The following is a 144,179-nucleotide window of genomic DNA, read 5'->3' as shown; positions in this document are numbered from 1 at the left end:
ACCCTGGGACTGTACATGGGGATTCTAACCCTGGTGTTGTACATGGGGATTCTAACCCTGGGACTGTACATGGGGATTCTAACCCTGGGACTGTACATGGGGATTCTAACCCTGGGACTGTACATGGGGATTCTAACCCTGGGACTAAACATGGGGATTCTAACCCTGGAGCTGTACATGGGGATTCTCACCCCATGACTGTACATGGGGATCCTACCCCTGGGACTGTACATGGGGTTTCTAACCCTGGGACTGCACATGTGGACTCTAAACCTTGGACTGGACATGGGGATTCTAACCCTGGGACTGTACTTGGGGATTCTAACTCTGGGATTGTACATGGGGATTCTAACCCTGGGACTGTACATGGGGATTCTAACCCTGGGACTGTACATGGGGATTCTAACCCTGGGACTGTACATGGGGATTCTAACCCTGGGACTGTACATGGGGATTCTAAACTTGGAAATGTACATGGGGATTCTAACCCTGGGACTGTACATGGAGAATCTAACCCTAGGACTGTACATGAGGATTCTAACCCTGGGACTGTACATGTGGATTCTAACACAGGGACTGTACACGGGGATTCTAACCCTGGGACTCTACATGGGGATTCTAACCTGGGACTGTACATGGGGATTCTAACCCTGGGACTGTACATGGGGATTCTAACCCTGGGACTGTACATGGGGATTCTAACCCTGGGACTGTACATGGGGATTCTAACCCTGGGACTGCTCATCGGGATTCAAACCCTGGGACTTTACATGGGGATTCGAACCCTGGGACTGCACATGGGGATTCTAACCCTGGGGCTCTACATGAGGTTTCTAACCCTGGGACTGTACTTGGGGATTCTAACCCTGGGACTGTACATGGGGATTCTAACCCTGGGACCGTACATGGGCATTCTAACCCTGGGACTGTAAATTGGGATTCTAACCCTGGGACTGTACATGTGGATTCTAACCCTGGGACTGTACATGGGTATTCTAACCCTGGGACTGTACATGGGGATTCTAACCCTGGGACTGTAAACGGGGATTCTAACCCTGGGACTGCACACGGGGATTCCAACCCTGGGACTGTACATGGGGATTCTAACCCTGGGACTATACATGGGGATTCTAACCCTGGGGCTGCACTTGGGGATTCTAACCCTGGGACTGTACATGGGGGTTCTAACCCTGGGACTGTACATGGGGATTCCAACCCTGGGACTGTACATGGGTTTTCGAACCCTGGGACTGTACATTGGGAGTATAACCCTGGGACTGTAGATGGAATTCTAATCCTGTGACTGTACATGGGGATTCTAACCCTGGGAATGCACATGGGGATTCTATCCCTGGGAATTTACATGGGGATTCTAACCCTGGGACTGCACATGAGGATTCTCACCCTGGGACTGTACATGTGTATTCCAACCCTGGGATTGTACATGGGGATTCTTACCCTGGGACTCTGCATGGGGATTCTAACCCTGGGACTGTACATGGGGGTTCTAACCCTGGGATTGTAGAAGGGGATTCTAACCCTGGGACTGTACATGGGGATTCTAACCCTGAGGTTGGACATGGGTATTCTAACCCTGGGACTGTACATGGGGATTCTAACCCTGGGACTGTAAATGGGGATTCTAACCCTTGGACTCTACATGGGGACTCTAAGCCTGGGACTGTACATGGGGATTCTAACCCTGGGACTGTACTTGGGGATTCTAACCCTGGGAGCGTACATGGGGATGCTAACCCTGGGACTGTACATGGGGATTCTAATCCTGGGACTGTACATGGGGATTCTAACCCTGGCACTGTACAGGGGGATTCGAACCCTGGGACTGTACACGGCGATTCTAACCCTGGGACTGTACATGGGGATTCTGATCCTGGGACTGTACATGGGGATTCTAACCCTGGGACTGTACATGGGGATACTAACCTTGCGACTGTACATGAGGATTCTAACCCTGTGACTGTACATGGGCTTCTAACCCTGGGACTGTACATGGGGATTCTAACCCTGTGACTGTACATGGGGATTCTAACCCTGGGACTCTCCATGGGGATTTTAACACTGGGCCTGTAAATGTGGATTTTAACTCTGGGACTGTGCTTGGGGATTCTAACCCTGGGACTGTACATGGGGATTCTAACCCTGGCACTGTACATGGGGATTCTAACCCTCTGACTATACATGGGGATTCTAAGTCTGGGACTGTACCTGGGTATTCTTACCCTGGGACTGTACATGAGGTTTCTAACACTGGGCCTGTACATGGGGATTCTAACCCCGGGACTGCACATGGGTATTCAAGCCCCGAGACTGTACATGGCGATTGTAACCCCGGGATAGTGCATGGGGATTCTAACCCTGGGACTGTGCATGGGGAATCTAACCCAGTGACTGTACATGGTGATTCTAACCCTGGGAGTGTACATGGAGATTCTAACCCTGGGACTGTACATGGGGATTCTAACCCTGGGACTGTACATGGGGATTCTAACCCTGGGACTGTACATGGGGATTCTAACACTGGGACTCTACATGGGGATTCTAACCCTGGGAGTGTACATGGGCATTCTAACCCTTGGACTGTACATGGGGACTCTAACCCTGGGACTGTACATGGGGATTCTAACCCTGGGACTGTACTTGGGGATTCTAACCCTGGGACCGTACATGGGGATTCTAACCCTGGGACTGTACATGGGGATTATAATCCTGGGACTGTACATGGGGATTCTAAGCCTGGCACTGTACAGGGGGATTCGAACCCTGGGACTGTACATGGCGATTCTATCCCTGGGACTGTACTTGGTGATTCTAACCCTGGGACTGCACATGGGGATTCTCACCCTGGGAGTGTACATGGAGATTCTAACCCTGGGACTGTACATGTGGATTCCAACCCAGGGACTGCACATGGAGATTCTAACCCTCAGACTGTACATGGGGATTCTAACCCTGGGACTGTACATGGGGATTCTAACCCTGGGACTGTACATGGCCATTCTAACCCTGTGACTGTACATGGGAATTCTAACCCTGGGACTGTACATGGGGATCCTAACCCTGGGACTGTACATGGGGATTCTAACCCTGGGACTGCACAGGGGGATTCTAACCCTGGGACTGTACACGGGGATTCTAACCCTGGGACTGTACATGGTGATTCTAAACCTGGGACTGCACATGGGGATTCTCACCCTGGGAGTGTACATGGAGATTCTAACCCTGGGACTGTACATGTGGATTCCAACCCAGGGACTGTACATGGAGATTCTAACCCTGGGACTGTACATGGGGATTCTAACCCTGGGACTGTACATGGGGATTCTAACCCTGGGACTGTACATGGCCATTCTAACCCTGGGACTGTACATGGGATTTCTAACCCTGGGACTGTACATGGGGATCCTAACCCTGGGACTGTACATGGGGATTCTAACCCTGGGACTGTACAGGGGGATTCTAACCCTGGGACTGTACACGGGGATTCTAACCCTGGGACTGTACATGGTGATTCTAAACCTGGGACTGTACATGGGGTTTCAACCCTGGGACTGTACATGAGGATTCTAACCCTGGGACTGTACATGGGGATTCTAACCTTGGGACTGTACAAGGGGATTCTAACCCTGGGTCTCTACAGGGGATTCGAAACCTGGGACTGTACATGGGGATTCTAACCCTGGGACTGTACATGGGGATTCTAACCCTGGGACGGTACATTTGGATTCTAACACTGTGAATGTACATGGAGATTCTAACCCTGGGACTGTACATGTGGATTCCAACCCAGGGACTGCACATGGAGATTCTAACCCTCAGACTGTACATGGGGATTCTAACCCTGGGACTGTACATGGGGATTCTAACCCTGGGACTGTACATGGCCATTCTAACCCTGTGACTGTACATGGGAATTCTAACCCTGGGACTGTACATGGGGATCCTAACCCTGGGACTGTACATGGGGATTCTAACCCTGGGACTGTACAGGGGGATTCTAACCCTGGGACTGTACACGGGGATTCTAACCCTGGGACTGTACATGGTGATTCTAAACCTGGGACTGCACATGGGGATTCTCACCCTGGGAGTGTACATGGAGATTCTAACCCTGGGACTGTACATGTGGATTCCAACCCAGGGACTGTACATGGAGATTCTAACCCTGGGACTGTACATGGGGATTCTAACCCTGGGACTGTACATGGGGATTCTAACCCTGGGACTGTACATGGCCATTCTAACCCTGGGACTGTACATGGGATTTCTAACCCTGGGACTGTACATGGGGATCCTAACCCTGGGACTGTACATGGGGATTCTAACCCTGGGACTGTACAGGGGGATTCTAACCCTGGGACTGTACACGGGGATTCTAACCCTGGGACTGTACATGGTGATTCTAAACCTGGGACTGTACATGGGGTTTCAACCCTGGGACTGTACATGAGGATTCTAACCCTGTGACTGTACATGGGGATTCTAACCTTGGGACTGTACAAGGGGATTCTAACCCTGGGTCTCTACAGGGGATTCGAAACCTGGGACTGTACATGGGGATTCTAACCCTGGGACTGTACATGGGGATTCTAACCCTGGGACGGTACATTTGGATTCTAACACTGTGAATGTACACGGGGATTCTAACCCTGGGACTGTACATGGGGATTCTAACCCTGGGACTGTACATGGGGATTCTAACCCAGGGACTGTACATGGGCATTCAAACCCTGGGACTCTACGTGGGTATTCTAAACCTGCGACTGTACATGGGTATTCTAACCCTGGGACTGTACATGGGGATTATAATCCTGGGACTGTACATGGGGATTCTAAGCCTGGCACTGTACAGGGGGATTCGAAACCTGGGACTGTACATGGCGATTCTATCCCTGGGACTGTACATGGTGATTCTAACCCTGGGACTGCACATGGAGATTCTAACCCTCAGACTGTACATGGGGATTCTAACCCTGGGACTGTACATGGTGATTCTAACCCTGGGACTGTACAGGGGGATTCTAACCCTGGGACTGTACACGGGGATTCTAACCCTGGGACTGTACATGGTGATTCTAAACCTGGGACTGCACATGGGGATTCTCACCCTGGGAGTGTACATGGAGATTCTAACCCTGGGACTGTACATGTGGATTCCAACCCAGGGACTGTACATGGAGATTCTAACCCTGGGACTGTACATGGGGATTCTAACCCTGGGACTGTACATGGGGATTCTAACCCTGGGACTGTACATGGCCATTCTAACCCTGGGACTGTACATGGGATTTCTAACCCTGGGACTGTACATGGGGATTCTAACCCTGGGACTGTACAGGGGGATTCTAACCCTGGGACTGTACACGGGGATTCTAACCCTGGGACTGTACATGGTGATTCTAAACCTGGGACTGTAAATGGGGTTTCAACCCTGGGACTGTACATGAGGATTCTAACCCTGGGACTGTACATGGGGATTCTAACCTTGGGACTGTACAAGGGGATTCTAACCCTGGGTCTCTACAGGGGATTCGAAACCTGGGACTGTACATGGGGATTCTAACCCTGGGACTGTACATGGGGATTCTAACCCTGGGACGGTACATTTGGATTCTAACACTGTGAATGTACATGGAGATTCTAACCCTGGGACTGTACATGTGGATTCCAACCCAGGGACTGCACATGGAGATTCTAACCCTAAGACTGTACATGGGGATTCTAACCCTGGGACTGTACATGGGGATTCTAACCCTGGGACTGTACATGGCCATTCTAACCCTGTGACTGTACATGGGAATTCTAACCCTGGGACTGTACATGGGGATCCTAACCCTGGGACTGTACATGGGGATTCTAACCCTGGGACTGTACAGGGGGATTCTAACCCTGGGACTGTACACGGGGATTCTAACCCTGGGACTGTACATGGTGATTCTAAACCTGGGACTGCACATGGGGATTCTCACCCTGGGAGTGTACATGGAGATTCTAACCCTGGGACTGTACATGTGGATTCCAACCCAGGGACTGTACATGGAGATTCTAACCCTGGGACTGTACATGGGGATTCTAACCCTGGGACTGTACATGGGGATTCTAACCCTGGGACTGTACATGGCCATTCTAACCCTGGGACTGTACATGGGATTTCTAACCCTGGGACTGTACATGGGGATCCTAACCCTGGGACTGTACATGGGGATTCTAACCCTGGGACTGTACAGGGGGATTCTAACACTGGGACTGTACACGGGGATTCTAACCCTGGGACTGTACATGGTGATTCTAAACCTGGGACTGTACATGGGGTTTCAACCCTGGGACTGTACATGAGGATTCTAACCCTGGGACTGTACATGGGGATTCTAACCTTGGGACTGTACAAGGGGATTCTAACCCTGTGTCTCTACAGGGGATTCGAAACCTGGGACTGTACATGGGGATTCTAACCCTGGGACTGTACATGGGGATTCTAACCCTGGGACGGTACATTTGGATTCTAACACTGTGAATGTACATGGGGATTCTAACCCTGGGACTGTACATGGGGATTCTAACCCTGGGACTGTACATGGGGATTCTAACTCAGGGACTGTACATGGGCATTCAAACCCTGGGACTCTACGTGGGTATTCTGAACCTGCGACTGTACATGGGTATTCTAACCCTGGGCCTGTACATGGGGATTCTAACCCTGGGGCTGTACATGGGGATTCTAACCCAGGGACTGGAGATGGTGATTCTAACCCTGGGACTGTACATGGGGATTCTAACCATGGGACTGTCCATGGGGATTCTAACCCTGGGACAGCACATGGGGATTCTAACACTGGGACAGTACATGGGGATTCTAGCCCTGGGACTGTACATGGGGATTCTAACCCTGGGACTGTACATGGGGATTCTATCCCTGGGACTGCACATGGGGATACTAACCCTGGGACTGTACATGTGGATTCTAACCCTTTGATTATACATGGGGATTCTAACCCTGGGACTGTACATGGGAATTCTAACCATGGGACTGTACATGGGGATTCTAACCCTGGGACTGTACATGGGGATTCTAACCTTGGGACTGTACATGTGGATTCTAACCCTGGGGCTGCACTTGGGGATTCTAATCCTGGGACTGTACATGGGGGTTCTAACCCTGGGAATGTACATGGAGATTCCAACCCTGGGTCTGTACATGGGTTTTCTAACCCTGGGACTGTACATGGGGATTCTAACCCCATGACTGTACATGGGGATCCTAACCCTGGGACTGTACATGGGGATTCTAACCCTGGGACTGTACATGTGGATTCTAAACCTCGGACTGGACATGGGGATTCTATCCCTGGGAATGTACATGGGGATTCTAACCCTGGGACTGTACATGAGGATTCTAACCCTGGGACTGTACATGTGGATTCTAACCCTGTGATTGTATATGGGGATTCTAACCCTGGGACTGTACATGGGGATTCTAACCCTGGGACTGTACAGGGGATTCTAACCCTGAGATTGTAGAAGGGGATTCTAACCCTGGGACTGTACATGGGGATTCTAACCCTGGGGTTGTACATGGGGATTCTAACCCTGGGACTGTACATGGGGATTCTAACCCTGGGACTGTACATGGGGATTCTAACCCTGGGACTGTACACGGGGATTCTAACCCTGGGACTATACATGGGGATTCTAACCCTGGAACTGTACATGGGGATTCTAACCCCATGACTGTACATGGGGATCCTACCCCTGGGACTGTACATGGGGATTCTAACCCTGGGACTGCACATGTGGACTCTAAACCTCGGACTGGACATGGGGATTCTAACCCTGGGACTGTACTTGGGGATTCTAACCCTGGGATTGTACATGGGGATTCTAACCCTGGGACTGTACATGGGGATTCTAACCCTGGGACTGTACATGGGGATTCTAACCCTGGGACTGTACATGGGGATTCTAACCCTGGGACTGTACATGGGGATTCTAAACTTGGAAATGTACATGGGGATTCTAACCCTGGGACTGTACATGGAGAATCTAACCCTAGGACTGTACATGAGGATTCTAACCCTGGGACTGTACATGTGGATTCTAACACTGGGACTGTACACGGGGATTCTAACCCTGGGACTGTACATGGGGATTCTAACCTGGGACTGTACATGGAGATTCTAACCCTGGGACTGTACATGGGGATTCTAACCCTGGGACTGTACATGGGGATTCTAACCCTGGGACTGTACATGAGGATTCTAACCCTGGGACTGTACATGGCCATTCTAACCCTGTGACTGTACATGGGAATTCTAACCCTGGGACTGTACATGGGGATCCTAACCCTGGGACTGTACATGGGGATTCTAACCCTGGGACTGTACAGGGGGATTCTAACCCTGGGACTGTACACGGGGATTCTAACCCTGGGACTGTACATGGTGATTCTAAACCTGGGACTGCACATGGGGATTCTCACCCTGGGAGTGTACATGGAGATTCTAACCCTGGGACTGTACATGTGGATTCCAACCCAGGGACTGTACATGGAGATTCTAACCCTGGGACTGTACATGGGGATTCTAACCCTGGGACTGTACATGGGGATTCTAACCCTGGGACTGTACATGGCCATTCTAACCCTGGGACTGTACATGGGATTTCTAACCCTGGGACTGTACATGGGGATCCTAACCCTGGGACTGTACATGGGGATTCTAACCCTGGGACTGTACAGGGGGATTCTAACCCTGGGACTGTACACGGGGATTCTAACCCTGGGACTGTACATGGTGATTCTAAACCTGGGACTGTACATGGGGTTTCAACCCTGGGACTGTACATGAGGATTCTAACCCTGGGACTGTACATGGGGATTCTAACCTTGGGACTGTACAAGGGGATTCTAACCCTGGGTCTCTACAGGGGATTCGAAACCTGGGACTGTACATGGGGATTCTAACCCTGGGACTGTACATGGGGATTCTAACCCTGGGACGGTACATTTGGATTCTAACACTGTGAATGTACATGGAGATTCTAACCCTGGGACTGTACATGTGGATTCCAACCCAGGGACTGCACATGGAGATTCTAACCCTCAGACTGTACATGGGGATTCTAACCCTGGGACTGTACATGGGGATTCTAACCCTGGGACTGTACATGGCCATTCTAACCCTGTGACTGTACATGGGAATTCTAACCCTGGGACTGTACATGGGGATCCTAACCCTGGGACTGTACATGGGGATTCTAACCCTGGGACTGTACAGGGGGATTCTAACCCTGGGACTGTACACGGGGATTCTAACCCTGGGACTGTACATGGTGATTCTAAACCTGGGACTGCACATGGGGATTCTCACCCTGGGAGTGTACATGGAGATTCTAACCCTGGGACTGTACATGTGGATTCCAACCCAGGGACTGTACATGGAGATTCTAACCCTGGGACTGTACATGGGGATTCTAACCCTGGGACTGTACATGGGGATTCTAACCCTGGGACTGTACATGGCCATTCTAACCCTGGGACTGTACATGGGATTTCTAACCCTGGGACTGTATATGGGGATCCTAACCCTGGGACTGTACATGGGGATTCTAACCCTGGGACTGTACAGGGGGATTCTAACCCTGGGACTGTACATGGGGATTCTAAACCTGGGACTGTACATGGTGATTCTAAACCTGGGACTGTACATGGGGTTTCAACCCTGGGACTGTACATGAGGATTCTAACCCTGGGACTGTACATGGGGATTCTAACCTTGGGACTGTACAAGGGGATTCTAACCCTGGGTCTCTACAGGGGATTCGAAACCTGGGACTGTACATGTGGATTCTAACCCTGGGACTGTACATGGGGATTCTAACCCTGGGACGGTACATTTGGATTCTAACACTGTGAATGTACACGGGGATTCTAACCCTGGGACTGTACATGGGGATTCTAACCCTGGGACTGTACATGGGGATTCTAACCCAGGGACTGTACATGGGCATTCAAACCCTGGGACTCTACGTGGGTATTCTAAACCTGCGACTGTACATGGGTATTCTAACCCTGGGCCTGTACATGGGGATTCTAACCCTGGGGCTGTACATGGGGATTCTAACCCAGGGACTGGAGATGGTGATTCTAACCCTGGGACTGTACATGGGGATTCTAACCATGGGACTGTCCATGGGGATTCTAACCCTGGGACAGCACATGGGGATTCTAACACTGGGACAGTACATGGGGATTCTAACCCTGGGACTGTACATGGGGATTCTAACCCTGTGACTGTACATGGGGATTCTAACCCTGGGACTCTCCATGGGGATTTTAACACTGGGCCTGTAAATGTGGATTTTAACTCTGGGACTGTGCTTGGGGATTCTAACCCTGGGACTGTACATGGGGATTCTAACCCTGGCACTGTACATGGGGATTCTAACCCTCTGACTATACATGGGGATTCTAAGTCTGGGACTGTACCTGGGTATTCTTACCCTGGGACTGTACATGAGGTTTCTAACACTGGGCCTGTACATGGGGATTCTAACCCCGGGACTGCACATGGGTATTCAAGCCCCGAGACTGTACATGGCGATTGTAACCCCGGGATAGTGCATGGGGATTCTAACCCTGGGACTGTGCATGGGGAATCTAACCCAGTGACTGTACATGGTGATTCTAACCCTGGGAGTGTACATGGAGATTCTAACCCTGGGACTGTACATGGGGATTCTAACCCTGGGACTGTACATGGGGATTCTAACCCTGGGACTGTACATGGGGATTCTAACACTGGGACTCTACATGGGGATTCTAACCCTGGGAGTGTACATGGGCATTCTAACCCTTGGACTGTACATGGGGACTCTAACCCTGGGACTGTACATGGGGATTCTAACCCTGGGACTGTACTTGGGGATTCTAACCCTGGGACCGTACATGGGGATTCTAACCCTGGGACTGTACATGGGGATTATAATCCTGGGACTGTACATGGGGATTCTAAGCCTGGCACTGTACAGGGGGATTCGAACCCTGGGACTGTACATGGCGATTCTATCCCTGGGACTGTACTTGGTGATTCTAACCCTGGGACTGCACATGGGGATTCTCACCCTGGGAGTGTACATGGAGATTCTAACCCTGGGACTGTACATGTGGATTCCAACCCAGGGACTGCACATGGAGATTCTAACCCTCAGACTGTACATGGGGATTCTAACCCTGGGACTGTACATGGGGATTCTAACCCTGGGACTGTACATGGCCATTCTAACCCTGTGACTGTACATGGGAATTCTAACCCTGGGACTGTACATGGGGATCCTAACCCTGGGACTGTACATGGGGATTCTAACCCTGGGACTGCACAGGGGGATTCTAACCCTGGGACTGTACACGGGGATTCTAACCCTGGGACTGTACATGGTGATTCTAAACCTGGGACTGCACATGGGGATTCTCACCCTGGGAGTGTACATGGAGATTCTAACCCTGGGACTGTACATGTGGATTCCAACCCAGGGACTGTACATGGAGATTCTAACCCTGGGACTGTACATGGGGATTCTAACCCTGGGACTGTACATGGGGATTCTAACCCTGGGACTGTACATGGCCATTCTAACCCTGGGACTGTACATGGGATTTCTAACCCTGGGACTGTACATGGGGATCCTAACCCTGGGACTGTACATGGGGATTCTAACCCTGGGACTGTACAGGGGGATTCTAACCCTGGGACTGTACACGGGGATTCTAACCCTGGGACTGTACATGGTGATTCTAAACCTGGGACTGTACATGGGGTTTCAACCCTGGGACTGTACATGAGGATTCTAACCCTGGGACTGTACATGGGGATTCTAACCTTGGGACTGTACAAGGGGATTCTAACCCTGGGTCTCTACAGGGGATTCGAAACCTGGGACTGTACATGGGGATTCTAACCCTGGGACTGTACATGGGGATTCTAACCCTGGGACGGTACATTTGGATTCTAACACTGTGAATGTACATGGAGATTCTAACCCTGGGACTGTACATGTGGATTCCAACCCAGGGACTGCACATGGAGATTCTAACCCTCAGACTGTACATGGGGATTCTAACCCTGGGACTGTACATGGGGATTCTAACCCTGGGACTGTACATGGCCATTCTAACCCTGTGACTGTACATGGGAATTCTAACCCTGGGACTGTACATGGGGATCCTAACCCTGGGACTGTACATGGGGATTCTAACCCTGGGACTGTACAGGGGGATTCTAACCCTGGGACTGTACACGGGGATTCTAACCCTGGGACTGTACATGGTGATTCTAAACCTGGGACTGCACATGGGGATTCTCACCCTGGGAGTGTACATGGAGATTCTAACCCTGGGACTGTACATGTGGATTCCAACCCAGGGACTGTACATGGAGATTCTAACCCTGGGACTGTACATGGGGATTCTAACCCTGGGACTGTACATGGGGATTCTAACCCTGGGACTGTACATGGCCATTCTAACCCTGGGACTGTACATGGGATTTCTAACCCTGGGACTGTACATGGGGATCCTAACCCTGGGACTGTACATGGGGATTCTAACCCTGGGACTGTACAGGGGGATTCTAACCCTGGGACTGTACACGGGGATTCTAACCCTGGGACTGTACATGGTGATTCTAAACCTGGGACTGTACATGGGGTTTCAACCCTGGGACTGTACATGAGGATTCTAACCCTGTGACTGTACATGGGGATTCTAACCTTGGGACTGTACAAGGGGATTCTAACCCTGGGTCTCTACAGGGGATTCGAAACCTGGGACTGTACATGGGGATTCTAACCCTGGGACTGTACATGGGGATTCTAACCCTGGGACGGTACATTTGGATTCTAACACTGTGAATGTACACGGGGATTCTAACCCTGGGACTGTACATGGGGATTCTAACCCTGGGACTGTACATGGGGATTCTAACCCAGGGACTGTACATGGGCATTCAAACCCTGGGACTCTACGTGGGTATTCTAAACCTGCGACTGTACATGGGTATTCTAACCCTGGGACTGTACATGGGGATTATAATCCTGGGACTGTACATGGGGATTCTAAGCCTGGCACTGTACAGGGGGATTCGAAACCTGGGACTGTACATGGCGATTCTATCCCTGGGACTGTACATGGTGATTCTAACCCTGGGACTGCACATGGGGAATCTCACACTGGGAGTGTACATGGAGATTCTAACCCTGGGACTGTACATGTGGATTCCAACCCAGGGACTGCACATGGAGATTCTAACCCTCAGACTGTACATGGGGATTCTAACCCTGGGACTGTACATGGTGATTCTAACCCTGGGACTGTACAGGGGGATTCTAACCCTGGGACTGTACACGGGGATTCTAACCCTGGGACTGTACATGGTGATTCTAACCCTCAGACTGTACATGGGGATTCTAACCCTGGGACTGTACATGGTGATTCTAACCCTGGGACTGTACAGGGGGATTCTAACCCTGGGACTGTACACGGGGATTCCAACCCAGGGACTGCACATGGAGATTCTAACCCTCAGACTGTACATGGGGATTCTAACCCTGGGACTGTACATGGTGATTCTAACCCTGGGACTGTACAGGGGGATTCTAACCCTGGGACTGTACACGGGGATTCTAACCCTGGGACTGTACATGGTGATTCTAAACCTGGGACTGCACATGGGGATTCTCACCCTGGGAGTGTACATGGAGATTCTAACCCTGGGACTGTATATGGGGATTCTAACCCTGGGACTGTACATGGGGATTCTAACCCTGGGACTGTACATGGCCATTCTAACCCTGGGACTGTACATGGGATTTCTAACCCTGGGACTGTACATGGGGATTCTAACCCTGGGACTGTACAGGGGGATTCTAACCCTGGGACTGTACACGGGGATTCTAACCCTGGGACTGTACATGGTGATTCTAAACCTGGGACTGTAAATGGGGTTTCAACCCTGGGACTGTACATGAGGATTCTAACCCTGGGACTGTACATGGGGATTCTAACCTTGGGACTGTACAAGGGGATTCTAACCCTGGGTCTCTACAGGGGATTCGAAACCTGGGACTGTACATGGGGATTCTAACCCTGGGACTGTACATGGGGATTCTAACCCTGGGACGGTACATTTGGATTCTAACACTGTGAATGTACATGGAGATTCTAACCCTGGGACTGTACATGTGGATTCCAACCCAGGGACTGCACATGGAGATTCTAACCCTAAGACTGTACATGGGGATTCTAACCCTGGGACTGTACATGGGGATTCTAACCCTGGGACTGTACATGGCCATTCTAACCCTGTGACTGTACATGGGAATTCTAACCCTGGGACTGTACATGGGGATCCTAACCCTGGGACTGTACATGGGGATTCTAACCCTGGGACTGTACAGGGGGATTCTAACCCTGGGACTGTACACGGGGATTCTAACCCTGGGACTGTACATGGTGATTCTAAACCTGGGACTGCACATGGGGATTCTCACCCTGGGAGTGTACATGGAGATTCTAACCCTGGGACTGTACATGTGGATTCCAACCCAGGGACTGTACATGGAGATTCTAACCCTGGGACTGTACATGGGGATTCTAACCCTGGGACTGTACATGGGGATTCTAACCCTGGGACTGTACATGGCCATTCTAACCCTGGGACTGTACATGGGATTTCTAACCCTGGGACTGTACATGGGGATCCTAACCCTGGGACTGTACATGGGGATTCTAACCCTGGGACTGTACAGGGGGATTCTAACACTGGGACTGTACACGGGGATTCTAACCCTGGGACTGTACATGGTGATTCTAAACCTGGGACTGTACATGGGGTTTCAACCCTGGGACTGTACATGAGGATTCTAACCCTGGGACTGTACATGGGGATTCTAACCTTGGGACTGTACAAGGGGATTCTAACCCTGTGTCTCTACAGGGGATTCGAAACCTGGGACTGTACATGGGGATTCTAACCCTGGGACTGTACATGGGGATTCTAACCCTGGGACGGTACATTTGGATTCTAACACTGTGAATGTACATGGGGATTCTAACCCTGGGACTGTACATGGGGATTCTAACCCTGGGACTGTACATGGGGATTCTAACTCAGGGACTGTACATGGGCATTCAAACCCTGGGACTCTACGTGGGTATTCTGAACCTGCGACTGTACATGGGTATTCTAACCCTGGGCCTGTACATGGGGATTCTAACCCTGGGGCTGTACATGGGGATTCTAACCCAGGGACTGGAGATGGTGATTCTAACCCTGGGACTGTACATGGGGATTCTAACCATGGGACTGTCCATGGGGATTCTAACCCTGGGACAGCACATGGGGATTCTAACACTGGGACAGTACATGGGGATTCTAGCCCTGGGACTGTACATGGGGATTCTAACCCTGGGACTGTACATGGGGATTCTATCCCTGGGACTGCACATGGGGATACTAACCCTGGGACTGTACATGTGGATTCTAACCCTTTGATTATACATGGGGATTCTAACCCTGGGACTGTACATGGGAATTCTAACCATGGGACTGTACATGGGGATTCTAACCCTGGGACTGTACATGGGGATTCTAACCTTGGGACTGTACATGTGGATTCTAACCCTGGGGCTGCACTTGGGGATTCTAATCCTGGGACTGTACATGGGGGTTCTAACCCTGGGAATGTACATGGAGATTCCAACCCTGGGTCTGTACATGGGTTTTCTAACCCTGGGACTGTACATGGGGATTCTAACCCCATGACTGTACATGGGGATCCTAACCCTGGGACTGTACATGGGGATTCTAACCCTGGGACTGTACATGTGGATTCTAAACCTCGGACTGGACATGGGGATTCTATCCCTGGGAATGTACATGGGGATTCTAACCCTGGGACTGTACATGAGGATTCTAACCCTGGGACTGTACATGTGGATTCTAACCCTGTGATTGTATATGGGGATTCTAACCCTGGGACTGTACATGGGGATTCTAACCCTGGGACTGTACAGGGGATTCTAACCCTGAGATTGTAGAAGGGGATTCTAACCCTGGGACTGTACATGGGGATTCTAACCCTGGGGTTGTACATGGGGATTCTAACCCTGGGACTGTACATGGGGATTCTAACCCTGGGACTGTACATGGGGATTCTAACCCTGGGACTGTACACGGGGATTCTAACCCTGGGACTATACATGGGGATTCTAACCCTGGAACTGTACATGGGGATTCTAACCCCATGACTGTACATGGGGATCCTACCCCTGGGACTGTACATGGGGATTCTAACCCTGGGACTGCACATGTGGACTCTAAACCTCGGACTGGACATGGGGATTCTAACCCTGGGACTGTACTTGGGGATTCTAACCCTGGGATTGTACATGGGGATTCTAACCCTGGGACTGTACATGGGGATTCTAACCCTGGGACTGTACATGGGGATTCTAACCCTGGGACTGTACATGGGGATTCTAACCCTGGGACTGTACATGGGGATTCTAAACTTGGAAATGTACATGGGGATTCTAACCCTGGGACTGTACATGGAGAATCTAACCCTAGGACTGTACATGAGGATTCTAACCCTGGGACTGTACATGTGGATTCTAACACTGGGACTGTACACGGGGATTCTAACCCTGGGACTGTACATGGGGATTCTAACCTGGGACTGTACATGGAGATTCTAACCCTGGGACTGTACATGGGGATTCTAACCCTGGGACTGTACATGGGGATTCTAACCCTGGGACTGTACATGAGGATTCTAACCCTGGGACTGTACATGGCCATTCTAACCCTGTGACTGTACATGGGAATTCTAACCCTGGGACTGTACATGGGGATCCTAACCCTGGGACTGTACATGGGGATTCTAACCCTGGGACTGTACAGGGGGATTCTAACCCTGGGACTGTACACGGGGATTCTAACCCTGGGACTGTACATGGTGATTCTAAACCTGGGACTGCACATGGGGATTCTCACCCTGGGAGTGTACATGGAGATTCTAACCCTGGGACTGTACATGTGGATTCCAACCCAGGGACTGTACATGGAGATTCTAACCCTGGGACTGTACATGGGGATTCTAACCCTGGGACTGTACATGGGGATTCTAACCCTGGGACTGTACATGGCCATTCTAACCCTGGGACTGTACATGGGATTTCTAACCCTGGGACTGTACATGGGGATCCTAACCCTGGGACTGTACATGGGGATTCTAACCCTGGGACTGTACAGGGGGATTCTAACCCTGGGACTGTACACGGGGATTCTAACCCTGGGACTGTACATGGTGATTCTAAACCTGGGACTGTACATGGGGTTTCAACCCTGGGACTGTACATGAGGATTCTAACCCTGGGACTGTACATGGGGATTCTAACCTTGGGACTGTACAAGGGGATTCTAACCCTGGGTCTCTACAGGGGATTCGAAACCTGGGACTGTACATGGGGATTCTAACCCTGGGACTGTACATGGGGATTCTAACCCTGGGACGGTACATTTGGATTCTAACACTGTGAATGTACATGGAGATTCTAACCCTGGGACTGTACATGTGGATTCCAACCCAGGGACTGCACATGGAGATTCTAACCCTCAGACTGTACATGGGGATTCTAACCCTGGGACTGTACATGGGGATTCTAACCCTGGGACTGTACATGGCCATTCTAACCCTGTGACTGTACATGGGAATTCTAACCCTGGGACTGTACATGGGGATCCTAACCCTGGGACTGTACATGGGGATTCTAACCCTGGGACTGTACAGGGGGATTCTAACCCTGGGACTGTACACGGGGATTCTAACCCTGGGACTGTACATGGTGATTCTAAACCTGGGACTGCACATGGGGATTCTCACCCTGGGAGTGTACATGGAGATTCTAACCCTGGGACTGTACATGTGGATTCCAACCCAGGGACTGTACATGGAGATTCTAACCCTGGGACTGTACATGGGGATTCTAACCCTGGGACTGTACATGGGGATTCTAACCCTGGGACTGTACATGGCCATTCTAACCCTGGGACTGTACATGGGATTTCTAACCCTGGGACTGTATATGGGGATCCTAACCCTGGGACTGTACATGGGGATTCTAACCCTGGGACTGTACAGGGGGATTCTAACCCTGGGACTGTACATGGGGATTCTAAACCTGGGACTGTACATGGTGATTCTAAACCTGGGACTGTACATGGGGTTTCAACCCTGGGACTGTACATGAGGATTCTAACCCTGGGACTGTACATGGGGATTCTAACCTTGGGACTGTACAAGGGGATTCTAACCCTGGGTCTCTACAGGGGATTCGAAACCTGGGACTGTACATGTGGATTCTAACCCTGGGACTGTACATGGGGATTCTAACCCTGGGACGGTACATTTGGATTCTAACACTGTGAATGTACACGGGGATTCTAACCCTGGGACTGTACATGGGGATTCTAACCCTGGGACTGTACATGGGGATTCTAACCCAGGGACTGTACATGGGCATTCAAACCCTGGGACTCTACGTGGGTATTCTAAACCTGCGACTGTACATGGGTATTCTAACCCTGGGCCTGTACATGGGGATTCTAACCCTGGGGCTGTACATGGGGATTCTAACCCAGGGACTGGAGATGGTGATTCTAACCCTGGGACTGTACATGGGGATTCTAACCATGGGACTGTCCATGGGGATTCTAACCCTGGGACAGCACATGGGGATTCTAACACTGGGACAGTACATGGGGATTCTAACCCTGGGACTGTACATGGGGATTCTAACCCTGGGACTGTACATGGGGATTCTATCCCTGGGACTGCACATGGGGATACTAACCCTGGGACTGTACATGTGGATTCTAACCCTGTGATTATACATGGGGATTCTAACCCTGGGACTGTACATGGGAATTCTAACCATGGGACTGTGCATGGGGCTTCTAACCCTGGGACTGTACATGGGGATTCTAACCTTGGGACTGTACATGTGGATTCTAACCCTGGGGCTGCACTTGGGGATTCTAATCCTGGGACTGTACATGGGGGTTCTAACCCTGGGAATGTACATGGAGATTCCAACCCTGGGTCTGTACATGGGTTTTCCAACCCTGGGACTGTACATGTGGATTCTAAACCTCGGACTGGACATGGGGATTCTATCCCTGGGAATGTACATGGGGATTCTAACCCTGGGACTGTACATGAGGATTCTAACCCTGGGACTGTACATGTGGATTCTAACCCTGGGATTGTATATGGGGATTCTAAACCTGGGACTGTACATGGGGATTCTAACCCTGGGACTGTACAGGGGATTCTAACCCTGAGATTGTAGAAGGGGATTCTAACCCTGGGACTGTACATGGGGATTCTAACCCTGGGGTTGTACATGGGGATTCTAACACTGGGACTGTACATGGGGATTCTAACCCTGGGACTGTACATGGGGATTCTAACCCTGGGACTGTACACGGGGATTCTAACCCTGGGACTATACATGGGGATTCTAACCCTGGAACTGTACATGGGGATTCTAACCCCATGACTGTACATGGGGATCCTACCCCTGGGACTGTACATGGGGATTCTAACCCTGGGACTGCACATGTGGACTCTAAACCTCGGACTGGACATGGGGATTCTAACCCTGGGACTGTACTTGGGGATTCTAACCCTGGGATTGTACATGGGGATTCTAACCCTGGGACTGTACATGGGGATTCTAACCCTGGGACTGTACATGGGGATTCTAATCCTGGGACTGTACATGGGGATTCTAACCCTGGGACTGTACATGGGGATTCTAAACTTGGAAATGTACATGGGGATTCTAACCCTGGGACTGTACATGGAGAATCTAACCCTATGACTGTACATGAGGATTCTAACCCTGGGACTGTACATGTGGATTCTAACACTGGGACTGTACACGGGGATTCTAACCCTGGGACTGTACATGGGGATTCTAACCTGGGACTGTACATGGAGATTCTAACCCTGGGACTGTACATGGGGATTCTAACCCTGGGACTGTACATGGGGATTCTAACCCTGGGACTGTACATGGGGATTCTAACCCTGGGACTGCTCATCGGGATTCGAACCCTGGGACTTTACATGGGGATTCGAACCCTGGGACTGCACATGGGGTGTCTAACCCTGGGGCTCTACATGAGGTTTCTAACCCTGGGACTGTACTTGGGGATTCTAACCCTGGGACTGTACATGGGGATTCTAACCCTGGGACCGTACATGGGCATTCTAACCCTGGGACTGTAAACGGGGATTCTAACCCTGGGACTGTACACGGGGATTCTAACCCTGGGACTGCACATGGGGATTCTAACCCTGGGACTGTACATGGGGATTCTAACCCTGGGGCTGCACTTGGGGATTCTAACCCTGGGACTGTACATGGGGTTTCTAACCCTGGGACTGTACATGGGGATTCCAACCCTGGGACTGTACATGGGTTTTCGAACCCTGGGACTGTACATTGGGAGTCTAACCCTGGGACTGTAGATGGAATTCTAATCCTGTGTCTGTACATGGGGATTCTAACCCTGGGACTGTACAGGGGGATACTAACCCTGGGAATGTACATGGGGATTCTATCCCTGGGAATTTACATGGGGATTCTAACCCTGGGACTGCACATGTGTATTCTAACCCTGGGATTGTACATGGGGATTCTTACCTTGGGACTCTGCATGGGGCTTCTAACCCTGGGACTGTACATGGGGGTTCTAACCCTGGGATTGTAGAAGGGGATTCTAACCCTGGGACTGTACATGGGGATTCTAACCCTGAGGTTGTACATGGGTATTCTAACCCTGGGACTGTACATGGGGATTCTAACCCTGGGACTCTAAATGGGGATTCTAACCCTTGGACTGTACATGGGGACTCTAAGCCTGGGACTGTACATGGGGAATCTAACCCTGGGACTGTACTTGGGGATTCTAACCCTGGGAGCGTACATGGGGATGCTAACCCTGGGACTGTACATGGGGATTCTAATCCTGAGACTGTACATGGGGATTCTAACCCTGGCACTGTACAGGGGGATTCGAACCCTGGGACTGTACACGGCGATTCTAACCCTGGGACTGTACATGGGGATTCTGATCCTGGGACTGTAGATGGGGATTCTAACCCTGGGACTGTACATGGGGATACTAACCTTGCGACTGTACATGGGGATTCTAACCCTGTGACTGTACATGGGCTTCTAACCCTGGGACTGTACATGGGGATTCTAACCCTGTGACTGTACATGGGGATTCTAACCCTGGGACTCTCCATGGGGATTTTAACACTGGGCCTGTAAATGTGGATTTTAACTCTGGGACTGTGCTTGGGGATTCTAACCCTGGGACTGTACATGGGGATTCTAACCCTGGCACTGTACATGGGGATTCTAACCATCTGACTATACATGGGGATTCTAACCCTGGGACTGTACATGGGGATTCTAACCCTGGGATTCTACATGGGGATTCTAACCCTGGGACTGTACATGGGGATTCTAACCCTGGGACTGTACGTGGGGATTCTAACCCTAGGACTGTATATGGGGATTCTAACCCTGGGCTGTACATGTGGATTCTAACCCTGGGACTGTACATGGGGATTCTAAGTCTGGGACTGTACCTGGGGATTCTTACCCTGGGACTGTACATGAGGTTTCTAACACTGGGCCTGTACATGGGGATTCTAACCCCGGGACTGCACATGGGTATTCAAACCCCGGGACTGTACATGGGGATTGTAACCCCGGGATAGTACATGGGGATTCTAACCCTGGGACTGTGCATGGGGAATCTAACCCAGGGACTGTACATGGTGATTCTAACCCTGGGAGTGTACATGGAGATTCTAACCCTGGGACTGTACATGGGGATTCTAACCCTGGGACTGTACATGGGGATTCTAACCCTGGGACTGTACATGGGAATTCTAACACTGGGACTCTACATGGGGATTCTAACCCTGGGAGTGTACATGGGCATTCTAACCCTGGGACTGTACATGGGGATTATAATCCTGGGACTGTACATGGGGATTCTAGCCCTGGCACTGTACAGGGGGATTCGAACCCTGGGACTGTACATGGCGATTCTAACCCTGGGACTGTACATGGCGATTCTAATCCTGGGACTGTACATGGGGATTCTAACCCTGGGACTGTACCTGGAGATTCTAACCCTGGGCCTGTACATGAGGTTTCTAACACTGGGCCTGTTCATGGGGATTCTAACCCCGGGACTGCACATGGGTATTCTAACCCCGGGACTGTACATGGGGATTCTAACCCTGGGACTGCACATGGGGATACTAACCTTGCGACTGTACATGGGGATTCTAACCCTGTGACTGTACATGGGCTTCTAACCCTGGGACTGTACATGGGGATTCTAACCCTGTGACTGTACATGGGGATTCTAACCCTGGCACTTTACAGGGGTATTCGAACCCTGGGACTGTACATGGCGATTCTAACCCTGGGACTGTACATGGCGCTTCTAATCCTGGGACTGTACATGGGGATTCTAACCCTGGGACTGTACCTGGAGATTCTAACCCTGGGCCTGTACATGAGGTTTCTAACACTGGGCCTGTACATGGGGATTCTAACCCCGGGACTGCACATGGGTATTCTAACCCCGGGACTGTACATGGGGATTCTAACCCCGGGATTGTACATGGGGATTCTAACCCTGGGACTGTACATGGGGATTCTAAACCTGGGACTGTACATGGGGATTCGAACCCTGGGATTGTACATAGTGATTCTAACCCTGGCACTGCACATCGGGATTCTAACCTTGGGACTGAACATGGGGATTCTAACCCTGGGACTGTACTTGTGGATTCAAACCCTGTGACTGTACATGTGGATTCTAACCCTGTGACTGTACATGGGGATTCTAACCCTGGGACTGTACATGGGGATTCTAACGCTGGGACTGTACATGGGGATTCTAACCCTGGGACTGGACATGGGGATTCTAACGCTGGGACTGTACATGGGGATTCTAACACTGGGCCTGTACATGGGGATTCTAACCCTGGGACTGTACATGGGGATTCTAAGCTTGGACTGTACATGGGGATTCTAACCCTGGCACTGTACATGGGGATTCTAATCCTGGGACTGTACATGGGGATTCTAACCCTGGGACTGTACATGGGGATTCTAACCTTGGGTCTGTACATGGGGATTCTAACCCTGGGTCTGTACATGGGATTCTAACCCTGGGACTATACATGGTGATTCTAACCCTGGGACTGTACATGGGGATTCTAACCCTGGCACTGTACACAGGGATTCTAACCCTGTGACTATACATGGGGATTCTAACCCTGGGACTGTACATGGGGATTCTAACCCTGGGACTGTACATGGGGATTCTAACCCTGGGACTGTATATGGGAATTCTAATCCTGGGACTGCACATGGGGATACTAACCCAGGGACTGTACATGGTGATTCTAACCCTGGGACTGTACATGGGGATTCTAACCCTGGGACTCTCCATGGGAATTTTAAAACTGGGCCTGTACATGTGGATTTTAACTCTGGGACTGTGCATGGGGATTCTAACCCTGGGACTGTACATGGGGATTCTTATCCTGGGACTGTATATGAGGATTCTAACACTGGGCCTGTACATGGGGATTCTATCCCCGGGACTGCACATGGGTATTCTAACCCCGGGACTGTACATGGGGATTCTAACCCCGGGATTGTACATGGGGATTCTAACCCTGGGACTGTACATGGGGATTCTAACCCTGTGACTGTACATGGGGATTCCAGCCCTGGGACTGTACATAGGGATTCTAACCCTGGGACTGTACATGGGGATTCTAACCCTGGGACTGAACATGGGGATTCTAACCCTGGGACTGTACATGTGGATTCTAACCGTGGGACTCAACATGGGGATTCTAACCCTGGGACTGTACATGGGTATTCTAACCCTGGGACTGTACATGGGGATTCTATCCCTGGGACTGTACATGGGGATTCTAATCCTGGGACTGGAAATGGGGATTCTAACCTTGGGACTGTACATGGGGATTATAACCCTGGTACTGTACACGGGGATTCTAACCCTGGGACTGAACATATGGATTCTAACCCTGGGACTGTACATGGGGATTCTAACCCTGGGACTGAACATGGGGATTCTAACCCTGGGACTGTACATGTGGATTCTAACCCTGGGACTCGACATGGGGATTCTAACCCTGGGACTGTACATGGGTATTCTAACCCTGGGACTGTACATGGGGATTCTATCCCTGGGACTGTACATGGGGATTCTAATCCTGGGACTGGAAATGGGGATTCTAACCTTGGGACTGTACATGGGGATTCTAACTCTGGGCCTGTACATGGGGATTCTAACCCTGGGACTTTCCATGGGGATTCTAACCCTGGGACTGTAGATGGGTATTCTAACCCTGGCACTGTACATGGGGCTTCTAACCCTGGGACTCTACATGCGGATTCTAACCCTCGGACTGAACATGGGGATTCTCACACTGGGACTGTACATGGGTATTCTAATCCTGGACTGTACATGGGGATTCTAACCCTGGGAATGTAGAAGGGGATTCAAACCTTGGGACTGTACATGGGGATTCTAAACCTGGGACTGTACATGGGGATTCTAACCCTGGGACTGTGCATGGGGAATCGAACCCAGGGACTGTACATGGTGATTCTAACCCTGGGAGTGTACATGGAGATTCTAACCCTGGGACTGCACATGGGGATTCTAACGCTGGGACTGTACTTGGGGATTCTAACCCTGGGACTGGACATGGGGATTCTAACCCTGGGACTCTACATGGGGATTCTAACCCTGGGACTGTACATGTGCATTCTAACGCTTGGACTGTACATGGGGACTCTAACCCTGGGACTGTACATGGGGATTCTAACCCTGGGACTGTACTTGGGGATTCTAACCCTGGGACCGTACATGGGGATTCTAACCCTGGGACTGTACATGGGGATTATAATCCTGGGACTGCACATGGGGATTCTAACCCTGGCACTGTACAGGGGGATTCGAACCCTGGGACTGTACATGGCGATTCTCACCCTGGGACTGTACATGGCGATTCTAATCCTGGGACTGTACATGGGGATTCTAACCCTGGGACTGTACCTGGAGATTCTAACCCTGGGCCTGTACATGAGGTTTCTAACACTGGGCCTGTACATGGGGATTCTAACCCCGGGACTGCACATGGGTATTCTAAACCCGGGACTGTACATGGGGATTCTAACCCCGGGATTGTACATGGGGATTCTAACCCTGGGACTGTACATGGGGATTCTAAACCTGGGACTGTACATGGGGATTTTAACCCTGGGATTGTACATTGTGATTCTAACCCTGGGACTGTACATGGGGATTCTAACCTTGGGACTGAACATGGGGATTCGAACCCTTGGACTGTACTTGTGGATTCAAACCCTGGGACTGTACATGTGGATTCTAACCCTGGGAATGTACATGGGGATTCTAACCCTGGGACTGTACATGGGGATTCTAACACTGGGACTGTACATGGGGATTCTAACCCTGGGACTGGACATGGGGATTCTAACGCTGGGTCTGTACATGGGGATTCTAACACTGGGCCTGTACATGGGGATTCTAACCCTGGGACTGTACATGGGGATTCTAACCCTGGGACTGTACATGGGGATTCTGACCCTGGCACTGTACATGGGGATTCTAATCCTGGGACTGTACATGGGGATTCTAACCGTGGGACTGTACATGGGGATTCTAACCTTGGGTCTGTACATGGGGATTCTAACCCTGGGTCTGACCATGGGATTCTAACCCTGGGACTATACATCGGGATTCTAACCCTGGGACTGTACATGGGGATTCTAACCCTGGGACTCTCCATGAGGGTTATAAAACTGGGCCTGTACATGTGAGTTTTAACCCTGGGACTGTGCATGGGGATTCTAACCCTGTGACTGTACATGGGGATTCTAAACCTGGCACTGTACACGGGGATTCTAACCCTGTGACTATACATGGGGATTCTAACCCTGGGACTGTACATGGGGATTCTAACCCTGGGACTGTACATGGGGATTCTAACCCTGGGACTGTATATGGGGATTCTAACCCTGGGACTGTACATGGGGATACTAACCCAGGGACTGTACATGGTGATTCTAAACCTGGGACTGCACATGGGGATACTAAGCCTGGGACTGTACGTGGGGATTCTAACCCTGGGACTGTACATGGGGATTCTAACCCTGGGACTGTATATGGGGATTCTAACCCTGGGACTCCACATGGGGATTCTAACCCTGGGACTGTACATGAGGATTCTAACCCTTGGACTGTACATGGGTCTCTAACCCTGGGACTGTACATGGGGAATCTAAACCTGGGACTGTACTTGGCGATTCTAACCCTGGGACCGTACATGGGGATTCTAACCCTGGGACTGTACATGGGGATTCTAATCCTGGGACTGTAAATGGGGATTCTAACCCTGGCACTGTACAGGGGGATTCGAACCCTGGGACTGTACACAGCGATTCTAACCCTGGGACTGTACATGGGGATTCTAATCCTGGGACTGTACATGGGGATTCTAACCCTCGGACTGTACATGGGGATACTAACCTTGCGACTGTACATGGGGATTCTAACCCTGGGACTGTTCCTGGGATTGTAACCCTGGGACTGTACATGGGGATTCTAACCCTGTGACTGTACATGGGGATTCTAACAATGCGACTCTCCATGGGGATTTTAAAACTGGGCCTGTACATGTGGATTTTAGCTCTGGGACTGTGCATGGGGATTCTAACCCTGGGAGTGTACATGGGGATTCTAACCCTGGGACTGTATATGAGGATTCTAACACTGGGCCTGTACATGGGGATTCTAACCCCGGGACTGCACATGGGTATTCTAACCCCGGGACTGTACATGGGGATTCTAACCCCGGGATTGTACATGGGGATTCTAACCCTGGGACTGTACATGGGGATTCTAACCCTGTGACTGTACATGGGGATTCCAGCCCTGGGACTGTACATAGTGATTCTAACCCTGGGACTGTACATGGGGATTCTAACCCTGGGACTGAACATGGGGATTCTAACCCTGGGACTGTACATGTGGATTCTAACCCTGGGACTCCACATGGGGATTCTACCCCTGGGACTGTACATGGGTATTCTAACCCTGGGACTGTACATGGGGATTCTGTCCCTGGGACTGTACATGGGGATTCTAATCCTGGGACTGGAAATGGGGATTCTATCCCTGGGACTGTACATGGGGATTCTAACACTGGGCCTGTACATGGGGATTCTAACCCTGGGACTGTACATGGGGATTCTAACCCTGGGACTGTAGATGGGTATTCTAACCCTGGCACTGTACATGGGGCTTCTAACCCTGGGACTCTACATGCGGATTCTAACCCTCGGACTGTACATGGGGATTCTCACCCTGGGACTGTACATGGGTATTCTAACCCTGGACTGTACATGGGGATTCTAACCCTGGGACTGTAGAAGAGTATTCAAACCTTGGGACTGTACATGGGGATTCTAATGCTGGGACTGTACATGGGGATTCTAACCCTGGCACTGTACATGGGGATTCTAACCCTGAGACTGTATATGGGGATTCTAACCCTGGGACTGTACATGGGGATTCTAACCCTGGGACAGTACATGGGTATTCTAACCCTGGGACTGTACATGGGGATTCAACCCTGGGACTGTACGTGGTGATTCTAACCCTGGGACTGTACATGGGGTTTCTAACCCTGGGACTGTATATGGGGATTCTAACCCTGGGACTGTACATGGGGATTCTAACCCTGGGACTGAACATAGGGATTCTAACCCTGGGACTGTACATGTGGATTCAAACCCTGGGACTGTACATGTGGATTCTAACCCTGGGACTGTACATGGGGATTCTAAACCTGGGACTGTTCATGGTGATTCTAACCCTGGGACTGTACATGGGGATTCTAACCCTGGGACAGTACATGGGTATTCTAACCCTGGGACTGTACATGGGGATTCTAACACTGGGCCTTTACATGGGGATTCTAACCCTGGGAATGTACATGGGGATTCTAACCCTGGGACTGTACATGGGGATTCTAACCCTGGCACTGTACATGGGGATTCTAATCCTGGGACTGTACATGGGGATTCTTACCCTGGGACTGTACATGGGGATTCTAATCCTGGGACTGTACATGGGGATTCTAACCCTGGGACTCTCCATGGGGATTTTAACACGGGGCCTGTACATGTGGATTTTAACTCTGGGTCTGTGCATGGGATTCTAACCCTGGGACTGTACATGGGGATTCTAACCCTGGCACTATACATGGGGATTCTAACCCTTGGACTGTACATGGGGACTCTAACCCTGGGACTGTACATGGGGAATCTAAACCTGGGACTGTACTTGGCGATTCTAACCCTGGGGCCGTACATGGGGATTCTAACCCTGGGACTGTACATGGGGATTCTAATCCTGGGACTGTAAATGGGGATTCTAACCCTGGCACTGTACAGGGGGATTCGAACCCTGGGACTGTACACAGCGATTCTAACCCTGGGACTGTACATGGGGATTCTAATCCTGGGACTGTACATGGGGATTCTAACCCTCGGACTGTACATGGGGATACTAACCTTGCGACTGTACATGGGGATTCTAACCCTGGGACTGTACCTGGGATTCTAACCCTGGGACTGTACATGGGGATTCTAAACCTGTGACTGTACATGGGGATTCTAACCCTGCGACTCTCCATGGGGATTTTAAAACTGGGCCTGTACATGTGGATTTTAACTCTGGGACTGTGCATGGGGATTCTAACCCTGGGACTGTACATGGGGATTCTAACCCTGGGACTGTACATGGGGATTCTAACCCCGGGACTGTAGATGGGTATTCTAACCCTGGCACTGTACATGGGGCTTCTAACCCTGGGACTCTACATGCGGATTCTAACCCTCGGACTGTACATGGGGATTCTCACCCTGGGACTGTACATGGGTATTCTAACCCTGGACTGTACATGGGGATTCTAACCCTGGGACTGTAGAAGAGTATTCAAACCTTGGGACTGTACATGGGGATTCTAATGCTGGGACTGTACATGGGGATTCTAACCCTGGCACTGTACATGGGGATTCTAACCCTGAGACTGTATATGGGGATTCTAACCCTGGGACTGTACATGGGGATTCTAACCCTGGGACAGTACATGGGTATTCTAACCCTGGGACTGTACATGGGGATTCAACCCTGGGACTGTACGTGGTGATTCTAACCCTGGGACTGTACATGGGGTTTCTAACCCTGGGACTGTATATGGGGATTCTAACCCTGGGACTGTACATGGGGATTCTAACCCTGGGACTGAACATAGGGATTCTAACCCTGGGACTGTACATGTGGATTCAAACCCTGGGACTGTACATGTGGATTCTAACCCTGGGACTGTACATGGGGATTCTAAACCTGGGACTGTTCATGGTGATTCTAACCCTGGGACTGTACATGGGGATTCTAACCCTGGGACAGTACATGGTTATTCTAACCCTGGGACTGTACATGGGGATTCTAACACTGGGCCTTTACATGGGGATTCTAACCCTGGGAATGTACATGGGGATTCTAACCCTGGGACTGTACATGGGGATTCTAACCCTGGCACTGTACATGGGGATTCTAATCCTGGGACTGTACATGGGGATTCTTACCCTGGGACTGTACATGGGGATTCTAATCCTGGGACTGTACATGGGGATTCTAACCCTGGGACTCTCCATGGGGATTTTAACACGGGGCCTGTACATGTGGATTTTAACTCTGGGTCTGTGCATGGGATTCTAACCCTGGGACTGTACATGGGGATTCTAACCCTGGCACTATACATGGGGATTCTAACCCTTGGACTGTACATGGGGACTCTAACCCTGGGACTGTACATGGGGAATCTAAACCTGGGACTGTACTTGGCGATTCTAACCCTGGGGCCGTACATGGGGATTCTAACCCTGGGACTGTACATGGGGATTCTAATCCTGGGACTGTAAATGGGGATTCTAACCCTGGCACTGTACAGGGGGATTCGAACCCTGGGACTGTACACAGCGATTCTAACCCTGGGACTGTACATGGGGATTCTAATCCTGGGACTGTACATGGGGATTCTAACCCTCGGACTGTACATGGGGATACTAACCTTGCGACTGTACATGGGGATTCTAACCCTGGGACTGTACCTGGGATTCTAACCCTGGGACTGTACATGGGGATTCTAAACCTGTGACTGTACATGGGGATTCTAACCCTGCGACTCTCCATGGGGATTTTAAAACTGGGCCTGTACATGTGGATTTTAACTCTGGGACTGTGCATGGGGATTCTAACCCTGGGACTGTACATGGGGATTCTAACCCTGGGACTGTATATGAGGATTCTAACACTGGGCCTGTACATGGGGATTCTAACCCCGGGACTGCACATGGGTATTCTAACCCCGGGACTGTACTTGGGGATTCCAGCCCTGGGACTGTACATAGTGATTCTAACCCTGGGACTGTACATGGGGATTCTAACCCTGGGACTGAACATGGGGATTCTAACCTCGGACTGTACATGTGGATTCTAACCCTGGGACTCTACATGGGGTTTCTAACCCTGGGACTGTACATGGGTATTCTAACCCTGGGACTGTACATGGGGATTCTATCCCTGGGACTGTACATGGGGATTCTAATCCTGGGACTGGAAATGGGGATTCTAACCCTGGGACTGTACATGGGGATTCTAACACTGGGCCTGTACATGGGGATTCTAACCCTGGGACTGTACATGGGGATTCTAACCCTGGGACTGTAGATGGGTATTCTAACCCTGGCACTGTACATGGGGCTTCTAACCCTGGGACTCTACATGCGGATTCTAATCCTCGGACTGTACATGGGGATTCTCACCCTGGGACTGTACATGGGTATTCTAACCCTGGACTGTACATGGGGATTCTAACCCTGGGACTGTAGAAGGGGATTCAAACCTTGGGACTGTACATGGGGATTCTTACCCTGGGACTGTACATGGGGATTCTAACCCTGGGACTGTACATGGGGATTCGAACCCTGAGACTGTACATGGGGATTCTAACCCTGGGACTGTACATGGGGATTCTAACCCTGGGACAGTACATGGGTATTCTAACCCTGGGACTGTACGTGGTGATTCTAACCCTGGGACTGTACATGGGGTTTCTAACCCTGGGACTGTATATGGGGATTCTAACCCTGGGACTGTACATGGGGATTCTAACCCTGGGACTGAACATAGGGATTCTAACCCTGGGACTGTACATGTGGATTCAAACCCTGGGACTGTACATGTGGATTCTAACCCTGGGACTGTACATGGGGATTCTAACCCTGGGACTGTTCATGGTGATTCTAACCCTGGGACTGTACATGGGGATTCTAACCCTGGGACAGTACATGGGTATTCTAACCCTGGGACTGTACATGGGGATTCTAACACTGGGCCTTTACATGGGGATTCTAACCCTGGGAATGTACATGTGGATTCTAACCCTGGGACTGTACATGGGGATTCTAACCCTGGCACTGTACATGGGGATTCTAATCCTGGGACTGTACATGGGGATTCTTACCCTGGGACTGTACATGGGGATTCTAATCCTGGGACTGTACATGGGGATTCTAACCCTGGGACTCTCCATGGGGATTTTAACACGGGGCCTGTACATGTGGATTTTAACTCTGGGACTGTGCATGGGATTCTAACCCTGGGACTGTACATGGGGATTCTAACCCTGGCACTGTACATGGGGATTCTAACCCTGTGACTATACATGGGGATTCTAAACCTGGGACTGTACATGGGGCTTCTAACCCTGGGACTGTACATGGGGATTCTAACCCTGGGTCTGTACATGGGGATTCTAACCCTGGGACTGTACATGTGGATTCTAACCCTCGGACTGTATATGCGGATTCTAACCCTGGGACAGTACATGTGGTTTCTAACCCTGGGACTGTACATGGGGATTCTAAGTCTGGGACTGTACCTGGGGATTCTAATCCTGGGACTGTACATGAGGATACTAACACTGGGCCTGTACATGGGGATCCTAACCCCGGGACGGCACATGGGTATTCTAACCCCGGGACTGTACATGGAGATTCTTACCCCGGGATTGTACATGGGGATTCTAACCCTGTGGCTGTACATGAGGATTCTAACCCTGGGACTGTACATGGGGATTCTAACCCTGGGACTGAACATGGGGATACTAACCCTGGGACTGTACATGTGGAGTCTAACCCTGGAACGGTATATTTGGATTTTAACCCTGGGACTGTACATGGGGATTCTAAACTTGGGACTGAACATGGGGATTCTAACGCTGGGTCTGTACATGGGGAATCTAACCCTGGGACTCTCCATGGGGATTTTAACACTGGGCCTGTACATGTGGATTTTAACTCTGGGACTGTGCATGGGGATTCTAACCCTGGGACTGTACATGAGGATTCTAAACCTGGCACTGTACATGGGGATTCTAACCCTGGGATTGTACATGGGGATTCTAACCCTGGGACTGTATATGGGGATTCTAACCCTGGGATTGTACATGGGGATACTAACCCAGGGACTGTACATGGTGATTCTAACCCTGGGACTGTACATGGGGATTCTAAGCCTGGGACTGTACGTGGGGATTCTAATCCTGGGACTGTACATGGGGATTCTAACCTTGGGACTGTACATGGGGATTCTAACTTTGGGACTCTACATGGGGATTCTAACCCTGGGACTGTACATGGGGATTCTAACCCTTGGACTGTACATGGGGACTCTAACCCTGGGACTGTACATGGGGAATCTAACCCTGGGACTGTACTTGGGGATTCAACCCTGGGACCGTACATGGGGTTTCTAACCCTGGGACTGTACATGGGGATTCTAATCCTGGGACTGTGCATGGGGATTCTAACCCTGGCACTGTACAGGGGGATTCGAACCCTGGGGCTGTACACAGCGATTCTAACTCTGGGACTGTACATGGGGATTCTAATCCTGGGACTGTACATGGGGATTCTAACCCTCGGACTGTACATGGGGATACTAAACTTGCGACTGTACATGGGGATTCTAACCCTGGGACTGTACATGGGATTCTAACCCTCGGACTGTACATGGGGATTCCAACCCTGTGACTGCACATGGGGATTCTAACCCTGGGACTCTCCTTTGGGATTTTAACACTGGGCCTGTACATGTGGATTTTAACTCTGGGACTGTGCATGGGGATTCTAACCCTGGGACTGTACATGGGGATTCTAACCCTGGCACTGTACATGGAGATTCTAACCCTGTGACTATACATGGGGTTTCTAACCCTGGGACTGTACATGGGGATTCTAACCCTGGGACTGTACATGAGGATTCTAACACTGGGCCAGTACATGGGGATTCTAAATCCGGGACTGAACATGGGGATTCTAACCCTGGGACTGTACATGTGGATTCTAACCCTGGGACTCTACATGGGGATTCTAACCCTGGGACTGTACATGGGTCTTCTAACCCTGTGACTGTACATGGGGATTCTAACCCTGGGACTGTACATAGTGATTCTAACCCTGGGACTGTACATGGGGATTCTAACCTTGGGACTGAACATGGGGATTCTAACCCTGGGACTCTACATGGGGATTCTAACCCTGGGACTTTACATGGGTATTCTAACCCTGGGACTGTACATGGGGACTCTATCCCTGGGTCTGTACATGGGGATTCTAATCCTGGGACTGGAAATGGGGATTCTAACCCTGGGACTGTACATGGGGATTCTAACACTGGGCCTGTACATGGGGATTCTAATCCTGTGACTGTACATGGTGATTCTAACCCTGGGACTGTAGATGGGTATTCTAACCCTGGCACTGTACATGGGGCTTCTAACCCTGGGACTCCACATGCGGATTCTAACCCTGGGACTGTACATGGGGATTCTCACCCTGGGACTGTACATGGGTATTCTAACCCTGGACTGTACATGGGGATTCTAACCCTGGGACTGTAGAAGGGGATTCAAACCTTGGGACTGTACATGGGGATTCTAACCCTGGGACTGTACATGGGGATTCTAAACCTGGGACTGTACATGGGGATTCTAACCCTGGGACAGTACATGGGTATTCTAACCCTGGGACTGTACATGGGGATTCTAACCCTGGGACTGTACATGGTGATTCTAACCCTCGGACTGTACATGGGGATTCTAACCCTGGGACTGTATATGGGGATTCTAACCCTGGGACTGTACATGGGGATTCTAACCCTTGGACTGAACATGGGGATTCTAACCCTGGGACTGTACATGTGGATTCAAACCCTGGGGCTGTACATGTGGATTCTAACCCTGGGACTGTACATGGGGATTCTAACCCTGAGACTGTTCATGGGGATTCTAACCCTGGGACTGTACATGGGTATTCTAACCCTGGGACTGGACATGGGGATTCTAACCCTGGGACTGTACATGGGGATTCTAACACTGGGCCTGTACATGGGGATTCTAACCCTGGGAATGTACATGGGGATTCTAACACTGGGACTGTACATGGGGATTCCAACCCTGGCACTGTACATGCGGATTCTAATCCTGGGACTGTACATGGGGATTCTTACCCTGGGACTGTACATGGGGATTCTAATCCTGGGACTGTGCATGAGGATTCAAACCCTGGGACTGTACATGAGATTCTAACCCTGGGACTGTACATGGGGATTCTAACCCTGGGACTGTACATGGGGATTCTAACCCTGGGACTCTCCATGGGGATTTTAACACTGGGCCTGTACATGTGGATTTTAACTCTGGGACTGTGCATGGGGATTCTAACCCTGGGTCTGTACATGGGGATTCTAACCCTGGCACTGTACATGGGGATTCTAACCCTGTGACTATACATGGGGATTCTAACCCTGGGACTGTACATGGGGATTTTAACCCTGGGACTGTACATGGGGATTCTAACCCTGGGTCTGTACATGGGGATTCTAACCCGGGGACTGCACATGTGGATTCTAACCCTGGGACTGTACATGGGGATTCTAACCCTGGGACTGTACATGGGGATTCTAACACTGGGCCTGTACATGGGTACTCTAACCCCGGAACTGCACATAGGTATTCTAACCCCGGGGCTGTACATGGGGATTCTAAGTCTGGGACTGTACCTGGGGATTCTAATCCTGGGACTGTACATGAGGATTCTAACACTGGGCCTGTACATGGGTACTCTAACCCCGGGACTGCACATAGGTATTCTAACCCCGGGGCTGTACATGGGGATTCTAACCCCGGGATTGTACATGGGGATTCTAACCCTGTGGCTGTACATGGGGATTCTAACCCTGTGACTGTAAATGGGGATTCTAACCCTGGGACTGTACATAGTGATTCTAACCCTGGGACTGTGCATGGGGATTCTAACCCTGGGACTGAACATGGGGATTCTAACCCTGGGACTGTACATGTGGAGTCTAACCCTGGGACTGTATATGGGGATTCTAACCCTGGGACTGTACATGGAGATTCTAACCCTGGGACTGTACATGGGGATTCTAACCCTGGGACTGTACATGGGGATTCTAACCCTGGGACTGGACATGGTAATTCTAACCCTGGGACTGTACATGGGGATTCTAACCTTGAGACTGCACATGGTGATTCTATCCCTGGGACTGTACATGTGGATTCAATCCCTGGGACTGTACATGTGGATTCTAACCCTGGGACTGTACATGGGGATTCTAACCCTGGGACTGTTCATGGGGATTCTAACCCTGGGACTGTACATGGGGATTCTAACCCTGGGACTGTACATGGGGATTCTAACCCTGGGACTGGACATGGGGATTCTAACCCTGGGACTGTACATGGGGATTCTAACACTGGGCCTGTACATGCGATTCTAACCCTGGGAATGTACATGGGGATTCTAACCCTGGGACTGAACATGGGGATTCTAACCCTGGCACTGTACATGGGGATTCTAATCCTTGGACTGTACATGGGGATTCTTACCCTGGGACTGTACATGGGGATTCTAATTCTGGGACTGTACATGGGGATTCTAACCCCGGGACTGTACATGAGATTCTAACCCTGGGACTATACATGGGGATTCTAACCCTGGGACTGTACATGGGGATTCTAACCCTGGGACTCTCCATGGGGATTTTAACACTGGGCCTGTACATGTGGATTTTATCTCTGGGACTGTGCATGGGGATTCTAACCCTGGGACTGTACATGGGGATTCTAACCCTGGCACTGTACATGGGGATTCTAACCCTGTGACTATACATGGGGATTCTAACCCTGGGACTGTACATGGGGATTCTAACCCTGGGACTGTACATGGGGATTCTAACCCTGGGTCTTTACATGGGGTTTCTAACCCGGGGACTGTACATGTGGATTCTAACCCTGGGACTGTATATGCGGATTCTAACCCTGGGACAGTACATGTGGATTCAAACCCTGGGACTGTACATGGGGATTCTAAGTCTGGGACTGTACCTGGGGATTCTAATCCTGGGACTGTACATGGGGATTCTAACACTGGGCCTGCACATGGGTATTCTAACCCCGGGACTGCACATGGGTATTCTAACCGCGGGACTGTATATGGGGATTCTAACCCCGGGATTGTACATGGGGATTCTAACCCTGGGACTGTACATGGGGATTCTAACCCTGCGACTGAACATGGGGATTCTAACCCTGGGACTGTACATGTGGAGTCTAACGCTGGGGCTGTATATGGGGATTCTAACCCTGGGACTGTACATGGGGATTCTAACCCTGGGACTGTACATGGGGATTCTAACCCTGGGCCTGTACATGGGGATTCTAACCCTGGGACTGTACATGGGGATTCTAAACCTGGGACTGTACATGGGGATTCTAACCCTGGCACTGTACTTGGGGATTCTAACCCAGGGATTCTACATGGAGATTCTAACCCTGGGACTGTACATGGGGATTCTAACTCTGGGAATGTACGTGGTGATTCTAACCCTGGGACTGTACATGGGGATTCTCACCCTGGGACTGTACATGGGGATTCTAACCCTGGACTGTTCATGGGGATTCTAACCTTGGGACTGTAGAGGGGGATTCTAACCTTGGGACTGTACATGGGGCTTCTAACCCTGGGACTGTACATGGGGATTCTAACCCTGGGACTGTACATGGGGATTCTAACCCTGAGACTGTACATGGGGATTCTAACCCTGGGACTGTGCGTGGGGATTCTAACCCTGGGACAGTACATGGGGATTCTAACCCTGGGACTATACATGGGGATTCTAACCCTGTGACTGTACATGGTGATTATAACCCTGGGACTGTACATGAGGATTCTAACCCTGGGACTGTATATGGGGATTGTAACCCTGGGACTGTACATGGGGATTCTAACCCTGGGACTGTACATGGGGATTCTAACCCTGGGATTGTACATGGGGATTCTAACCCTGGGACTGTACATTGGGATTCTAACCCTGGGACTGTACATGGGGATTCTAACCCTGGGCCTGCACATGGGGATTCTAACCCTTGCACAGTAAATGGGGCTTCTAACCCTGTGACTGTACGTGGGGATTCTAACCCTGGGACTGTACATGGGGATTCTAACCCTGGGACTCTACATGGGGATTCTTACCCTGGGACTGTACATGGGGATTCTCACCCTGGGACTGTACATGGGGATTCTAATCCTGGGACTCTACATAGGGATTCTAACCCTTTGACTGTACATGGGGATTCTAACCCTGGGAATGTACATGGGAATTCTATCCCTGAGAATGTACATGGGGATTCTAACCCTAGGACTGTACATGGGGATTCTAACCCTGGGACTGTACATGATGATTCCAACCCTGGGACTGTACATGGGGATTCTAACCCCAGGACTGTACATGGGGATTCTAACCCTGGGACATTACATGGGGATTCTAACCCTGGGAGTGTACATGGGGATTCTAACCCTGGGACTGTACATGGGGATTCTAACCCTGGGACTGTACATGGGGATTCTAACCCTGGGTGTAGATGGGGATTCTAACCCTGGGACTGTACATGGGGTTTCCAACCCTGGGACTGTACCTGGGGATTCTAACCCTGGGACTGTCCATGGGGATTCTAACCCTGGGACTGTTCATGGGGATTCTAACCCTGGGACTGTACATGGGGATTCTAACCCTGGCACTGTACATGGGGATTCTAACCCTGGGACTGTACATGGGGATTCTAACCCTGGGACTGTACATCGGGATTCTAACTATGGCCCTGAATTTAGTGTTGCAGTGCAAATAGTCCCTGAGTTTGTTGTCCCATCATAAATCAGCCCTGGATTTGGTGTCAGAGTCTAAGTGGTCACAGGATTTAAAATCTCAGTGTAAATGTTTCCTCAATTAGTTGTCATTGTATAATTGGTGTCTAGATTTGGTGTCCTAGTGTAAATGGTCCCTTGATTTGATGTCACACTGTAAGTGGTCCTTGGATGTTTTTGTCACAGTGTAAATGATCCCTGGATTTGGTGTCTCAATGCAAGTAGTCCCTGGATTTGGTGTCTCTCTGTAAGTGGTCCCTGGATTTGGTGCCACATTGTAAGTGCTGCCTAGATTTGATATCAGCAACAACTTACATTTATGTCGCATATTTAACATAGTAAAAGGTCACAGGGCGCTGAACAAGAGCAATATAAAAAAAACATGTTTGACACCGAGCCACAGAAGGGGATAGCTGGAAAATGACCAAAAGATTTATCAAAGTGGTAGGTTTTAAGCAGCATCTTAAAGGGGGAGAGAAAGGGGAGAGGTGGAGAGTTTTAGGGAGGGAATTCCAGAGCTTAAGGCCAAGTTCGCTTTCACCCCTACACTCCAACCCCCCTCACCCCAACTCCTCTTTCACCCCTACTCTCCAAACCCCCTCACCCCAACTCCTCTTTCACCCCTACTCTCCAACCCCCCTCACCCCAACTCCTCTTTCAACCCGACTCTCCAAACCCCCTCACCCCAACTCCTCTTTCACCCCTACTCTCCAACCCGCCTCACCCCAACTCCTTTCACCCCTACTCTCCAAACCCCTCACCCCAACTCCTCTTTCGCCCCTGCTCTCCATCCCCCCTCACCCCAACTCCTCTTTCACCCCTAATCTCCAACCCCCCTCACCCCAACTCCTCTTTCACCCCTACTCTCCAACCCCCCTCACCGCAACTCCTCTTTCACCCCTACTCTCCAACCACCCTCACCCCAATTCCTTTCACCCCTACTCTCCAACCCCCTCACCCCAACTCCTCTTTCACTCCTACTCTCCAACCCCCTCACCCCAACTCCTCTTTCACCCCTACTCTGCAACCCCCTCGCCCCAACTCCTCTTTCACCCCTACTCTCCACCCCCTCACCTCAACTCCTCCTTCATCCCTACTCTCCAAACACCCTCACCCCAATTCCTCTTTCACCCCTGCTCTTCACCCCCTCACCCCAACTCCACTTTCACCCCTTCTCTCCAACCCCCCTCACCCCAACTCCTCTTTCACCCCAACTCTCCAACCCCCCTCACCCCAACTCATTTCACCCCTACTCTCCAACCCCCCTCACCCCAACTCCTCTTTCACCCCAACTCTCCAACCCCCCTCACCCCAACTCCTCTTTCACCCCTACTCTCCAACCCCCCTCACCCCAACTCCTCTTTCACCCCTACTCTCCAACCCCCCTCACCCCAACTCCTCTTTCACCCCTACTCTCGAACCCCCCTCACCCCAACTCCTCTTTCACCCCTACTCTCCAACCCCCCTCACCCCAACTCCTCTTTCTCCCTTCCTCTCCAACCCCTCACCCAAGTCCTCTTTCACCCCTACTCTCCAACCCCCCTCACCCCAACTCCTCTTTCACCCCTACTCTCCAACCCCCTCACCCCAGCTCATCTTTCACCCCTACTCTCCAACCCCCCTCACCCCAACTCCTCTTTCACCCCTACTCTCCAACCCCCCTCACCCCAACTCCTCTTTCACACCTACTCTCCAACCCCCCTCACCCGAACTCCTCTTTCACCCCTACTCTCCAACCCCCCTCACTCCAACTCCTCTTTCACCCCTACTCTCAAACCCCCCTCACCCCAACTCCTCTTTCACCCCTACTCTCCAACCCCCCTCACCCCAACTCCTTTCACCCCTACTCTCCAACCCCCTCACCCCAACTCCTGTTTCACCCCAACCCCTCTTTCATCCCTACTCTCCAACCACCCTCACCCCAACTCCTTTTACCCCTACTCTCCGAACCCTCCAACCCATCTCCTCTTTCACCCCTACTCTCCAACCCCCCTCACCCCAGCTCCTCTTTCACACCAACTCTCCAACCCCCCTCACCCCAACTCCTCTTTCACCCCTACTCTCCAACCCCCTCACCCCAACTCCTCTTTCACCCCTACTCTCCAACCCCCCTCACCCCAACTCCTCTTTCACCCCTACTCTCCAACCCCCCTCACCCCAACTCCTCTTTCTCCCCTACTCTCCAACACCCCCTCACCCCAACTCCTCTTTCACCCCTACTCTCCAACCCCCTCACCCCAACTCCTCTTTCACCCCTACTCTCCAACCCCCTCACCCCAACTCCTCTTTCACCCCTACTCTCCAACCCCCCTCACCCCAACTCCTCTTTCACCCCTACTCTCCAACCCCCCTCACCCAAACTCCTCTTTCACCCCTACTCTCCAACCCCCTCACCCCAACTCCTCTTTCACCCCTACTCTCCAACCCCCCTCACCCCAACTCCTCTTTCACACCTACTCTCCAACCCCCCTCACCCGAACTCCTCTTTCACCCCTACTCTCCAACCCCCCTCACTCCAACTCCTCTTTCACCCCTACTCTCAAACCCCCCTCACCCCAACTCCTCTTTCACCCCTACTCTCCAACCCCCCTCACCCCAACTCCTTTCACCCCTACTCTCCAACCCCCTCACCCCAACTCCTGTTTCACCCCAACCCCTCTTTCATCCCTACTCTCCAACCACCCTCACCCCAACTCCTTTTACCCCTACTCTCCGAACCCTCCAACCCATCTCCTCTTTCACCCCTACTCTCCAACCCCCCTCACCCCAGCTCCTCTTTCACACCAACTCTCCAACCCCCCTCACCCCAACTCCTCTTTCACCCCTACTCTCCAACCCCCTCACCCCAACTCCTCTTTCACCCCTACTCTCCAACCCCCCTCACCCCAACTCCTCTTTCACCCCTACTCTCCAACCCCCCTCACCCCAACTCCTCTTTCTCCCCTACTCTCCAACACCCCCTCACCCCAACTCCTCTTTCACCCCTACTCTCCAACCCCCTCACCCCAACTCCTCTTTCACCCCTACTCTCCAACCCCCTCACCCCAACTCCTCTTTCACCCCTACTCTCCAACCCCCCTCACCCCAACTCCTCTTTCACCCCTACTCTCCAACCCCCCTCACCCAAACTCCTCTTTCACCCCTACTCTCCAACCCCCTCACCCCAACTCCTCTTTCACCCCTACTCTCCAACCCCCTCACCCCAACTCCTCTTTCACCCCTGTAATAATATAATTGCAAAATACTGCGGATGCTGGAAATCTGAAATAACAACAGAAAATGCTGGAAATACTCAGCAGGCCAGGCAACATCCGTGGAGAGAGAAACAGAGTTAACGTTTCAGGTCTGGGACCCTACATCAGAACTGGAAAAGCTGGAGATGTAACAGATATTAAGCAGCTGCAGAGACAGGGTGGGGTGGGGGTTTAGGAGGGGAGGAAGGAATAGAAAGAACACCCTGTACTTTTGTAAGAGGCAGGAAAGATAAAATGTTGCAAATGGGAATGGCAAAAATCATACTGCATGAAAAATGGGGGCAGGGATAATTACCTGAAATTGTTGAACTCAATGTTGAGTCCGGCAGACTGTAAAGTGCCCAATCGAAAGATGAGGTGCTGTTCCTCGAGCTTACGTTGAGCTTCATTGGAACAATGCAATAGTCCGAGGACAGAGAGATCAGAGTGGGAGTGAAGCGGTGAATTAAAGTGACAGGCGACCAGAAGCTCAGGGTCACCCTTATGGACTGAACGGAGGTGTTCCGCAAAGCAGTCGCCCAATCTACGTTTGGTCTCCCCAATGTAGAGGAGACCACATCGTGAGCAGTGAATACAGTATACTAGATTGCAAGAAGTACAAGTAAATCGCTGTTTCACCTGGAAGGGGTGTTTGGGGCCCTGGGCAGTGGGAAGGGAGGAGGTAAACGGGCATGTGTTGCATCTCCTGCGCTTGCACGGGAAGGTGCCAGGTGAAGGAGCAGGGCTGTTGGGGGTGATTGAGGAGTGGACCAGGGTGTTGCGGAGGGAGCGGTCCCTTCGGAATGCTGAAAGGGGAGGTGAGGGGAAGATGTGTATGGTGGTGGGATCACATTGGAGGTGACGGAAATGGCGGAGGATGATCCGTTGAATGTGGAGGCTGGTGGGGTGAAAGGTGAGGACAAGGGGAACCCTATTGTGGTTCTGGGAGGGAGGGGCAGGGGTGAGAGCAGAAGTGCGGGAAATAGAATGGACACGGTCGAGGGCCGTGTCAACCACGGTAGAGGGGAATCCTCGGTTGAGGAAAAAGGAAGACATGTCAGAAGCACTAGTATGGAAGGTGGCATCGTCAGAACAGACGCGGCGGAGACGGAGAAACTGGGAGAATGGAACAGAGTCCTTACAGGAAGCGGGGTGGGAGGAAGTGTAGTCCAGGTAGCTGTGGGAGTTGGTGGGCTTGTAGTGGATGTTTGTTGAAAGCCGATCGCCAGAAATGGAGACGGAGAAGTCAAGGAAGGGAAGGGAAGAGTCGGAGATGGACCATGTGAAGGTGAGGGCAGGGTGGAAAGTGGAAGTAAAGTGAATGAACTTATCCAGTTCAGGGCGAGAGCAGGAAACGGCACCAATACAGTCATCGATGTACCGGAAAAAGAGGTGAGGGAGGGGACCTGAGTAGGACTGGAACAAAGAATGTTCCACATATCCCATGAACAGGCAGGCATAGCTAGGGCCCATGCGGGTTACCATAGCAACACCTTTAATTTGGAGGAAGTGAGTGGAGTCAAAGGAGAAGTTGTTCAATGTGAGAACAAGTTCAGCCAGGCGGAGGAGGGTGGTGGTGGATGGGGACTGGTTGGGCCTCTGTTCAAGGAAGAAACAGAGGGCCCAAAGGCCGTCCTGGTGGGGGATGGAGGTGTAGAGGGATTGGACGTCCATGGTGAAAAGGAGACGGTTGGGGCCAGGAAACTGGAAACTGTTAAAGTGACGGAGGGCGTCGGAAGAGTCGCGAATGTAGGTGGGAAGAGACTGGACAAGGGGAGAAAAAATAGAGTTGAGATAGGAAGCGATAAGTTCCGTGGGGCAAGAACAGGCTGAAACAATGGGTCTACCAGGGCAGTCCTGTTTGTGGATCTTGGGAAGGAGGTAGAAGCGGACTGTGCGGGGTAGGGGGACTGTGAGGTTGGCGGCCATGGAGGGAAGATCTCCAGAGGAGATGAGGTCAGTGACACACTTGGAAACAATGGCTTGATGTTTGCTAGTGGGGTCATGGTCCAGGCGCCCCAACTCCTCTTTCACCCCTACTCTCCAACCCCCTTACCCCAACTCCTCTTTCACCCCTAACTCCAACCCCCTTACCCCAACTCCTCTTTCACCCCTACTCTCCAACCCCCCTCACCCCAACTCCTCTTTCACCCCTACTCTCCAACCCCCCTCACCCCAACTCCACTTTCACACCTACTCTCCAACCCCCCTCACTCAAACTCCTCTTTCACCCCTATTCTCCAACCCCTCACCCCAACTCCTCTTTCACCCCTACTCTCCAACCCCCCTCACCCCAACTCCTCTTTCACTCCTACGCTCCAACCCCCCTCACCCCAACTCCTCTTTCACACCTACTCTCCAACCCCCCTCACCCAAACTCCTCTTTCACCCCTACTCTCCAACCCACCTCACCCCAACTCCTCTTTCACCCCTACTCTCCAACCCCCCTCACCCCAACTCCTCTTTCACCCCAACTCCTCTTTCACCCCTACTCTCCAACCCCCTCACCCCAACTCCTCTTTCACCCCTACTCTCCAACCCACCTCACCCCAACTCCTCTCTCACCCCTACTCTCCAACCCCCCTCACTCGAACTCCTTTCACCCCTACTCTCCAACCCACCTCACCCCAACTCCTCTCACCCCTACTCTCCAATCCCCTTCACCCCTACTCGCCAATTCCCCCTCACCCCAATTCCTTTCACCCCTACTCTCCAACCCCCTCACCCCAACTCCTCTTTCACCCCAACTTTCCAACTCCTTCACCCAAACTCCCTTTTCAACCTTACTCTCCAACCCCCCTCACCCCAACTCCTCTTTCACCCCTAACTCCAACCCCCTCACCCCAACTCCTCTTTCACCCCTACTCTCCAACCCCCCTCACCCCAACTCCTCTTTCACCCCTACTCTCCAACCCCCCTCACCCCAACTCCACTTTCACACCTACTCTCCAACCACCCTCACTCAAACTCCTCTTTCACCCCTATTCTCCAACCCCTCACCCCAACTCCTCTTTCACCCCTACTCTCCAACCCCCCTCACCCCAACTCCTCTTTCACTCCTACGCTCCAACCCCCTCACCCCAACTCCTCTTTCACACCTACTCTCCAACCCCCCTCACCCAAACTCCTCTTTCACCCCTACTCTCCAACCCACCTCACCCCAACTCCTCTTTCACCCCTACTCTCCAACCCCCCTCACCCCAACTCCTCTTTCACCCCAACTCCTCTTTCACCCCTACTCTCCAACCCCCTCACCCCAACTCCTCTTTCACCCCTACTCTCCAACCCACCTCACCCCAACTCCTCTCTCACCCCTACTCTCCAACCCCCCTCACTCGAACTCCTTTCACCCCTACTCTCCAACCCACCTCACCCCAACTCCTCTCACCCCTACTCTCCAATCCCCTTCACCCCTACTCGCCAATTCCCCCTCACCCCAATTCCTTTCACCCCTACTCTCCAACCCCCTCACCCCAACTCCTCTTTCACCCCAACTTTCCAACTCCTTCACCCAAACTCCCTTTTCAACCTTACTCTCCAACCCCCCTCACCCCAACTCCTCTTTCAACCCTACTTTCCAACCCTCACCCCAACTCCACTTTCAACCCTACTCTCCAGCCCCTCTCTTGTCTTCCATGGAACATATACTGACATTTGATGTCAGTCAGGATTTGAAAGATATTTACAAATGATTCTAGAGGTTCTTAGAGTTGGGATCTTTTTTTATTCTGTCCACTCGAGGAGTGTGATAACAGACTTTCTCCTGTGAATATATAGCTGGAGAATTGGGTCATGATGGGTTTACTTGTTCATCTTGTTGAGTCTAAAAATTGAGTCTTGTGGTTTCTGACACCAGATAATCAAGCTCACAACAACAGATTGTCTTTTACTGACTTTATTAACAGCAGTGCAAAGCTACAGACAGAGTATAGTTACCCGATCTGGAGAACAGAGATAATACAGTAGATTCAGAGCTCTCTTCTCCCCAGGTCTGTTCTAACAAGCTGTGACTACACTGGCGATATTTATATATAACTTGTTTACTACATTATTGACCTGGCCCTGCCCAAACCATAACCACAAGGATATCTGTCATTATTCTGACTGTGACCACAAGGCTATGTCACTGTCTCACACACACACTGTTTCCTTGTTTCACATCTCCATACGCAGACCATCTCTTTACACATCCCCTTCCATCCTCAATCAACGTCATTGAAAAATAGATTATCTGGTCAATATCACATTGCTGTTTGTGGGAGCTTGCTGTGCACAAATTTCCTACATTAGAACAGTGACTACATTTCAAAAGTACTTCCTTGTCTGTAAAGCACTTTGGGACGTCCTGAGGTTGTGAAAGGTGCGATAAAAATACAAGTCTTTTTCCTTGGATAACAGCAATAGTTACACTGGGATAAATCTTCAGTCATTTTCTATTACAGGCTCTCTGGAAGGTGTGGAGAGCTGGGACTTGAGAGTAACTGAAGGTGTTAGAACTGAGATTATCTGGAGTTAGAAAGGAGAAAAGTCCCCAAAATGGAACAGTCGGTAACAGGGCATCAATTATTCTCCTCTTACCTTGGAGGAAAGAAATACTCGACGCTGTGTATTTGACATTTATCCAGAATATTAAACTCCAGCCCAGTTACAGGAGGTATTCTCATCAGCAGAAAGAAACCCCACCTGTCAGAATGAACACGGTTCAGTCCTGGATGTGATTAACAGCAGCAAAAACAGCAGAATCCAACCCCTGCAGTCACTTGTGAACTCGCTGGTGTTTCAGCAGGTGGGATGACTGAGTGAATCCCTTCCCACACACGGTGCAGGTGAACGGCCTCTCCCCGGTGTGAACTTGCTGGTGTCTCAGCAGGGTGGATGAATCAATGAATCCATTCCCACACTCAGAGCAGGTGAACGGCCTCTCCCCAGTGTGAGCTCGCTGGTGCGTCAACAGGTGGGATGAATTAGTGAATCCCTTCCCACACACGGAGCAGGTGAACGGCCTCTCCCCAGTATGAGAGTGTTGGTGTGTCAGCAGATCTCTTGTGCTTTTAAAGCTCTTCTCACACTCAGAACATTTGAAAGGTCTCTTTTCAGTGTGAACAAGTTTGTGTTTAGTGAGGTTGGTTAATCGAGCAAATACCTTCCCACACATGGAGCAGGTGAACGTCTTCTCTCCAGTGTGAAGTCGTTGGTGTTTCAGCAGGTTGGATGACTGAGTGAATCCCTTCCCACACACGGAGCAGGTGAACGGCCTCTCCTCAGTGTGAACTCGCTGGTGTGTCAGCAGGTGGGATGAATTAGTGAATCCATTCCCACACATGGAGCAGGTGAATGGCCTCTCCCCAGTGTGAGTGTGTTGGTGTGTCAGCAGATCTCTTGTGCTTTTAAAGCTCTTCCCACACGCAGAACATTTGAAAGGTCTCTTTTCAGTGTGAACAAGTTGGTGCTCAGTTAGGTTGGCTAATCGAGCAAATCCCTTCCCACACACAGTGCAGGTGAATGGCCTCTCCCCAGTGTGAACTCGCTGGTGTCTCACCAGGTGGGATGACTGTGTGAATCCCTTCCCACACTCAGAGCAGGTGAACGGCCTCTCCCCAGTGTGACTGCGCCAATGAGTTTCCACCTGGGATGGGGAGCTGAATCCCTCCCCACAGTCCCCACATTTCCATGGTTTCTCCCCAGGGCAGGTGTCCTTGTCTCTCTCCAGGTTGGATGATCAGTTGAAGCCTCGTCCACACGCACAACATGTGTACGGTTTCTCCCCACTGTGAACGGTGCGATGTTTTTTCAGGCTGTGTAACTGGTTAAAGCTCTTCCCACAGTCAGTGCATTGGAACACTCTCACTCGGGTGTGTGTGTCTCGGTGCTTTTCCAGTCATGCTGATGTTTGAAATCTTTTCTCACAGACAGAACAGACAAACATTTCTCCTTCCACACTCAGAGGCCGATGATATTCGGTTCCTGATGGATCGAGTGACTCTGTTAGATCTTGATGTGATGTTTGGTTTGAGTTTCCCATCTGTAAATCCTCCCCTTCTCACACCCTGTAAAAGGAGTTTACAAAAGTCCTCACTGAGTACAGGATAGAAATTCAGAACAGACAAGTCTAGTTTCTATGGAACATTCTTTCCTCTCTTGTTCCCCCAAACATGAGGTCCAATCAAACTAAAAGAAGCCAAAATGAGCAACAAAGTCCCTCCAACAGCAAAGGGAACCTTCCTAACTAAAGCAGTATGTTGTTGCCAGTGTCTGAGAGACACTCTGTACCCTGAGGTGCCCACCGGTCGAGGAAGGTATCAAGTGAACCGGTGGACACCGCCTGCTCCCTCTCCAGGGCCACCCGGGCAGGGACAAGACCATGGGAGAGAGGCAGGCAGCCAGAGTGACCCCCCATGGGCCCCGCCCATCCTGGACCTACAAAATGCTGTTTTCGCCAGGCTCAAGAGCAGGTCCAGGAGAAGATCGTCCGACTTACCCAGCCCCCTCCGCACCGGGTGAGCAAAGAATAGGAGCGTGGAGCTAAAGTGTAACCAAGAGTTGAGGAGCAACCCCTTCAGGTAACTATACAGGGGCTGCAACCTCTCACACTGAATATATACACGGCCCGTGGACTCCTCTATGCCGCAAACATCACATGTGGCCTGGGAGTGGGTGAAGGGAACAGAAAGCAGAGAGTCAGGATAAATGGGTCATTTTCCTGTTGGCAAATGGTGACTAGTGGCATGCCACAGGGATTGGTGCTGGGGCCTCAGCTATTTACAATCTACATTAATGACTTGGATGAAGGGACCGAGAGTAATGTAGCCAAGTTTGCTGATGATACTAAGGTGATCTCATTGAATGGCGGAGCAGGCTCAAGGGGCCGAATGGCCTACTCCTGCTCCTATCTTCTACGCTTCATTGCACCGCCTCCAAGGCAAGTATGTCATTCCTTAGATATGGTGTGGAGATGCCGGAGTTGGACTGGGGTGGACAAATGTAAGAAGTCACACAACACCAGGTTATAGTCCAACAGCTTTATTTGAAATCACAAGCTTTCGGAGCGCTGCTCCTTCGTCAGGTGAAGTGGAGAAATGCATAAAGACACAGCTTATATAGTCAGAGAATAATATCAGATGTTTACAGGTAATCTTGCCAACTGCCATTTGTCACACCTCGGCAGAGAGATAATCACAGCAATCAAAGGTGTGAATGGTGTCCAAGCAGGTCAGTCAGGAAAACATTACATCAAAGAACAATGAGGTGGGGTCACAAGGGGTCAAATATTGCAGATGCTGGGGTCTGTATGAAAAACAAAAAAACAGAAAAAAACATTTTTTTTTGCTGGAAATCACAGCAGGTCCGGCCGCATCTGTTTTTCTATTCTTCCTACCAAAGTGAATAACCTCACATTTCCCTCATTATACTCCATCTGCCACCTTACTGCCCACTCACTTAGTCTATCTATATCCCTTTGCAGACTCTTTGTGTTCTCCTCACAGCTTACTGTCCCACCTAGCTTTGTAACATCAGCAAACTTGGATACATTACACTCGGTCCCTTCATTTAGGTCATTAATATAGATTGTAAATAGCTGAGGCCCCAACACTGATCCTTGCGGCACCCCACTAGTTTCAGCCTGCCAACCTGAAAAAGATCCGTTTATCCCTACCCTCTGTTTTCTGTCCATTAATCAATCCTCTATCCATGCTACTATATTACCCCCAACCCCATGAGCCCTAATCTTGTGTAATAACCTTTTATGTGGCACCTTATCGAATGCCTTTTTGAAATCCAAATATACTACCTCCACTGATTCCCCTTTATCTACCCTGCTAGTTACGTCCTCAAAAAACTCTAATTTGTCAAACACGATTTCTCTTAAAACCATGTTGACTCTGCCTAATCATGTTATAATTTTCTAAGTGACTTGATATCACTTCCTTAACAATGGATTCTAGCATTTTCCCGACGACTGATGTCAGGCTAACTGGCCTGTAGTTCCCTGCTTTTTCTCTCCCTCCTTTCTTGAATAGTGGTGTTACATTTGCGACCTTCCAATCCGCTGGGACCATTCCAGAATCTAGGGAATTTTGGAAGATCAAAACCAATGCATCCACTATCTCTTCAGCCACCTCTTTTAGAACCCTAGGATGTAGGCCGTCAGGTCCAGGGGATTTGTCGTCTTTTAGTCCCATTAGTTTCTCTAGTACTTGTTCTCTACTTATATTAATTACGTTAAGTTCCTCACCCTATTAGACACTTGGTTGCCCACCATTTTTGGTATGCGCTTTGTGTTTTCTACTGTGAAGACAGAAACAAAATATTCGTTTAACGTTTCTGCCATTTCCTTATTCCCCATAATAATTTCTCCTGTCTCAGCCTCTAAGGGACCAACGTTTACTTTTGTTACTCTTTTCCTTTTTACATACTTGTAGAAGCTCTTACAATCTGCTTTTATATTTCTTGCCAGTTTTTTCTCATGTTCTATTTTTCCCTTTTAATCAATTTTTTGGTCAACCTTTGCTGGTTTCTGAAACTCTCCCAATCCTCAGGCTTATTATTATTCTTTGCAACATTATAAGCTTCTTCTTTCAATCTAATGCTATCCTTAACTTCTTTAGTTAGCCGTGGTTGCATTGCTTTTCCCGTGGAGTTTTTGTTTCTCAATGGAATGTATTTTTGTTGAGAATTATGAAATATTTATTTAAATGCTAGCCACTGCTTATCTACCACCATACCTTTTCATCTATTTTTCCAATCTACCTTAGCCAACCCTCATACCTATGTAATTGGCTTTATTTAAGTTTAAGACTCTAGTTTCGGACTTAGGCAAGTCACTCTCAAAATTAACGTGAAATTCTATCATATTATGATCACTCTGCCCCAGAGGATCCTTTACCATGAGATTGTTAATTAACCCTGTCTCATTACACAATACAATATCTAATATAGCCTGTTCCCTTGTTGGTTCCATGGCATATTGTTCTAGGAACCTGCCCAAATGCATTCCATGAACTCGTCCTCCAGACTACCTTTGCCAATTTGATTTGTCCAGTCTATATGAAGATTATAGTCCCCCAAGATTATTGCATTACCTTTTTTGCAAGCTCCAACTACTTCTTTATTAATATTCTGTCCAACGGTATAGCTACGGTTAGGGGGCCTATATACTACTCCTACCAGTGTGTTCTGCCCCTTGTTACTCCTTATCTCCACTCATACTGATTATACTTCCTGATCTTCTGAGCTGAGATCCTTTCTCGCTACTGTCCTTATGTCATCCTTTATTACCAGGGCTACTCCCCCCTCCTTTTCCATTCTGCCTGTCTTTTCAAAACGTCAAGTGCCCTGGAACATTTAGTTCCCAACCTTAGCCACCTTGCAACCATGTCTCTGTAATGATTATTAGAACAAACCCATTTATCTCGATTTGTGCCACTAGTTCGTCTATCTTGCAAACATTTTATGCCAGTGGATGTGGTGTATTTGGACTTTCAGAAGGCTTTCGAAAAAGTCCCGCATAAGAGATTAGAAACATAGAAGATAGGAGCAGGAGTAGGCCATTCGGCCCCTCGAGCCTGCTCTGCCATTCAATGTGATCATGGCTGATCATCCAAATTCAGTACCCGGTCCCTGCTTTCTCCCCATACCCCTTGATCCCTTTAGCCTTAAGAAATATATCCAACTCCTTCTTGAATATAGTTAATGAATTGGCCTCTACTGCCTTCTGTGGTAGAGAATTCCACAGGTTCACCACTCTCTGGGGGAAGAAATTTCACCTAATTTCTGTCCTAAATGGCATACCCTTTATCCTTAGACTGTGACCCCTGGTTCTGGACTCCCTGACCATGGGGAACATCCTTCCTGCATCTAGTCTGTCCAGTCCTGTCAGAATTTTATAAGTTTCAATGAGATCCCCACTCATTCTTCTAAACACCAGCGAGTACAAGCCCAATCGACCCAATCTCTCCTCATGTGTCATTCCTGCCATCCCAGGTATCAGCCTGGTGAATCTTCGCTGAACTCCTTCCATGGCAAGAACATCCTTCCTCAGATAAGGTGACCAAAACTGCACACAATACTCAAGATGTGGTCTCACCAAGGCCCTGTACAACTGCAGCAAGGCATCCTTGTTCCTGTACTCAAACCCTCTCGCTATGAAGGCCAACATACCATTTGCCTTCTTAACCGCCTGCTGCACCTGCATGCTTACTTCAGTGACTAGTGCACAAGGACGCCCAGGTCTCGTTGCACTTCCCCTTCTCCCAATCTATTGCCATTCAGATAATAATCTGCCTTCCTGTTTTTGCCACCAAAGTGGATAACCTCACATTTATCCACGTTATATTGCATCTGCCATGCTTCTGCCCAATCACCAAACCTGTCCAAATCATCCTAGAGTTTCTCGGCATCCTCCTCACAGCACACACGCCCACCCAGCTTTGTGTCGTCTGCAAATTTGGAGATATTACATCTAGTTCCCTTGTCTAGATCATTAACATATATTGTGAATAGCTGGGGTCCAAGGGCTGATCCCTGCGGTACCCCACTAGTCACTGCCTGCCACTCGGAAAAAGACCCGTTTATTCCAACTCTTTGCTTTCTGTCTGCCAACCAGTTTTCTATCCAAGTCAATACCTTGCCCCCAATCCCATGTGCCTTAACTTTACACGCTAATCTCCTATGCGGGACCTTATCGAAAGCCTTCTGAAAGTCCAAATACACCACATCCACTGGTTCTCCCTTATCTATTTTACCAGTTACAGGTATATCCTCAAAAAATTCCAGTACATCAGTCAAGCACGATTTACCTTTTGTAAATCCATGTTGACTTTGTCCGATCCTGTCACTGTTTTCCAAGTGCTCGGCTATTACATCTTTTACAATGGACTCTAGCATTTTCCCCACTACTGATGTCAGGCTTACCGGTCTGTAATTCCCCGTTTTCTCCCTGCCACCTTTTTGAATAGTGGGGTAACATTAGCTACCCTCCAATCCATGGGTACTGTTCCAGGTTCCATCGAATGTTGGAAGATGATCAGCAATGCATCTACTATTTCTAGGGCCACTTACTTAAGTACCCTAGGATGTAGATTATCAGGCCCTGGGGATTTATTGGCCTTCCGTCCCATCAATTTCCTTACAAATACTGATTTCAGTCAGTTCCTCCCCTTCATCAGACCCTATGTTCCCTGACATTTCTGGGAGGTTATTTGTGTCCTCCTTTGTGAAGACAGAACCAAAATATGTATTTAATTGGTCTGCCATTACTTTGTTCCCCATTATAAATTCCCCTGATTCTGACTGCAAGGGACCTATGCTTGACTTCGCCAATCTTTTTCTCTTCACATATCTATGGAAGCTTTTACAGTCAGTTTTTATGTTCCCTGAAAGCTTACTCTCATACTCTATTTTCCTTTCTTAATTAATCCCTTTGTCCTCTGCTGAATCCTAAACTGCACCCAATCCTCAGGATTGCTGCTTTTTCTGGCCAATTTATATGTCCTCTCCTTGGATCTTATGCTATCCCTAATTTCCCTTGTTAGACACGGTTGAGTCACCTTCTTTGTTTTACTTTTATGCCAAACTGGGATGAACAAATTCTGTAGTTCATCCATGCGGTCTTTGAATGCTTGCCATTGCCTATCCACCGTCAACCCTTTGAGTGACATTCCCCAATCAATCCTACCCAACTCACGCCTCAGACCATCATAGTTTCCTTTATTTAAATTCAGGACCCTAGTCTCTGAGTCAACTACTTCATTCTCCATCTTAATGAAGAATTCTATCATATAATGATCACTCCGACCCAAGGGGCCTCGTACAACAAGATTACTAATTAATTCTTTCTCATTACATAATACCCAGTCTAAGATGGCCTGATCTCTGGTTGGTTCCTCAACATATTGGTCCAGGAAACCATCCGGTAAACACTCCAGGAATTCCTCCTCCACAGTATTGGAACTAATTTGGTTAGCCCAATCTGTACGTAGATTAAAGTCACCCATTAACATGCAAAGTTAAAGCACATGGGATTGGGATTGCCTAAGAAGAGGAGGGGGTAAGGTACTGACTTGTACAGAGAACTGGTTGGCAGACAGGAAGCAAAGAGTTGGAATAAATGGGTCTTTTTCCGAGTGGCAGGCAGTGACTCGTGGGGTACCGCAGGGGATCGGTGCTAGGACCCCAGCTATTCACAATATATATTAATAATCTAGAAGAGGGAACTAGATCTAATATCTCCAAGTGTGCAGACAACACAAAGCTGGGTGGGCATGTGTGATGTGAGGAGGATGCCGAGAAACTCCAGTATGATTTGGACTGGTTGGGTGATTGGGCAGATGCAGTATAATGTGGATAAATGTGAGGTTATCCACTTTGGTGGCAAAAACAGGAAGGCAGATTATTATCTCAGCGCCAATAGATTGGGAAAAGGGGAAGTGCAACGAGACCTGGGTGTCCTTGTGCACGAGTCGCTGAAGGTAAGCCTGCAGGTGCAGCAGGCGGCTAAGAAGGCAAATGGTATGTTGGTCTTCATAGCGAGAGGATTCGAGTACAGGAGCAAGGATGTTTTGCTGCAGTTGTACAGGGCCTTGGTGAGACCACACGTTGAGTATTGTGTGCAGTTTTGGTCGCCTTATCTGAGGAAGGATGTTCTTGCCATGGAGGGAGTGCAGCGAAGATTCACCAGACTGGTACCTGGGATGGCAGGAATGACGTATGAAGAGAGATTGGGTCGATTAGGCTTATATTTGCTAGAGTTTAGAAGAATGAGAGGGGATCTCATTGAAACTTATAAAATTCTAACAGGACTAGACAGACTAGATGTTCCCGATGGCGGGGGGAGTCCAGAACCAAGGGTCACAGTCTAAGAATAAGGGCTAAGCCATTTAGGATTGAGATGAGGAGGAATTTCTTCACCCAGAGAGTGGTGAACCTGTGGAATTCTCTACCACAGAAGGCAGTGGAGGCCAATTCATTAAATATATTGAAGAAGGAGTTAGATATATTTCTTAAGGCTAAAGGGATCAAGGGATATGGGGAGAAAGCAGGGACAGGGTACTGAATTTGGTTGATCAGCCATGCTCTCATTAACAGGCTTGAGAAACATAGAAACATAGAAGATAGGAGCAGGAGTAGGCCATTCGGCCCCTCGAGCCTGCTCCGCCATTCAATGCGATCATGGCTGATCATCCAAATTCAGTACCCGGTCCCTGCTTTCTCCCCATACTGCTTGATCCCTTTAGCCTTAAGAAATATATCCAACTCCTTCTTGAATATATTTAATGAACTGGCCTCCACCGCCTTGTGTGGTAGAGAGTTCCACAGGTTCACCATTCTCTGGGTGAAGAAATTCCTCCTAATTTCTGTCCTAAATGGCCTACCCTTTATCCTTAGACTGTGTCCCCTGGTTCTGGACTCCCCGACCATTGGGAACATCCTTCCTGCATCTAGTCTGTTCAGTCCTGTCAGAATTTTATAAGTTTCAATGAGATCAATGAGGGGCCGAATGGCCGACTCCTGCTCCTATCTTCTATGTTTCTATGAATGCTTTGTGCATTCAGATAAAGAGCCTTTAATTTAATTTTTTTTACCATTATTCCCTGCTTTGACCTTATTCTCTGCCGCACTGCTACCATTAAACTCTCTGTCCCTTCCTGTCACACTCTGCTTATTTTTACCCAAATCGCTACACTGCTCTATTGCCTTGATCTTTCTTTTTAGATTTCTAAATTTCCCCATAACTGACCTCTCCCCCGCCCTTTTTTAGTTTAAAGCCATATCTACAGCCCGAGTTATTCGATTCACCAGGACGCTGGTCCCAGCCCAGTTTAAGTGGAGCCCGGCCCGACGGAACAGCTCCCTCTTTCCCCAGTGCTGGTGCCAGTGTCCCATGAATTGAAACCCCATTTTCCCACACCACTCCTTGAGCCACACATTTAACGCTCTGATCTGCTTGACCCTACGCCAATTTGCACGTGGCTCAGGTACTAATCCAGAGATTATTACCCTTGTGATTCTGCTTATTAATTTAGACCCTAGCTCCTCAAACTCCCTCAGCAGAACCTCATTCTTAGTTCTATCTATGTCGTTGGACCACGACAACTGGATCTTCCCCCACCCACTCCATGTTCTGCTCCAGGCACGAGGGGATATCCTTAACCGGGCAGGCAACAGAGGACTCTCTTTCGTGTCTGCAGAGAACAGTATCTTTCCCCCTGACTATACTGTCCCCCTACTACCACCACATTCCTTCTTTCTCCCCCCACCTGGATGGCCCCCTGTACCACAGTGCCGTGGTCAGTTTGCCCATCCTCCCTGCAGTCCTTTTCCTCATCCATACAGGTAGAAAGTACCTCGTACCTGTTGGACAAGGTCCAGGGCTGAGGCTCCTCCATCACTACATCCTGGGTCCACATACCTTCCTGACTCGCAGTCACACCCTCAAGCTGATTAGACCTGTGTACCGTTTCTCCTGTAGTTTCCCTGTTAACTTCGTTGTTCATTAAAACCTGTTGATTTGATTCATCGAGTCAAATACCTTATTCAGATAGGAACCTCCGTTCCTACAAGGTATTACTTTTTGGTAGGAAGAATAGGGAGGTTACTTATTACTTGGTGGGCGCGAGCCTGGGTGGGGTAGAGGAGCAAAGAATCTCTGAGTACAACTACACAAATCATTAAGTAGGGTTTATTTCTAGAGGGATAGAAATGAAAAGTAGAGAAGTTATGCAAAACTTGTATCAAACCATCATCAGACCACACTTGGAGTACTGCATACAGTTCTGGTCGCCATATTATAACAAGGATAGAGAGGCACTGGAGAGGGTGCAGAGAAGATTTACAAGGATGATACCAGAAATGCGAGGGTCTACATATCAGGAAAGGATGAACAGGCTGGGTCTACATAACATAAGAACATAAGAAATAGGAGCAGGAGTAGGCCAATCGGCCCCTCGAGCCTGCTCCGCCATTCAATAAGATCATGGCTGATCTGATCCTAACCGCCAATCCACTATCACAGAACCATCTCCTGAATCTAACAGAATTAGACACACGAAATAGGAGCAGGATCAGGCTACACGGCCCCTGGGTCCGCTCCGCTACCCACAGGGCCATGACCGATCCGAACCTAGACTCATGTCCAAATTCCTGCCCGCTCCCCGTAACCCTTAATTCCCTTTACTTCTAGGAAACTGTCTATTTCTGTTTTAAATTTATGTAATGATGTAGCTTCTACAGCTTTTTGGGGCAGCATATTCCATGGACCTACCACCCTCTGAGTGAAGTAGTTCCTTCTCATCTCAGTTTTGAAAGAGCAGCCCCTTATTCTAAGACTATGCCCCCTAGTTCTAGTTTCACCCATCATCGGGAACATCTTCCCCGCATCCACCCGATCCAACCCCTTCACAATCTTATATGTTTCAATAAGATCGCCTCTCATTCTTCTGAACTCCAATGAGTAGAGTCCCAATCTACTCAACCTCTCCTCATATGTCCATCCCCTCATCCCCGGGATTAACCGAGTGAACCTTCTTTGTACTGACTCGAGAGCAAGTATGTCCTTTCTTAAGTATGGACACCAAAACTGTACGCAGTATTCCAGGTGCGGTCTCACCAATACCTTGTACAACCGAAGCAATACCTCCCTATTGTTATATTCTATCCCCCTAGCAATGAAAGCCAACATTCCATTGGCCTTCTTAATCACTTGCTGCACCCGCATACTAACCTTTTGAGTTTCGTGCACCAGGACCCCCAGATCCCTTTGGACTTCAGTACTTTCAATTTCTTGCCATTAAGATAATAACTTGCTCTACGATTTTTCCTGCCAAAGTGCATAACCTCACACTTTCCAGTATTGTATTCCATCTGCCAAATCTCTGCCCACTTACTTAGCCTGTCGATGTCCCCTTGCAGGTTTTTTATGTCCTCCTCACTCACTACTTTCCCTCCCATCTTAGTATCATCTGCAAACTTTGATATGTTACACTCGGTCCCCTCCTCCAAATCGTTAATATAGATTGTAAAGAGTTGGGGACCCAGCACTGACCCCTGCGGAACACCACTAGTTACTGATTGCCAGTCTGAGAATGAACCATTTATCCCAACTCTCTGCCTTCTGTTAGATAGCCAATCCTCTATCCATGCCAGAATATTACCCCCAATCCCGTGATTTTTTATCTTAAGCAATAATCTTTTGTGTGGCACCTTGTCAAATGCCTTTTGGAAGTCTAAATACACTACGTCCACTGGTTCCCCTTTATTCCCCCTATATGTTACTTTCTCAAAGAACTCCAGCAAATTTGTCAAACATGACTTCCCCTTCATAAAACTATGCTGACTTTGTCCTATTAAATTATGATTATCCAAATGTCCTGTTACTGTCTCCTTAATAATGGACTCCAAAATTTTACCTGCCACAGATGTTAGGCTAACCGGTCTATAGTTTCCAGCCTTCTGTCTACTGCCCTTTTTAAATACGGGTGTTATATTAGCAGTTTTCCAGTCTGCCGGGACCTTTGCCGAGTCCAGGGAGCTTTCGAAAATTATTGCCAATGCATCCACAATCCCTACCGCCACTTCCCTCAAGACCCTAGGATGTAAGCCATCAGGTCCAGGTGATTTATCCGCCTTGAGTCCCATTATTTTACCGAGTACCACTTCCTTAGTGATTTTGATCGTGTTTAGCTCCTCCCCCCCTTTAGCCCCCTGTTTGTCCAGTGTTGGGATATTCTTAGTGTCTTCTACTGTAAAGACTGATGTAAAATATTCATTCAGTGTTTTTGCCATCTCCATATTTCCCACCATTAATTTCCCGGTCTCATCCTCTAAGGGACCAACATTTACTTTAGCCACCCTTTTTCTTTTTATATAACTATAAAAACTCTTATTATCTGTTTTTATATTTTTTGATAATTTACTTTCATAATCTATCTTCCCTTTCTTAATCAATCTTTTTGTTATTTTTTGCTGTCTTTTAAAGTTTTCCCAATCCTCTATCCTCCCACTAGATTTGGCTCTTCTCTTGGCTGAGGGGTGACCGAATAAAGGTCTTTAAAGTTATGAAATACTTTGATCGAGTGGATTCAGAGAGATCCCACAAACACCAGTGAGGACCACAGCCTCCCCTGGCCCCGGGCCCTGAACAAGGAACTGGAGAAACTCGCTGCCCTGTGGATCAGATAATCAGCCCGCGCTAGTCCCACCCCTCGGGCCCCCCGATTGGTTGGAGGACCCGCCGCCGGCTCGCTCCTCCAGCTCCGCCCTGCTCGCTCCCTATTGGTCAGAAGCTCCCGTCAATCAGGCTGTGGACACGGATCACGTGTCCCTGTGGCGATGACGTCACTGAGCCCCCGGTCACGTGTCGTTGAGGCAGTCTGACCCGCTCTGCGAGGTTGAATTCGCTCCGTTCGCTTCCCGGGACCCTCGGACTCCCAGGTTTGTGTTTACCGTCATTTATTTCCCCGTCCCTCTCCACTCGTCCGTCTACCTGGGAAAACTCGCTTTCCGTCGGTAATTCCGACTCTTCAACCGTTAACGACCGTTACCCAGAGTGTCGCCTCTCGGGCATGCGCACTAGCAGCTGGTCCTGGGACTATGCTGCCCCCGAGCATGCGCACTAGCAGCTGGTCCTGGGACTCTGTCTCTGAGCATGCGCACGAGCAGCTCGACCTGGGACTCTGCCTCTGAGCATGCGCAGTAGCAGCTGGTCCTGGGACTCTGGGCCCCTGAGCATGCGCACTAGCAGCTGGTCCTGGGACTCTGCTGCCCCTGAGCATGCACAATAGCAGCTGGTCCTGGGACTCTGCCCCTGAGCATGCGCACTAGCAGCTGGTCCTGGGACTCTGCCCCTGAGCATGCCCACTAGCAGCTGGTCCTGGGACTCTGCCCCTGAGCATGCCCACTAGCAGCTGGTCCTGGGACTCCGCTGCCCCCTGAGCATGCCCACTAGCAGCTGGTCCTGGGACTCTACCCCTGAGCATGCCCACTAGCAGCTGGTCCTGGGACTCTACCCCTGAGCATGCGCGTTCTAAACCCCAACAAGCGCGGCACATGCGGACTTTGAGGTGCCTGGAGAGGAATCTGTCATTTGCCTTTGATCAATAACCCTCACGGTCTTGAGGACCTCCATCAGGCTGGCCCTCATCCTTCGCTGCTTCAGTGCAAAAAAAAAGCCCCCAACTTCTCCAATCTCTGTTACTAACTGCTCTTTGGAACAGAGGAGACTGAGGGAGACTTAATTGAGGTGTATAAAATTATGAGGGGCCTGGATAGAGTGGGTAGGAAGGACCTATTTTCCTTAGCAGCGAGGTCAATAACCAGGGGCCATAGAATTAAAGTAATTGGTAGAAGGATTACAGGAGAGTTGAGGAGAACTTTTTTCACTCAGAGGGTGGTCGGGGCCTGGAACTTTCTGCCTAAAAGATTGGTAGAGGCAGAAACCCTCATCCCAGTTGAAAAGTACTTGGAGATGCACATGAAGTGATGTCATCTGCAGGGCTACGGACCAAGAGCTGGAAAGTGAGATTAGGCTGGAAAGCTGTTTTTCGGCCGGCTCAGGCACGATGGGCCGAATGGCCTCCTTCTGTGCCCTAAATTTCTATGATTCTATGATAACCCCTCCATTGCTAGACAGTCTGGGTCAAAATGGAGTGAAAAAGAGCATTTATATAGCGCCTTTCACATCCATCGGACATCCCAAAGCGCTTTACAGCCAATGAAGTGGACTCACTGTTGTAGTGTAGGAAAACCGGCAGCCAATTTGCGCTCAGCAAGCTCCCACAAATAGCAATTCCAAAATTCTATAGATTATAGAACAGTTCCTGCAGATTGGAGGGTGGCAAATGTAACCCCGCTACTAGCCTAACATCAGTAGTAGGGAAAATGCTAGAGTCGATTATAAAGGATGTGATAACAGGACACTTAGAAAATATCAATGGGATTAGACAGAGTCAACCTGGATTTATGAAAGGGAAATCGTGTTTGACAAACCTACTGGAGTTTTTTGAGGATGTAACTGGTAGAATAGATAAGGAAGAACCAGTGGATGTGGTGTATTTGGATTTTCAGAAGGCCTTTGATTAAAGTCCCACATAAGTGGTTAGTGTGCAAAATTAAAGCTCATGGGATTGGGGGTAATATACTGCCATGGATTAAAAATTGGTTAACAGACAGGAAACAGAGAGTAGGAATAAATGGGTCTTTTTCGGGCTGGCAGGCGGTGACTAGTGGAGTACCGCAGGGGTCAGTGCTTGGGCCCCAGCTATTCACAATATATATCAATGATTTGGATGATGGAACCAAATGTAATATTTCCAAGTTTGCTGACGACACGAAACTAGGTGGGATTGTGAGTTGTGAGGAGGATGCAAAGAGGCTTCAAGGCAATTTAGACAAGTTGAGCGAGTGGGCAAATACATGACAGATGCAGTATAACGTGGATAAATGTGAAGTTATCCACTTCAGTAGAAAAAACAGAAAGGCAGAGTATTATTTAAATGGTGATAGATTGGGAAATATTGATGTACAGAGGGACATGGGTGTTCTTGTACACCAGTCACTGAAAGCAAACATGCAGTTGCAGCAAGCAGTTAGGAAGGCAAATGGCGTGTTGGCCTTCATTGCAAGAGGATTTGAGTACAGGAGCAAGGATGTCTTACTACAGTTATACAGGGCGTTGGTGAGGCCACACCTGGAGTACTGTGTGCAGTTTTGGTCTCCTTACCTAAGAAAGGATGAACTTGCCATAGCGGGAGTGCAGTGAAGGTTCACCAGACTGATTCCTGGGATGGCAGGACTGTCTTATGAGGAGAGATTGAGTCGACTAGAGTTTAGAAGAATGAGGGGATCTCATTGAAACGCATTAAATTCTGACTGGGCTAGACGGACTGGAGGATGTTTCCCCTGGCTGGGGGTCTAGAACGAGGGGTCACAGTCTCAGGATATTTAGGACATTTAGGACTGAGATGAGGAGAAATTTCTTCACTCAGAGGGTGGTGAGCCTGTGGAATTCTCTACCACAGAAGGCTGTGGAGGCCAAGTCACTGAATATATTGAAGAAGGAGATTAGATAGATTTCTAGACGCAAAAGGCATCAAGGGGTATGGGGCGAGAGCGGGAATATGGTATTGAGATAGAGGATCAGCTATGATCATACTGAATGGCGGAGCAGGCTCGAAGGGCCGAATGGCCTACTCCTGCTCCTATTTTTCTATGTTTCTATGCAATGTGATAATGACTAGATAATCTTTTTTTTAGTGATGTTGATTGAGGGATAGATATTGGCCAGGACACCGGGGATAATTCCCCTAACCTTCTTCGAAATAGTGCCCTGGGATCATTTACGTCCACCCGAGAGAGCAGACGAGGCGTCGGTTTAACGTCTCATCTGAAAGACGGCACCTCCGACAGTGCAGCACTCCCTCAGTACTGCACTGGAGTGTCGGGCTAGATTTTTGGGCTCAAGTCTCTGGAGTGGGACTTGAACCCACAACCTCTGACTCAGAGGTGAGGGTGCATTTATTCGCCGCCCTTCACAACCCAGGATGCCCAAAGTGCTTCACGGCCAATTCATTGATTTTGAATCGCTGTCGCTGTTGTAATGTAGGGAAAGGCGCCAGCCGATTTATACTCGGGGACCCTCCGTTATTCCTTCCCCTGGCTTCCCTCAGAATCCTCGGATGGAAACCATCATGTCCCTGGGATTTGTTCCCCCTCCGTTTGAGGAACGTCTTCAGTCCCGTATCTTGTAGCTTTTATAAGCTCTTTAGAATAATTTGTCCGTGACTACACTATTGTGGAGTATTTTAAACCAACACTCGACACAAGGTTTTAGATCGATAGTCAAGTCGTCTTTATTGCACCGGTGGGGAAACAGTGTTAGCCAGACCTTTCTAAATTGGTACAGCAAACACTACATTTTTATACATTACAATACATATGGCCATCTCATGTTAAATTCATTCCTGCCACCTGATTGGACCTTGGCCCGCATGCATCTTCGCTGATTGGTTGCCTATGCCGTGTTACATTAAAGTACCACCTTTATTATCGGAAAAGTGTATGTCCAGCTGTTGTTGCACCTATGACCTTTGTTTATGTCAAATGGGTCTCATCAACATTGTACTTCTGACTCATTGTCCTCCTTTCCTGCCTCTCTAGGTCTCTTTCATTGTTTTACTTTCCTACCAGAAAAGAACTTACATCCTCTTACGTCTCTTATGGTTTCCACATCCGACTAGGTTATCAACTTAGAAACATAGAAGATAGGAGCAGGAGTAGGCCATTCGGCCCCTCGCGCCTGCTCCGCCATTCAATGCGATCATGGCTGATCATCCAAATTCAGTACCCGGTCCCTGCTTTCTCCCCATACCCCTTGATCCCTTTAGCCTTAAGAAATATATCCAACTCCTTCTTGAATATATTTAATGTATTGGCCTCTACTGCCTTCTGTGGTAGAGAATTCCACAGGTTCACCACTATCTGGGTGAAGAAATTCCTCCTCATTTCTGTCCTAAATGGCCTACCCTTATCCTTAGACTGTGACTCCTGGTTCTGGACTCCCCGACCATCAGGAACATCCTTCCTGCATCTAGTCTGTCCAGTCCTGTAAGAATTTTATAAGTTTCAATAAGATCCCCTCTCATTCTTCTAAACTCCAGCGAGTACAAGTCTAATCGACCCAATCTCTCATACGTCATTCCTGCCATCCCAGGTATGAGCCTGGTGAATCTTCGCTGAACTCCTTCCATGGCAAGAACATCCTTCCTCAGATAAGGCGACCAAAACTGCTCACAATACTCAAGATGTAGTCTCACCAAGGCCCTGTATAACTGCAGCAAGACATCCTTGTTCCTGTACTCAAACCCTCTCGCTACGAAGGCCAACATGCCATTTACCTTCTTAACCGCCTGCTGCACCTGCATGCTTACCTTCAGTGACTGGTGCACAAGGACGCCCAGGTCTCGTTGCACTTCCCCTTCTCCCAATCTACTGCCATTCAGATAATAATCTGCCTTCCTGTTTTTGCCACCAAAGTGGATAACCTCACATTTATCCACGTTATATTGCATCTGCCATGCTTTTGCCCAATCACCCAACCTGTCCAAATCATACTGCAGTTTCTTGGCATCCTCCTCACAGCACACACGCCCACCCAGCTTTGTGTTGTCTGCAAATTTGGAGATATTACATCTAGTTCCCTTGTCTAGATCATTAATATATATTGTGAATAGCTGGGGTCCAAGGACCAATCCCTGCGGTACCCCACGAGTCATTGCCTGCCACTCGGAAAAAGACCCGTTTATTCCAACTCTTTGCTTTCTGTCTGCCAACCAGTTCTCTATCCAAGTCAATACTTTGCCCCCCATCCCATGTGCCTTAACTTTACACACTAATCTCTTATGCGGGACCTTATCGAAAGCCTTCTGAAAATCCAAATACACAACATCCACTGGTTCTCCCTTATCTATTTTACCAGTTACATCCTCAAAAAATTCCAGTAGATTAGTCAGGCACGATTTACCTTTTGTAAATCCATGTTGACTTTGTCTGATCCTGTCACTGTTTTCCAAGTGCTCTGCTATTACATCTTTTATAATGGACTCTAGCATTTTCCCCACTACTGATGTCAGGCTTACCGGTCTATAATTCCCTGTTTTCTCTCTACCACTTAAAGCTTACTACTGCAAAAGGCCCATTAGATTATTGTCTTTATTACACCATTCAGTGAAACTGCCAGCGATGTCAGTTTAACTCTTTCCCCACTGCAGTCCCCCCTTTTGGTACTTGGCCCTTGCCCAAGTTAAACCACATGTATAAGTATCGCTGTGCCTCCTGCCCCATGCGGTGATCAGGTGCTGGTTCGGGAGGACCTGCATTAACATCATGTTTAGAGCAAACTTGTGTTTTCCGACTCGCTTTAGCTCTTTGTTTGATCCGTTTCATTTTACAAGCGGTGCATGCTGCTATTTCCCATCCTATAGCCATGACTAACTGTACTATCACTAATATATGAGAAATGATGTGGATCCATGGGTGTATGTTGACATTCATTCCCCAATCCCACAGCTTCTCATACCACGGGACGTCCTGTAGCTCTACCTCTATGTCCCTTTCTAATTCCCCAAGATTCCTTTCCAACACTATGTATTGTTTCACCATCTTACTTAAATCCTCTTTCATTTCTTGCAGATCCTCTTGCGGGCGGGGTATTGGGGCCCCAACCGGATCTTCATAATTAACCAACTCGTCCTTTAGACTATCTGGCACATTTAGTTTTATCTCCTCCCTTGAATGTACATACACCAATCTGGTGTGTCCAATTGTCACAGGGATCTTTGGCGTAAAGCAGAAGTTAGGCATTGTGATTGCACATACAAGGTTACTATATTGGTACTCAGTCTCTGTGGTGACTATACAATACTCCCCTTCGCCTCTATATCCCGAGCGGGTGTGATGGTGATCAACATGTGATAATTCCAACACACATCCCTCAGTCTTATTATAGCCGCACTCATCCTTACGGCCTTCTCCTACCGGATGTGGGCATATCGTAAGCGTGCCTTTCCCGTGGCATCCGTTTAGGGAGATTTCTCTCATAGTACCATTCTTCCTGATGGCATAGGTATCAATTGGATAGTATTGGAGGTATGTCTCACCCCTCACTATGCCTATGTTTGTTACCTGGTACTGTGCGTATGGAGTCGTGTCTAGTCCCACCACTGATATCAGGAGTACCATGCCTATCATTGCTGTCACTTCTGCTTTACATTTTTGTATCACTGGATATGTTCTGGTCATCCCTTTGAGGGTACAAGCACTCAGAGGGCCTGGATTCTGGCTCAGGCCATAGAGCTGTGTGTTGTTAATCCAGTCTGGTACCTCGCCTCGCTGTATCTGTGCCAGATTATGTTTTAACTGTCCGGTGATCCATTGGCCATAGGCATGACACAAGCCTCTCCCTACCCCGTCTTTTGCCTGTTCCTCATCTCTATGGTTTAGTTTGTTGATAATGCTGGCATGGTCCTCTTTAACCTTGATTCCCTCGAGTAATTTCCTTATCGTGTGTCCTCCCAACTCTGATCCTTGTCGAACCAAACCAGTTTCCTTCTCTAAGATCTGTTGTATTACCCTTTGTAGTCGTTCCACATGACTCTGGACTCCTTGTATATCTAGGGTGTTAATGAATGATGTCCCCGTGTTTATTCCCGTGAGTATATCGGTTCCTAAGCTCCTCTTAATCCTTTGGTGGAATGCAGCATGTCCCCTAAAATTAGTCGCCCCTGTCACATCAGCAGCTTGGTTAATTACATTCTTCATCATATATGCATACAATTCTCTAGTTTTAGTAAACCTTTCACAATATCCTGGCCATTGTAATATGGTTAAGTTCATTAGCACCGGTACAATTTCGTGTCTCACGTTACCATACAATTGTTCTCCCTCGGTAAATAATACTAGTCCATTCATGGGTCCAGGTTTCATATCTGGACATTATAGCATCCTCGGTTCACTTGTCTCTTCTTTCTGTGTATTGGGAGCCGTGGATGAGATTCTGAATGTGATTGTTCCATTAAAACATGGTGCTGCTTCATCATGTACTTGTCGTGTAATGTGGGATGTCCCTTTGCTTATTTCATGTCCCAGCAGTAATCCCACCTTCATGGTGAAGTTTCCCTGTAAATTAAGCAGAAGCCTGGTCGTCACCATAGGTTAGTTTATCTCCGGTGTTTATTCCATTGTTCCTGTTGGATTTAAGATCAGATGAATTATTGCTTTATCATTTTAATTGGGTCCAATGTTTCCATCTACCCTTTCCCCCCATATCTATACATGCGCATGTATCGCTGGTCATGATAACCTCAAATGTTCCGGTCCATCTAGGTGAGAATCCCAATCTCTGGCAATATTTTAACAAATACCTGCTCGCCCACCTTGGGTAGGGGCTCCGAGGCCCCCTGCTTTTGTGTATTTTTATCTCTGATGTCTTGTTGTTCTTTAACTTCTTGTTTGAGCTCCTTCAATTGATTATCCAATGTTTGTACGTATTTCCTAATTTTATCTTTTAAGGGTCGTATTCCCTCGCTACCAGATGCTACTCCTTCCGGCAGACACATTGCTCGTCCAGTCCTGAGTTCATATGGTGTCAGTCCGGTCACCCTGTGATCCTTTTTCCATATTCCATCTCTACCTTTGGCTGCGCCTCTCTTTGTCCACTGCTCCTGCTCCTCCATTTCGGTCTCCTCTTGGATTCTTTTAATGTTCACTTCCTCTGCTGTTATTCTACCTGCTGCTCTTGCTGCCTGATCAGCTAGCATATTTCCTTTTTGTTGCTCGCTCATTATCTTGCGGTGTGCCTTTATTTTAATCACTGCTACCTCTTCTCCTTTTACCACTTCTACTAGGTCTCTCACTACCTCCTCATGCTGTATTTGTCCTCCTCTGGAAGGTTACATAGCCACAAAGTCAACATGGATTTACAAAAGGTAAATCGTGCTTGACTAATCAATCTGCTGGAATTTTTTGAGGATGTAACTGATAAAATAGATAAGGGAGAACCAGTGGATGTGGTGTATTTGGACTTTCCGAAGGTTTTCGATAAGGTCCCGCATAAGAGATTAGCGTGTAAAGTTAAGGCACATGGGATTGGGGGCAAGGTATTGACTTGGATAAAGAACTGGTTGGCAGACAGGAAGGAAAGAGTTGGAATAAACGGCTCTTTTTCCGAGTGGCAGGCAGTGACTAGTGGGGTACCGCAGTGATCGGTCCTAGGACCTCAGCTATTCGCAATATATATTAATGATCTAGACAAGGGAACTAGATGTAATATCTCCAAGTTTGCAGACGACACAAAGCTGGGTGGGCGTGTGTGCTGTGAGGAGGATGCCGAGGAAACTCCAGTATGATTTGGACAGGTTGGGTGATTGGGCAGAAGCATGGGAGATGCAGTATAATGTGTGTAACCCCTTCACGGTTCTCTAGATATATGTGAGATGTGGTCTCTGTTGCAGACAGTATTCTATAGTCCAGTAAGGAGATCACTACTACAATGGCTTAATTCTAATTATCTTACTTTATAGCTTTAACGTCAGACAGTATAAGAAGATTACGGGTCAATGACCTAAATTAGACATTTGCATACATTAGAATGAATCTAGAATAAACATACATTCTCCATTTACATGGATTCAAAGGAGAATCTGTCCGTATCCAAATTCGAGTGCACTCTTTCGTTGGCGCGCTTAAGTTGGAGCTCATGGTATGTATAATGTCTGCAAGACTTACGACTCAGAACCCCTTAGTTGAATTCTCTTCACGATCACTGAATCCCACTTTGAGTTCTGGATGCAGAGCTACTAATACGAAGGGCGGCGGCCGAGTTTGGAAGCCCGGGACGGGATGCGGCAGCCATTTGCCTCCTGAGCCCTCTTTTCAGAGCTCTGCCCTCTTTTCTTCCAGTCGCTCCTTTTTTTCCCGCTCGAAAAACCCCGACTCCACTCCTTCCTCCTGGGGTTTCTGCCTGGAGACTGCGCAGCCTCTCGTTTGGCCGTTGTTCCCAACTGTCACCATCGTTGAGTCTCGCGCAGACCGTTAACTGTCACATTGTGTCCTTAAAAGTTCTTGCCGTACCTTCACATGGGCAACTTTAACCCAGGGATTATAACAATGATAATACAGTGTCTAAGTTAAAGATTGATAACCATACTTAGCGTACATAACATTTCCAGTGGGTATTACACTCCCCCCGCCCCCCCACCAAATATAAGCATGTCCCCATGACTAATGAACTTTACACATAAGGGGTTGCATGCTTCCCAACCATGTATAAAGGGAGGTAACATATCGAACCGTAGGGGCTATCATTACACTTGGCACTCCTAGTGTACTGTATGTCAATCTTTCAGGAACCTTCTTAACTCGCTGTGAGCTCCTTATTTTGGATACCCGGTCTTCAGTTCCTTCAACTACGTTGGAGGCGTTGGTTCCTTTGTTATCATGCCTTTCAGTCTCTTTTATCTCCTTCTCGGAAGCATCTGGTTCTTCCCAGACCATGTCCAAGTCTGAGCTAAATGGTTCAGACAATTCATCCAGATTCTGTCTTATGCGTCTTTCTGGGAGGTCATACCATAGATCCCATTCTTCATCTTCCGACTCATCAGGTTCCTCATGATCCACACACTGTGTCATGGGTTTTCTGTCTTCTGGAACAAAGTTTTCCTGGTTTCTCATTTTTTTCTTCTTCTTTGCAGGGTTCTCCTACTAGGTGTCAGCTCATTATCCGCTGGCGGATCCAGATGCACTTGCTGTCCCAATGGCAGGATATGATTCCGGTGCAGTATTTTTATGGGTCCATTCCCACCTGCAGGTTTTAGCCGAAACACAGGTAGTTGTGACATTTGACTTTCAACAATGTAAGGTGTAGAAGCCCAGCGGTCTGCTAACTTATGTTTCCCTTGAAGTCCTAGGTTCCGTATGTGAACTCGGTCACCAGGCATGAGTTGGGAAAAACGGATCTCCTGGTCATACCTCTGCTTATTTCCTTTATTCTGTTTGGCAGAAACAGACTCAGCAAGTTCATAAGCAGCTTGCAATTCCTTTCTCATGTCAGATACATACTTGAGGTAAGTTCTCTGTGATGTGCCATCACTGGATACTCAGAAACACAAATCCACCGGCATCCTCGCTTCACGTCCAAACATGAGGTAGTACGGTGAAAAACCAGTCGCGTCATTTCGGGTACAATTATAAGAATGAACAAGATGTCCAATGTGCCGACTCCACTTGTTCTTTCGCTTCGAATCCAGCGTTCCAAGCATGTCTAACAAAGTACGGTTAAACCACTCAGGTTGAGGATCTCCCTGAGGATGGTATGGAGTTGTTCTTGACTTCTCAATCCCGAGCATGGACAACAACTCATGTATAAGTCTACTTTCAAAGTCTCTACCTTGATCACTGTGTATTCGCTTTGGCAGTCCATAGTGGATGAAGTATTTCTCCCACAACACTTTGGCAACGGTGGATGCTTTCTGATCCTTTGTGGGAAAAGCTTGGGCGTAGCGAGTATAATGATCTGTAATGACCAAGACATTTGCGGTATTGCTGGAATCGGGTTCGATGGACAGAAAATCCATACAGACAAGGTCTAGAGGTCCATCACTTTGCATGTGAAACAGAGGAGCAACTCTTTTAGGTAAAGTCTTTCTCTGGACACAACGTGCACAGGACTTGCAGAACTCCTCAACCGCAGACTTCATACGCGGCCAATAGAATCTGTCCTTGACCAACCCATAGGTCTTATCTACTCCCAGATGACCTGCGTCATCATGCAAAGACTTCATCACTATTTCCCTGTACTTTTCAGGCAGGACCAACTGTGAATGACATGGTTTAGTGGGTGGGTGAGTGATTCTACACAACACTCCCTCTTTAATTTCCAAGTGGTCCCATTCTCTTAGGAGCAGACGACAGTCAGGATGTTTTGATTTGTCGATCTGTGTAATATCACCCAGACGGAGAGCTGAAAACACCTCATGAATACAGGGATCCTCCTGTTGTGCTTTGGATATTTCAGATGAACACAACATGGGTAAGTTTTGTACATCCAAACTGGAAAGGTTGCAAAATGCCTGGGGAACAGCATGCATTGACGCTCCCAAGTGGTCAATCTCTCGGGCATGAAATGAATTCTTTGGTCCAGATACCACGGACATCTGACACATTACTTTCACATCTGCTGAAGCAACATCTTTCCACTCTGGTTTCTGGTAGTGTGGGCGACGAGACAGAGCATCTGCGTCAATGTTCTGGTTCCCAGGTCGGTACCTGAGACTAAAGTCGTAAGCAGATAGTGCAGCAAGCCAGCGGTGGCTGGTGGCATCAAGTTTTGCCGAAGTCAACACATAGGTTAATGGATTATTGTCTGTCCTCACTTCAAACTTCGCTCCATACAGATAATCCTGCAGCTTATCCACCACCCCCCACTTCAACGCCAAGAATTCTAGCTTATGAGCTGGGTAGTTACGCTCTGATGGCGTAAGACTGCGACTGATGAGCGCTACGGGTCTCAGCCCTGCTCCTTGGTCCTGATACAACACACCACTCAACCCTTCTTGACTGGCATCCACGTGTTTCTTGCCAGTTTCTTGCCATTATTTAAAAAGGGCAGTAGACAGAAGGCTGGAAACAATAGACCGGTTAGCCTAACATCTGTGGTAGGTAAAATTTTGGAGTCCATTATTAAGGAGACAGTAACAGGACATTTGGATAATCATAATTTAATAGGACAAAGTCAGCATGGTTTTATGAAGGGGAAGTCATGTTTGACAAATTTGCTGGAGTTCTTTGAGGAAGTAACGTATAGGGTAGATAAAGGGGAACCAGTGGACGTAGTGTATTTAGACTTCCAAAAGGCATTTGACAAGGTGCCACACAAAAGATTATTGCTTAAGATAAAAAATCACGGGATTGGGGGTAATATTCTGGCATGGATAGAGGATTGGCTATCTAACAGACGGCAGAGAGTTGGGATAAATGGTTCATTCTCAGACTGGCAATCAGTAACTAGTGGTGTTCCGCAGGGGTCAGTGCTGGGTCCCCAACTCTTTACAATCTATATTAACGATTTGGAGGAGGGGACCGAGTGTAACATATCAAAGTTTGCAGATGATACTAAGATGGGGGGAGGAAAGTAGTGAGTGAGGAGGACATAAAAAACCTTCAAGGGGACATAGACAGGCTAAGTAAGTGGGCAGAGATTTGGCAGATGGAATACAATACTGGAAAGTGTGAGGTTATGCACTTTGGCAGGAAAAATCGTAGAGCAAGTTATTATCTTAATGGCAAGAAACTGGAAAGTACTGAAGTACAAAGGGATCTGGGGGTCCTGGTGCACGAAACTCAAAAGGTTAGTATGCAGGTGCAGCAAGTGATTAAGAAGGCCAATGGAATGTTGGCTTTCATTGCTAGGGGGATAGAATATAAAAATAGGGAAGTATTGCTTCAGTTGTACAAGGTATTGGTGAGACCGCACCTGGAATACTGCGTACAGTTTTGGTGTCCATACTTAAGAAAGGACATACTTGCTCTCGAGTCAGTACAAAGAAGGTTCACTCGGTTAATCCCGGGGATGAGGGGATGGACATATGAGGAGAGGTTGAGTAGATTGGGACTCTACTCATTGGAGTTCAGAAGAATGAGAGGCGATCTTATTGAAACATATAAGATTGTGAAGGGGTTGGATCGGGTGGATGCAGGGAAGATGTTCCCGATGATGGGTGAAACTCGAACTAGGGGGCATAGTCTTAGAATAAGGGGCTGCTCTTTCAAAACTGAGATGAGGAGGAACTACTTCACTCAGAGGGTGGTAGGTCCATGGAATATGCTGCCCCAAAAAGCTGTAGAAGCTACATCATTACATAAATTTAAAACAGAAATAGACAGTTTCCTAGAAGTAAAGGGAATTAAGGGTTACGGGGAGCGGGCAGGAATTTGGACATGAGTCTAGGTTCGGATCGGTCATGGCCCTGTGGGTAGCGGAGCGGGCCCAGGGGCTGTGTAGCCTGATCCTGCTCCTATTTCGTGTGTCTAATTCTGTTAGATTCAGGAGATAGTTCTGTGATAGTGTATTGGCGGTTAGGATCAGATCAGCCATGATCTTATTGAATGGCGGAGCGGGCTCGAGGGGCCGATTGGCCTACTCCTGCTCCTATTTCTTATGTTCTTATATGGCAGCTGTGGGTTTGCAAAAGCCAACACGGGGGCTTGAGTAAGACTTTGCTTTAAGGTGTGGAAGGCCTCTTCGCATTTCTCATCCCATCTAACACCAAAAGGCTCAGAGGGTTTGAAGTAGTCCTTGTTCTCTTTACCTTTAGCCTTTTTCTTCCTCTTGGCTGGTGGGAGGTTACCAGCCAGCAGCTGATTCAGAGGATGGGCCACTTTGGAGTAATCCTGCACAAAGCGCCTGTAATATCCGCAGAACCCAAGAAATGACTGCAAGGCAGTCACTGTGTTCGGTTTGGGCCATGTGGTAACAGCTTCGATCTTGGATGGATCTGTGGCTACTCCATCCTGTGATACAACATGCCCCACATAGGACACGGATGTTTGGCAAAACTGACACTTGTCCAATGATAGCTTGAGACCTTCATCCTCCAGGCGACCAAGCACTTTCAGCAACCGAGCTTCGTGTTCTTCAAGGGTTGCCCCAAACACAATGATATCATCCAAGTACACCAATACTTCGAGCAAGTTCATGTCCCCAACTGTTTGTTCCATTATTCTTTGAAAAGTTGCTGGAGCGCCTGAAACTCCCTGTGGCATCCTTTCAAATTGGTAGAACCCAACTGGACACATAAAGGCTGTCTTTTCTTTGTCCGATTCACTCATAGGTATTTGGTAGTATCCACTTCTGAGATCCAACACACTGAACCACTTGCTTCCATTAAGACAAGCCAGTGCATCCTCAATTCTTCGAACGGTGTATTGGTCAGGAATAGTATGTCTGTTAAGCGTCCTCAAGTCCACACACATCTGAATCTTTCCGTTCTTTTTCCTCACCACCACTATAGGAGATGCATAAGGACTCCTGGACTCGGTAATGATCTCAGCTTCTTTTAACTGCGACAGGTGCTGTCTCACTGCTTCGATGTCAGCTGGTGCCAGCCGTCGAGACCTCTCCCGAAAGGGTTTATCCTCGGTAATTCTGATAGAATGGCGAGTACTCTTACTACAACCAACATCAAACTCATGAGTAGAGAAAACTCCTCTCCGCTCCATCATCTTCCTGACTAATCGGTCCTTCCATTCTTTAGGAACGAATGAATCTCCAAAGTTGAAGGAGGAGGGTGTCAGATCTCCGGTTGAGTTAACTTTGGACTCTTCCTTCACATGTGACGACAGTACATTTACAGGAAACAGATGCGCAATCGGCATTCCTTTCCTCAATGTGATTCCTTTGCCTGACATATTCCTCACGGTCACTGTAACTCTCCTTGACATCACAGCTGTCGGGGTCTGCAACTCTGGTCTCACCAGAAGCTCATTTGGGAACCGTGACTCTTCTGCAGGATCATCAGGTGACTCTATCAGAATGGCTTCAGTACCTGGTGTTCCAGGGAATTTTGGTATCCCAGGGATTCTAGCCACTCCTCCAGGACGCAGGGTGATAGGTTTGGCTCGAACGTACCACACAGTTCCTCTTTTGCTATCATCTACTTCGGAAGAAAGTTCAGGCAGTTTCTCAAAAGCCTTTTTGAAAACAGGGTGAATGTGTCTGGTGCTCAAGAAGTTTTCACCTCCCTGCTCTTTGCAGCTTGTCAGGAGTCGTCTCACTATGGGTGTATTACTGCCAACCAGTATGGAAACCTCACCTTTCACCATGGGGTCAGGGCAAACCAACACAAGTGCATCAATGGTCTCAGTGGTCCCTACATCAGCTTCCAAGAACTCCAACCTCAGCGACAAATAGCCATCATATGGGTAATCAGCAGGACTAAGGCCCCAGATCTGCAGAAGACTGATTGGGGTTAACGGCAAATGCGTCAGGTATCGGTCATAGAAGGATCTGTACAGTATGGTAACCTGAGAACCCGTGTCGAGGATAGCTTTAGTATAAATGCTTTCAATCTGTATTGATACAGCAGAACTCGGCCCTACTAAACCTTCAGGTATGATGTCTTTCATATCCCCTTGTCTATTATTGCACTTAGCGGAATGTGTCTTAACTACAGGGACAGCAGGCCGTTCCGTTACTGTGCCCCTTTGTAGTTTCCCGACTTCTTGGTAAGTTTTATGAGACGGTCATTTACTTTTTTTAGATTTTCCTCACCTCTACATTCTCGCTTGAAATGTCCATCCTTTCCACAGTTATAACAAAAGACTCCAGGTCTATCTCCTTCATGAGGATATCCTTTAGAGGAATCATTCATTTTGCTGTTAGACTTCGCAGGGTGTTCAACCTTTTGCACCCGTGCGTCATCCCTTTCTGTGTTGGGCTTAGACCGAAAATATGCCATCTCGGCTCTCATGACATTTATTTCCTTCTTCAGCTGTTCCATCTCAGGGTTGACATCACCCTTAGGAGTAGGAACTGTAACAGGAGTCACAAGCTTGGACATCACAGCACTCTTTGCTACATTCCGGGCCTGAAGCATATCCTCCTCCTCTCTGACTTCCCTTAGCAGCTCAGTGAAGGTAGGTGGATCTCGCAACTTATGGGTCATGCGTATGCGAAGAGCAGTCACGTCTTCGAGCAATGCACCTCGCACAACCTGTTCAATGCGGAACCGATTCATTTCAGGCAACTCAATCCCTCTTTTCCGTAACATACAATGCAGCAGTTTGTCTATTCTCAGCAGATAACTGGACAGCTTCTCTCCCTCACACTGGAATGTGCTTCTGAATCTGACCATCAAATCTGAAATGGTTTCAGTAGTTCCAAAGGCAGTTTCTAGAGCCTGCATGTAGTCAAAGGAAGTAGCAGAGGTGTTCTGCGCCTTTAAGAATCTTACAATGTCAGCAGCAGGACCCTTAAGGCTTTCTACTACTCTCTGCCTCTTCACATTGTCACTGCACTGCCATTCCTCTAGCAGAGGCAGGGTCTGCTCAGCCCAGGCGTCGTACTCCTCTTCCCCACTGGGAGTTGGTCTCACTTCTGAGAACATACGGAGCTTACGGTATCCCTGAGCTTCGAAGGGCAGATTGGTGCATTTATCCACCAGAGAACTAATGGCACTGACCAACTGAGTGTTCATATCCAGGGCCGAAGGACCTATCAGACCTTTGACATCAGCAACAGTCTTTCCTTCTTGTCTCAAGAATGACAACAACTTGGTCTGAAACCCTTCTTCTTCCTTAGTAGTAATAGGAACAAACTGAACTGGCCAGGGACCAGCCTCTTCAGAAAGCCCAACTGCCTCAGGTAAACCATGACCTCTCAGGTTCTCTGATGTCTGGATCAACACAAACTGCTTCTTGGTAGCTGTATCCAAGCAGCGCTCAACTATCCTAACCTTTCCAAAGGCTTTGACACAATTCAGAGCCCTTAACAAGACATCATCAGGGTCATCGTTAGCAACACCATTCAGCACAATGGCTATCTGCTTCCGTTTGCACCAAGCTTCAACCTCAATAACATCCATCTTTTATGCTCAAACAGCCCAGTAGAAACCACAAACCACTCTCTTAGCAATGAGCATTCAATACTGTTAGTTTACTGACATAAATAGAGCACAATCCCGGACGAGCCCCCAAAATGTAACCCCTTCACGGTTCTCTAGATATATGTGAGATGTGGTCTCTGTTGTAGACAGTATTCTATAGTCCAGTAAGGAGATCACTACTACAATGGCTTAATTCTAATTATCTTACTTTATAGTTTTAACGTCAGACAGTATAAGAAGATTACGGGTCAATGACCTAAATTAGACATTTGCATACATTAGAATGAATCTAGACATAATAAACATACATTCTCCATTTACATGGATTCAAAGGAGAATCTGTCCCTGTGTCCAAATTCGAGTGCACTCTTTCGTTGGCGCGCTTAAGTTGGAGCTCATGGTATGTATAATGTCTGCAAGACTTACGACTCAGAACCCCTTAGTTGAATTCTCTTCACGATCACTGAATCCCACTTTGAGTTCTGGATGCAGAGCTACTAATACGAAGGGCGGCGGCCGAGTTTGGAAGCCCGGGACGGGATGCGGCAGCCATTTGCCTCCTGAGCCCTTTTTTCAGAGCTCCTGCCCTCTTTTCTTCCAGTCGCTCCTTTTTTTCCCGCTCGAAAAACCCCGACTCCACTCCTTCCTCCTGGGGTTTCTGCCTGGAGACTGCGCAGCCTCACTCTCGTTTGGCCGTTGTTCCCAACTGTCACCATCGTTGAGTCTCGCGCAGACCGTTAACTGTCACATTGTGTCCTTAAAAGTTCTTGCCGTACCTTCACATGGGCAACTTTAACCCAGAGATTTATAACAATGATAATACAGTGTCTAAGTTAAAGATTGATAACCATACTTAGCGTACATAACATTTCCAGTGGGTATTACATGTGGATAAATGTGAGGTTATCCACTTTGGTGGCAAAAACAGGAAGGCAGATTATTATCTGAACGGCAATAGATTGGGAGAAGGGGAAGTGCAGCGAGACCTGGGTGCCCTTGTGCACCAGTCGCTGAAGGTAAACATGCAGGTGCAGCAGGCGGTTAAGAAGGCAAATGGTATGTTGGCCTTCGTAGTGAGAGGGTTTGAGTACAGGAACAAGGATCTCTTGCTGCAGTTGTACAGGGCCTTGGTGAGACCACACCTTGAGTATTGTGTGCAGTTTTGGTCACCTCATCTGAGGAAGGATGTTCTTGCCATGGAGTGAGTGCAGCGAAGATTCACCAGACTGATACCTGGGATGGCAGGAATGACTTATGAGGAGAGATTGGGTCGATTGGGCTTATACTCGCTGGAGTTTAGAAGAATGAGAGGGGATCTCATTGAAACTTATAAAATTCTAACAGGACTGGACAGACTGGATGCAGGAAGGATGTTCCCAATGGCTGGGGAGTCCAGAACCAGGGGTCACAGTCTAAAGATAAGGGGTAAGCCATTCAGGACAGAGATGAGGAGGAATTTCTTCACCCAGAGAGTGGTGAACCTGTGGAATTCTCTACCACAGAAGGCAGTGGAGGCCAATTCATTAAATATATTCAAGAAGGAGTTGGATATATTTCTTAAGGCTAAAGGGATCAAGGGATATGGGGAGAAGGCAGGGACAGGGTACTGAATTTGGATGATCAGCCATGATCTCATTGAATGGCGGAGCAGGCTCGAGGGGCTGAATGGCCTACTCCTGCTCCTATCTTCTATGTTTCCTCTCCTATTCCACGCTATCATATCATGCACTACCCCAAACGCATATCTACTGTCTGTATATATTTACTCGTTTTCCTTTTGCCAATTTCAATGCTTCCGTGAGAGCCACTGGTTCTGCTACCTGCGCTGAGGTTCCTCCTTCAAGCCCTCCCTTTGCGACTGTTTCTCCATTCTCAGATACTACTGTCCAACCAGTGGGTGGCTCCCCATTTATATATCGGCAAGATCCGTCTACATAAAAGGTGTTTTTGCGATTTTTCAAGGGGCGATTCTTGTACGGTTCCTCTGACATCTTCTTCGAATACTAACTGGCACTCATGTGCCTCACCCTCTGTTAGCATTCCCTCTGTGGGGTTGACTCTATGTTCCCTTATGATCTGGACTGATCTGTCCTTGGGTATCAATACTGCTTCCCAAGCCGCCCTCCTTCTGTTTGATACAGCCTTCATTTTGCCTGTGTTTAGCAGGTCCACACTGTGTGTTGCGTGTGTAATATCAGCTGTCCTGACATAGTGACGGGCTCGCATATCCGCACCGCCCATGCGGCGCAGTCGAGGGCCGCCACGCATCTCGCCATTCCTTTAGCCACGGGGGTTTGTTTGGTGGAGTAATAGGCAATTGGCCTCATAACTCCCCCGTACTCTTGGGTGACTATAGCGTTATAGAAGTTCCCGTCTATACTATAATATATATGGAATGGTTTGACTATATTTGGCAATCCTAGTGCGGGTGCAGACATCAGGGCTGCTTTTAATTTTTACATAAGCCTCGTCCTGCTCCGATTCCCATTCTATCTTATCAGTGGCGGGTCTCCCCCTTTAACTAACCAATTGAATCGGCTCTGCTTTCCCTGCAAAGTCTGATATAAAATTCCTGCAGTCGTTAAACAGTCCCAACACTTTCCTCACTCCCCGGACGGTCACTGGCCTTGGCATGTCTTTTATGGCTGCCTTTTGTTCCTGCGGGAGTGCCTTATACCCCTGGCTCATTTCATGCCCTAGATACAGGAAACTTTGTGCTATCCGGCACCGACAGGACCGAGCTTTTGCTGTTCCCTCAAAACTGCCGGGCACTCCAGCTCTAATGTTGAAGCATACGGAGGTTTTCATCTCCGTATCTGACAACAAACACTGTTGCTTAGCAACAGCTTCTAAACAGTCAGCTGCAGCTGCAAGAATCTCTAGCTGATGCTGTTGCTATAGCTACAGACCTTGCAGTGCCTGACTGGGGGAAAAAAAGCAACGAAAAGAAAAAAAACGGCTCCTGATTTTTGCCGGTGGCTCGAGCTTGCGGATAACACAAAGTTTCCTGTACTTTACTTTGGGCAGTCCAACCTGTGCCTTTTTAGGTTTCAATTTAAAGCCAGCTTTCTGAAGTGTCTGGAGGGTGGCTAGTACTGCTCCCATGTGTCCTTTGGCATCCTCTGATGCAATCATTATGTCATCGACATATTGGAGTAGGGCGCTCTGGTACTTTGATAGGTCTAACTCGTCTAAGGCTTGACTCAGTACACGGTGGAATATATTTGGACTATTGTGGAACCCCTGCGGGACCCTGGTCCATGTATACTGTCTATCCCCGCACAGGTTCGAATCCTGTTCGTGACGCCAATTGTGGTGGAGTATTTTAAACCAACACTCAACACAAGGTTTTAGATCGATAGTCAAGTTGTCTTTTATTGCACCAGTGGGGAAACAGTCTGCTCTGTCTTAGCCAGACCTTTCCAAATTGGTACAGCAAACACTACATTTTTATACATTACAACACACATCAAAATTCATTCCTGCCACCCGATTGGACCTGGGCCCGCATGCATCTTCACTGATTGGTTGCCTATGCTGCGTTACATTAAAGCACCACCTTTATTATCGGCCGTTATCCCACAAGCTGTTGTTGCACCTCTGACCTTTGTTTATGCCAGATGGGTCTCATCAACATTGTACTTCTGACTCATTGTCCTCCTTTCCTGCCTCTCTAGGCCTCTTTCATTGTTTTACTTTCCTGCCAGAACAGAACGTACATCCTCTTAGGTCTCTTATGGTTTCCACATCCGACTATGTTATCAACTTAGAAAAAGCTTACTACTGCAAAAGGCCCATTAGATTATTGTCTTTATTACACCATTCAGTGAAACTGCCAGCGATGTCAGTTTAACTCTTTCCCCACTGCAATCCCCCCTTTTGGTACTTGGCCCTTGCCCAAGTTAAACCACATGTATAAGCATCGCTGTGCCTCCTGCCCCATGCGGTGATCAGGCGCTGGTTCGGGAGGCCCTGCATACCCATCATGTTTAGAGCAATCTTGTGTTTTCCGACTCGCTTTAGCTCTTTGTTTGGTCCGTTTCATTTTACAAGCGGTGCATGCTGCTATTCCCCATCCTATAGCCATGACTAACTACTATCACTAATATATGAGAAATGATGCGGATCCATGGGTGTATGTTGACATTCATTCCCCAATCCCACAGCTTCCCATACCACGGGACGTCCTGTAGCTCTACCTCTATGTCCCTTTCTAATTCCCCAAGATTCCTTTCCAACACTATGTATTGTTTCACCATCTTACTTAAATCCTCTTTCATTTCTTGCAGATCCTCTTGCAGGCGGGGTATTGGGCCCCTACCGGATCTTCATAGTTAACCAACTTGTCCTTTAGACTATCTGGCACATTTAGTTTTATCTCCTCCCTTGAATGTACATACACCAATCTGGTGTGTCCAATTGTCACAGGGATCTTTGGCGTAAAGCAGAAGTTAGGCATTGTGATTGCACATACAAGGTTACTATATTGGTACTCAGTCTCTGTGGTGACTATACAATACTCCCCTTCGCCTCTATATCCCGAGCGGGTGTGATGGTGATCAATATGTGATAATTCCAACACACACCCCTCTGTCTTATTATAGCCGCACTCATCCTTAGGGCCTTCTCCTACCGGATGTGGGCATATCGTAAGCGTGCCTTTCCCGTGGCATCCGTTTAGGGAGACTCCTCTCATAGTACCATTCTTCCTAATGGCATAGGTATCAATTGGATAGTATTGGAGGTATGTCTCACCCCTCACTATGCCTATGTTTGTTACCTGGTACTGTGGGTATGGAGTCATGTCTAGTCCCACCACTGGTATCAGGAGTACCATGCCTATCATTGCTGTCACTTCTGCTTTACATTTTTGTATCATTGGATATACTCTGGTCATCCCTTTGAGGGTACAAGCACTGAGGGCCTGGATTCTGGCTCAGACCATAGAGCTGTGTGCTGTTAATCCAGTCTAGTACCTCGCCTCGCTGTATCTGTGCCAGATTATGTTTTAACTGTCCGGTGATCCATTGGCCATAGACATGACACAAGCCTCTCCCTACCCCATCTTTTGCCTGTTCCTCATCTCAATGGTTTAGTTTGTTGATAATGCTGGCATGGTCCTCTTTAACCTTGATTCCCTCGAGTAATTTCCTTATCGTATGTCCTCCCAACTCTGATCCTTGTCGAACCAAACCAGTTTCCTTCTCTAAAATCTGCTGTATTACCCTTTGTAGTCGTTCCACATGACTCTGGACTCCTTGTATATCTAGGGCATTAATGAATGATGTCCCCGTGTTTATTCCCGTGAGTATATCGGTTCCTAAGCTCCTCTTAATCCTTTGGTGGAATGCAGCATGTCCCCTAAAATTAGTAGCCCCTGTCACATCAGCAGCTTGGTTAATTACATTCTTCATCATATATGCATACAATTCTCTAGTTTTAGTAAACCTTTCACAATATCCTGGCCATTGTAACATGGTTAAGTTCATTAGCACCGGTACAATTTTGTGTCTCACATTATCATACAATTGTTCTCCCTCGGTAAATAATACTAGTCCATTCATGGGTCCAGGTTTCATATCTGGACATTGTAGCATCCTCGGTTCGCTTGTCTCTTCTTTCTGTGTATTGGGAGCCGTGGATGAGACTCTGAATGTGATTGTTCCATTAAAACGTGGTGCTTCTTCATCATGTACTTGTCGTGTAATGTGGGATGTCGCTTTGCTTATTTCGTGTCCCAGCAGTAATCCCACCTTCATGGTGAAGTTTCCCTGTAAATTATGCAGAAGCCTGGTCGTCGCTAGAGGTTAGTTTATCTCCGGTGTTTATTCCATTGTTCCTGTGGGATTTAAGATCAGATGGGTTATTGTTGTACCGATTTAATTGGGTCCAATGTTTCCATCTACCCTTTCCCCTCATATCTATACATGCGCACGTATCGCTGGTCATAACCTCAAATGGTCCGGTCCATCCAGTTGAGAATCCCGATCTCTCTGTCGATATTTTAACAAATACCTGCTCGCCCACCTTGGGTAGGGGCTCTGAGGCCCCCTGCTTTTGTGTATTTTTATCTCTGATGTCTTGTTGTTCTTTAACTTCTTGTTTGAGCTCCTTCAATTGATTATCCAATGTTTGTATGTATTTCCTCATTTTATCTTTTAAGGGTCCTAGTCCCTCGCTACCAGATGCTATTCCTTCCGGCAGACACATTGCTCGTCCAGTCCTGAGTTCATATGGTGTCAGTCCGGTCACCCTGTGATCCTTTTTCCATATTCCATCTCTACCTTTGGCTGCGCCTCTCTTTGTCCACTGCTCCTGCTCCTCCATTTCGGTCTCCTCTTGGATTCTTTTAATGTTCACTTCCTCTGCTGTTATTCTACCTGCTGCTCTTGCTGCCTGATCAGCTAGCATATTTCCTTTTTGTTGCTCGCTCACTATCTTGCGGTGTGCCTTTATTTTAATCACTGCTACCTCTTCTCCTTTTACCGCTTCTACTAGGTCTCTCACTACCTCCTCATGCTGTATTTGTCCTCCTCCAGAGGTTACATATCCTCTCCTATTCCACGCTATCATATAATCATGTACTACCCCAAACGCATACCCGCTATCTGTGTATATATTTACTCGTTTTCCCTTTGCCAATTTCAATTCTTCCGTGAGAGCCACTGGTTCTGCTACCTGTGCTGAGGTTCCTCCTTCAAGCCCTCCCTTTGTGACTGTTTCTCCGTTCTCGGATACTACTGCCCAACCGTGTGTGGCTCCCCATTTATATATCGGCGAGATCTGTCTACATAAAAGGTGTGTTCGGGATTTTCAAGGGGCGATTCTGATACGGTTCCTCTCACCTCTTCTTCGATTACTAACTGACACTCGTGTGCCTCACCCTCTGATAGCATTCCCTCTGCGGGGTTGACTCTATGTTCCCTTATAATCTGGACTGATCTGTCCTTGGGTATCAATACTGCTTCCCAAGCTGCCCTCCTTCTGTCTGATACAGCCTTCATTTTGCCTGTGTTTAGCAGGTCCTCACTGTGTGTTACGTGTGTAATATCAGCTGTCCTGACATATTGACGGTCTCGCATATCCACACCGCCCATGTGGCACAGTTGAGGGCCGCCACGCATTTCGCCATTCCTTTAGCCATGGGGGTTTGTTGGGTGGAGTAATAGGCAATTGGCCTCATATCTCCCCCGTACTCTTGGGTGACTACAGCACTATAGAAGTTCCTGTCTATACTCTATAGTATATATGGAATGGTTTGACTATATTTGGCAATCCAGGTGCAGGCGTCAGGGCTGCTTTTAATTTTGCATAAGCCTCGTCCTGCTCCGATTCCCATTCTATCTTATCAGTGGCGGGTCTCCCCCTTTAACTAACCGTTGAATCGGCTCTGCTTTCCCTGCAAAGTCTGATATAAAATTCCTGCAGTAGTTAAACAGTCCCAACACTTTCCTCACTCCCCGGACGGTCACTGGCCTTGGCATGTCTTTTATGGCTGCCTTTTGTTCCTGCGGGAGTGCCTTATACCCCTGGTTCATTTCGTGCCCTAGATACTTTACTTTGGACAGTCCAACCTTTGCCTTTTTTTTGGGGTTCAATTTAAAGCCAGCTTTCTGAAGTGTCTGGAGGGTGGCTAGTACTGCTCCCATGTGTCCTTTGGCATCCTCTGATGCAATCATTATGTCATTGACATATTGGAGTAGGGCGCTCTGGTACTTTGATAGGTCTAACTCGTCTAAGGCTTGACTCAGTACACGGTGGAATATATTTGGACTGTTGTGGAACTCCTGCGGGACCCTGGTCCATGTATACTGTCTATCCCCGCACAGGTTCGAATCCTGTTTGTGACGCCAATTGTTGTGGAGTATTTTAAACCAACACTCGACACAAGGTTTTAGATCGATAGTCAAGTTGTCTTTATTGCACCAGTGGGGAAACAGTCTGCTCTGTCTTAGCCAGACCTTTCCAAATTGGTACAGCAAACACTACATTTTTATACATTACAATACACATGGCCATCTCATGCACAATTCATTCCTGCCACCCGATTGGACCGTGGCCCGCATGCATCTTCACTGATTGCTTGCCTATGCCGCGTTACATTAAAGTACCGCCTTTATTATCGGAAAAGTATATGTCAAGCTGTTGTTGCACCTCTGACCTCTGTTGGTTCCATGTCCGGCTATGTTATCTCCACTGCCAATTCAGCAACTGAGAAAAAGCTTATTACTGCAAAGTATGGTCTTTATTACACCATTCAGTGAAACTGCCAGCGATGTCCGTTTAACTCTTTCCCCACTGCAACACTCCTCCTCCATGATTGCAATGTCTGCATCGTCCCTCTGGCGCAAAGTATTCATAGAAACATAGGCCCAGTAATTCGGGTCCCAACGCGTGAGTAAGCACCGTGTACACATGCGTGGGCCTGATGGAAGTGTCGGTTTTCAGCATGCACAGCGCATGTGCGGAAAACCGGCATTTCCTTTCCTCTGAACCAAGGGGTTCAGAGGTGGAACGCGTGCGCGCTGAAATTCCTTTTTTTTTACAGGGTTGCCCGTGCTATAAGGCCTCCAGTTTTTACGCGAGAAAAAAGCAGACATAAGTACTTAGTTTTAAAAGGTAAGTGGTCTATTAATTAAAGTTAGAAATTTTTTTCCACAGGTTTATTATTTTTAAAGACTTTACAGTAAGGTAAGTGTATTTTTAGACCCGATTTTTAAAAAAATTATTTTTTTCAAAAATTTGAATAATTGTTTAAATTAGTTTTTTACAGTTATTGATAGTTCATTTAATTAGTGGGATTTTTAAAAACTTTTATTTGAAGTTTAAGTACTGTTTTGGGCGCCCAGAGTGTTCATGAGTTTGACAGTTCTTACTATCAAACTCATGAATGAACTTTTGCAATCTCCGATTGATTGCCCAGTGCTCACGTGATCCCAGCCGGCTCATCGAACTAACTACGCCACTGGATCACGCAAGCGATCACGGGAGCTGAACCGGGCCACTGACAGGAAATCCACGCAGGGCCAGGCTTCAACTGTCAGCGTGCTATGTAAGTGTAGGTCGGGGGCTTGCACCCGCGGGAAACCCCCGACACCAATTTCTGGGCCATTGAAACAGAGGATAGGAGCAGGAGTAGGCCATTCGGCCCCTCGAGCCTGCTCCGCCATTCAATGAGATCATGGCTCATCATCCAAATTCAGTACCCTGTCCCTGCTTTTTCCCCATATCCCTTGATCCCTTTAGCCTTAAGAAATATATCCAACTCTTTCTTGAATATATTTAATGAACTGGCCTCCACCTCCCTCTGTGGCAGAGAATTCCACAGGTTCACCACTCTCTGGGAGAAGAAATTCCTCCTCATTTCAGTCCTAAATGGCTTATCCCTTATCCTTAGACTATGACCCCTGGTTCTGGACTCCCCGGCCATCAGGAACATCCTTCCTGCATCTAGTCTGTCCAGACCTGCCAGAATTTTATAAGTTTCAATGAGATCCCCTCTCAATCTTCTAAACTCCAGTGAGTATAAGCCCAATCGACACAATCTCTCCTCATACGTCATTCCTGCCATCCCCGGTATCAGCCTGGTGAATCTTCGCTGCACTCCCTCCATGGCAAGAACGTCCTTCCTCAGGTAAGGTGACCAAAACTGCACACAATACTCAAGGTGCGGTCTCACCAAGGCCCTGTACAACTGTAGCAAGACATCCATGTTCCTGTACTCGAACCCTCTTGCTACGAAGGCCAACATACCATTTGCCTTCTTAACCGCCTGCTGCACCTGCATGCTTACCTTCAGTGACTGGTGCACAAGAACACCCAGGTCTCTTTGCACTTCCCCTTCTCCCAATCTATTGCCATTCCAATAATAATCTGCCTTCCTGTTTTTGCCACCAAAGTGGATAACCTCACATTTATCCACATTATAGTGCATTTGCCATGTTTCTGCCCAATCACCCAACCTGTCCAAATCGTACTGGAGTTTCACGACATCCTCCTCACAGCTTACCCTCCCACCCAGCTTTGTGTCATCTGCAAATTTGGAGATATTACATCCAATTCCCTCGTCCAGATCATTAATATATATTGTGAACAGCTGGGGTCCCACGACCGATCCTTGTGGTACCCCACTAGTCACTGCCTGCCACTCGGAAAAAGACCCGTTTATTCTAACTCTTTGCTTTTCTTCTTCATGTCTTCAGCTTCCACAGACAGGTTACCTTTATAGTCCCTAATAGGCTCCAGTTGTTTTCCTTGCCAATATTTTTTCATGCCCTCTCTTTGGTTTTCCTCTTCGAAATAGTGCCATAGGATCTTTGATGTCCACCTGAGAGAGCAGACGGGGTCTCGGTTTAACGTCTACTCCAAAAATCGGCACCTCCGACAGTGCAGCACTCCCTCAGCACTGCACTGGAGTGTCAGCCTAGATTTTTGTGCTCAAGTCTCTGGAGTGGGACTTGAACCCACAACTTTCTGACTCAGAGGCGAGAGTGCTACCAACTGAGCCACTGGCTGACATTAAAGAACAAGCAGTTCTGACGGGTCTGAGCGATCATAATATGATAGAATTCTTCATTAAGATGGAGAATGAAGTAGTTGACTCAGTGACTAGGGTCCTGAATTTAAATAAAGGAAACTACGATGCTATGAGGCGCGAGTTGGGTAGGATTGATTGGGGAATGTCACTCAAAGGGTTGACGGTGGATAGGCAATTGCAAGCATTCAAAGATCGCATGGATGAACTATAGAATTTGTTCATCCCTGTTTGGCATAAAAATAAAACAAAGAAGGTGACTCAACTGTGGCTAACAAGGGAAATTAGGGATAGCATAAGATCCAAGGAGAGGACGTATAAATTGGCTAGAAAAAGCAGTAAACCTGAGGATTGGGAGCAGTTTAGGATTCAGCAAAGGAGGATAAAGGGATTAATTAAGAAAGGGAAAATAGAATATGAGAGTAAGCTTTCAGGGAACATAAAAACTGACTGTAAAAGCTTTTATAGATATGTGAAGAGAAAAAGATTGGTGAAGTCAAGCATAGGTCCCTTGCAGTCAGAATCAGGGTAATTTATAATGGGGAACAAAGAAATTGCTGACCAATTAAATACACACTTTGGTTCTGCCTTCACAAAGGGGGACACAAATAACCTCCCAGAGAGGTCAGGGAACATAGGGTCCAATGAGAGGGAGGAACTCAATGAAATCAGTATTTGTAGGGAAATGGTGTTAGGGAAATTGATGGGATTGAAGGCCGACAAATCCTCAGGGCCTGATTATCTACATACAGGGTACTTAAGGAAGTGGCCCTAGAAATAGTAGATGCATTGCTGGTCATCTTCCAAAATTCGATAGACTCTGGAACAGTACCCATGGATTGGAGGGTAGCTAATGTTACCCCGCTATTCAAAAAAGGGGGTAGATAGGAAATGGGGAATTATAGACCGGTAAGCCTGACATCGGTAGTGGGGAAAATGCTTGAGTCCATTATAGAAGATGTAATAGCAGAGCACTTGGAAAACAGTGACAGGATCGGACAAAGTCAACATGGGTTTACAAAAGGTAAATCATGCTTGAATAATCTACTGGAATTTTTTGAGGATGTAACTGGTAAAATAGATAAGGGCGAACCAGTGGATGTGGTTTATTTGGATTTTCAGAAGGCTCTCAATAAGGTCCCGCATAAGAGATTAGCATGTAAAGTTAAGGCACATGGGATTGGGGGCAAGGTATTGACTTGGATAGAGAACTGGTTGGCAGACAGAAAGTGAAGAGTTGGAATAAACGGGTCTTTTTCCGAGTGGCAGGCAGTGACTAGTGGGGTACTGCAGGGATCGGTCCTAGGACCCCAGCTATTCACAATATATATTCATGATCTAGACGAGGGAACCAACTGTAATATCTCCAGGTTTGCAGATGACACAAAGCTGGGTGGGCGTGTGTGCTGTGAGGAGGATGCCGAGAAACTCCAGTATGATTTGGACAGGTTGGGTGATTGGGCAGAAACATGGCAGATGCAATATAATGTGGATAAATGTGAGGTTATCCACTTTGGTGGCAAAAACAGGAAGGCTGATTATTATCTGAATGGCAATAGATTGGGAGAAGGGGAAGTGCAACGAGACCTGGGTGTCCTTGTGCACCACTCGCTGAAGGTAAGCATGCAGGTGCAGCAGGCGGTTAAGAAGGCAAATGGTATGTTGGCCTTCGTAGCGAGAGGGTTCGAGTACAGGAACAAGGATATCTTGCTGCAGTTGTACAGGGCCTTGGTGAGACAACATCTTGAGTATTGTATGCAGTTTTGGTCGCCTTATCTGAGGAAGGATGTTCTTGCCATGGAGAGAGTGCAGCGAATATTCACCAGCCTGATACCTGGGATGGCAGCAATGACGTATGAGGAGAGATTGGGTCGATTGGGCTTATACTCGCTGGAGTTTAGAAGAATGAGAGGGGATCTCATTGAAACTTATAAAATTCTGACAGGACTGGACAGACTAGATGCAGGAAGGATGTTCCCGATGGCCGGGGAGTGCAGAACCAGGGGTCACAGTTAAAGGATAAGGGGTAAGCCATTTAGGACAGAGATGAGGAGGAATTTCTTCACCCAAAGATTGGTAAACCTGTGGAATTCTCTACCACAGAAGGCAGTAGAGGCTAATTTGTTAAATATATTCAAGAAGGAGTTAGATATATTTCTTCAGGCTAAAGGGATCAAGGGATATGGAGAGAAAGCAGGGACAGGGTACTGATTTTGCTTGATCAGCCATGATCACATTGAATGGCCTACTTCTGCTCCTATCTTCTATGTTTATGACGAAGGGTCATCGACCTGAAACCTTAACTCTGTTTCTCTCTCCACAGATGCTGCCTGACCTGCTGAGTATTTCCAGCAGTTTCTGTTTTTATTAAAGAAACGAGGGAGTGATTGCTGACAGGAAAAATGTTGGGTCGTCCTGAGCATGCGCACCTCCCTGGCGACTGAGCGAAACACCGACTCGCCCTCACCTGAGCCGCGCATGCGTACCAGATGTTGCGGTTCAGCATGCGCGACCGATGTTTCAACCGCGGGGTTTTGTCCGCTGAGCATGCGCGTTGTGGACCAATCGGGACGGGTGATTGTGGAGCAGGAGGGAGAGTGCGGAGGCCATGAGCACATGCGTGGGACTCAGAGTCAACAGAGCACTTTCTGGAGTGCGGGGGCTTGTGGGTATTACAGCTGCCATTACTGCTGATCCTTTCAACCAACCTGTGCAGCAGCTGGGACCTGAAAATCAGCTTCACTGCCCCTGGGGTCGGAAAGGAGAAAATTAAACAACTGTTTGCCTCTGATCCTTTTTTGAACTCAATTTACAGGGTTAAAGAACTGAACAGTTACAGGCGGGAAGCTCAGACCAAACGTCACGTCAAGATCTGACAGTCGCTCGATTCATCAGGACCTGAATATCATCGGCCTTTGCACATGGAAGGAGAAAACAGCGATCGCAGCGATGACAAACTGCACACGTGTTCAGTGTGTGGACGCGGATTCAGCCGATCGCCTGACCTGGTGAGACACGTGCACCGTCACACCGGGGAGAAACCGGGTAAAGGTGGGGACGGCGGGAAGGGAATCAGTTCCCCGTCTGCATTGGAAGTTCAATGGCGCAGTCACACCAGGGACAACCTGTTCACCTGCTCCGTGTGTGGAAAGGGATTTGTTTGTTCATCCCACCTGCAAACACACCAGCGAGTTCACACTGGGGAGAGGCCATTTCAGTGTTCTGACTGTGGGAAGAGCTTTAAAAGCTCCAGGGAGCTGAAGAGACACCAAAACCTACACACTGGGGAGAGACCGTTCACCTGTTCCATGTGTGGGAAGGGATTCGCTCAGCCCTCCAACCTGCTGGCACATCAGCGAGTTCACACTGACGAGAGACCCTTTCAATGTTCTGAGTGTGGGAAGAGCTTTAAAAGCTCTGGGGATCTGAAGGGACACCAGCTTGTTCACACTGATGAGAGACTATTTCAATGTTCTGAGTGTGGGAAGATCTTTAAAAGCCCCGGGAAACTGAAGCAACACCAGCGAGCTCACACTGATGAGAGACCATTTCAATGTTCTGACTGTGGGAAGAGCTTTAAAAGCCCCGGGGAACTGAAGGGACACCAGCGAGTTCACACTGATGAGAGACCATTTCAGTGTCCTAACTGTGGGAAGAGCTTTAAAAGCCCCCAGGATCTGAAGGGACACCAGCGAGTTCACACTGGAGAGAGACCCTTTAAATGTTCTGACTGTGGGAAGAGCTTTAAAAGCCCCGAGCATCTGAAGGGACACCATCGAGTTCACACTGGGGAGAGACCAGTTCAATGTTCTGACTGTGGGAAGAGCTTTAAAAGCTCCGGGGAGCTGAAGATGCACCAATACCTACACACTGGGGAGAGGCCGTTCACCTGCTGCGTGTGTGGGAAGGGATTCACTCAGCTCTCTAACCTGCTGGCACATCAGCAAGTTCACACTGACGAGAGACCATTTCAGTGTTCTGACTGTGGGAAGAGCTTTAAAAGCCCCAGGGAGCTGAAGGGACACCAGCTTGTTCACACTGATGAGAGACCTTTTCACTGTCCTGACTGTGGGAAGAGCTTTAAAAGCGCCAGGGAACTGAAAGGACACCAGCTTGTTCACACTGATGAGAGACCCTTTAAATATTCTGACTGTGGGAAGAGATTTAAAAGCTCCGGGGAGCTGAAAAGACACTAGCGAGTTCACATTGGGGAGAGGGCGTTCACCTGCTCCGTGTGTGGGAAGGGATTCACTCAGTCATCCCACCTGCTGTCACACCAGCTTGTTCAGACTGACGAGAGACCCTTTAAATATTCTGACTGTGGGAAGAGCTTTAAAAGCTCGAAGAACCTTAAGAGGCACCAGCGTCTTCACACTGATCATAGAATCTAACAGCACAGAAGGAGGTGATTCGGCCCATCGTGTCTGTGCCGGCTCTTTGAAAGAGCTGTCCAATTTAGTCCCAAACCCCAGCTTTATCCCCAGAACTCTGCAAACTAGTCCTCTTCAAGTACATGTCCAATTACTGTTTGAAAGTCCCTGTGGAACCTGATTCCAGCATCCTTTCAGATGGTGCATTCCAGATCTTAACCCTCTGTGTGAAAACAATTCTCCTCATTTCCCTCTAGTTCTTTTAGCAACTATTTTAAATCTGTGACCTTTGGTTACCGACCCACTTGCCAGAGTGAACAGTTTCTCCCTACTTGCTCGATCAAAACCCCTCTGTTGCGAAATTAAATAATTAAGTCCGCACACTAGTCTGTAAATGGTAAAGAGCCAAGCAGTTTATTTAAAACACAAAACTTTTCAACCGTACAATACAAACAGTCCGCGGAGATAACTAAAGGCTGATCAGGGAGTGCAGCTAGGGCTCTTTTAGCTCGTTCCTGGCTGTCTCCTCAATTGACTTCAATTTCTACTATTTAAGTGTACAAAAACCGTGGATACCTCGTGCACAGCTCATGACATTGTTCTAATTGGCTTAAAACCCACATGCACAATTCGTTACATTGTTCTAATTGGCTTAAAGCCCACATGCACAATTCGTTACATTGTTCTAATTGACTTAAAGCCCACATGCACAATTCGTTACATTGTTCTAATTGGCTTAAAGCCCACATGCACAATTCGTTACATTGTTCTAATTGACTTAAAGCCCACATGCACAATTCGTTACATTGTTCTAATTGACTTAAAGCCCACATGCACAATTCGTTACATTGTTCTAATTGACTTAAAGCCCACATGCACAATTCGTTACATTGTTTTAATTGGCTTGAAGCCCATATGCACAATTGCTGATTGTCACATGATCTTTACGATCTTCTCTGTTGTTCCCCATGTGGTTTTACTTCCCTAGTTCGTGGCTGGTGCTTCTGTCTCCGCTGTCATCCTGTGTGCAAGCTGCACTGTTAACCCCTTAAGTCCTGAAGGGCATCTATGTTACTAAAAATCCACTTCAAACCCCCCTTTGGTCCTTGGCTACCCCAGCCCATGAGACCACACTAAACTAAGTTATGCCAATTCGTCCCGCCCCCTGTTCGGTGATCAGCCGATGGGTTAGGGAGGAATAGGTGCGTGATGTCAGTGGTTAAATTCCACTACTCATCAGATTCTTCCTTTCCTCAAGTACCTTTACGATCTGCTGGGCGCGGCGTCTTCTGCAGGATGAGCAAAACATGAAAGCATAACCAAGAACTAAGACTAATTGTGCTGCCACCAATATGTGTGATATGATACGTATCCACGGGTGGATATTAACATTTAGTCCCCAATTCCAGGCCTTCATATACCATGGAATGTAGCGAAGGTCTGTCTCAATGTCCTTGCCCAGCTGGTGCAGCTCCTTCTTGAGAATGTGGTATCTCTTATTCTTGGGCAGGTGGGGTATTGGTGCAGCCAATTCACACTCATACTAGTACAAATCCTATTTCAAATCATCTGTTACATTCAGGATAGTGGTTTGCCGCACATATATGTATGTCATTCGCGCTTGTCCGATCGTGACCGGTAGCCTCGGGGTAAAACAGAAATTAGGATTAGTAATGTTACATTCCAGACCATCATAGCCATATGTTCACTGATTTGTGACTACGCAGTATTCCCCCTTTCCGCGGTAGGCTGAGTGTGTGCGTTCGCACTCTGATGGGCTTATTTCAAGGGCACAACCGATTGTTTGGTTGAATCCGCACCCATCCTCACTTCCCCAGCCTACTGGCTGTGGACATATAATTAGGCTTCCTACCCTGCGGCACCCTGTTTGAGACCCCTCTCATGGTTCCGTTCCGTTTGATCCCATACTGATCCATAGGGTAGTACTGCATGTAGCCCTCGCCCCGGATGAGTCCCAAGTTCTCTGCCTCAACCTGGGGATATGGTCCCGATTCTCCCCTTGCCATCACCGGAATCATTAGGACCATTCTCACCAGGGCTGAATGTGAGTCTGTGCACGCACCAGTCACGGGAAAGACCCGAGTCATTCCCTTCAAGGTGCATGCGTCTAGCGACCCTGGGTGTTGTGCTAGGTGGAACAGGTGGGTACTGTTTATCCAATCTGGGACTTCGCCTCGGTGTATTTGGTCGAGGTTCTCTATGACCTGTCCAACCATCCATCCCCCGTAAGCATGGCAGAGATCCCTTTGGACCTCTGTTCTTTCAGAATCAAATTCTTGATCGATTAGGCGATTAATGGTGACAGCATGGTCCTCCAGAACTATAATCCTTTGGCTAAGCTCCCTGCTGCCCCGTCGCCTTCCTGCACAGCTCCTTTGACTGCGTCTGCCTGCCCCTGCAGCAGCTTTCTGACTGTGTCTCTAAGAATGTCCGCCCGTACAGATTATCCATTTCCCCATGTCTGTCTTCTCCTCCTGACCCCGTTGGCCATGTATCGGGGAGAGGATGTCATCCCAGTATATTCAGATGTTTGGACTCAGTAGTGTCCTTCCACGGCCATGCTGGGTTTGAACTTTACTCGCCCCCTGTTGAGATGCGTCACTTCTGTTTTTTTTTTCATGGGGGTTGCTCCGCAAAGTATTAGGATCACAAGTCTTCCGCACAGTTCCTTCATTCTGTTAATTCAATATAGACCCCCGAATGGGGTGTGTTAGATTCATTTCAGTTGGGACCAGTGTTTCCATCGTCCCACACCATTCATATCCACACATGCACACGTATCACCACTGATCAATAGCTGTTTCATGGTCGGAGCCCCAGTCCACCAGCTGCTGGGATGGTTTCCCCCCCTTTGATCAGATCCTGTTGTGGTAAACCACTGTTTGTATTCCACTGTGTACATGCCTGGACATGCCTCGGCTGACTCCTCCCACAAGTCCTAGTATAAAGGTGACTGCTCCCCAGCCCTTTGTATTTCTGGACCGGTCGACCACTCGAGGCAGACCTTCATTCTTTTGTTAATAAAAGCCTTTAGTTACTCTCTTAACTCTCAGTCTTTTATGAGTAATTGATAGCGCATCAATTTTATTAACAACATTTTTATAATGGAGAAGATCCTCACACCAGCATGCCTGGACTTAGATCATCGGGAGGCGGACTCATCCACCAAGTTTACTCACTGGCTTAAGTGTTTTGAAAAATTCCTGACCGCCTCCGCAGCAATCAAATCGGACGAGGACAAACTGGATGTCCTGACCTCCAAAGTGAACCACTGAGTGTACTCGGTCATCCAAGACGCGACCTCGTACGCGGACGCTATCAAGCTCCTCAAAGACCAGTACACGCGCCCAGTGAACGAAGTGTACGCCAGGCACCTTCTGGGGAGTCGTAAACAACAACCTGGGGAATCGACCGTGGAATACTTTCAGGCACTGTCTGTGCTTGGCCGGGCCTGTGGTTGTAAGGATGTAAAGGCCGCCGTGTACACAGAGGAACTTATCCGGGACGCTTTTGTAGCGGGCCACAGATCCAATTACACCCGACAGCGATTGTTGGAGCAGAGTGACCTCGACCTCAACAAGGCCTCTGAACTCGCACTATCATTGGATGCAGCCTACCGGGGCATGGATGCCTACTCCTCTGCACCATGGACGCCGCGGGGAATGACAGCCTGGGACACGGTAGGACCGCCTCATAGCGCCGTGCCACTCCAGCCACACCCCAGCAATGGCCCAACTACCGCAGCAGTGTCCCAAGGCCAGACAGCAGTGCCCCAAGGCCAGAAATGCTACTTCTGTGGCCAGGCAAAACACCCCAGAGCGCGCTGCCCATCGAAAAATGCGATCTGCTCGGGCTGCGGGAAGAAGGGACACTACGCTAACATCTGCAGGGCCAAAGCCACCCCGAACCCCAGCAGCACCGCGTGTGGGCCATGCGGGCCGCCATCTTGGGCCTCCCCGGCCATGTGCGAACCACCGGTACAGCAGCCATTTTGGACGCCTCCAGCCACATGGGGATCATGGACGCCGCCATCTTGGATGACAGCCGGAACGCAGCAGGCCCCCAACACCGCCTCATCTGATACCCGCAGCGACACACCGACCCCTACGCTGGCATCCGTTACACTGGACCAAGCGAGACCGCACCAGCTGGCCAGTTCCACAATGGACATTAAGGTAAATGGCCACGATACAATCTGCCTTTTTGACTCTGGGAGCACGGAGACCTTCATCCACCCCGACACGGTGCGGCGTTGCTCTCCCCCAGTCCTGCCTGCGCACCAGCGGATTTCTATGGCCTCCGAGTCCCAGTCGGCAGACATCGGCGGCTACAGCGTAGTGACACTCGTAGTAGACGGGACCGTGTACGATCATTTTAAACTTCTGGTCCTGCCCGACCTCTGCGCTGCCGTCCTGCTGGGGTTAGATTTTCAGTGCCACCTCAAAAGTGTTACGATGGCGTACGGTGGACCCCTACCCCCACTCACAGTCCACAGCCAGCAGCTCCCAAATTGCCCGCCGCGCACCAGGTGCAACCTCTCCACACTCAGAGTCACCCCCCCCCACTGTTTGCTAACCTCACCCCCGACTGTAAGCCCATCGCCACAAAGAGCAGGCGATACAGTGCCGGGGACAGGGTTTTCATTAAAACCGAAGTGGAGCGGCTCCTGAAGGAAGGGATTATTGAGGGCAGCACCAGCCCCTGGCGAGCCCAGGTTGTGGTCGTTAAGACCGGCGAGAAGCAGCGCCTGGTCATCGACTACAGCCAGACAATAAATCGCTACACCCTGCTGGACACCTACCCACTCCCCCGCATAGCTGATATGGTCAACCAGATGTACCGCGTCTTCTCGACCATTGACCTGAAATCAGCGTACCACCAGCTCCCTATCCGCCCTGAGGACCGCCAGTATACTGCCTTTGAGGCAAACAGCCGCCTCTACCACTTCCTTAGGGTTCCCTTTGGTGTCACCAACGGGGTCTCCATCATCCAAAGGGAGATGGACCGGATGGTAGATCAAAATGCGTTGCAGGCCACTTTCCCATATCTGGACAATGTGACCATCTGCGGCCGTGACTTGCAGGACCATGACGCAAACCTCAAAAAATTCCTCCGCACCGCCCAACTCCTGAACCTGACATATAACAAGGAGAAGTGCATATTCCGCACAAACCGCCTCGCCATCCTTGGCTGTGTTGTGGAACACGGAGTCATCGGCCCCGACCCCGACCGGATGCGTCCCCTTATGGAACTCCCACTGCCCCACTGCTTCAAGGCCCTGAAGAGGTGCCTAGGGTTTTTCTCCTATTATGCCCAGTGGGTCCCCTACTATGCGGACAAGGCCCATCCGCTGATCAAGTTCACCTCTTTTCCCTTGACGGCAGAGGCCCGCTTAGCCTTCCGCCGTATCAAGGAAGACATTGCCAAAGCCACCATGCACGCAGTGGACGAATCCATCCCCTTCCAGGTGGAAAGCGACGCGTCCGACTTTGCCCTGGCCGTTACCCTCAATCAGGCGGGGAGACCCGTGGCCTTCTTTTCACGAACCCTCCAAGGCCCGGAGACCAGACACTCCACTGTTGAGAAGGAGGCCCAGGCGATTGTGGAGGCTGTGCGTCATTGGAGGCACTACCTGGCCGGAAAACGATTTACCCTGCTCACTGACCAACGTTCAGTTGCTTTCATGTTTAACAACAAGCAGAGGGGCAAAATCAAAAATGACAAGATCTTGAGGTGGAGAATCGAACTTTCCACCTACAATTACGAGATCTTGTACCGGCCCGGGAAGCTCAATGAACCCCCGGATGCGCTATCGCGTGGCACCTGCGCCAGCGCGCAGATCGATAGACTGCGGGCCCTCCACAATGACCTCTGCCACCCGGGGGTCACCAGGTTCTTCCACTTCATCAAGGCCCGCAACCTGCCTTACTCTATTGAGGAGGTCAGGACCATGACCAGGAACTGCCAAGTCTGCGCTGAGTGCAAACCGCACTTTTATAGACCAGACAGGGCCCACCTGATAAAAGCCACTCGCCCCTTCGAGCGCCTGAGCGTTGATTTTAAAGGGCCTCTCCCCTCCTCCGACCGCAATGTGTACTTCCTCAATATTATTGATGAGTACTCCCGGTTCGCCATCCCCTGCCCGGACATGACCAGTGCCACGGTCATTAAATGTCTGAACGACCTCTTCACCCTGTTCGGTTTCCCCAGCTATATCCATAGCGACCGGGGCTCATCGTTTATGAGCGACGAACTCCGTCAGTACCTGCTAACTAGGGGTATTGCCACAAGCAGGACTACCAGTTACAACCCCCGGGGGAACGGACAGGTGGAAAGAGAAAATGCGACAGTTTGGAAGGCCGCCCTGCTAGCCTTAAAGTCTAGGGGCCTTCCAACCTCCCGCTGGCAGGATGTGCTCCCCGATGCGCTCCACTCTATTCGGTCACTGCTCTGCACTGCCACTAACGCCACCCCTCATGAGAAAATGTTTGTCTTCCCAAGGAAGTCCACATCGGGGACATCGCTACCGCCATGGCTGACGTCCCCAGGGCCGGTCCTACTGAGAAGGCACGTGAGGACCCATAAAACGGACCCCCTGGTCGAGAGGGTCGACCTCCTCCACGCCAACCCCCAGTATGCTTACATTGCATACCCGGACGGGCGGGAGGACACAGTCTCCATAAGAGACCTTGCACCCTTGGGGGCCGCAGTAACCCACTACTCACTACCACCCTCTCCCACGATCTGATATCCAGCCCCAGCAGACGGCAGGCCTGGGCCCCGCGACCCGCTCGACATCTACGAGGACGACACGCCTGTGCCACAGCCCACGCAGGACTCGACGCCGGAAGCTCCACTACCCCTGCCATCGCCACGCCGATCACAGCGGCAGACAAGACCTCCGGAGGGACTCCAATACACTAACTTTTAATACACTTCACCCCGCCAGACTCAATTTTAAACAAGGGGTGAATGTGGTAAACCACTGTTTGTATTCCACTGTGTACATGCCTGGACATGCCTCGGCTGACTCCTCCCACAAGTCCTAGTATAAAGGTGACTGCTCCCCAGCCCTTTGTATTTCTGGACCGGTCGACCACTCGAGGCAGACCTTCATTCTTTTGTTAATAAAAGCCTTTAGTTACTCTCTTAACTCTCAGTCTTTTATGAGTAATTGATAGCGCATCACCTGTATAGGCTGGGTCATTTCTGCATATTCTGGGATAAAGTTCTGGCAATAATTAAATAGCCCGAGTACCTGCTTGACCCCCTCTCCTCTCTGGCGCGGTCCCTTCCTGCTAGCTTTCCTCTTGGTCCTAGTGCCTCTCCCATCTGTCTTCGGGCATTTGTCTCTTCCCTTGTGTTATTATGTATTCTAGGTAGATTACTTCGTCCTTCCCTACCTGTACCTTTCTAGGGTTTACCTTTAGTCCCGCATTCTGTAGGGCTCCCAGTACCGTAGTCAATTAAATATTGTAGAGGGACCTGTCACTATCGGATGTTCTTGTGGAGCAGAGTTATCTTATTCAATTCGGACTACACCAATTTACACCAACCAGAATTTCACCGTGGCCACAGTGAAAGTCTGGTTTTAGTAGGTTAATTAACCTCATAGCTCCAATTTAATCCAGATCAATTTCTTTTAAACTAACTTGGAAAACAAAGCAAGAAGCCACATTAACAAAGAAACAATTTTCTTCCAGGCACATTGGCAACTGTAACTTCAAGGCTGAAGCTTATCTTTTGTAAAACAGTGAAGAGATAAAACAAAACAAAATAGCACATTCTTGCAGAAAACAGTAAATTACGTCATATTTCTTATTGTCCTTTCTTCAGATATCTTTCCAAAATACTGTAAAAACATTGAATATAACTGGAGAAAAATTAGTTTTTCACATTTAAACAAATCAAATCAAACTGCTTTGGAAGATTCCACCATAGCAACCGCGACTCCAAGGTTAAATCTTAGACTGAAACTTAATCTTTTGTTAAACAAACTTTCTGTTGCTCTTAGTTTTTACACACCAGCTTAACTTAAATTAGTTCAAAGGTTTTTTTTCAATTCTGGGGGCACAATCTTATTCGCAAATTCTTAAAACTTCCAAAATCCAAGACAAGACAAAAGGGTTAAATGCTTTTTTAACACAGAGAAGTGGGTGGAGCTAAAACAAACATGACAGAATCTTTCTTTTAAAGACAGACTTTCAGACAAAAGAAATACTGTAACTTCTTAAACATTCATAGTCAGGAAAAGTTTCACACTTTAACACACATTCTCATACAAACTGAAATTTCAGCATTTTTTTAAGGTTCCTTTCACTCAGCAAATCTTGTGTTTTATTTGTCTTGGCACAGATGATAATAACTTCCATGTTGGTAAAGCTTTAAGTTTATCTTTTTCTTTTTAAATCGGTGACTCAGCAGCTTTTCCTGGCTTTCCAAGTCCCTTTTTTTCCCTCCTTTGCTGAGTTTTCAAATTGGTTAGCCTGCAAATTAGATCTTTTTCCTTCTTTATCTCTCCCTTCTGTTTCAATTCCTTACATTGTTTCTGGTAACAAGCTAAGATTACCATTCCCCCTTTTCCCTCTTTATCTTTGGTTTGTCCCCTCCACCAAGCCCTGTGGATCGATTAACGCTCCCAATTGTTCGAGAATGTCGATTCCTAATATTGTACCCTCCTTATTGGGACAAACAAAATTGTGCAGGGGTTAGAATCCCTGCCACCTCCAGTAATATTACTTCATTTAAATGCATTCTTGAGGCAGATCCCCCAACCCCTGTGATCAAAACTGTCCATTTATTTGCTGCCTGTGCTCCTTGTGTCACCGTCAAAGGTGCAACGGCGAGGCCTTCTCCCTCCTCACTATCATCATCATCTTCTCCTTCCTCTGTTTTATTATATGGAGGAGGTGGTGGAGCAGTAGGTGTACATGATCGGGGGCCAAAGAGTCCCCTTTCACTCTGACTCTCCTGAATTTCTCCCTTTTAAAATTTCTGCTCTGGCTGCTTTTAATTCCTCTATTTTTGGTTTCAGTTTAAGGGTATACTGTAAAAGCTGTCGTACTATTATTACACCAGCCTTTTGGGTACATTTAGTTTTCTCTTTTTGCCACCAAGTCTTTTGAATGACGGGGTCCTGACTTGGATCCCATCCGTCTCTTAACATTTTGTCGATTAAGCCCTTCCGGTCGTCTGCATAGAATCTAGTAAGGGTTCCTTCTTCACCCAAGTCTAATTCTTTCCCTGACGCCATTTTGTGGTCTGACCTTCCCCGGCTTTACATACAACTTCTACTTGAGTTTATGTCCGTTCAGCCTCTCCACGTGACTTTAATCCTATCCCAAAATGTATTTACACAATAATATACGTAGTAAAAGACTTGATGTCAACACTCGTGCATTTACCTTTCAGTCTGACCGGCTTTTATCGCAATGACAATGTCCCTTCCAATACTTTGTCTAATGTTTACACATAATATATCAAGATTATACTCACCACACGTCCAAATGCGTCCGTCCTTTTACCGCTTTACAGATTCGTCACGATTTGGATACTCGTTCCACAGACAGACGGGTGACCGCCTGGATCATGTAATTTTTCCGGGTGGTGTCCCAAATCTATTCACCCCCTTGTGTCCTCTTGGCCATTGTCCGTCCACGTTCCAACGTATCCTGCCGACTACGCCAAATGTTGTGGCAAAATTAAATAATTAAGTCCGCACACTAGTCTGTAAATGGTAACGAGCCAAGCAGTTTATTTAAAGCACAAAACTATTCAACAGTACAATACAAACAGTCCGTGGAGGTAACTAAAGGCTGATCAGGGAGTACAGCTAGAGGTCCTTTAGCTCGTTCCTGGTTGTCTCCTCGATTGACTTCAATTTCTATTATTTAAGTGTACAAAAGCCGTGGATACTTGAAGCCCGCATGCACAATTGCTGATTGTCACGTAATCTTTACGATCTTATCTGTTGTTCCCCACGTGGTTTTACTTCCCTAGTTCATGGCTGGTGCTTCTGTCTCCGCTGTCATCCTGTGTGCAAGCTGCACTGTTAACCCCTTAAGTCCTGAAGGGCACCTGTGTTACCCTTCACTAAAAATCCACTTCACCCTCATCATTATGAACACCTCTATTAGGTCTCCTCTTAACCTTTTCTGCTCTAAGGGGAACAATCCCAGCTTCTCCAATTTCTCCACACAACTGAACTCCCTCATCCCTGGTACCATCCTGGTCAATCCTCCTCTGCACCCTCTCCAAGGCCTTGACATCCTTCCTAAAGTGTGGTGCCCAGAACTGTACACAAGACTCCAGCTGAGGCCAAAACCCTGCAGCTATATAAAACCCTGGTTAGACCACACCTGGAGTACTGTGAGCAGTTCTGGGCACCACACCTTAGGAAGGATATATTGGCCTTGGAGGGAGTGCAGCGTAGGTTTACCAGAATGATACCCGGACTTCAAGGGTTAAGTTACGGGAAGAGATTACATAAATTAGGGTTGTATTCCCTAGAATTTAGAAGGTTAACGTGTGATCTGATCGAAGTTTTCAGGATATTAAGGGGAACAGACAGGGTAGATAGAGAGAAACTATTTCTGCTGGTTGGGGATTCTAGGACTGAGAGGCATAGTCTAAAAATTAGAGCCAGACCTTTCAGGAGTGAAATTAGGAAACACTTCCACACACAAAGGGTGGTAGAAGTTTGGAACTCTCTTCCGCAAGCGGTCATTGATGCAAGATCAATTGTTAGTTTTAAATCTGAGATTGATCGGTTTTTGTTACCCAAAGGTATTAAGGGATATGGGCCAAAGGCAGCTGTATGGAGTTAGGTCGCAGATCAGCCATGATCTCATTGAATGGCGGAACAGGCTCGAGGGGCTGAATGGCCTCCTCCTGTCCTATGTTCCTAACTAGTGATTTGTGAAGCTTTAGTGTAACTTCCTTGTTTTTGTATTCAATGGCCATATTTACAAAGCCAAGTATCCCATACGCTTTCTGAACCGCCTCACCAACTTGCCGTGGCATGTTCAAAGATTTGTTAATATGCACCCCCAGGTCCCTCTGCTCTTCCACCCCCTCAAAATAGTCCCATTTAGATTATACGGCCTCTCCCTGTTGTTTCTCCCAAAGTGCATCAATTCACACTTATCCTCATTTAATTTCATCTGCCTTGTGTCTGCTCATTTCACAGTCTGTCTCTGTCCTTCTGAAGTCTGCTACTACTATGCTCACTATTTACTACGTTGCCAAGTTTTGTATCATCCGTAAACTTTGAAATTGTACACCTATACCCAAGTCCAGGTCATTTATATATAACAAGAAAAGCAGTGGTCCTAATGCCGACCCCTGGGGGAACCCACTGCATACTTCCCTCCAGTCAGAAAAGCATCCCTCAGCACTGCTCACTGCCTCCTCTCCCTTAGCCAATTATATACCCAAATTACCATTAGCCCTTTAATTCCCTGTGCTTCTATTTTCCGACTAAGTCTCTTATGTGGTACTTTATCAAATGCCTTTTAAAAGTCCATATATACAACATCTGCTGCACTACCTTCATCAACCCTCTGTTACTTCCTCAAAGAACTCAATCAGGTTAGTCAGACACGATTTACCTTTAACAAATCCATACTGGCTGCCCCTTATTAACCCATGCTTCTCCAAGTGAGAATTAATTTTGTCCTTGACAATGGTCTCTAGTCATTCACCCATCACTGACATTAGACTGATTGGCCTGTAGTTACCAGGTTTATCCCTCTCCCCTTTTTTAAACAGGGGTGTAACATTTGCAATCCTCCAGTCCTCTGGCACCACTCCCATATATCTGAGGGAGATTGAAAGATTGTGGTCGGAGCTTCTGCTGTCTCCACCCTAGCTTCCCTCAGCAATCTAGGATGCATCCCATCTGGACTGGGTGACTTGTTAACTTTGAGTGATGACAACCTATTTAGCACCTCCTTTCTATCCATTTTTATCCAATTTCTCTACTCCCCCCTCCTCTACTGCGACATTAACTTCATCCTCTTCTTTTGTGAAGACAGATGCTAAGTACTCATTCAGTACCTCAGCCACGCCCTCTGCCTCCGTATGATGAGCTCCTATTTGGTCCCTAATCGGCCCCACCATTCCTTTAACTATCCTTTTACTTTTCATATGTTTATAGAAGATTTTTGGGTTCTCTTTTATGTTACCTGCTAATCTTTTCTCATATTGTCTCTTTGCCCTTCTGATATCCTGTTTCAATTTCCCCCGCACTCTCTGTATTCTGCCTGGTTTTTGACTGTATTCTGTACCTGACATTTGTTGTAAACCTCCTTTTTCTGTTTTATTTTAACTTCTCTATCCTTTCTCATCCAGGGAGCTCTAGCTTTGGATGTCCCATCTTTCCTCCTTATGGGAATATGCTTGGTTTGTCCCCGAACTATCTCAGCCCTGAAGGCCTGCCATTGGTCATTCACTGTTTTCCTGGACAATCTTTGTTTCCAGTCCACCTGTGCTCGATCCCTTCTCACATCACTGAAATTGGCTCTCTTCCAGCTGGGTATTTTCACCGTTGATTTTTCTTTGTCCCTTTCCATAACTACTTTAAACGTAATGATATTGTAATCACTGTTAACCAGATCCCTCCTGCCCCAGAACCAATGAGAGACCCTTTAAATGTTCTGACTGTGTAAAGAGGTTTCAGAGTTCATCCAACCTGCTGAGTCACCAGCGAGTTCACACACATCTTCAAAAAAAGGAAGATGTTTTAGAAAGGCTGGCGACACTAAAAGTTCGCAGCCATCTCAGAGTAGTGTCCCTTTAATTACAATCTCGCAGAACAAGGAGAATCACTGTCCCTTTAACTACCACAAATCCCTGTGTGGAGGAGAGGGGGAGATACAGTCTGTCCCAGTAACTGTCGCAGAACAGAATTAGCGACCCTGTCCCATAAGGGCTTGTCCCTCCCCCACTCCCTGCTTTTCCTCAAGTGTCTCATTCTTAAAATTCTCATCCTTGTTTTCAAATCCCTCCGTGGCCTCGCCCCTCCCTATCTCTGTAATCTCTTCCAGCCTCTACAACCCCCCTGAGATATTTGCGCTCCTCTAATTCCGGCCTCTTGAGCATCCCCGATTTTAATCGCTCCACCATTGGCGGCCGTGCCTTCAGTTGCCTGGGCCCTAAACTCTGGCATTCCTTCCCTAAACCTTTCCATCTCTCTACCTCTCCTTCTTTAAGATGCTCCTTAAAACCTACTTCTTTGACCAAGCTTTTGGTCATCTGCCTGAATATCTCCTTATATGGCTCGGTGTCAAATTTTGTTTTGTAATGATCCTGTGAAGAGCCTTGGGACGTTTTACTACATTAAAGGCACTTTATAAATACAAGTGGTTGTTGTTTCCTGAATCTAATAATAAATTCCCCAGAGGGAAAGAAACTTGTACTTTTACTCCCAAATATTAAAAAGTTTGTTCTACAGAAGCATCCAGGTTTATCTGCTTTTATTGATGAATTTTAAAAGCCTATAGTAAAACCTGAGCCAGTGTGTTGTGAGACAAAGAGCCTTGTGTCCAATAAGGGGAATAAAGGCCCACAGCCTCCTCGGGCCCTGAACAAGGGACTGGAGAAACAACAGAAAATGCTGGAAAAACACAGCAGGCCAGGCAACATCCATGGAGAGAGAAATAGAGTCAACATTTCAGGTCGAAACCCTCTGTCAGGACTGAAAAAACACAGGAAATGAAACCGATTAAAAGGCCAGTTTGGGGGCTGGGAAATGGGGATGAAAGAACAAAAGAGAAGTGAAGAGACATTAAGAGGTATTCAAAACGAGACGAGATGGTGATAGGACTAGTGGAGACAAAAGACGGCTGTAGATTAGGTGTGAGATGCGCTGTCAGAATGAGAGACAGCTGCCAGTTGGGAGAAAAAAAAAAGGTGGAAGGGCACAAAACAAAGGTGTGGATAAAAAATATATATATAAATGTAATAGGGGCCGAGGTTATGATCTGAAATTGTTGAACTCGATATTGAGTCCGGAAGGCTGTAAAGTGCCTAATCGGAAGATGAGGTGCTGTTCCTCGAGTTTACGTTGAGCTTCCGTGGAACAATGCAAGAGGCCAAGGACGGTGAAGTCCGAGTGGGAATGGGGCGGTGAATTAAAATGACAGGCGACCGGAAGCTCGGGGTCACCCTTACGGACTGAATGGAGGTGTTCCGCAAAGCGGTCACCCAATCTGCGTTTGGTCTCCCCAATGTAGAGGAGACCACATCGTGAGCAGCGAATACAGTATACTAGATTGCAAGAAGTACAAGTAAGTCGCTGTTTCACCTGGAAGGGGTGTTTGGGGCCCTGGACAGTGGGAAGGGGGGAGGTGTAAGGGCAGGTGTTGCATCTCCTGCGCTTGCACAGGAAGGTGCCGGGCGACGGGAAAGGGGTGCTGGGGGTGATAGAGGAGTGGACTAGGGTGTCTCGGAGGGAGCGGTCCCTATGGAATGCTGAAAGGGGAGGGGAAGATGCGTTTGGTGGTGGGATCACATTGGAGGTGGCGGAAATGGCGGAGGATGATCCGTTGAATGTGAAGTCGTGGGGTGAAAGGTGAGGACAAGGGGAACCCTATTGTGGTTCCAGGAGGGAGGGGCAAGGGCAGGGGTGAGGGCAGAAGTGCAGGAGATAGAACGGACCCGGTCGAGGGCCACGTCAACCACAGTAGAGGGGAATCCTTGGTTGAGGAAAAAGGAAGACATGTCAGAAGCACTGGTGTGGAAGGTGGCATCGTCGGAGCAGATGCGGCGGAGATGGAGAAACTGGGAGAATGGAATAGAGTCCTTACAGGAGGCGGGGTGGGAGGAAGTGTAGTCCTCCAGGTAGCTGTGGGAGTCAGTGGGCTTGTAGTGAATGTCTAGCCAATAACCTATTCTCAGAGATGGAGACGGAGAAGTCGAGGAAGGGAAGGGAAGAGTCGGAGATGGATCATGTGAAGGTGAGGGAAGGGTGGAAATTGGGGGCAAATTGAATGAAATTGTCTAGTTCAGGGCGAGAGCAGGAACCGGCACCGATACAGTCATCAATGTACCGTAAAAAGAGGTGAGGGAGGGGACCCGAGTAGGACTGGAACAAAGAGATTTCCACATATCCCACAAAAAGGCAGGCATAGCTAGGACCCATGCAAGTACCCATAGCAACAGCTTTGATTTGGAGGAAATAAGTGGAGTCAAAGGAGAAGTTGTTCAATGCGAGAACAAGTTCAGCCAGGCGGAGGAGGGCAGTGGTGGATGGGGACTGGTCGGGCCTCTGTTCAAGGAAGAAGCGGAGCGCCCTCAGGCCATCCTGGTGGGGGATGGAGATGTAGAGGGATTGTACGTCCATGGTGAAAAGGAGGCGTTTGGGGCCAGGAAACTGGAAACAAAGTGGTGGAGGGCGTCAGAAGAGTCATGAATGTAGGTGGGAAGAGACTGGACAAGGGGAGAAAAGATAGAGTCGAGATGGGAAGAGATAAGTTCCGTGGGGCAAGAACAGGCTGAAACGATGGGTCTACCAGGGCAGTCCTGTTTGTGGATCTTGGGAAGGAGGTAGAAGCAGGCTGTGCGGGGTTGGGGAACTATGAGGTTGGCGGCCGTGGGGGGAAGATCTCCAGAGGAGATGAGGTCAGTGACAGTCTTGGAAACTGTGGCTTGATGTTCGGTAGTGGGGTCATAGTCCAGGTGAAGGTAGGAGGAGGTGTCGGAGAGTTGGCGTTCAACTTCTGTTAGGTAGAGGTCGGTTCGCCAAACAACAACAGCACCACTCTTGTCAATGGGTTTAATGACAATGTCGGGTTGGGTCTGAGAGAATGGAGTTCTGCAAGTTCAGAGGGAGGGAGGTTGGAGTGAATGAGGGGAGCAGAGAAATGGAGACGGCCGATGTCGCGGCGGCAGTTAGCGATGAAAAGATCTAGAGAGGGTAAGAGGCCAGGGGGAGGGGTCCAGGTAGAACGAGAATTCTGAAAGTGGGAGAAAGGGTCAGCCATGCGGGGGGAAGACTCCTGGCCAGAGAAGTGGGCACGGAGGCGATGGCGGCAGAAAAAGAGGCCAGCATCATGCCGAGCTCGAAATTCATTGAGGTGGGGGTGTAAGGGGATGAAGCTCAGGCCTTTGCTGAGGACTGATCATTCGGGGTCAGAGAGGGGAAGGTCAGAGGGGATAGTGAAAACACGGCAGGGGGTGAGATTGGGAGAAGGGGGTGTGTCAGAGGAACGTGAAGGGGAAGAAGGTTCCGGAGGGGCGTTGGTGTCCAAGAGTTGATGAAGCTTGCGATCCTTGACATAAGAACATAAGAAATAGGAGCAGGAGTAGGCCAATCGGCCCCTCGAGCCTGCTCCGCTATTCAATAAGATCATGGCTGATCTGATCCTAACCACCAATCTACTATCACAGAACCATCTCCTGAATCTAACAGAATTAGACACACGAAATAGGAGCAGGATCAGGCTACACGGCCCCTGGGCCCGCTCCGCTACCCACAGGGCCATGACCGATCCGAACCTAGACTCATGTCCAAATTCCTGCCCGCTCCCCGTAACCCTTAATTCCCTTTACTTCTAGGAAACTATCTATTTCTGTTTTAAATTTATGTAATGATGTAGCTTCTACAGCTTTCTGGGGCAGCATATTCCATGGACCTACCACCCTCTGAATGAAGTAGTTCCTCCTCATCTCAGTTTTGAAAGAGCAGCCCCTTATTCTAAGACTATGCCCCCTAGTTCTAGTTTCACCCATCATCGGGAACATCCTCCCCGCATCCACCCGATCAAATCAAAATCAAATCAACTTTTATTGTCATTGTTAGTGCACAAGTGCAGTACAACGAAATGTAGGCTTGCGGCTCCTGAGAGTGTACAATTTGGATTAGGACACTTAAACATTCAACATACATTTATGCATTTGGCTTGCAGTATATTAGCATAAATATGACCATAATAAAGTGCATTGGCAGATGTGCAGGCTTCAGTGTTTATTTGTGGAGTTCAGTTGGATGACAGCCCTGGGAAAGAAGCTGTTCCTAAATCTGGTCGTACGGGTGCGAATGCATCTGTAGCGTCTTCCAGATGGTAGGAGGGCGAACAGACTGTGGCTGGGGTGGGTAGGTCTTTGATGATGGGCCGTGCCCTCCGTAGGCAGCGTTTCTGATATATATGCTCTATGGTCGGTAGCCGGGAACCCCTTCACAATCTTATATGTTTCAATAAGATCGCCTCTCATTCTTCTGAACTCCAATGAGTAGAGTCCCAATCTACTCAACCTCTCCTCATATGTCCATCCCCTCATCCCCGGGATTAACCGAGTGAACCTTCTTTGTACTGACTCGAGAGCAAGTATGTCCTTTCTTAAGTATGGACACCAAAACTGTATGCAGTATTCCAGGTGCGGTCTCACCAATACCTTGTACAACTGAAGCAATACCTCCCTATTTTCATATTCTATCCCCCTAGCAATGAAAGCCAACATTCCATTGGCCTTCTTAATCACTTGCTGCATCTGCATACTAACCTTTTGAGTTTCGTGCACCAGGACCCCCAGATCCCTTTGTACTTCAGTACTTTCCAGTTTCTTGCCATTAAGATAATAACTTGCTCTACGATTTTTCCTGCCAAAGTGCATAACCTCACACTTTCCAGCATTGTATTCCATCTGCCAAATCTCTGCCCACTTACTTAGCCTGTCTATGTCCCCTTGCAGGTTTTTTATGTCCTCCTCACTCACTACTTTCCCTCCCACCTTAGTACCATCTGCAAACTTTGATATGTTACACTCGGTCCCCTCCTCCAAATCGTTAATATAGATTGTAAAGAGTTGGGGACCCAGCACTGACCCCTGCGGAACACCACTAGTTACTGATTGCCAGTCTGAGAATGAACCATTTACCCAACTCTCTGCCTTCTGTTAGATAGCCAATCCTCTATCCATGCCAGAATATTACCCCCAATCCCGTGATTTTTTATCTTAAGCAATAATCTTTTGTGTGGCACCTTGTCAAATGCCTTTTGGAAGTCTAAATGCACTACGTCCACTGGTTCCCCTTTATCCACCCTATATGTTACTTCCTCAAAGAACTCCAGCAAATTTGTCAAACATGACTTCCCCTTCATAAAACCATGCTGACTTTGTCCTATTAAATTATGATTATCCAAATGTCCTGTTACTGTCTCCTTAATAATGAACTCCAAAATTTTACCTGCCACAGATGTTAGGCTAACCGGTCTAAAGTTTCCAGCCTTCTGTCTACTGCCCTTTTTAAATAAGGGTGTTACATTAGCAGTTTTCCAGTCTGCAGGGATCTTTGCTGAGTCCAGGGAGTTTTCAAAAATTATTACCAATGCATCCACAATCCCTACCGCCACTTCCCTCAAGACCCTAGGATGTAAGCCATCAGGTCCAGGTGATTTATCCGCCTTGAGTCCCATTATTTTACCGAGTACCACTTCCTTAGTGATTTTGATCATGTTTAGCTCCTCCCCCCCTGTAGCCCCCTGTTTGTCCAGTGTTGGGATATTCTTAGTGTCCTCTACTGTAAAGACTGATACAAAATATTCATTCAGCGTTTTTGCCATCTCCATATTTCCCACCATTAATTTCCCGGTCTCATCCTCTAAGGGGCCAACATTTACTTTAGCCACCCTTTTTCTTTTTATATAACTATAATAACTCTTACTATCTGTTTTTATATTTTTTGCTAATTTACTTTCATAATCTATCTTCCCTTTCTTAATCAATCTTTTTGTTATTTTTTGCTGTCTTTTAAAGTTTTCCCAATCCTCTATCCTCCCACTAGATTTGGCTACCTTATATGCCCTTGTTTTTAGTTGAATAATATCCTTAATTTCTTTACTTAGCCACGGATGGCTGTCTTTTCTTTTACACCCTTTTCTTCTCAGTGGAATATATATTTTTGGAAGTTGTAAAATAACTCCTTAAATGTACACCACTGATCATGTATCGTCTTACCCTTTAATCTATTTTCCCAATCCACTCTACTCAATTCCACTCTCATACCTTCATAGTCTCCTTTATTCAAGCTTAGCACACTTGTTTGAGATCCAACCTTCTCACCCTCTAATTGAATATGGAATTCAACCATGTTATGGTCACTCATTCCAAGGGGATCCTTTACTAGGACATTTTTAATTAATCCTGTCTCGTTACACAGGACCAGATCTAAGGTTGCTTGCCCCCTGGTCGGTTCAGTTACATACTGCTCAAGAAACCCATCCCTAATACACTCAATGAACTTATCCTCAAGGCAGCCCTGCCCAATTTGATTTGTCCAATTAATATGATAGTTAAAATCCCCCATAATTATAGATGTTCCCTTATTACAAGCCTCAACTATTTCCTGTTTGATACTCCGTCCAACAGAGTTGCAACTGTTTGGAGGCCTATAGACTACGCCCACTAGTGTTTTTTTCCCCTTATTATTCCTTACCTCCACCTAAACTGTTTCATTATCCTGATCTTTTGACCCAATATCATTTCTCTGTTTTACAGTGATTCCTTCCTTTATTAACTTAGCCACCCCACCTCCCCTTCCTTCCTGCCTGTCCTTCCTGATCGTTAAATAACCTGGTATGTTTAATTCCCAGGCATTGTCACCCTGCAGCCATGTTTCTGTAATGGCCACAAGATCATACCCATATGTAATTATTTGTGCCGTTAACTCGTCTATTTTGTTACGAATGCTACGTGCATTCAGATAGAGAACTTTCAAATATGTTTTGTGACACTTAGTTCCTGCTTTTGCCCTTTTTATTACTTTACCTTTTACTCCATACCTTCTGCCCCTTCCTGACACGCTCTGGTTTTTAATTTCCCCACTGCTACCTAAGTCTATGACCTTCTCTGTTGTCATTTTTATTATTTGCTCTCTAGGAACCTCCCCCCCCCACTAGTTAGTTTAAAGCCCTCTCTACAGCCCTAGTTATATGATCCGCCAGGACTCTAGCCCCAGCACTGGCCAAGTGAAGCCCGTCCCAACGGAACAGCTCGCTCCTGCCCCAGTACTGGTGCCAGTGTCCCAGGAAGCAAAACCCATTTCTCCCACACCAGTCTTTGAGCAACGCATTTAACTCTCTAATTTTATTTGTCCCAGCCAAATTCGCTCGTGGCTCAGGTAATAATCCAGAGATTATTACCCTTGAGGTTCTGCTTTTTAATTTGACCCCTAGCTGCTCATACTCCTTTAACAGAACCGGCTTCCTAGTCCTATCTACGTCGTTTGTACCAACATGGACCACGACAACTGGATCCACCCCCTCCCACTGCAAGTTTCTTTCCAGCCCAGAGGAGATGTCCTTAACCCTGGCACCGGGTAGGCAACACAGCCTTCAGGACTCTCACTCTCGGCTGCAGAGAACTCTGTCTATCCCCCTAATAATACTATCCCCTACCACTACAACATTTCTATTTACTCCCCCCTCTTGAATGGCCCCCCGTTCCACGGTGCTGTGGCCAGGTTGCTCATCCTCCCTGCAGTCCCTGCTCCTGTCCCCACAGGGAGTAAGAACCTCGAACCTGTTGGACAAGAGCAAAGGCTGCGGCTCCTCCAGCTCTACCTCCTGCATCCCTGTACCTGCCTCACTTGTAGTCACACCGTCCTGTCCCTGACCATGGGCTACATCTGAATTAATTAACTTCATAGGTGTGCCCACCTCCTGATGCACAGAGTCCAGGTACTTCTCCCCCTCCCTGATGTGTCGCAGTGTCTGAAGCTTAGGCTCCAGCTCATCAACACGGAGCTGGAGTTCCTGTAGCAGCAGACACTTGTCACAGATATAATCACCGTGAGCCACAATGGGGTTCACCGGCTCCCACATCTCGCAACAGTAACACATCACCTGCTCCATTCTATGTAATTAATTAATTTTTTTATTGTTAGTTATGGACACCCTCTGCCCGATTTTAGATGCTAGTATCCCCTTTAATTAATTGGATTTAAATTAAATCAATCCCTCTAGTTACACCAGTTAAATGGTTTACCAACAGTCACTCTGCACCAGAAACTCCTTATTAACTACAACCCACAGAGTTAAAATTTGAAAAGAGCACCTAACACCCCACTTACCCAAACTCACACTTACCCAAACTCAGAGCACTCTTTGATGACTCGCACTCAGTGCTTGCTTGCACTAGGACTGGTCTTTTTATACTGTTTGTTTGTTTACAGCCAAATGAGTCACCCCTGCTGATTGGTTAGAAAACTGGTTTCCACTGCCTGCTGTGCCAATTTACTCCTACTGCAGTGTAACCTTGTTTTACTCTTCTTAAACCAACAGAATCCCAAATATTTAACTTTTCCCCTTTACTTAAACTGTTGAAGTAATCTTATCAAGAATGATTTAAAGAGAAATAACAATTAAAGAACTCTCACATTTACCCAAACTCAGAGCACTCTTTGATGACTCGCACTCAGAAAGGAAGAAAAAAAGTTTTTGTTGAAGCGTCGGATGAGTCGAAGGATGAAATGGAACTGTGGACCTGGACAGCTTTGAGATAGTGTGTGTGGGTGCTGCTGAACAGAGAGGTCGAGAGTGTTCATGTGGCACCGCATGGCGTTGAGGGTGGATCTCAAGATGCGGCGAGAGCAATAGTTCGAGGAACGATGAATATCTTGCAGATATTTGTAATCCTGGGTGGATCCGAAACACGAAGGGTGGAATCCACGTGGAATAAGTCGGAACCGGAGACAGTTGCTGAGGAAAGAGATGTGGCTGTGAAACCGAGTCTTGGCAGATACCTGATCAAACACGAGAAGGGAAACTGAAAGCAATGAAGATGAACAAGGTTGAAGAGACAAACGGAAATCCCGTCGAAGAGAAGAGCAGAACTTCTTCAAGGTGGGCATTCCTGGAAGAGAAGTGGCAGTGAACCAAACACTGGACACAGTCCTTCAGGGCCACACTGAGAGGGGCAAACGGCACTTTGGTCTTTCTCGTCTCTCTTCACTGACAGCAAAGTCTCCGTGTGGGTTAATCTTGAGGCCTGTAAGAAATGTGTCCCAGCCACTCTCTTCCATGGTCCAGAGCTCCTAGGCATGGAACTGAAGGTTCCTTTACAACTATGTTTAGAGTCAGGAAGAACAACGGTGAATGCTGGGAACATGCTGTCAAATCAGAGATTGGTGTCAAACTGCGATCTGTTCCTCACTGAAAGTGAAATGGCAGGTTTAAGTTTCCAGTCTAAATACGGAATTATTCTGTGAAGGTTTAAAGTGTTTATCTGACAGTCCTGATTCTACCACTTTAAGGCAGGCATCAACTCGATTAAAGTAAGTTGGTGAAAGTCTGTATTAAAATAGCAGATGGAGGAGTTCACAGGAGCCTGTTAACTGCTGGTACAATTGTACAACAGACATTTGATCTCCAGATAAACCTGCAGCGTGTTTCCAGGAATTCCCGGTTTTATTGATGTGTGTGTGTTAGACACCAGGATAAATAAAAATACATGACCCGGAACATCCACGGGGGTGCGATCCCGACAGTTACTCTGGGATCACTCCAACTTCGGAACTCCACCACTGACCCTTCTGAAGGGTGTTTAAAGAGATGGGATGGTGCTCTGTGAGCCCCTTGCCCGTATCATCAACAGCTCCATAGAGTCCGGGATTGCTCCCTGAGATTGGAAGGTAGCTCGCCTCGCTCCCATTTTCCAAATCAGGGAGAGATCAAGTCAGGGAACTACAGGCCCATCAGTGTGGCCTCGATCACAGGGAAGATGCTTGAAGGGATCCTGAGAGATGCTGTTTATGATCACCGGGGAAAGGGAAGGGGCTGTTCGAGAGACATAAGAACATAAGAAATAGGAGCAGGAGTAGGCCAATCGGCCCCTCGAGCCTGCTCCACCATTCAATAAGATCATGGCTGATCTGATCCTAACCTCAAATCTACTATCTCTCTACATCCTACCCGAACCCATGTGATCACCTGGGAGAGGTGAAAAACCAGATAAAAAACCCAATAGCCAAATTGGGAGAAAATATTTGGGAAATTCCTCTCCGACCCATCTAGGCGATCGAAACTCGTTCAGGAGATCACTGTCCCTATATTTTCTACAGTACTTACCTTCTGTAAAAGGTGATCTCCACCCCAGCCAGGAACAGGAATAGAACCATCTCCTGAAGTCTAACACATAATTAGAACACAAGAAGTAGGAGCACAACCAGGCTACACGGCCCCTGGGCCCACTCCGCTACCCATAGGGCCATGACTGTTCTGAACCTAGACTCATGTCCAATTTCCTGCCCGCTCCCTGTAACCCCTAATTCCCTTTAATTCTAAGAAACTGTCTATTTCTGTTTTAAATTTATTTAATGAAGTAGCTTCCACAGCTTTCTGGGGCAACAAATTCCACAGACCTACCACCCTCTGAGTGAAGAAGTTTCTCCTCATCTCAGTTTTGAAGAGAAAATCTTATTCTAAGATTATGCCCCCTAGTTCTAGTTTCACCCATCATTGGGAACATCGTCACCGCATCCACCCGATCAAACCCCATCATAATCTTATATGTTTCAATAAGATCGCCTCTCATTCTTCTGAACTCCAATGAGGAGAGTCCCAGTCTACTCAACCTCTCCTCATATGTCCACCCTCTCATCCCCGGGATTAACTGAGTGAACCTTCTTTGTACTGACTTGAGAGAAAGTATGTCTTTTCTTAAGTATGGACACCAAAACTATATGCAGTATTCCAGGTGCGGTCTCACCAATACCTTGTACAACTGCAACAATACCTCCTTGTTTTTATATTCTATCCCCCTAGCAATAAAAGCCAACATTCCATTGGCCTTCTTGATCACTTGCTGCACCTGCATACTAATTTTTTGAATTTCGTGCGCCAGGACCCCCAGATCCCTTTGTACTACAGTACTTTCCAGTTTCTTGCCATTAAGATAATAACTTGCTCTATGATTTTTCCTGCCAAAGTGCATAACCTCTCACTTTCCAGTATTGTATTCCATCTGCCAAATCTCTGGCTGTCTATGTCCCTTTGCAGGTTTTTTATGTCCTCCTCACTCACTATTTCCTTCCCATCTTTGTATCATCTGCAAACTTTGATATGTTACACTCGATCCCCTCCTCCAAATCGTTAATATAGATTGTAAAGAGTTGGGGACCCAGCACTGACCCCTGCGGAACACCACTAGTTACTGATTGCCAGTCTGAGAATGAACCATTTATCCCAACTCTCGGCTTTCTGTTAGATAGCCAATCCTCCACCCATGCCAGAATATTACCCCCAATCCTGTGATTTTTTATCTTGAGTAATAATCTTTTGTGTGGCACCTTGTCAAATGCCTTTTGGAAGTCTAAATACACTGCGTCCACTGGTTCCCCTTTATTCACCCTATATGTTACTTCCTCAAAGAACTCAAGCAAATTTGTCAAACATGACTTCCCCTTCATAAAACCATGCTGACTTTGTCCTATTAAATTATGTTTATCCAAATGTCCCGTTACTGTCTCCTTAATAATGGACTCTAAAATTTTACCAACCACAGATGTTAGGCTAACAGGTCTATAGTTTCCAGCCTTCTGCCTACTACCCTTTTTAAATAAGGGTGTTACATTAGCAGTTTTCCAATCTGCTGGGACCTTTGCTGAGTCCAGGGAGTTTTGGAAAATTATTACCAATGCATCCACAATCCCTACCGCCACTTCCCTCAAGACCCTAGGATGTAAGCCATCAGGTCCAGGGGATTTATCCACCTTGAGTCCCATTATTTTACCGAGTACCACTTCCTCAGTGATTTTAATCGTATTTAGCTCCTCCCCCGCTAGAGCCCCCTGTTTGTCTCAACATGGCTTCTGGAAAACAAGGTCACAGCTACAAACTAGCTGGAGTTTTGTGAAGAAGTTGCTAGGTTGGTGGATGAGGGGAATCCGGTTGACATTATCGACCTCAGGGGTGTCAAACTCATTTTCTGTGGTGGGTCTGATCCGATATCCTGGCACTTGTTGTGGGCCACATTCAGCAAAAGTTATTAAAATAGGAATAAATGAAGATAAACTATATCGGTGATTATTTACAGTTAGATTTTATTTACAGCTGCTGCTGCTCCAGATCCCTGGCACCTCTCAGCTTGAACCATTGCATCAACATTTGGAGCAAGTGACTAGGCTGAGGCCTGTCCTGGATAAAAACATGAGGACCACTTGTCACCACAGAACCTTGTTACCCAACCACTGACCCTGGAAGTGAATTCCACAACCTCACAACTCTCTGTGTGAAGAAGGTTTTCCTGATCATTGTTCCAAATCTCCTACATTTAATCTTGTATCTCTGGCTCCTTGTCTTGAGCCCTCAACCACTGGAAACAGCCTGCTTCTATCTACCCCATCCCACCTTTCATCATTTTAAACATTTCTCTCATATCGCCCTGGAATATGTGTTGAACATGAGAAGGACGAGTCCTAACAGAAAGGACACAAAGTCAGACTGGGCCTGAAACTGAGCCACCAGCCATTCTGGTCAGGAATGCACCTGTCTTGTTGGACCTCCTGTAGTCCTGATCTGTTTACAACCACAACTGTCTGCCTCAGTGATGATTAGATAAACCACAAGCACACAACACTCTCTGCTGCACACACCTTGTAAACATTATCTCTGGACCTCCACAGTGAGGAGGTAAACTGCAAGAAGAGGGGAAAAGAGATGCCCTTCCTTCCCATGACAATCTGCGTGCTTTACTCTGTAACCTTTACTCTTCAAATAAAGTCACTCCCTGCGGGCTCTTTTCAGGGTTTCTTGGGTGACCTTTTCCCGCAGTTCGGAATGTTGACAACACGGCCGACCTGCATCATTGGTGACATCACAATGACTGTTGGCAACACGGCCGACCTGCATCATCACTGACATCACAATGACTATTGACAACACGACCAACCTGCATCATCACTGACATCACAATGACTATTGACAACACGACCAACCTGCATCATCGCTGACATCACAATGACTATTGACACTGAATGATTTAGGGTATGTGGTCGGGGTCTTGGGGTTCAGGGCAGGTGTTACACTTAGGGGTTTGTGGTTATGGTTACAAGCTATTGGTTGTGGTTAGGACTAGTGGTTAGTAGTTAGGATTAGAGGTTCGTGGTTATGTTAACAGGTTAAGGTTAGGGGTTCGTTATAGAAACAATTATTGATGATGCCAGTGTCACTGGACACATCCCTTTTCATTTGGTGTCACACTGTAAGTGGTCCCTGGATTTGATGTCTTAGTGTAAGTGGTCGCTGGATTTGGTGTCTCAATGTAAGTGATCCCTGGATTTGGTGGCTCAGTGTAAGTGATCCCCACATAGAGCTGGTTCTGAGGTCCCGCCCCCACATAGAGCGGGTTCCTGTGCGAGGCCTGCTGGGTCAGGTTATAAAGAGACCGTGCATTGTTCCTCCTCCCACTGCCTGGGGGAATGGGGCATATATTTAAAGGGACAGTGACCACTTTTCTTTGCATATTTATAGTTAAAGGGACAGTCTGGTTTATCTTGGACTGTTGGAGGACTTCACTGACAGAGCTCCTGTTACGAGTCACTCCCTTCTGTACTCGTGCAGTGATTATAAATCTGTCTATTTTAGTGACTTGAGCCTTTCTAAAATATCTCATTATTTTTGAAGATCCATTTGACTTGCTTGTGTAATTTTGAAAGACTTTAGAATTTTGCAGTTTGATGAAGGTTTTGTTTAAAGGTGCAGTGACATTTGTTTCAAAATATTCTGTTCTAACCCCCCTCCCTACTTTAAAACACACTACACTACTGACTGGGAAGGTCCCAAGTTCAATCCTTGATCTGTGCTGTTAGTTGATCTCAGCCAAGGCAGCAGTTCAGGGCCCTCAGTACCACTAATCTAAATAATAGTAAAAATTAGCCAGTGCCCCTGCTCTTGATGCCGATCCAGTGACCTCAGCTGGGAAGTGTTTGGATGTCAATTGAGGGCAGGATTGGACTCGGCAGTGATGCTGACCACAGTGGAAATGCTGCTGACACTCACTGTGCCAGCTGACGGTAAGGCACCAGAGGTTAACTAATGTCTGTGGACTTGCACCCAGCCAGATTCAGCAACTTCTGGAGAGAAGGGGATAAACAAAATCCCAGACTGTGTAATAAACATTGTTTTCAGACAGTGAGGATGGAGGGAGAGGGTGTGTAATGGGGAATTTACAGCTTAGGAGGGACAGGAGACATAATGTTCCGTAGAAACTAAATTTGTCTGTTCTGAATTTCAATCCAGTTGTAAACACCATTTACAGGGCAGGATCTGCAGATGGGAAACTCAAACCAAACATCATGTCAAAATCTGACAGATTCATCAGGAGCTGAATATCATCGGACATTGGATATAGAAGGAAAAATACACCAATCACAGTGGGAGAAACAGGACACGTGTTCTGTGAGTGAACGCACCTTCAACCAATCGTCCAGCCTGTGAGACTCGTGCGCCCACCTGAATCAACAGTGTAAATGTGGGGACTGTGGGAATGCATTCAGTTGCGCGTCTGAGGTGGGAACTCATGGATAGTCACACCGGGGAGAGGCCGTTCACCAGCTGAGTGTGGAAAGAGATTCACTCGCTCATCTCACCTACTACCACACTCACATGTTTGTAATGTGGAGAATCCATTCACTGCTCTGTATGTGGAAAGGGATTCAGCTGCTCATCCCATGTACTGACACACCAACACAGTCACACTGGAGAGAGACCGTTTAGAAACTTTACATGTGGGCAGGGATTCATTCCATTATCTCAACTGTTGATACTCCAGAGTGTCCACATGGAGAACTGTTACTTTAAATACTCCTACTGTGAGTAAAGCTTTCAAAGTTGAAAGCAACTGATGCACGATCAGCGTATTCATACTGGAGAGAGGCAGTTTCAATATTCTGTGTGGGGGAAGACATGGGCAGCACGGTGGCATAGTGGTTAGCACTGTTGCCTCGCAGCGCCAGGGACCCGGGTTCCAATCCAGCCTCGGGCGACTGTCTGTGTGGAGTTTGCACATTCTCCTCGTGTTTGCGTGGGTTTCCTCCGGGTGCTCCGGTTTCCTCCCACAGTCCAAAGATGTGCGGGTTAGGTTGATTGGCTATGATAAATTGACCCTTAGTGTTAGGGGGATTAAATACATGGGGTTACGGGGATAGGGTGGGATATGTGTTGGTGTAGGGGTTACGGGAATCGGGTGGGATATGTGTCGGTGCAGGCTCGGTGGGCCGAAATGGCCTCTATCTGCACTGTGGGGTTTCTGTGATTCTGTGATTCACCCAACCTGCTGAGACACCAGTGAGTTCACATGTGACTTGAGCTTGGATTCTGCAAGACTGAACGATGGCAGAGGGTCCGTGCACTTCGGTTTCTGTATGAATTATTTATTAATTTTATCTCAATCGGTTCACAGAAAATTATTCTCCAATCACTGTTTGGGGCTTTCAATGGCAAGTCTATTACCCAACATTCCCCGCGGTGCAGAATGTGCCCTATTCACACTACAGGAATCCAGAGCGCAGGCGCGGTGCGGGACAGTGTTTGGAGCATGCGCAGTATGACTTCAATCAGAGTTGGGCGAGAGCTGGAAGTGGACACAGGCCGGAGACACAGTTTCGCAGCAGGTGAGAGGTGGTGGTCGCAGGGGAGTAATGGATCCGGGGGGTGGGCTTCATAAGCACCTGGTGTAGGCCGCAAGCCCCGAATAAGGACATGTAGGTTCCGCGTTTGCAGATCCGGGGCTTTTTCCCGGAAACAGGCCCCGGTTAACGTCGCCATATTTGTAAAGGAAAGCTGGAAGTTTCACTGCGCCGCCATTTTGATTAATGGAGCGTCTACGCAGCCATCTTTGTAAAGGAACAGCGAGTGGATCGGGCTTCAGGGTCCCAGTGACCAGGGGAGAAAATTATTGACTCATTTATTTTAATCTCACTCTGCACACAGCGGGTTTCTCCCCATATCAACACAAAAGCAAAATACAGCGGATGCTGGAAATCTGAAATAAAAACAGAAAATGCTGGAAATACTCAGCAGGTCAGGCAGCGTCTATGGAGAGAGAAAAGAAGAAAGACTTACATTTATATAGCGCCTTTCAAGAGCACCGGAGGTGCCAAAGTGCTTTACAGCCAATGTGTCGGATCTTCTGTGCTTGCATGGGAAGGGGAGGGGCTTTTTTTTATTATTCATTCACGTCCAAGGCCAGCGTTTATTGCCCATCCCTAGGATTTTGACCCAGCAACTATGAAGGAATGGCGTTATATTTCCAAGTCAGGATGGTGTGTGACTTGGAGGGGAACTTGCAGCTGGTGGTGTTCCCCTGTGCCTGCTGCCTTTAGAAACATAGAAAAATAGGAGCAGGAGTCGCCCATTCGGCCCTTCGAGCCTGCATCCACTATTTCCATGGCTGCCTCTTTTAGTACTCTGGGATGCAGATTATCAGGCCCTGGGGATTTATCGGCTTTTAGTCCCACTAGTTTCTCCTGCACTATTTTTTTTACTAATACTAATTTCCTTTAATTCCTCCTGCTCACTAGACCCTTGATTTCCTAGCATTTCTGGGAAGTTATTTGTGTCCTCTTCCGTGAAGCCAGAACCAAAGTATTTGTTTAATTGCTCTGCCATTTCCTTGTTGCCCATTATAAATTCTCCCGTTTCTGACTGTAAGGGACCTACATTTATCTTCACTAATCCTTTCCTTTTTACATACTTGTAGAAGCTTTTACAGTCCGCTTTTATGTTCCTTACAAGTTTACTCTCATACTCTATTTTTCCCCTCTTAATCAAAATCTTGGTCCTTTTTTGCTGAACTCTAAACTGCTCCCAATCCTCAGGCTTGCTACTTTTTCTGGCAACTTTATATGACTCCTCTTTGTATCTAATACTGTCCTTAATTTCTGTATTTAGCCATGGTTGGGCCGTTTTCCTTTTGTGTTTTTGCGCCAGAAAGGAATGTGTAACTGTTGCAATTCAAGCATTCGTTTCTTAAATGTTAGCCATTGCCTATCCACCGCCATGCCTTTTAATGAAGCTCCCCAATCTATCATAGCCAACTCACTCCTCATACCTTTGTAGTTTCCTTTGTTTAGATTTAGGACCCTAGTTTAGGATTGTCCTTCTAGGTGGTAGAAGTCGCGGGTTTGGGAGGTGCTGCCGAAGAAGCCTTGGTGAGTTGCTGCAGTGCATCTTGTAGATGGTACACGCTGCAGCCACGGTACGCCGGTAGTGGAGGGAGTGAATGTTTAAGGTGGTGGATGGGATGCCAATCAAGCGGGCTGCTTTGTCCTGGATTGTGTCGAGCGTCTTGAGTGCTGTTGGAGCAGCACTCATCCAGGCAAGTGGAGAGTATTCCATCACACTCCTGACTTGTGTCTTGGAAAGGCTTTGGGGAGTCAGGAGGTGAGACACTAGCCACAGAATACCTAGCCTCTGACCTGCTCTTGTTGACACAGTATTTATGTGGCTGGTCCAGTTAAGTTTCTGGTCAATGGTGACCCCCAGGATGTTGATGGTGGGGGATTCGGCAAAGGTAATGCCATTGAATGACAAGGGGTGGTGGTTAGATTCTCGCTTGTTGGAGATAGTCATTGCCTGGCACTTGTGTAGCGCGAATGTTTCTTGCCACTTATCAGCCCAAGCCTGAATGTCGTCCCGGTCTTGCTGCCTGCGGGCGTGGACTGCTTCATTATCTGAGGAGTTGCAAATGGAACTGAACAGTGTGCAATCATCAGCGAACTTTCCCACTTCTGACCCTATAGTGAAGGGAAGGCCATTGATAAAGCAGCTGAAGATGGCTGGGAATAGGACACTGCCCCGAGGAGCTCCTGTGTTGGAGATGATTGAAGAGTGGACCAGGGTGTAAGCGCCCTCCGCCACTTTAACATTTACCAGTTTCCTGGCCCTTTTCACTCCTCCTTTTCACCATGGACGTACAATCCCTCTACACCTCCATCCCCCACCAGGATGGCCTGAGGGCCCTCCACTTCTCCCTTGAACAGAGGCCCGACCAGTCCCCATCCACCACCACCCTCCAACACCTGGCTGAACTTGTTCTCACATTGAACAACTTCTCCTTTGACTCCACTCATTTCCTCCAAATAAAGGCGTTGCTATGGGAACCCACATGGGCCCTAGCTATGCCTGCTTGTTCATGGGATATGTGGAACATTCTTTGTTCCAGTCCTACTCGGGTCCCCTCCCTCATCTCTCCGATACCTTGATAACTGTATCAGTGTCGGTTCCTGCTGTCATCCTGAACTGGAAAACTTCATCAACTTTACTTCCAATTTCCATCCTTCCCTCGTCTACGAGGTCCATCTTAAAACTTGTTACATTGCTAAAATTTTACAGTTCTGATAAAACGTCATTGACCTGAAACGTTAACTCTGTTTCTCTCTCCACAGATGCTGCCCTGAGTATTTCCAGTATTATCTGTTTTATTTCAGATTTCCAGCAGCCACAGTATTTTACTTTTGTACAAGTGAAGAACTGAACCCAGCCAGAGTCAGCACCTTCTGGGGAGGAGAGAGAGGGGAACCAGTGAGTGTAGAACTGAACCCAGCCAGAGTCAGCACCTTCAGGGGAGGAGAGGGAGGGGAACCAGTGAGTGTAGAACTGAACCCAGCCAGAGTCAGCACCTTCAGGGGAGGAGAGGGAGGGGAACCAGTGAGTGTAGAACTGAACCCAGCCAGAGTCAGCACCTTCAGGGGAGGAGAGGGACTGGAACCAGTGAGTGTAGAACTGAACCCAGCCAGAGTCAGCACCTTCAGGGGAGGAGAGGGAGGGGAGCCAGTGGGTGTAGAACTGAACCCAGCCAGAGTCAGCACCTTCAGGGAGGAGAGGGAGGGGAGCCAGTGAGTGTAGAACTGAACCCAGCCAGAGTCAGCACCTTCAGGGAAGGAGAGGGAGGGGAGCCAGTGAGTGTAGAACTGAACCCAGCCAGAGTCAGCACCTTCAGGGGAGGAGAGGGAGGGGAACCAGTGAGTGTAGAACTGAACCCAGCCAGAGTCAGCACCTTCAGGGGAGGAGAGGGAGGGGAACCAGTGAGTGTAGAACTGAACCCAGCCAGAGTCAGCATTTTCAGGGGAGGAGAGGGAGGGGAACCAGTGAGTGTAGAACCGAACCCAGCCAGAGTCAGCACCTTCAGGGGAGGGAGAGGGAGGGGAACCACTGAGTGTAGAACTGAACCCATCAGCGTCGAGGGAGAAAACTGGGAATGGAGGACAAACTGTTGGGCAATATGCAATGGTTTTGGATTTCAGCACAGGGAGGAGGGAGAGTCTGTGTAACTGAGATTTACAGCTGTAGCGGAACAAGGGAGGAAAAAATGTTCCCTAGAAACTAGAATTGCCTGTTCTGATTTTCTATCCTGTACTTAGTGATTACTTTTTTAAACTCCTTTTACAGGGTATTAGAAGGGGAGGATTTACAGACGGGAAACTCAAACCAAACGTCACATCAAGATCTGAGAGGCACTCGATCCATCAGGACATGAATATCATCGGCCTTTGAATGTGGAAGGAGAAATGTTTGTCTGTTCTGTCTGTGGGGAAAGATTTCAATCATCAGTGTGACTGGAAAAGCAGCGAGACACCCACACCCGAGTGAGAGTGTTCCAGTGCACTGACTGTGGAAAGAGCTTTAACCAGTTACACAGCCTGAAAAACATCGCACCATTCACAGCGGGGAGAAACCGTACACGTGTTCAGTTTGTGGACGAGGCTTCAACTGATCGTTCACCCTGGAGCAGCACAAGGATACCCGCACCATGGAGAAACCGTGAAAATGTGGGGACTGTGGGAAGGGATTCAAGTACCTATCAAAGCTGGAAACTCATCAATGCAGTCACACCGGGGAGAGGCCGTTCACCTGCTCCGAGTGTGGGAAGGGATTCAATCAGTCATCCACACTGCTGATACACCAGCGAGTTCACACTGGAGAGCGACTGTTCACCTGCTCCGAGTGTGGGAAGGGATTCAATCAGTCATCCACACTGCTGATACACCAGCGAGTTCACACTGGGGAGAGGCAGTTCACCTGCTCCGAGTGTGGGAAGGAATTCATTCAATCATCCAACCTGTGGACACACCAGCGAGTTCACATTGGGGAGAGGCCGTTCACCTGCTCCGTGTGTGGGAAGGGATTCACTCAGCCATCCAGCATGCTGAAACACCAGCGAGTTCACATGTGATTGCTGGGGTTGGATTCTGCTGTTGTTGCTGCTGTTAATCACATCCAGGACTTAACCATGATCATTCTGATAGTTGGAGTTTGTTTCTGCTGATGTTAGTAACCCCTATAACTTGGCTGGTGTTTAATATTCTGGATATATAGCTGATTGTGTTCTCAGGGCTGCATTGTCCCTTTAAGTCTGTGATCGTTCCCTTTAATTCAGGGACTCTCATCTGAAGTTATCTTACAATAAAATGATTAACTTTTACTTCAACTTAAATTGATCTTTGGTACAAAATCTACAATTCAGTGTTTGAAAGGTTCCGCTGATTAACATCTCTAATTAGAAAGTGCTGATTAATCCTCGCTGTCATTTCTTACTGAAAGAAGGGGAATGGGAATTGGTGGAGAATCGAGAGTCCCCAAATGTTGCCCCTCCCGTCTGGTACAGCAATCCCGTCGACATGGGAATGGAAACATGTCCAATCTAAGTAACAGCTGAGATTAATCTTTCTGGGCCTGTGCGGTCGGTTTATGTCAGACAGGAGGAGATTGATGTCAGTGACAGGTCGGTTTATGTCAGACAGGAGGAGATTGGTGTCAGTGACTGGGGTTGGTTTATATCAGACAAGAGGAGATTGATGTCAGTGACTGTGGGGTTGGTTTATATCAGACCGGAGGAGATTGGTGTCAGTGACTGGGGTTGGTTTATATCAGACAGGAGGAGATTGGTGACAGTAACTGTGGGGTTGGTTTATATCAGACAGGAGGAGATTGGTGTCAGGGACTGTGGGGTTGGTTTATATCAGACAGGAGGAGATTGGTGTCAGTGACTGGGGTTGGTTAATATCAGACAGGAGGAGATTGGTGTCAGTGACTGGGGTTTGTTTATATCAGACAGGAGGAGATTGGTGTCAATGCCTGTGGGGTTGGTTTATATCAGACAGGAGGAGGTTGGTCTCAGTGACTGTGGGGTTGGTTTATATCAGAGAGGAGGAGATTGGTGTCAGTGACTGTGAGGCTGGTTTATATCAGACAGGAGGAGATTGGTGTCAGTGACTGTGGGGTTGGTTTATATCAGACAGGAGGAGATTGGTGTCAGTGACTGTGGGGCTGGTTTATATCAGACAGGAGGAGATTGGTGTCAGTGCCTGTGGGGTTGGTTTATATCAGACAGGAGGAGGTTGGTCTCAGTGACTGTGGGGTTGGTTTATATCAGACAGGAGGAGGTTGGTCTCAGTGACTGTGGGGTTGGTTTATATCAGACAGGAGGAGGTTGGTCTCAGTGACTGGGGTTGGTTTATATCAGACAGGAGGAGATTGGTGTCAGTGACTGGGGTTGGTTTATATCAGACAGGAGGAGATTGGTGTCAGTGACTGGGGTTGGTTTATATCAGACAGGAGGAGATTGGTGTCAGTGACTGGGGTTGGTTTATATCAGACAGGAGGAGATTGGTGTCAGTGACTGTGAGGCTGGTTTATATCAGACAGGAGGAGATTGGTGTCAGTGACTGTGGGGTTGGTTTATATCAGACAGGAGGAGATTGGTGTCAGTGACTGTGGGGTTGGTTTATTTCAGACAGGAGGAGATTGGTGTCAGTGACTGTGAGGCTGGTTTATACCAGACAGGAGGAGATTGGTGTCAGTGACTGTGGGGTTGGTTTATATCAGACAGGAGGAGATCGGTGTCAGTGACTGTGGGGCTCGTTTATATCAGACAGGAGGAGATTGGTGTCAGTGACTGGGATTGGTTTATATCAGACAGGAGGAGGTTGGTGTCAGTGACTGTGGGGCTGGTTTATATCAGACAGGAGGAGATTGGTGTCAGTGACGGGCTGGTTTATATCAGGCAGGAGGAGATTGGTGTCAGTGACTGTGGGGTTGGATTATATCAGACAGGAGGAGATTGGTGTCAGTGACTGTGGGGTTGGTTTATATCAGACAGGAGGAGATTGGTGTCAGTGACTGTGGGTCTGGTTTATATCAGACAGGAGGAGATTGGTGTCAGTGACTGTGGGGCTCGTTTATATCAGATGGGAGGAGATTGGTGTCAGTGACTGTGGGGTTGGTTTATATCAGACAGGAGGAGATTGGTGTCAGTGACTGTGGGTTTGGTTTATATCAGAGAGGAGGAGATTGATGTCAGTCATTGTGGGGTTGGTTTATATCAGACAGGAGGAGATTGGTGTCAGTCACTGTGGGGTTGGTTTATATCAGACAGGAGGAGATTGGTGTCAGTGACTCGGGTTGGTTTATATCAGAGAGGAGGAGATTGGTGTCAGTCACTGTGGGGTTGGTTTATATCAGGCAGGAGGAGATTGGTGTCAGTGACTGTGGGGTTGGATTATATCAGACAGGAGGAGATTGGTGTCAGTGACTGTGGGGTTGGTTTATATCAGACAGGAGGAGATTGGTGTCAGTGACTGTGGGTCTGGTTTATATCAGACAGGAGGAGATTGGTGTCAGTGACTGTGGGGCTCGTTTATATCAGATGGGAGGAGATTGGTGTCAGTGACTGTGGGGTTGGTTTATATCAGACAGGAGGAGATTGGTGTCAGTGACTGTGGGGTTGGTTTATATCAGAGAGGAGGAGATTGGTGTCAGTCATTGTGGGGTTGGTTTATATCAGACAGGAGGAGATTGGTGTCAGTCACTGTGGGGTTGGTTTATATCAGACAGGAGGAGATTGGTGTCAGTGACTGTGGGGTTCACAGAATCACAGAAACCCCACAGTGCAGATAGAGGCCATTTCGGCCCATCGAGCCTGCACCGACACATATCCCACCCGATCCCCGTGACCCCTACACCAACACATATCCCACCATATCCCTGTAACCCCACGTATTTAATCCCTCTAACACTAAGGGTTAATTTATCATAGCCAATCAACCTAACCCGCACATCTTTGGACTGTGGGAGGAAACCGGAGCACCCGGAGGAAACCCACGCAAACACGGGGAGAATGTGCAAACTCCACACAGACAGTCACCCGAGGCCAGATTCGAAACCGGGTCCCTGGCGCTGTGAGGCAACAGTGCTAACCACTATGCCACCATGCTGCCGATTATATCAGACAGGAGGAGATTGGTGTCAGTGACTGTGGGGCTGGTTTATATCAGACAGGAGGAAATTGGTGTTAGTGACTGTCGGGTTGGTTTATATCAGACAGGAGGAGATTGGTGTCAGTGACTGTGGGGCTGGTTTATATCAGACAGGAGGAGATTGGTGTCAGTGACTGGGGTTGGTTTATATCAGACAGGAGGAGATTGGTGTCAGTGACTGTGGGGTTGGTTTATATCAGACAGGAGGAGATTGGTGTCAGTGACGGGCTGGTTTATATCAGGCAGGAAGAGATTGGTGTCAGTGACTGTGGGGCTGGTTTATATCAGACAGGAGGAGATTGGTGTCAGTGACTGTGGGGCTGGTTTATATCAGACAGGAGGAGATTGGTGTCAGTGACTGTGGGGTTGGTTTATATCAGACAGGAGGAGATTGGTGTCAGTGACTGTGGGGCTGGTTTATATCAGACAGGAGGAGATTGGTGTCAGTGACTGTGGGGTTGGATTATATCAGACAGGAGGAGATTGGTGTCAGTGACTGTGGGGCTGGTTTATATCAGACAGGAGGAGATTGGTGTCAGTGACTGTGGGGTTGGATTATATCAGACAGGAGGAGATTGGTGTCAGTGACTGTGGGGCTGGTTTATATCAGACAGGAGGAGATTGGTGTCAGTGACTGTGGGGCTGGATTATATCAGACAGGCGGAGATTGGTATCAGTGACTGTGGGGTTGGTTTATATCAGACAGGAGGAGATTGGTGTCAGTGACTGTGGGTCTGGTTTATATCAGAGAGGAGGAGAATGGTGTCAGTGACTGTGGGGTTGGTTTATATCAGACAGGAGGAGGTTGCTGTCAGTGACTGGGGTTTGTTTATATCAGACAGGAGGAGATTGGTGTCAGTGACCGTGGGGTTGGTTTATATCAGACAGGAGGAGAATGGTGTCAGTGACTGTGGGGTTGGTTTATATCAGACAGGAGGAGATTGGTGTCAGTGACTGTGGGGTTGGTTTATATCAGACAGGAGGAGAATGGTGTCAGTGACTGTGGGGTTGGTTTATATCAGACAGGAGGAGAATGGTGTCAGTGACTGTGGGGTTGGTTTATATCAGACAGGAGGAGAATGGTGTCAGTGACTGTGGGGTTGGTTTATATCAGACAGGAGGAGGTTGCTGTCAGTGACTGGGGTTTGTTTATATCAGACAGGAAGAGATTGGTGTCAGTGACTGGGGTTTGTTTATATCAGACAGGAAGAGATTGGTGTCAGTGACTGTGGGGTTGGTTTATATCAGACAGGAGGAGATTGGTGTCAGTGACTGTGGGGTTGGTTTATATCAGACAGGAGGAGATTGGTGTCAGTGACGGGCTGGTTTACATCAGGCAGGAGGAGATTGGTGTCAGTGACTGTGTGGTTGGTTTATATCTGACAGGAGGAGATTGGTGACAGTAACTGTGGGGATGGTTTATATCAGACAGGAGGAGATTGGTGTCAGGGACTGTGTGGTTGGTTTATATCAGACAGGAGGAGATTGGTGTCAGTGACTGTGGGGTTGGTTTATATCAGACAGGAGGAGATTGGTGTCAGTGACTGTGAGGCTGGTTTATATCAGACAGGAGGAGATTGGTGTCAGTGACTGGGGTTGGTTTATATCAGACAGGAGGAGATTGGTGTCAGTGACTGGGGTTGGTTTATATCAGACAGGAGGAGATTGGTGTCAGTGACTGTGAGGCTGGTTTATATCAGACAGGAGGAGATTGGTGTCAGTGACTGTGGGGTTGGTTTATATCAGACAGGAGGAGATTGGTGTCAGTGACTGTGGGGTTGGTTTATTTCAGACAGGAGGAGATTGGTGTCAGTGACTGTGAGGCTGGTTTATACCAGACAGGAGGAGATTGGTGTCAGTGACTGTGGGGTTGGTTTATATCAGACAGGAGGAGATTGGTGTCAGTGACTGGGGTTGGTTTATATCAGACAGGAGGAGATTGGTGTCAGTGACTGTGGGATTGGTTTATATCAGACAGGAGGAGATCGGTGTCAGTGACTGTGGGGCTCGTTTATATCAGACAGGAGGAGATTGGTGTCAGTGACTGGGATTGGTTTATATCAGACAGGAGGAGGTTGGTGTCAGTGACTGTGGGGCTGGTTTATATCAGACAGGAGATTGGTGTCAGTGACGGGCTGGTTTATATCAGGCAGGAGGAGATTGGTGTCAGTGACTGTGGGGTTGGATTATATCAGACAGGAGGAGATTGGTGTCAGTGACTGTGGGGTTGGTTTATATCAGACAGGAGGAGATTGGTGTCAGTGACTGTGGGTCTGGTTTATATCAGACAGGAGGAGATTGGTGTCAGTGACTGTGGGGCTCGTTTATATCAGATGGGAGGAGATTGGTGTCAGTGACTGTGGGGTTGGCTTATATCAGACAGGAGGAGATTGGTGTCAGTGACTGTGGGGTTGTTTTATATCAGAGAGGAGGAGATTGGTGTCAGTCATTGTGGGGTTGGTTTATATCAGACAGGAGGAGATTGGTGTCAGTCACTGTGGGGTTGGTTTATATCAGACAGGAGGAGATTGGTGTCAGTGACTCGGGTTGGTTTATATCAGAGAGGAGGAGATTGGTGTCAGTCACTGTGGGGTTGGTTTATATCAGAGAGGAGGAGATTGGTGTCAGTCACTGTGGGGCTGGTTTATATCAGACAGGAGGAGATTGGTGTCAGTGACGGGTTGGTTTATATCAGACAGGAGGAGATTGGTGTCAGTGACTGTGGGGTTGGTTTATATCAGAGAGGAGGAGAATGGTGTCAGTGACTGTGGGGCTGGTTTATATCAGACAGGAGGAGATTGGTGTCAGTGACTTTGGGGTTGGTTTATATCAGACAGGAGGAGATTGGTGTCAGTGACTGTGGGGTTGGTTTATATCAGACAGGAGGAGATTGGTGTCAGTGACTGTGGGGTTGGTTTATATCAGACAGGAGGAGATTGGTGTCAGTGACTGTGGGGTTGGTTTATATCAGACAGGAGGAGATTGGTGTCAGTGACTGGGGTTGGTTTATATCAGACATGGGGAGATTGGTGTCAGTGCCTGTGGGGTTGGTTTATATCAGACAGGAGGAGATTAGTGTCAGTGACTGTGGGGTTGGTTTTTCTCAGACAGGAGGAGATTGGTGTCAGTGACTGGGGTTGGTTTATATCAGACAGGAGGAGATTGGTGTCAGTGCCTGTGGGGTTGGTTTATATCAGACAGGAGGAGATTGGTGTCAGTGACTGTGGGGTTGGTTTATATCAGACAGGAGGAGATTGGTGTCAGTGACTGTGGGGTTGGTTTATATCAGACAGGAGGAGATTGGTGTCAGTGACTGTGTGGTTGGTTTATATCAGACAGGAGGAGATTGGTGTCAGTGCCTGTGGGGTTGGTTTATATCAGACAGGAGGAGATTGGTGTCAGTGACTGTGGGGTTGATTTATATCAGACTGGAGGAGATTGGTGTCAGTGACTGGGGTTGGTTTATATCAGACAGGAGGAGATTGGTGTCAGTGACTGGGCTTGGTTTATATCAGACAGGAGGAGATTGGTGTCAGTGACTGGGGGCTTGGTTTATATCAGACAGGAGGAGATTGGTGTCAGTGACTGGGGTTGGTTTATATCAGACATGGGGAGATTGCTGTCATTCGGCTGAAACTCTGCATCATTTTGAAAGCTGATTTCTCTCAAACTCCAGGAGAAAACTGGACCTTTCTGTTGTGGCTTTAAACAGATGAAACCCTGTGGTTTGGGGAAACATGCTTCTCGTGTCTGGACAACCACATTTGCAGTAGGTTCATGAGCTGGAGGAGGTCAAGCTCCATGTTCGGATCTCCAGTTCGAGCTCCAGGTTCGGAGCTTGAGTAGCAGCTGGCGTCACTGCAGTGCATCCGCGAGGCTGAGAGCTTCGTGGAGAGCACGTTTCGGGAGGTGGTCAACCCACAGCTGAAGAGTGGCGGAGCAGAGAGGGAATGAGCGACTGCCAGAGAGAAAAGAAGGACCAGGCAGGTAGTGCAGGAGACCCCTGCATGCATCTCGCTCTCTAACTGGATACTGGTGAGGGCGATGGTTTGTCGAGGGAGTACAGCCAGAGCTAAGTTCATGGCACCATGAGTGGCTGATCTGTTCCGGGGAGGCTGAGGGGTGGGTGGGGGGGGGGGGGCGCGGTGAGGAAGGCCGGGAAAGTAATATTGATTGGAATTTCAATAGTTAGGGAACAGACAGGCGTTTCTGCGGCCAGTGACGTGACCCCAGGATGCCAGGGTCAAGGATATCACTGAGCGGCTGTGAGACATTCTGAGGGGCAAAGATGAACAGCCAGAGGTCATGGTCCATATCGTTACCAATGACATGGGTAGAAAGAGGGATGAGGTCCTGCAGGCAAATTTTAGGGAACTAGGAAAGAGGTTAATAAATGGTACCTCAAAGGTAGTCATTTCTGGATCACTCCCGGTGCTACGCGCTAGTCAGTACAGAAATAGGAGGACAGAGCAGGTGAATGCATGGCTGGAGAGATGGTGCAGGAGGGAGGGCAATAGATTCCTGAGGCATTGGGACTGTTTCTGGGGGAGGTGTGACCTGTAGAAGCCGGATGGACCACACCTCAACAGGGTCGGGACCAGTATCCTCGCTGGGGTTTACTCGTGCTGTTGGGAAGGTTTATACTAGCCTGGCAGGGGGATGGGAACCTGAGAGTGGATTCAGAATGGAGAGAAGCAAAGCTGGAAATGGAAGGCAGAAAATTAGTGAGTGAGTTTGGAAGACAGAGGAAGCAAAGGCTTGAAAATAGACAACAAAGGAGTTTGGCAGTGCTTAATGGCATATACTTCAATACAAGGAGTCCAGTGCATGAGGCAGATAAGCTGAGGTGTTATTGCAGCAGTGAGGAGGGATGTTAGTAGGATCATCAAATGAGGTCATATGCATTGAACTGAAGAACGAAAATGGGGCAACCACAATGCTGGGGGTGTATGCTAGACCCCCAAACAATCAGAAGGAGATAGAAAAGGAAATGTGTAGGCAAATTTCTGAGAAGTCCAAAAATAATAGGACAGTAATAGTCGGGGATTTCAACTACCACAGAATCATGGAAAGTTACAGCACAGATGGAGGCCATTCAGCCCATCGTGTCTGTGCCGGTCGACAAAGAGCTCTCCAGCCTCATCCCACTTTCCAGTTCTTGGTCCGTAGCCCTGTAGGTTACCGCACTTCACGTGCAGATCCAAGCACATTCAGGTAGTGAGTTCAGACCCCCACCACCCTCTGTGTGAAATAATTCTCAAATCCCCTCTAATCCTTCTACCAATTACTTTAAATCTATACCCCCTGGTTATTGACCCCTCTGCTAAGGGAAATAGGTCCTTCCTATCCACTCTATCCAGGCCCTCATAATTTTATACACCTCAGTTAAATCTCACCTCAGCCTCCTCTGTTCCAAAGAAAACAACCCCAGCCTATCCAGTCTTCCCTCATAGCTAAAATTATCTACTCCCGGCAACATCCTCGTAAATCTCCTCTGCACCCTCTCTAGTGCAATCACATCTTTCCTGTAATGTGGTGACCAGAACTGTACGCAGTACTCTAGCTGTGGCCTAACTAGTGCCTTATACAACAACAACAAAAACAACTTGTATTTACATAGCACCTTCAATGTAGTAAAACGTCCCAAGGCACATTTCTCGCATAACCTCCAGAGGGTGGTAGAGGCAGAAACCCTCAGCGCATTTTAAAAAGTGCTTGGATCTGCACTTGAAGTGCCGTAACCTCCAGGGCTACGGACCAAGAGCTGGAAAGTGGGATTCGGCTGGAGCGCTCTTTTTCGGCCGGCACAGACACGCTGGAATTAACGGGTTCCTTCTGTGTCGTAAACTGCTACGATTCTATGACACCAATCTCCTCCTGTCTGATATAAACCAACCCCACAGTCACTGACACCAATCTCCTCCTGTCTGATATAAACCAACCCCACAGTCACTGACACCAATCTCCTCCTGTCTGATATAAACCAGCACCACAGTCACTGACACCAATCTCCTCCTGTCTGATATAAACCAGCACCACAGTCACTGACACCAATCTCCTCCTGTCTGATTTAAACCAACCCTACAGTCAGTGACACCAATCTCCTCCTGTCTGATATAAACCAGCCACAGTCACTGACACCAATCTCCTCCTGTCTGATATAAACCAACCCCACAGTCACTGACACTAATCTCCTCCTGTCTGATATAAACCAGCACCACAGTCAATGACACCAATCTCCTCCTGTCTGATATAAACCAAGCCCACAGACACTGACACCAATCTCCTCCTGTCTGATATAAACCAACCCCACAGTCACTGACACCAATCTCCTCCTGTCTGATATAAACCAACCCCACAGTCACTGACACCAATCTCCTCCTGTCTGATATAAACCAGCCCCACAGTCACTGACACCAATCTCCTCCTGTCTGATATAAACCAGCCACAGTCACTGACACCAATCTCCTCCTGTCTGATATAAACCAACCCCACAGTCACTGACACTAATCTCCTCCTGTCTGATATAAACCAACCCCAATCACTGTCACCAAGCTCCTCCTGTCTGATATAATTCAACCCCACAGTCACTGACACCAATCTCCTCCTGTCTGATTTAAACCAACCCTACAGTCAGTGACACCAATCTCCTCCTGTCTGATATAAACCAACCCCACAGTCACTGACACCAATCTCCTCCTGTCTGATATAAACCAACCCCACAGTCACTGACACCAATCTCCTCCTGTCTGATTTAAACCAACCCTACAGTCAGTGACACCAATCTCCTCCTGTCTGACATAAACCGACCCGTCACTGAAACCAATCTCCTCCTGTCTGATTTAAACCAACCCCACAGTCACTGAAACCAATCTCCTCCTGTCTGATATAAACCAACCGCACAGGCCCAGAAAGATTAATCTCAGCTGTTACTTAGGTTGGACATGTTTCCATTTCTGTGTCGAGGGGATTGCTGTACCAGACGGGAGGGGCAACATTTGGGGACTCTCTATTCTCTACCAATTCCCATTCCCCTTCTTTCAGTAAGAAATGACAGCGAGGATTAATCAGAACTTTCTAATTAGAGATGTTAATCAGCTGAACCTTTCAAACACTGAATTGTAGATTTTGTACCAAAGATCAATTTAAGTTGAAGTAAAAGTTAATCATTTTATTGTAAGATAATTTCAGATGAGAGTCCCTGAATTAAGGGAAACGATCACAGACTTAAAGGGACACTGCAGCCCTGAGAACACAATCAGCTATATATCCAGAATATTAAACACCAGCCAAGTTATAGGGGTTACTAACATCAGCAGAAACAAACCCCAACTATCAGAATGATCATGGTTAAGTCCTGGATGTGATTAACAGCAGCAATAACAGCAGAATCCAACCCCTACAATCACATGTGAACTCGCTGGTGTTTCAGCATGCTGGATGGCTGAGTGAATCCCTTCCCACACACGGAGCAGGTGAACGGCCTCTCCCCAGTGTGAACTCGCTGGTGTGTCAGCAGGTGGGATGACTGATTGAATCGCTTCCCACACACGGAGCAGGTGAATGGCCTCTCCCCAGTGTGAACTCGCTGGTGTGTCCGCAGGTTGGATGATTGAATGAATTCCTTTCCACACACAGAGCAGGTGAACGGCCTCTCTCCAGTGTGAACTCGCTGGTGTATCAGCAGTGTGGATGACTGATTGAATCCCTTCCCACACTTGGAGCAGGTGAATGGTCTCTCTCCAGTGTGAACTTGCTGGTGTATCAGCAGTGTGGATGACTGATTGAATCCCTTCCCACACTCAGAGCAGGTGAACGGCCGCTCCCCAGTGTGACTGCGTCGATGAGTTTCCAGCTTGGACGGGTACTTGAATCCCTTCCCACAGTCCCCACATTTCCACGGTTTCTCCGTGGTGAGGGTGTCCTTGTGCTGCTCCAGGGTGAATGATCAGTTGAAGCCTCGTCCACACACTGAACACGTGTACAGTTTCTCCCCGCTGTGAATGGTGCAATGTTTTTTCAGGCTGTGTAACTGGTTAAAGCTCTTTCCACAGTCAGTGCACTGGAACACTCTCACTTGGGTGTGTGTGTCTCGGTGCTTTTCCAGTCACACTGATGTTTGAAATCTTTTCCCACAGACAGAACAGTCAAACATTTCCCCTTCTATATTCAAAGGCCGATGATATTCAGCTCCTGATGAATTGAGTGACTCTGTGAGATTTTAACCTGATGTTTGGTATGGGTTTCCAATTTGTAAATCCTCTACATCTGTACCCTGTAAAAGGAGTTTATAAAAGTCATCAGTGTAAGTACAGGATAGAAAATCAGAACAGGCAATTCTAGTTTCTAGGGAACATTTTTTACTCCCTTGTTCCGCCACAGCTGTAAATCTCAGTTACACAGACTCTCCCTCCTCCCTGTGCTGAAATCCAAACCCATCGCATATTACCCAACAGTTTGTCCTCCATTCCCAGTTTTCTCCCTCAACGCTGATGGGTTCAGTTCTATATTCACTGGTTCCCGTCTCTCTCCTGCCCTGAAGGTGCTGACTCTGGCTGGGTTCAGTTCTACACTCACTGGTTCTCCTCCCTCTCCTCCCCTGAAGGTGCTGACTCTGGCTGGCTTCAGTTCTACACTCACTGGTTCCCCTCCCTCTCCTCCCCTGAAGGTGCTGACTCTGGCTGGGTTCAGTTCTACACTCACTGGTTCCTCTCCCTCTCCTCCCCTGAAGGTGCTGACTCTGGCTGGGTTCAGTTCTACACTCTCCGGTTCGCCTCTCCTCCCCTGAAGGTGCTGACTCTGGCTGGGTTCAGTTCTACACTCACTGGTTCCCCTCTCTCTCCTCCCTGAAGGTGCTGACTCTGGCTGGGTTCGGTTCTACACTCACTGGTTCCCCTCCCTCTCCTCCCCTGAAGGTGCTGACTCTGGCTGGGTTCAGTTCTACACTCACTGGTTCCTCTCCCTCTCCTCCCCTGAAGGTGCTGACTCTGGCTGGGTTCAGTTCTACACTCTCCGGTTCGCCTCTCCTCCCCTGAAGGTGCTGACTCTGGCTGGGTTCAGTTCTACACTCACTGGTTCCCCTCCCTCTCCTCCCCTGAAGGTGCTGACTCTGGCTGGGTTCAGTTCTACACTCACTGGTTCCTCTCCCTCTCCTCCCCTGAAGGTGCTGACTCTGGCTGGGTTCAGTTCTACACTCTCCGGTTCGCCTCTCCTCCCCTGAAGGTGCTGACTCTGGCTGGGTTCAGTTCTACATTCACTGGTTCCCCTCCCTCTCCTCCCCTGAAGGTGCTGACTCTGGCTGGGTTCGGTTCTACACTCACTGGTTCCTCTCCCTCTCCTCCCCTGAAGGTGCTGACTCTGGCTGGGTTCAGTTCTACACTCACTGGTTCCCCTCCGTCTCCTTCCCTGAAGGTGCTGACTCTGGCTGGGTTCAGTTCTACACTCACTGGTTCCCCTCCCTCTCCTCCCCTGAAGATGCTGACTCTGGCTGGGTTCAGTCCTACATTCACTGGTTCCGCTCCCTCTCCTCCCCTGAAGATGCTGACTCTGGCTGGGTTCAGTTCTACACTCTCCGGTTCCCCTCTCTCTCCTCCCCTGAAGGTGCTGACTCTGGCTGGGTTCAGTCCTACATTCACTGGTTCCGCTCCCTCTCCTCCCCTGAAGGTGCTGACTCTGGCTGGGTTCAGTTCTACACTTATACAAAAGTAAAATACTGCGGCTGCTGGAAATCTGAAATAAAACAGATAATACTGGAAATACTCAGGGCAGCATCTGTGGAGAGAGAAACAGAGTTAACGTTTCAGGCCAATGACATTTCATCAGAAGTGTAAAATTTTAGCAATGTAACAGGTTTTAAGATGGGCCTCGTGTAGACGAGGGAAGGATGTAAATTGGAAATAAAGTTGATGAAGTTCTCCAGTTCAGGGCGAGAGCGAGAATCGACACCAATACAGTTATCAATGTACTGGAAAAGAGGTGAGGGAGGGGACCTGAGTAGGACTGGAACAAAGAATGTTCCACATATCCCATGAAAAGGCAGGCCCATGTGGGTCCCCATAGCAATGCCTTTATTTGGAGGAAGTGAGTTGATTCAAAGGAGAAGTTGTTCAATGTGAGAACAAGTTCAGCCAGGCAGAGGAGGGTGGTGGTGGATGGGGACTGGTTGGGCCTCTGTTCAAGGAAGAAGCGGAGCGCCCTCTGGCCATCCTGGTGGGGGATGGAGGTGTAGAGGGATTGTACGTCCATGGTGAAAAGGAGGAGTGAAAAGGGCCAGGAAACTGGTAAATGTTAAAGTGGCGGAGGGCGCTTACACCCTGGTCCACTCTTCAATCATCTCCAACACAGGAGCTCCTCAGGGCAGTGTCCTATTCCCAGCCATCTTCAGCTGCTTCATCAATGGCCTTCCCTCCACTATAGGGTCAGAAGTGGGGAAGTTCACTGATGATTGCACATTGTTCAGTTCCATTTGCAACTCCTCAGATAATGAAGCAGTTTGATGCCTGCATGCAGCAAGACCGGGACGACATTCAGGCTTGGGCTGAGTAAGATAGATAAGCTAAATACGTGGCTTGAGCAGTGGTGCAAGGGAGAGGGATTTAAATTCCTGAGGCATTGGAACCAGTTCTTGGGGAGGAGTGACCTGTACCAAGGGGACGGTCTACACCTGAACTGTGAGGGAGCCGATGTCCTCGGGGTAATATTTTCTAGGGCGGTTCGGGAGGATTTAAACTAATTTGGCAGGGGGATGGGAACCTAGGTAGTGGAAAAGAGGGAAGTCATATGAAGTCAGAAATAGATGGTAGAAAGGTGAGAAGCAATAAGCAAAGGAGAGAAACACAAAGGGCCAAACTAATTCATAATGAGAGTGTGAAAAAAGCAAGCCTGAAGGCTTTGTATCTTAATGCTAGAAGCATTAGGAACAAGGTGGATGAATTAGTTGTGGAAATAGAGGTAAACAAGTATGATTTGATTGGGATTACAGAAACGTGGCTGCAGGGTGGGCAAGGCTGGGAACTTAACATCCAGGGATATACAATATTTAGGAAGGATCGGCAAAAAGGTAGGGGAGGTGGGGTAGCATTGCTGGTAAAGGAGGGGATTAATGCAATGGAAAGGAAGGATATTAACTCGGATGAAACGGAATCTGTATGGGTAGAAATGAGAAATAGCAAGGGGAGGAAAACGTTAGTGGGTGTGATATATAGGCCTCCAAATAGTAATATGGAGGTGAGGGAAGGCATAAAAAGGGAAATTAGAGAAGCGTGCGATAAGAGCACAGCTGTCATCATGGGTGACTTTAATTTACATATTGATTGGACTACCCAAATTAGTAAAAATTCTGAGGAGGAGGAATTCCTGGAATGTTTTCGGGACGGTTATCTGGACCAATATGTCGAGGAGCCGACTCGAGATCAGGCCATTTTAGACTGGGTATTGTGCAATGAGAAGGGACTTATCAGCAATCTTCTTGTACGAGGCCCCTTGGGTCAGAGCGATCATAATATGATCGAGCTCTCAGTCGAGATGGAGAGTGAGGAAATTGAATCAGAGACTAAGGTCCAGAATTTAAATAAAGGGAATTACGAGGGTATGAGACGGGAATTGGGTAAGATTGATTGGGTGGTGTTTCTGGGGGGATTGACAGTGGATAGACAATGGCAAGTATTCAAAGATAGAATGGAAGAATTCCAGAACATGTTTATACCGGTTTGGCATAAAAATAAACCTAAAAAGGTGACTCAACCGTGGATAACGAGGGAAATTAGGGACAGCATAAAATCAAAAAAAAGGGCATATCAACTGGCAAAAAAAAGCACCAGACCGGAAGATTGGGGGCAGTACAGGATACAGCAAAAGAGGACAAAGGGATTAATCAGGAAGGGGAAAATAGAATACGAAAGTAAACTTGCAGCAAACATAAAGACAGACTGCAAAAGCTTTTATCGGTATATCAGGAGGAAAAGACTGGTAAAATCCCAAGTCGGTCCCTTGCAGTCCGATTCGGGAGAATATATAATGGAGAATAAGGAAATGGCAGACCAATTAAACTCATACTTTGGTTCTGTATTCACAAAGGAGGACACAAATAACCTCCCAGGAATATCGGCAAACATAGGGACTAATGAGAGGGAGGAGCTGACAGAAATTAGTATCTCTAGGGATATGGTGTTGGGTAAGTTGAGGGGACTGAAGGCCGACAAATCCCCAGGGCCTGATAAACTACATCCTAGGGTACTTAAGGAGGTGGCCCTGGAGATAGCAGATGCTCTAAGGATCATCTTCCGGAACTCCATTGACTCGGGAACAGTACCCGTGGATTGGAGGCTAGCTAATGTTACCCCAATATTTAAAAAGGGGGGTAGAGAGAAAGCAGGGAATTATAGACCAGTAAGCCTTACATCGGTTGTGGGCAAAATGCTAGAGTCCATTATTAAGGATAAAATAGCGGAGCACTTGACAAATGGGGAAAGGATCGGACAGAGTCAACATGGATTTACAAAGGGTAAATCGTGTTTGACTAATCTGCTGGAATTTTTTGAGGAGGTAACTGGTAGAATAGATGGGGGAGAGCCAGTGGATGTGGTGTACCTTGACTTCCAGAAAGCCTTCGATAAGGTTCCACACAAAAGATTATCATGCAAAATTAAGGCTCATGGGATTGGGGGCAAAGTATTAACGTGGATAGAGAACTGGCTGGCGGATAGAAAACAGAGAGTTGGAATAAACGGCTCGTTTTCGGAGTGGCAGGCAGTGACCAGCGGGGTGCCGCAAGGATCTGTCCTGGGACCCCAGCTGTTCACAATATATATAAATGATCTGGATCAGGGAATTGGATGCAATATTTCCAAATTCGCTGACGACACTAAACTAGGAGGAGGGGTGGGCTCTGATGAGGATGTCAGGAGGCTACAGTGTGATTTGGACAGGTTGGGGGAATGGGCGGATACGTGGCAGATGCACTATAATGTGGATAAATGCGAGGTTATCCACTTTGGGGGTAAAAACAGGAGGGTAGATTATTATCTAAATGGCAATAGATTGGGAGATGGGGAAGTGCAGAGGGACCTGGGTGTTCTTGTGCACCAGTCACTGAAGGAGAGCATGCAGGTGCAACAGGCGATTAAGAAGGCAAATGGTATGTTGGCCTTCATATCAAGGGGGTTCGAGTATAGGAATAGGGATACCTTACTACAGCTGTACAAGGTGCTGGTGAGACCGCATCTGGAGTATTGTGTACAGTTTTGGTCGCCCCATCTGCGGAAGGATGTTCTTGCCATGGAAAGAGTGCAACGGCGATTCACCAGGCTGATACCTGGAATGGCGGGAATGACCTACGAAGAGAGATTAAATAGTTTGGGCTTGTACTCACTGGAGTTTAGAAGATTGAGAGGGGATCTCATCGAAACATATAAAATTATGGCAGGCCTGGACAGGCTGAATTCAGAGAGAATGTTTCCAATGGCCGGGGAGCACAGAACCAGGGGCCACAGTCTAAAAATAGCGGGCAAATCATTTAAAACAGAGATGAGGAAGAATTTCTTCACTCAAAGAGTGGTGAGCCTGTGGAATTCCCTGCCACAGAGGGCTGTGAAGGCTAATTCAATAAATATTTTCAAGAGAGAATTGGATATATTTCTGAAGGCTAAGGGGATTAAGGGTTACGGAGAAAAGGCGGGGACGGGGTACTGAACTGGTAAGATCAGCTATGATCTCAGACGAAGATCAGACATGATCTCATTGAATGGCGGAGCAGGCTCGAAGGGCCGAATGGCCTACTCCTGTTCCTATCTCTATGTATCTATGTATCTAAGTGGCAAGAAACATTCGCGCTACACAAGTGCCAGGCAATGACTATCTCCAACAAGCGAGAATCTAACCACCGCCCCTTGACGTTCAACGGCATTACCATCGCCGAATCCTCCACCATCAACATCCTGGGGTCTCCATTGACCGGAAACTTAACTGGACCAGCCATATAAATACTGTGGCAACAAGAGCAGGTGAGAGGCTGGGTATTCTGCGATGAGTGTCTCACCTCCTGACTCCCCAAAGCCTTTCCAAGGCACAAGTCAGGAGTGTGATGGAAATACTCTCCACTTGCCTGGATGAGTGCAGCTCCAACAACACTCAAGACGCTCGACACAATCCAGGACAAAGCAGCCTGCTTGATTGGCACCCCGTCCACCACCTTAAACAATCACTCCCTGCACCACCGGCGTACCGTGGCTGCAGCGTGTACCATCTACAAGATGCACTGCAGCAACTCACCAAGGCTTCTTCGGCAGCACCTCCCAAACCCGCGACCTCTTCCACCTAGAAGGACAATCCGAAACTTGGGTCCTAAATCTAAACAAAGGAAACTACGAAGGTATGAGGAGTGAGTTGGCTATGATAGATTGGGGAGCTTCATTAAAAGGCATGACGGTGGATAGGCAATGGCTAACATTTAAGAAACAAATGCTTGAATTGCAACAGTTACACATTCCTTTCTGGTGCAAAAACACAAAAGGAAAACGGCCCAACCATGGCTAACAAAAATAAATTAAGGACAGTATTAGATGCAAAGAGGAGTCATATATAAAGTTGCCAGAAAAAGTAGCAAGCCTGAGGATTAGGAGCAGTTTAGAGTTCAGCAAAAAAGGACCAAGAGATTGATTAAGAGGGGAAAAATAGAGTATGAGAGTAAACTTGCAAGGAACATAAAAGCGGACTGTAAAAGCTTCTACAAGTATGTAAAAAAGAAAAAGATTAGTGAAGACAAATGTAGGTCCCTTACAGTCAGAAGCAGGAGGAATTAAAGGAAATTAGTATTAGAAAAAAAATAGTGCAGGAGAAATTAATGGGACTGAAAGCTGATAAATCCATAGGGCCTGATAATCTGCATCCCAGAGTACTAAAAGAGGCAGCCATGGAAATAGTGGATGCAGGCTCGAAGGGCCGAATGGGCTACTCTTGCTCCTATTTCTCTATGTTTCTAAAGGCAGCAGGCACAGAGGAACACCACCAGCTGCAAGTTCCCCTCCAAGTCACACACCATCCTGACTTGGAAATATAACGCCATTCCTTCATAGTTGCTGGGTCAAAATCCTAGGGATGGGCAATAAACGCTGGCCTTGCTAGCGACGTGAACGAATAATAAAAAAAAAACAGCCCCTCCCCTTCCCATGCAAGCACAGCAGATCCAACACATTGGCTGGAAAGCACTATGGCACCTCCGGTGCTCTTGAAAGGCGCTTTGTAAATGCAAGTCTTTCTTCTTTTCTCTCCATAGACGCTGCCTTACCTGCTGAGTATTTCCAGTATTTTCTGTTTTTATTTCAGATTTCCAGCATCCGCTGTATTTTGCTTTTGTGTTGAGATGGAGAGAAACCCTCTGACTGCAGAGCGAGAATAAAATAAATGAGTCAATAATTTTCTCCCCTGGTCACTGGGACCCTGAAGCCCCGTCCACTCACTGTTCCTTTACAAAGATGGCCGCTCAGGCGCACCACAGCTTTATGAATCAAAATGACGACGCAGTGAAACTTCTGGCTTTCCTTTACAAATATGGCGGCGTTAACCGGGGCCTATTACCGGGAAAAAGCCCCGGATCTGCAAACGCGGAACCTACATGTCCTTATTCGGGGCTTGCGGCCTACAGCAGGTGCTTATGAAGCCCACCCGCTGGATGCATTACTCCTCTGCGATCACCAGCTCTCACTTGCTGCGAAACTGTGTATCCGGCCTGTGTCCGCTTCAAGCTCTCGCCCAACTCTGATCGAAGTCGCACTGCGCATGCTCCAAACCACGGTCCCGCACCGCGCCTGCGCTATGGTCTCCTGTAGTGTGAATAGGGTACATTCTGCCCCGCGAGGAATGTTGGGTAATAGGCCTGCCATTGAAAACCCTAAACAGTGACTGGAGCATGATTTTCTGTGAAGCGATTGAGATAAAATTAACAAATAATTCATACAGAAACCCAAGTGCACGGACCCTCTGCCATCGTTCAGTCTTGGATAACAGCAGAATCCAAGCTCAAGTCACATGTGAACTCACTGGTGTCTCAGCAGGTTGGGTGAATTTCTTCCCACACACAGAATATTGAAACTGCATCTCTCCAGTATGAATGCGCTGATCGTGCATCAGTTGCTTTCAACTCTGAAAACTTTACTTACAAAAAGAGTATTTAAAATAACAGTTCTCAATGTGGAAACTCTGGAGTATCAACAGTTGAGATACTGGAATGAATCCCTGCCCACATGTGAAGTTTCTAAACGGTCTCCCTCCGGTGTGACTGTGTTGGTGTGTCAGTAAATGGGATGAGCAGTTGAATCCCTTTCCACATACAGAGCAGTGAATGGATTCTCCACATTACAAACATGTGAGTGTGGTAGTAGGTGAGATGAGCGAGTGAATCTCTTTCCACACTCAGCTGGTGAACGGCCTCTCCCTGGTGTGACTATCCATGAGTTTCCACCTCAGACAGGCAACTGAATGCATTCCCACAGTCCCCACATTTACACTGTTGATTCAGGTGGGCGCACAAGTCTCACAGGCTGGACGATTGGTTGAAGGTGCGTTCACTCACAGAACACGTGTCCTGTTTCTCCCCACTATGATTGGTGTTTTTTTCCTTCTATATCCAATTCCTGATGATATTCAGGTCCTGATGAATCCGTTGAATCTGTCAGATCTTGATGCGATGTTTGGTTTGTGTTTCCCATCTGCAGATCCTGCCCTGCAAATGGTGTTTAAAACTGGATTGAAATTCAGAACAGACAAATCTAGTTTCTATGGAACACTATAGAGTCATAGAGTTATACAGCACAGAAAGAGGCCCTTCGGCCCATCGTGTCTGCGCCGACCATCAATCCCTGTCCAGTCTAATCCCATTTTCCAGCATTTGGTCCATAGCCTTGTATGCAATGGCATTTCAAGTGCTCATCCAAATGCTTCTTGAATGTTATGAGGGTTCCTGCCTCTACCACCCTTTTAGGCATTGAGTTCCAGACTCCAACCACCCTCTGGGTGAAAAAGTTCCT

General features: G+C 48.1%; 1 protein-coding gene and 1 pseudogene across 2 annotated transcripts; one reads left to right on the top strand and one right to left on the bottom strand.

Moving 5' to 3' along the window:
• Positions 1-45,740: 45,740 nt before the first annotated feature.
• On the bottom strand, positions 45,741-135,265 carry LOC147118510 (uncharacterized; annotated as a pseudogene).
• LOC147118511 (uncharacterized) lies at positions 59,177-93,951 on the top strand. Of its 2 annotated transcripts, XM_085984455.1 has the most exons (3): positions 59,177-59,259; positions 69,072-69,205; positions 89,330-93,951. In XM_085984455.1, exon 3 carries the CDS (start codon positions 89,436-89,438, stop codon positions 90,708-90,710), a length of 1,275 nt encoding a protein of 424 aa, XP_085840581.1. In that variant the 5' UTR covers positions 59,177-59,259; positions 69,072-69,205; positions 89,330-89,435; the 3' UTR covers positions 90,711-93,951. The 2 variants fall into 2 exon arrangements, with proteins under 2 accessions (XP_085840581.1, XP_085840582.1); XM_085984456.1 differs by lacking the exon at positions 69,072-69,205 and having other exon boundaries at positions 59,193-59,259.
• Positions 135,266-144,179: the final 8,914 nt, after the last annotated feature.

This window comes from Somniosus microcephalus, chromosome 4 (genome assembly GCF_052327205.1).
Source record: "Somniosus microcephalus isolate GS21.2 chromosome 4, FLI_Smic_1.0, whole genome shotgun sequence".
Classification (NCBI taxonomy): Eukaryota; Metazoa; Chordata; class Chondrichthyes; order Squaliformes; family Somniosidae; genus Somniosus; species Somniosus microcephalus.
The sequence above is the reverse complement of the archived record's forward strand: the minus strand, read 5'-3'. Positions and strand labels throughout refer to the sequence as shown.

Bases quoted from the DNA above. Each gene is read 5' to 3' on its own strand.
- LOC147118511 (XM_085984455.1), top strand. From the start codon at position 89,436: ATGGAAGGAGAAAACAGCGATCGCAGCGATGACAAACTGCACACGTGT.